Source organism: Amblyraja radiata, chromosome 14 (assembly GCF_010909765.2).
Source record: "Amblyraja radiata isolate CabotCenter1 chromosome 14, sAmbRad1.1.pri, whole genome shotgun sequence".
NCBI classification, from domain to species: domain Eukaryota; kingdom Metazoa; phylum Chordata; class Chondrichthyes; order Rajiformes; family Rajidae; genus Amblyraja; species Amblyraja radiata.
This window is the reverse complement of record NC_045969.1, coordinates 27,402,825-27,547,003: the sequence shown is the minus strand read 5'-3', so window position 1 is coordinate 27,547,003 and position 144,179 is coordinate 27,402,825. Positions and strand designations below refer to the sequence as shown.

General features: G+C 43.2%; 3 protein-coding genes across 12 annotated transcripts in view; all 3 read left to right on the top strand.

Annotated features, from left to right (window-relative positions):
- The window catches only part of dgkh (diacylglycerol kinase eta), a 285,492-nt gene extending 283,470 nt beyond the window's left edge, over positions 1–2,022 (top strand). For all 5 annotated transcript variants that reach the window (XM_033032903.1, XM_033032904.1, XM_033032905.1 and 2 more), the window contains one exon: positions 1–2,022. This exon is cut by the window's left edge and continues 3,550 nt beyond it. The gene's annotated coding sequence lies outside the window, so the exon portion shown is untranslated.
- Positions 2,023–23,487: 21,465 nt separating this feature from the next.
- On the top strand, positions 23,488–77,320 carry akap11 (A-kinase anchoring protein 11). Of its 6 annotated transcripts, none has more exons than XM_033032895.1 (12): positions 23,488–23,610; positions 31,548–31,656; positions 36,500–36,610; positions 43,401–43,457; positions 47,314–47,448; positions 49,750–49,999; positions 52,170–56,916; positions 61,007–61,165; positions 66,153–66,236; positions 67,841–67,887; positions 70,150–70,310; positions 73,999–74,410. In XM_033032895.1, exons 2-12 carry the CDS (start codon positions 31,600–31,602, stop codon positions 74,152–74,154), a joined length of 5,964 nt encoding a protein of 1,987 aa, XP_032888786.1. In that variant the 5' UTR covers positions 23,488–23,610; positions 31,548–31,599; the 3' UTR covers positions 74,155–74,410. The 6 variants fall into 6 exon arrangements, with proteins under 6 accessions (XP_032888786.1, XP_032888787.1, XP_032888785.1 ...); XM_033032896.1 differs by having other exon boundaries at positions 31,545–31,656; positions 61,010–61,165; XM_033032894.1 differs by having other exon boundaries at positions 31,545–31,656.
- An 11,205-nt stretch (positions 77,321–88,525) lies between these two features.
- On the top strand, positions 88,526–128,409 carry tnfsf11 (TNF superfamily member 11). Its single transcript, XM_033032901.1, has 5 exons — positions 88,526–88,933; positions 107,475–107,630; positions 115,862–115,898; positions 121,478–121,567; positions 126,470–128,409. The coding sequence occupies exons 1-5, from the start codon at positions 88,583–88,585 to the stop codon at positions 126,889–126,891; spliced, it is 1,056 nt and encodes a 351-aa protein (XP_032888792.1). The 5' UTR covers positions 88,526–88,582; the 3' UTR covers positions 126,892–128,409.
- The last annotated feature ends 15,770 nt before the right edge of the window (positions 128,410–144,179 follow it).

Below are 144,179 nucleotides of genomic sequence, written 5' to 3'. Positions count from 1 at the left end.
TTGTTTGTATATTAAAGTTGAATATGGGCAGCAAAACCTGCATTTATTTGCAAAAAATATTCCTGAAATCTGATAGAGAATGTCATGTACAGTGTGCAAGGCTCTACAGTACATTGTTAATTCAGCACTCTTATGTGTATATAGTTGAATCAGAAGTTTCCTAAGAACGTAGATACAGATTTTGTGCAGAAATGCCAGGATATTAATTGTTAGCAGTTTCTACATTTCAATTGGAAAGCTAGCAGTTGCTCTCAGTTGCTATCAGTGGCAGCAAGTTGCATTCTGATGATGGTGTCAGGTGCAGTGTAGACGCACAGACTTGCTCTAAATGCCTTATACTTGCACGCACAAAACAATCCTGCACTGGGTGTGAAGAGTGGCCACTGGTGTTTAAATGGAAGGGAGAGCATGAGATCTGTTTTTAGCAAGGTTCTAGGTTTAGGTTTACTCTTTTTTAATCTTTCTAAGTGATGAGTTGGTGATTTTGATTATTTAAAATGTTAGGGAGTCTTTTCAAGTGTTTTACAGTATTTATACCTTTTATTAAGGTGCCTTTAGCTTTTATTGTGATTATTTTTATGTTTTCAAATTTGGAACGTTTCCAAGACCTTTCGATAGATTTGGCAGGGCTTGAACAAGGGTTTTGATTTTGCTGGTTGTCTGAGGGCCTTTTGCACACAAAGTTAGTTTTGACCACCTGTAGTAATCCCACTACAATGCAAAAGCTCATTCTGCAGAACAAGATCTTGCCACAGAGGATTCCACCTAGCAATCTCTGGGAGATCCTGCTGGATCAGCAGAACTTGACTTTGATTTTTTTTACAGCTGTCACTGAGAGCAGTAACCGTAAATAGGTTAATAGTGGTGCAAAGGAATGTCCCAGCTATTAGATACTAAGTTGAATAGAGTAAAGACTGAAATATGCTTGGACCAAATGGTCTCTTTCTTTGCCTGAAGGAAGAGCTTCTGAAGAAAAGCATAATTTTTAATCTTGTGTGAACAAGTGCTGAACCTCCTCTAGCCATCCCTTAAATAGATAGCACAGCATAGTGCAGAACCCAGCACTCTAACACCAGTCACAATGCTGTTGGACAGTGTAATAACTGAGAATACAAAATGTGACACCATTCACCACCCTCCTTCAGTATTTCACACCAAAAATCATCTTCCTGCATTGGTTCATTCGAGATCATAGGCTTCTGCATCTCCAAGACACATCTCATTGCACTAGATTAACTAAACTGCTGTAGAGGGCAGTTTACGCAAGGTGGGAAACATGACAATTTAAGAAATTAAAGCCAAGGCAAGCTTGACATCCCCAAGTTGCCCTTCCAAAGGAAAATATAAAGGTGGCACGAGCAGTGTGCCAGGTAAACAGTAGAATCTGATATCTCAAGCATCTCTGTTATCAAGACTTCTAGTATCACTAAATCCTGTAGTGGTTTTGTCTAGTATATTTCTTTCCAGGATTTTCCTGGATTTTATCCCACCTGTGGTAGTTATGCATAGAAAACGTATTCAGAGTATCTGCATACTCCAGCAACAAAAGAAATGTTGTAATATTATTCTGTGAGCATTTCCAGAAACTGATTGAACAGCAGTTACAGTTCCTACTCAGATTGGATAAAGATGAGTGTACTTGAATAGCAAGCAATGCTCAAAGGATAAAAATATCACATGGCCCATTGGAATGGAACGGAATTGATTGGGTCAAGGAGGGATTAAGAATGGGAGAGATTAATCAAAGGGATATTTTCAGAACGTGTAATCCAGGCCAAAATTAATGTTCACAGACACTAGTGCTGATGATGGATACATGATAAACAACTGAACTTTGGCGAAAACACCAATAGAGTTAATGAACTAATGATTTTGTGGCTGCATATATTTTTCAGAAGGCATTTCATAAAGTTTCTTATAATGGATTTGTTAACTAAAAGGACAGTGGTAATGTTGATACGAAATTATCTTAAGGCAGAAAGTAGAGAGCAGTTCTTCATCAATAACGGTATAACCCTTGAGCTTATACCTTAGACAGAAGTAATTGGACAGAACCAGACTTGAGGACAAATTCTGGCAGAATGATTAGATATGTCGATGACTGTTAATGTTGAGAATGTTGGTGAGGAGAGATGATATAATAGAAATTGCATTTTAAAGTGATTGTTGGAACAGGGTTGACAGGTTCACACAAGTGAATCTTTAAAGTTGGCAATTGTTCCGCAGGTGAACCAAAAAAATGGGATAATTAGCGTCATAAACGGAGGGATAATGTACAAAGCAAGAAAATGATGGCAAATATAAACCCTTGCATGAGAGGCAGCTAAATATTATATTTGATGCTGGAACCTGTAAAATAAATTACTTAAATAGTAACAAAAATGTGATTTACTAGAAATATTCAAATATAATCGAAAATGTTGTGGAAAATAGGGTTTTGGTAGAACTGATAAGGAGAAATGTTTCCACTAGCAAGGGGCAGTGGACTTGATTGAATCTTGAGACTAGTCAGACTCGATTCTGTTTCCAGTGGGGATGGGGTTCTGTGGAAAGAGTGGGATTAATCGGCTATCCCTTCCTTCCTAAGAGAGTGAACAAACAAGCTTAGACAAACAACCTTCCTCTACTGTTGTAAAGTTGGGCAAAGTTGCACTATGTTCTGTTTCTCATTTTCACCCTACAAACAGTTTACGATGGCCTGTTTCCTTTATCATCATTACTTTTTTGCATATCTTTCATTCATTGTTTTTTATCTCCACATCACCGTCTATATCTCTCGTTTCCCTTATCTCTAACCAGTCTGAAGAAGGGTCTCGACCCAAAGCGTCACCCATTCCTTCTCTCCAGAGATGCTGCCTGTCCCGCTGAGTTACTCCAGCTATTTGTGTCTATTTTCCGTTTAAACCAGCATCTGCAGTTCCTTCTTACACAAACCATCTGGCTAAATGGTTCTGGAGGAAATACAAGTACTGACCACATCACCCCAAATCTTCAAAGTGCTGCCATGGGCTTTGACATTCACCTGAGAAGGAAGATGAAGCTAACATTTAGCGTCTCATCTGAAAGACTGCTTCTTTAATGGAGCACTATTCCTTTTATCTCAGTTGACACTGTCTGTGCAGAATATGTGCTTACTGTATATCTCTGGAGTGCGACTTGAAACCACAACTTTCTGTTTCAGATGCAAGCGCCACTCAGAGCTCACTATACTATTGACTTCCATTGTGCCTGTGCAAGCTTGCTTTAAATATTTGGGGTAAAGGACAAAATGTTATACCTTTCCAGCTAATGTAAAGAATCTCAGATATTAGTGTTGCGCAGATTGTTTGCACCTGACCTTCTTATGGTTGAATCACACAATATTCTGTTGTTAGTCAGGTGGTCTTTCCAGAAACAAGTTGCCAAAAAGAATGAACCATTAAAACGTTTTGTGGAACCAGGAATGACTATTATTAGATATTGTGATCATTAGAACCTGTTTGATGAGCTTTCCTTGCATTGGCCCAATGTAACAACATTTAAAAGGTGTGACTCAGGGAATTATTGGGAAGATAAAGTGCAGCTTATTTACAAGAGGATCACCATCATAATTATTCCTGAATATACACCATTTCAATGCCCAACTCTCCAGGAACCTGGATCAAATGCTGCATTCCCAGAGACTAGTATTTTTTTCAAAGACAACATAGGTCATCTGACTGAAGCAGGGTCAAGCAGCTATGGTACTAAGTGGATGTATATGCTGAATTGTTGAATGTGTGAATGTGTTATTGTTGAATGTGTGAATGAGACAAATGGAGAAAAAGGACCTAAAGCCTTTGAATCCTGATCTACCTGTTACAAAATTTTGTTGAAAGATGTTAAAGGTGTTTTTTGAAAGTTGTTCGTGAGATAGCAACACATTCATAACTAAATTCCGAGGGAAAATAGGACATTTCTGCATCTCGTCAAGAGTAAAGAGTGTTTAATTGTCAAATGTCCCAAAACAGAACAATGACATTCTTCCTTACAGCAGCATACAGCTTTGTTTGGGTCAGAAGCAGATAACTGCACTGAGTTTTCATATTGTACAGCATTTTATAAAGCAGTACCTAAAAGGTTCTCCGTCAAATTTGCACTTATCTACACCAATATTTAATTTTTAAAAACTATTCTATGCAGCCACTTTGAAAAATGAAGCCTTATTACTAAAACAGTTTTTACATGATTCCCACGGGACAGAAGTAGCATTTGTTTGCTTCCTCTGGTTGAAAAATGAGAATCAACAATATCATGATCCTTTATGTCCTTGTACACTAATTAGAAGTCAGCCTTCCCAAACCACTACCCCAAGTCCCTGCTGCAAAGGTTGGTCAGTGCGTGGGAACTGGGAACACAAAACAAAACCCAGCTCAGAACACTGCACAGTATCAGAAATGACAGAGAAGACCGTGCCATGAGGAATTAAAAAAGTTCTGGATACAAACTCCTGTTTGTAGTTATTCAGCCAAGCAGTGATGATTTATTTTTTATCACCATTGGCTAACCATCTCTTGAGTTTACCTGAAATGGGATATGATTGACACAGCTGCTTTTTCAGGGTGTGTTTACAAGCAAATTGTGCATATAAAGATTTGCTTATGATCTTCAATGGGCTACGTTGCACTAATACAACTTACCACTGTAATAAGTACACTAATCTGTATATGTACCTCGAGTATTTTCCTCCTGCTTGGGATGTATTTTATATGGTTTGGATTGTCCATTCTCCTTAGAGCAACCTCCTTTAATATTTGTAAATGTATTCAATTGTGTTGATATTTGTGGTAGTGGAGCATAAAATACTGTGACTTAGTTATTTTATGACAAACTGTTTTCTAGTTCTATTTATGGTTGTCCTTAAATGAAATTTATAAGCTATATTGGTGTTACTAAATCATTACTTACTTCTGCAGCAACAGCAGCGCTACACTTCCAAGCCTCACCTTCTCAGGAGGCTGTTTTATACATTCCTGAACAATCTTCTTATTCTGACAGTGCTTATTAAGGTATGAAATAGTGAGTTTAGTGAATTTTCAGAAGCAGTTGCACAATTCTAACATCAGATTAAGGAGAAAGATTATCAAATCGAGGTAAAACATGGTAACAAGTGTGTACAATATTATTATATTAATATATAAAACGATAACTTGTAAACCAAACCTTCTTTGACCAGCCTGTGGCTTCAGTTGCTGGCCTAAGAAATGTTTTTGTTTATTACCTACTAGGAAATTTATGCAAGTGTTATTCCACAACAACTGTGTGCACCATTTTACTTTGCTTTGATTCTTCTCCACTATGGCTCAGCCAACCCACATCAACTTTCGAATCTGGCAATAACCCTTTGGCGAGAAAGGGTACTTTCTGTATCTGGATTGTCTGAATTAATCAGCAACTTTCTGTACAGGCTGTTGAAATGGTGATGGGTTTCCGCATGAATCAGACGCTCGTATAACCAAGATGAATCTTCTGCGTGAATTATTACTATCTATATCCTGATTGCATTGTTTAGCTTCTTGCTGTTCTTTGATATTTTTCTTATTTCCCGTAAAAATAACATTATCAATGCCCTATATTGAACGGTTTCTTTGATGCGGAATTTGTGGACTAATTTTGCTTTGGAAATGAGTAAAGCTCTAAACTGCCCAATACCCTTCCAGTGTCATTTAAAAGCCAATCCATAGGCAATGATTTGTCTTTATGTACTCTGATAAAATATAAGGCAAAAGTGAAACGTCTTTGTTTACATACTGTTTACAACAGCACAGTTTTATTTTTAATAAACAAAATTTGGAGTATTTATTGCATACTTTTTGGGGAACTAAAGATGTTTTATGTACTTCACCCTTTGAATATAATGTTACATTTACATATAGATATTTGGGTGATTTATTTATGTAGTTGGTAATTTTATGACTACTAGTATGGATTTTGTTTTCTGTGCCTTTTATGTTTAAATGCATGGTTGAATATTTATTATTTAGGAAGTTACTCAGATGTGTATTTTTGTATATTGCTGGAATTGGTGGTTCATTTTTGTTGTACATTATGAGCTGCCTTGGGGAAAGGCAGTCTGTTAAGATCTTCCGAACATACTAAAATACTCAATAAATCCAAATGCATTCACTGCTCAATTGGTATTCATTTATATTTATTATATGCATTCTCTGACTCAACAGTCTGCAACCTCTGGGTCGCTAAGTATATTCAGGACTGAGGTAGATTTTTAAGCCACACAGGAATCAAGAGTTATGGAGATCAAGTGCAAAAATAGTTGAGCCCAAAGATCAGCAAAGATCTTGTTGAATGGCAGAACAGGTTTAACCATATAACCATATAACATATAACAATTACAGCACGGAAACAGGCCATCTCGACCCCTCTAGTCCGTGCCGAACACATAGTCTCCCCTAGTCCCATATACCTGCGCTCAGACCATAACCCTCCATTCCCTCCCATCCATATAACTATCCAATTTATTTTTAAATGATAAAAACGAACCTGCCTCCACCACCTTCACTGGAAGCTCATTCCACACAGCTACCACTCTCTGAGTAAAGAAGTTCCCCCTCATGTTACCCCTAAACTTCAGTCCCTTAATTCTCAAGTCATGTCCCCTTGTTTGAATCTTCCCTACTCTCAGTGGGAAAAGCTTTTCCACGTCAACTCTGTCTATCCCTCTCATCATTTTAAAAACCTCTATCAAGTCCCCCCTTAACCTTCTGCGCTCCAAAGAATAAAGCCCTAACTTGTTCAACCTTTCTCTGTAACTTAGTTGCTGAAACCCAGGCAACATTCTAGTAAATCTCCTCTGTACTCTCTCTATTTTGTTGACATCCTTCCTATAATTAGGCGACCAAAATTGTACACCATACTCCAGAATTGGCCTCACCAATGCCTTGTACAATTTTAACATTACATCCCAACTTCTATACTCAATGCTCTGATTTATAAAGGCCAGCACACCAAAAGCTTTCTTTACCACCCTATCTACATGAGATTCCACTTTCATGGAACTGTGCACAGTTATTCCCAGATCCCTCTGTTCCCCTACATTCTTCAATTCCCTACCATTTACCATGTACGTCCTATTTTGATTTGTCCTGCCAAGATGTAGCACCTCACACTTATTAGCATTAAACTCCATCTGCCATCTTTCAGCCCACTCTTCCAACTGGCATAAATCTCTCTGTAGACTTTGAAACTCTTCTTCATTTCCCGCAACCCCACCTATCTTAGTATCATCTGCATACTTACTAATCCAATTTACCACACCATCGTCCAGATCATTGATGTACATGACAAACAACAGTGGACCCAACACAGATCCCTGTGGCACCCCACTCGTCACTGGCCTCCAACCTGACAAACAACCATCCACCATTACTCTCTGGCATCTCCCATTCAGCCACTGTTGAATCCATCTTGCTACTCCACCATTAATACCCAACCATTGAACCTTCTTAACCAACCTTCCATGAGGAACCTTGTCAAAGGCCTTACTGAAGTCCATATACACAACATCCACTGCTTTACCCTCATCAATTTCCCGAGTAACATCTTCAAAAAATTCAAGAAGATTAGTTAAACATGACCTTCCAGGCACAAATCCATGTTGACTGTTCCTAATCAGACCCTGTTTATCCAGATGCTTATATATATTATCTCTAAGTATTCTTTCCATTAATTTGCCCACCACTGACGTCAAACTAATAGGTCTATAATTGCTAGGTTTACTCTTAGACCCCTTTTTAAACAATGGAACAACATGCGCAGTACGCCAATCCTCCGGCACTATTCCCGTTTCTAATGACATTTGAAATATTTCTGCCATAGCCCCTGCTATTTCTACACTAACTTCCCTCAATGTCCTAGGGAATATCCTGTCCGGACCTGGAGACTTATCCACTTTTATATTTCTCAAAAGTGTCAGTACTTCCTCTTCTTTGATCCTCATAGTTTCCATAGCTACTCTACTTGTTTCCCTTACCTCACATAATTCAATATCCTTCTCCTTGGTGAATACCGAAGAAAAGAAACTGTTCAATATCTCCCCCATCTCTTTTGGCTCTGCAGATAGTTGGCCACTCTGACTCTCTAATGGACCAATTTTATCCCTCGTTATCCTTTTGCTATTAATATAGCGGTAGAAACCCTTCGGATTTACTTTTACCTTACTTGCCAAAGCAACCTCATATCTTCTTTTAGCTTTTCTAATTTCTTTCTTAAGATTCTTTTTACATTCTTTATACTCCTCAAGCACCTCATTTACTCCATGCTGCCTATAACTATTGTAGATATCCCTCTTTTTCCGAACCAAGTGTCCAATTTCCCTTGAAAACCATGGCTCTTTACAATTTTTACGATTTCCTTTCAACTGAACAGGGACATAAAGATTCTGTACTCTTAAAATTTCACCTTTGAATGTACTCCATTTCTCTTCCACATCTTTCCCATAAAACAAACTGTCCCAATTTACTCCTTTTAAATCCTTTCGCATCTCCTCAAAGTTAGCCTTTCTCCAATCAAAAATCTCAACCCTAGGTCCAGTTTTGTCCCTCTCCATAATTATATTGAAACTAATGGTATTGTGATCACTGGACCCGAACTGTTCCCCAACGCATACCTCTGCCACCTGACCCATCTCATTTCCTAACAGGAGGTCCAGTACCGCCCCTTCTCTAGTAGGTACTTCTATGTATTGTTGCAAAAAACTATCCTGCACACATTTTACAAACTCCAACCCATCCAGCCCATTTACAGAATGTGTTTCCCAGTCTATGTGTGGAAAATTGAAATCTCCCACAATCACTACCTTGTGCTTACTACTAATATCTGCAATCTCCTTACATATTTGCTCTTCCAATTCTCGCTCCCCATTTGGCGGTCTATAATACACCCCTATAAGTGTTGCTACCCCTTTCCCATTTCTTAGTTCCACCCAAATAGCCTCCCTAGACGAGCCCTCTAATCTATCCTGCCAAAGCACTGCTGTAATATATTCCCTGATAAGCAATGCAACACCTCCACCTCTTGCCCCTCCAATTCTATCACACCTGAAGCAACGAAATCCTGGAATATTTAGTTTCCAATCACAGCCCTCCTGCAACCATGTTTCACTGATCGCCACAACATCATACTTCCAGGTGTCAATCCAGGCTCTAAGTTCATCCACTTTTCTTACAATGCTCCTAGCATTAAAATATACACATTTAAGAAACCCACCCTCTCTTATTCTCTGATTATTTTCTTTTTCTTCTCTTTCCCCTACATTTTGGGTCAGAGTGCTACCATTCTCTGCCCCCTGCTTCACACACTGACTGCTAGCTTTCCCAATTTGAGTCCCTCCCCCCAACCATACTAGTTTAAAGTCTCCCCAGTAGCCTTTGCAAATCTCCCCGCCAGGATATTGGTCCCCCTTGAGTTCAAGTGCAACCCGTCCTTTCTGTACAGGTCGCACCTTCCCCAAAAGAGGTCCCAATGATCCAGAAACTTGAATCCATACCCACTGCACCAGTCCCTCATCCACGCATTTATCCTCCACCTCGCTCCATTCCTACTCTCACTGTTTAAGAGGCCATACAGCCTTTTCCTATTTATCCTCCAGGGAATCTTCCTTAAGTAAACACATGCTTGCCTTGATCATCAATTTACCTTTCAATATTTTACATCTAAATTTACACAGCGTGTTTTGACACCACAGTTTCTGCCAGTGAGATAAAGTTGGATGCTACCTAAGACATTTACTCATTGTAACCTATTCCACTGCCAACCATGGCCTATTGTGTGCCCCATATTTCCTTGATTATCATTGCTATTTGCATATCTGCCATTCATGTCTCCTAAGTACCGTCTATATCGCTTGTTCCCCTTACTTTCCTTTCCCCTTGATGCCCATAGTTTTCAGTTTTATTAGGGCTGCTTGAAACACTATAAGGCAGAAATAAATAAAGGCTGCTGTGGTTTTTGGGGGTGAGCCATCAGGCCCAAGATACTACTGCAGAAGGTCTTTAGGGCAGTATCCCTGGCTCAGCCACCTTGAGGTACTTCATCAATGACCTTCCTTCCATCTCAAGATCAGTTGTGGGAATGCTCAATAATAATTGCATGGTTCAATTCATTCCCAGCATAGCAAATGAAATAATTCATGCCTGCATGCACGAGGTCGAGAACAGTCAGGTTTAGCAGGTAATGATCGTGTCCAGCAACACAACATCTACCCACCTTTTCTTGGCATTCATGTGTCATACCATTTCTGAGACTCCACCATCAAAACCATTGGGCTCACTAGTGACCAACGATGAAACATTTGAGAGGCTGGAGTTGTATCTGAAAAGAGAGGTCCAGATTGAAACATACAAGATCATTTTGGGGTCAATGTGAAAAGAATATTTACACTTTTGAGAGAATCTTAAAAAAAGAGGTTGCCTGTTTCAGGCAGAAAAGTTTTTTTCTTTCATGGTCATGAATTTGTGGGTTGGTATTTCAGAGTACAGTTCCAGAGCCAAACCAAGAAAAGATAAAAGGAAATATATAGTTTATCCCTGCTGTCCTTGTATACATGACCCCTTTATAGCCAATTTCCTCTGCATGCTTGACGCATTGTCATCCTGTATATCCCTTTTGGTATCTCCATCAGAAGAACAACCAAGTCGGACTCTTTGTGCTAGTTGCTCTTATCTTGGCTCTTGATACCTTCTTTCTTGCCTAGGTTATTTACTTTATCCACTATTTTAAATGTCTGTTTGAGCAGTGCATGGTTTCATATCCCTTTGTTCTACCAGGTCCCTGTTTCTCCACTAATACCATCCCACCCCCTTTCCCCACCATACAAGCACTCCTACACACAAGGTAATAATAGATCTGGCCACACAATAGATGTCAGCATCTGTACCGTGACATCATTTCTGGTGACGCCACATCTGGAAACTATTCAGGAGAGAATCTGATAATCTACAGCACCATTAATGGCTTTAAAATGTCCAAGGGGACTTTACAGCCAAATGAAATCATTTTGACACATAGTTCTTACTGTGATGCAGTGAAATATAGCAGTAATTTTGTTCTCCCATACAGGAATGTATTAAATTCTATCTGAAGCTAGTTGAAGCAGAAATATTTTCCCGAAGATCAGGAGCAGTTCATTGCTGTTCTTGCAATGTAGGATCTTTTGCAACACCAGAGTAGACGGACAAAACCTCAAGTTAAGATTTAGGAGAGATCACTGGCAATGCAGATCTACATTGCAGTGTCAGACTAGGAGTCTGTTTCAGCGGTGGAATAGTTCCCCACCGAGAGCACAGCTGATTTCCAGCCTTATTCTCACCTCTTCCTATTCATTTTCTCTGAACTGCAATCCTAAGTTTAAAGACCAGATCTTCTGATCTCACAATTCAGGACCATGTTAATGCCACAACATCACTTCTCATGACACAATGCAATTGAAAAGTTGGGCCCAGAACATACATGGAAGAGTATATTTCAGTTCCTTTATATTTCTTCAGAAAAAGATGAAATCATCTTATTAATTAACTTTTTAAAATGATATTCCTGTTTCTAGAGATCCCATAGAAACCTGAAATGTCAATTTGGAATGTAACTTTCCTTTATAAAATCTTTTGTAAAACTACCACGATAAAGGTTTTGAGGATGTCTTTTTTCTGCTATTACTGTAAATTATTTTGGCTGCTTGTATGTCATATTTCCACACGGCATAGACGGTTGTCCAACTTATCAAGTCTATGTCAGCTCTCAGCCAACACCATCAGTCCCACAGCATCAATTATTTCCCTGTAGCCTATTCTCTCTCACATGTGCACAGATTCTCTCACCAGGCACCTACATCAGGGATAATTTACAGCAGCCAATTAACAACCAGCATGCCTTTCGCATGTGAGAGGAGACCAGAGCCCACCTTGACAGGGCAAACATGCAAACAGCACAAATTCAGAGGATGGTTGGAGCTATAGAACAGCTGCACTACACACTCTACCTATCAGTTTAGTTTATTGTTGTCACATGTCTGGTCCACTACAAACATGTAGATGGAGTTGGAGCCGAGTTTAGTTTAGTTAACAATTATGTGTACAGCAAAAAGCTTTAGCTTGCGTGCTATCCAGTCAATGAAAAAACTATGCGTGATTACAATCAAGCCATCCAGTATGCACAGATAAAAGCTACAACAATTAGTGCGAGATAAACTCGGATTAAAGATAGTTCAAACATCTCCAATGACGTAGATGGGAGGGCAGGACTGCACTCTAGCCGATGAGAGGACTGTTCAGTTGCCTGATAACAGCTGGGAAGAAACAGTCCCTGAATCTGGAGGCATGTATTTTCAAACTTCTGTACCACTAGCCTGATGGGAAAGGAGAGAAGAGGGAGCAACTGGGGTGAGACTGGTCCTTGATTATGCTGGTGGCCTTGCCGTGGCAGTGCGAAGTGTAGAAGGAGTCAGTGGAAGGGAGATTGGTTTCCGAGATATTCTGGTCTACATTCACAACTCTGCAATTTCTTGTAGTCTTGGTTGGTGCTGTTCTCAAACCAGGCTGTGATGCATCCTTATAAAATCCTTTCTACAAAGCAACTGTAGACATTGGTGAGGGTTGTTGGAGACATGCCAAACTTCTGAAGCCTTCAATGGATGTAGAAGCGTTGGTATGCTTTCTTTGCCATAGCTTCAATGTGGCTGGTCCAAGATAAACTGTTGGTGATACCACTATGGTGCCATCAATGCCATGTTCAAGTTGCATTTATTGTCACATCCACCAATTGATACAGTGAGATTTGAGTTACCATACAGCCATACAATAAAAAGAACACAACACACAATAGAGTTTAACATAAACATCCCCACACAGCAGAATCAACGTTCCCACTGTGAGGGAAGGCAATAAAGTGCAGTCATCTTCCTCATTGCTCACCCGTGGTCGGGGCCTTTGAGCCTTCCGTAGTCACTGCTACGGATGGCCCGATGTTTCAGGCCATCTCGCCGGGATGATGGAACTCCGACATTAGAACGGAAGAACATTCTCAGCGGCTTGGAGTTTCCGAGCCGGCCGCTTCCTACCGGAGACCGCGACTCCTGAAGTCCACAGGCCGAGCTGGACGGATATGCATAGCGGGCTGTGTGTACCGCTTCACTTCCTGAAGTCGATCCCAATCTCCTTTGTCTTGCTGACATTGAGGAAGAGGTTGTTGTTTTGGTACCAGGTTACAATGTTCCCAATCTCCTTTCTGCACTCTGTCTTTCATTATTTGATATCCAGCTCACTACATGGTGTTGTCTGCAAACTTGTAAATTGAGTTGGGTTAGGACGACAGATGGCACAATGGGCTAAGTGTTCGGCTGGCGACCGGAAGGTAGCCGGTTCGAATCCCGCTTGGAGTGCATACTGTCGTTGTGTCCTTGGGCAAGACACTTCACCCACCTTTGCCTGTGTGTGAATGTGTGTGAATGTGTGTGAATGATTGGTGGTGGTCGGAGGGGCCGTAGGCGCAGATTGGCAGCCACGCTTCCGTCAGTCTGCCCCAGGGCAGCTGTGGCTACAGAAGTAGCTTACCACCACCGAGTGTGACTGAGGAGTGAATGAATAATGCGATGTAAAGCGCCTTGAGTATTAGAAAGGCGCTATATAAATCCCATCCATTATTATTATTATTATTTGGCTGCACTGTCATGAGTGTTTAAGGAGTAAAGTTGGGGGCTGAGAACACATCCTTATGGGGCATCAGTGTTGAGATTTATCGCAGAGGATGTTTTGTTACCGATCCTCACTGATTGTGGTCTGTTGGTCAGGAAGTTTAGGATCTAGTTGCAGAGGGAAGCGATGACTCCAAGCTCCATGTTTGGAAATGAGCTTGGTTGGGATAATGATATTGAAAGCAGAGCTATAGTTGATAGTTGATTACCCTAACCTTCCCTTCACTACAATTGCCACCCTCAAGTCAAAAACAGTGTATCCATTTTGAAATAATGGGCATTGATTGAGCACACTCAACAGCTAGAAAAAGGTTTTCAATCAATTGGTTAAGCAGGAAAATTTAACCAGGCCAGCAATCAGGAATGGTGAATCTCTGCATCAAACCATGGAAGTTTCTTCAAAGAGGTAACTGACTGACATATTAGCAGATCAACTCTTGCAACAAAAGAGAAAGCATGAGTAATGAGGCAGTCCATCAGAGCATCACCACTGTTAGCTTCCTCTCTATGTCACACACCAGCCGTTTTGGAATATCACCATTGTTTTATCGTCACCAGTCCATAATCCTGGAACTTATTACCTAACAGCTGGTCGTGAGGCCAGCTCACCACCACCATTCCTTGAAATTCAATTTCAAGCAGGGTGCAAGGCCACCAAATTCAAATCCATTTTCCTACCATTTCAAGCAGGGTGCAAGGCCACCAAATTCAAGTGCAGTTTCTTACCACTTTGAGCAGGGTGCAAGGCCACCAAATTCAAGTGCAGTTTCCTACCACTTCAAGCAGGGTGCAAGGCCACCAAATTCAAGTGCAGTTTCACACCACTTCAAGCAGGATGCAAGGCCACCAAATTCAAGTGCAGTTTCATTCCATTTCAAGCAGGGTGCAAGGCCACCAAATTCAAATGCAGCTTCATAACATTTCATGCAGGGTTAAACCACCATAAAACCACACAAAACACCACTCAGTTCAGTAGACATTCAGTGTGTTCAGTTGATTCACAGATCAGACAGAGTCATGACCTCTCCCTCCCCCATCATGCAGAGACTGAGCCACACACACACTTCTGAGTTTTATAACCCCTCCCTCTCCCACTGGAAAAGGTGTGGCCTTCATGGCGTGATTGACAGGAGAGAGATTCGCAACATTTTTTAAACACTAATAACACATTTATTTTTCATTGATGGGAAGAATTCTCTGCACCTGCTGAGCAGAGGGGGACTGAGTAAGATGGCCAAAAATCACAGCCGTAAGTAGTAGCGTTTTATCTAAAATCAATATACAGTGCAAACAGGAAGTAAGTGCATTTGCAGTAGTGCCTTTCAACTTCAAGCCAAAGCACCCAAACCGCCATTTATAGTAAGTAGTGCCTTTCAACTTCAAGCCAAAGCCAAAGTCATCAATGGGAAAAATCCTGTGGTCCAGGAAGGCGGAGGGGGGCTCTGAGCGAGGTGGCCAAAAATGACGGCCATAGGCGGTGGCGTTCTCTCGGAAATCGCAGCACAGTGGGCCAAAAGTGGTCAAGATCAGACTTTTAGTAATATAGATACTGTAGCGACACCTAGTGGTGTCTTTGGATAGTCAAGCCCTCGGATTGGCTGCACCAGTCACGTGGGCGCGGGGGGCGATATTCGCACGCTTTTTACCGAGTTATATCATTCTAGCGCCACACTTGTGGAAGTAACATCGCGATTGCTGGCTGTCTTACCGACCAGAGTTTATTCGTTATTTTACCGTTACAAAATAAAACCCTTTGAATTCATTCACTGTCTCGACTCGCCAAACTGGTGACCCCGACGTGATCTGAACACGAAAACCTGATCGCTCACAGATCCCCCTTACAGCGCGTCTACGAGGGGCCATTCCGGGTGTTGCGATCTGGAGTCGCCACCTTCACCTTGGACGTGGGGGGCTGGGAGGAGATCATCTCCATCGGCCGACTCAAGCCTGCCCATGTCGACTTTGACAGCCCGGTGGTGGTCGCGCAGCGCCGACGTAGAGGTCGTCCGCCGGCCGAACCAACTGCACCTGTTGTGCCTGTTTCTCCCGACCCGGTTGTACCCGTACCTCCCACCCCATTACAGTCTCCTGGCCCTGTTCGGCCAATCCCCCTTGTTACGCCTGCCCCGCCTTCGCCGACCACGCGTTCTGGTCGCCGTGCTCGGTTCCGTACCTTGAGTTCTGGGGGGGGGGGGGTCCTGTAGCGACACCTGGTGGTGTCTTTGGATAGTCAAACCCTCGGATTGGCTGCATGAGTCACGTGGGCGCGGGAGGAGATATTCGCGTGCTTTTTACCGAGTTGTATCATTCTAGCACCACACTTGTGGAAGTAACATTGCGTTTGATCGCTTACCGGCCAGAGTTTATTCGTTGTTTTACCGTTACAAAATAAAACCCTTTGAATTCACTCACTGTCTCGACTCGCCAAAATACAATGTTTGAAGTAAATAATTAGTGCCAATTAGTTCAAGGATTCCTAACATGAAAGCAAGTTTAGTCAAAGTAAATATATTCTTTAGTTAACAGTGAGAGACAAATGATGTACGTGCCTTAATATATTCCATTGTCTGTGCACAATACAAAATAAATAGTTTTCCATCCACTCTTGTCAAACCATTTGTTCATATTTACTTTCCATTTCCACTTGGTGCATTGGCTTTCTGCCCACTCTTTTAAAATAAAGACGAGTTTATATAGAACCTTTCACTTATACCCAATGAAGTAGTTCACAAATGTAATTGTTGTGGTAATGTCAGTAGGTGCACATCAAGCCCCTGCAAGCAGCAAAGATTCTTAATATTGCCCACAGACTTTCTGGCAAGCCTCATGTTTCACTGTGCAGACCCATTCAACCTTCCTCTCTAACCTCTCTAACTTCTACAGGTGCACAGTCGAGAGCATGCTGACCGGTTGCATCGTGGCTTGGTTCGGCAACTTGAGCGCCTTGGAGAGGAAAAGACTACAAAAAGTAGTAAACACTGCCCAGTCCATCATCGGCTCTGACCTTCCTTCCATCGAGGGGATTTATCGCAGTCGCTGCCTCAAAAAGGCTGGCAGTATCATCAAAGACCCACACCATCCTGGCCACACACTCATCTCCCTGCTACCTTCAGGTAGAAGGTACAGGAGCCTGAAGACTGCAACAACCAGGTTCAGGAATAGCTACTTCCCCTCAGCCATCAGGCTATTAAACCTGGCTCGGACAAAACTCTGATTATTAGCAACCACTTTCTGTTATTTGCACTACCAGTTTATTTATTCATGTGTGTATATATTTATATCATGGTATATGGACACATTTATCTGTTTTGTAGTAAATGCCTACTATTTTCTGTGTGCTTAAGCAAAGCAAGAATTTCATTGTCCTATACAGGGACACATGACAATAAACTCACTTGAACTTGAACCTGTTCCACTCTAGTCTTCTTATGAGGCCTCTGCAAAGGTGCATGACCTCATCCTCTGCTGACCCGGCATGGTTACAGGACATGCCCAATGACTCACCATATGTAGATCACATCCAAAGATTATTGTCTATTAAAATCTGAACTGGTGGCTGTGATTTTAAAAAGGAGTGGGGTGCTAAAGGTTGTACGGATATATCTACAGCTTGTAAATCAGACGAGGCTGTAGCCTATGGGGAAGGTGGAGGATTATGTATCTTCAAAGGCCTCAACTTCACCTCTGTCTTGGCTGTTCTAATTATGGGAAGCACTCTCATTCAATGGGACAGCATTGTTCATGTACTTGCACTCTCCCTGCCCCATGGGGTTAGTGTAGTTGGCGCAATGCCTAATCCTGCAAGAAGGTGTGTTACATATACCCTGTATTGGGAAATATTCCAGTCAGCAGTAGCTTCTTCAGATTTACACACTATGAATGATATATCCATGCAACTTTCATTTCACCTTACCATGCCTCCCACTGTCAGTCAAAGGCAGAAGAGAGTGAACTCACTCCCTGGCACCTTTCCTGCTAGAGACCACTAATGCCAGTAATCGGAGTGTATACGTTGTCATATTTGCTATTGTGATATGCTATGATACGTGCAACAGTCCTCAGCGGGAGAGGCGATGGTAAACGTTAGATATCAGTTCTGACCGACAGAGATTGTTGCAGTGGGACTGACTGAGTGTAGAGCTACTAACACATACTCCAAGTAAAGATCCAACAAGTTTATTGGCATATAATAAAGTTACACAGCATGTTGACATCACTATAACTGCATCTCGACTGACAGCTGGTGTCTGGAAACGTTAGTATTAAATGCTGACGATATGGTAAAACCTGGACTGGATCTTTTACATATGTTGTTGGTACCGATGTGTACAGTGGCTTCTGAGTTCTCACCCCTTCTGCAACTGCTCCGAAACATCCTGGACCCTGGCACCAGGGAGGCAACACACCATCCTTGTGTACAACCACAGAATCTCCTGTGACACATGGTACTGTAGTGGGAACTGGATGTATTTCTGAATGTGTATTGTTTCACTTCTCTTATTATAGGCTTTACAAAATTCTACCTTACTGCCTGATTTAATTCACCGGCCATCCCCGGGTAACGAACAGGTTCTATCTTTAGACATTGGTAAGTCTATTTTGTCCATAAATCATGAAATACAAAAAAAACACGATACGATAACTATACGACCAGAGTATTGGAATGAATGGTATCAAAACCACATAAGATTGATAAGATAGATATAAAGAGCAATTACCAAAATTAAGAGAGAACGAGGAAACCAGTTCTGCCACTTTTAGGAATGAACTATATCGGACTTTTGAATTGTTCATATCATGGGAGTTCATTCATATTTTGAGGTGGCTGTGAGTGTCCATTCCGAACTGGAATGATCTGTATTCTTTGGTTTAAACCAGCAAAGACACAGCGAGCTAACCTGCATCCCCTGGTGTCAGGTTCAGTAGTTATATGAACACGCAGCAGGCCAGGCAGGATCTTGTGGAAAGAAAAGCAGAGTTAATGTTTCAGTCAAAGTTTCAGTAAAGGTTTCTGACTTTTTGTCAGAATTGGGAGAGAAGATATGAGGATAAATTGTGGTCCCGACCCAATTGTCCCGACCACACTTCCAAAGATACTGCCTGACCTACTGAGATCCTCCAGCCATTTGTTTTTTGCTTAGAACTTTGCACCTTGTTTTTAGGTACTCCTGCTGCTGCTGTTCCCAGCATGCTCTTCCACACTTCACTGAGCCAGAGTTAATCTGCTTCTTTGAGAAGAATGTTGATCAGCCATGATCATATTGAATGGCAGTGCAGGCTCGAAGGGCCGAATGGCCTACTCCTGCTCCTATTTTCTATGTGTCTATGTTGGAGTGAAGGACACCTTAGGCCTGTGACTTCACAGATTATGGTTATTCTCCTGCTGTTGGCCCAGATGACCTGATGTCCAGTTTTAGGGCATTGGAAATGTTCTGCAACAGGTACATAAATGAGAATGGGGTGATGCATGTTTATCCTTTGCGTTAGTTCCCTGAAGACCTGCTCCATACATAGGTGCGCGTGTCTGTCAAGCCTCAGCCACATTGGTCAGTCTTGGTGCTACTGTACTTTTGATGAACACTGAGATGGAACATAGAAAAGTACTGCACAGGGACAGGCCCTTCAGCCCACAATATCTGAATGAATGAATGAATGAATGAATACGTTTATTGTCATTGCACAATACTGTGCAACGAAATTCCATTACATCTCCTCCGGTTAAAAAAATACAAACACGACAACCATTGACACATATGTACACTTATTAGTAAAATAATAAATAAGTATTTAAAAAGAATTAAAAAGAATTTGGCGGCATTTCTTGGAATTACATTTTGCTTCCCCAGTGTTCTCTGTTGAAATTAAGCTCTTTTATCGCACATGGGTAGAAACTATTTTTTAGTCTACCGGTGCGAGCCTTCAGAGACCTGAATCGCCTCCCAGAGGGTAGCAGAGTGAAAAGGTGGTTGGCAGGGTGGGATGTGTCCTGCTTGATATTTGTGGCCCGGCGCAAGCATCGGGCCCTATATATATCATCCAAGGAGGGCAGTTGAGCGTTTGTAATGCTCTGTGCAGTTTTTATAATTCCCTGCAGCGCCCTCTTCTCAGCCACAGTACAGCTAGCAAACCACACCAGGATTCCATAGGAGAGGATACTTTCCACGGCGCATCGGTAGAAGGACAGCAGCAGCGGCTGTGAGACGTTTGCTCTCCGCAGAGACCTCAGGAAATACAGCCGCTGATGTGACTTCTTCACGAGAGTGACGGTGTTCATTTGCCATTTGAGGTCCTGGGAGATGTTTATTCCCAGGAACTTAAAGCCAGTGACTCTCTCCACCATGTCTCCTTTGATGTATAAGGGAGCAGGTTCCTCTCTCCTCTTCCTCCTGAAGTCAACGACTAGTTCTTTTGTCTTTGATGGGTTGAGTACCAGGTTACATAGAAACATAGAAATTAGGTGCAGGAGTAGGCCATTCGGCCCTTCGAGCCTGCACCGCCATTCAATATGATCATGGCTGATCATCCAACTCAGTATCCCGTACCTGCCTTCTCTCCATACCCTCTGATCCCCTTAGCCACAAGGGCCACATCTAACTCCCTCTTAAATATAGCCAATGAACTGGCCTCGACTACCCTCTGTGGCAGAGAGTTCCAGAGATTCACCACTCTCTGTGTGAAAAAAGTTCTTCTCATCTCGATTTTAAAGGATTTCCCCCTTATCGTTAAGCTGTGACCCCTTGTCCTGGACTTCCCCAACATCGGGAGCAATCTTCCTGCATCTAGCCTGTCCAACCCCTTAAGAATTTTGTAAGTTTCTATAAGATCCCCTCTCAATCTCCTAAATTCTAGAGAGTATAAACCAAGTCTATCCAGTCTTTCTTCATAAGACAGTCCTGACATCCCAGGAATCAGTCTGCTGAACCTTCTCTGCACTCCCTCTATGGCAATGTTGTTTTTGGTACACCAGACAGTCAGTTTTTGGACTTCATCCCTGTAGGCAGACTCGTCGTTGTTGTTTATCAGTCCCACCACAGTCATGTCGTCCGTAAACTTGATGATCCTGTTTGTACTGTGTGTTGGTATACAGTCATAAGTGTATATTGTATACAAGATGGGACTCAGCACATAACCTTGTGGCGCTCCTGTGCTGAGCGTCAGGACTGGGGAGCAATTGGACCCCATCCTGACAGTCTGTGGGCGGTCTGTTAAAAAGTCCTTAATCCATCCGCATGTGTTTGCATTAACACCCAGATCAGACAGTTTGTCCACCATTCTGCTGGGGATGATGGTAATTAAATGCAGAACAAAAATCTACAAATAACATCCTCACATATGAGCCAGGACGCTCCAGATGTGTCAGTGCAGAATGTGGAGCTATGTTGATGGCATCCTCCGTTGACCTATTAGCTCTATATGCAAACTGATGCTGATCCAGGGTGGATGGGAGTGAGGACTTAATGTGGGCCAGGACCAGCCGTTCAAAACACTTCATCACCGTTGAAGTGAGAGCAACAGGTCTATAGTCATTCAAGCTGGTAATGGATGTTTTTTTGGGTACAGGCACGATGGTAGCAGTCTTAAAGCATTTAGGGACAGTGCACGTTGACAGAGAGAGGTTAAAGATGTCGCTAAAAACCTCCGCTAACTGGTCTGCACAGTCCCGCAATACTCTCCCTGGGATGCCATCTGGGCCAGCAGCCTTCCTGGGGTTGACCCTGCGGAGTGTTCTTCTGACGTCCTCCGTACTCACAGTGAGTGGCACAGTGAGTGCCAGGTTGTCAGTGCTGGGTGCGGCTGCAGGTGCAGGCTCCGCCTCATTCAGCTCAAAACGGGCGAAAAAGTGGTTGAGCTCCTCAGCTAGCGAGTTGTTACTGCTGCTGATGATCGGCCCCCCCTTGCCCTTGTAATTTGTGAGTTGCTGAATGCCTGCCAGACACGCCGAGAGTCCCTCTCGTTAAAATACCCCTCTAACCTTCTTCCATAGGCTGTCTTTGCCTCTTTAATGGCTCTCTTTAGTTTAGATCTGGCAGTGCTGTACAATTCATCACTGCCAGATCTAAAGACTGAGTTGCGTTCCCTCAGCAGTTTCCTGACATCCCTGGTCATCCATGGTTTGTTGTTTGGATAGCACCTGACCTCCCTGTCGACAGTGACGTTGTTGATACAGTTCTGTATATAGAACATGACTGTGGATGTGTATTCTTGTATGTCCTGGTTTGCAAACAGGTCCCACTCGGTGCGCTCAAAACAGTCCTGAAGTTGGGCGGCAGCGCCCTCGGGCCAAGTCTTTATGTTTTTCACACTGGGCTTGGTTCTCATAATGAGAGGTCTGTATGCCGGGGTGAGAAAGAGTGATAGATGGTCAGACTGGCCGAGGTGAGGGAGAGAGGAGGCTTTGTATCCATCCCTAATGTTGCTGTACACGTGATCCAGTGTATTTTGACCTCTCGTCGGACACGTGACATGCTGGTGGAATTTAGGGAGGACAGTTTTTAGATTAGCCTGGTTGAAGTCTCCAGCCACGATGAAAATCCCATCAGGGTGCGCAGTCTGTAGTTTGTTGATTGATGCTAGCAGGGTGTTCAGTGCTAGGTTGACGTTGGCACTTGGTGGAATATAAATAGCCAGAATAACGACAGCTGTGAACTCCCGCGGCAGGTAGAAGGGTCGGCATTTCAATGTAATAAACTCCATGTCTGGTGAACAATGTCTCTCGACAACGTTTACATTTGTACACCATTTGTCATAGGAGTAAATACATAGCCCCCCTCCTCTGCTCTTACCGGAGTCACTGCTCCTGTCGGCCCGGTGTGCTGTGCGACCTACCAGACTGATGGCCTCGTCCGGGATCCCAGCGTGAAGCCAGGTCTCAGTTACCACCATAATCGAGCAGGTTTGCACAGTTGTGTTTTCTTCATTGATCAGCTCCAGCTCGTCCATCTTGTTGCTGAGCGATCGGGCGTTCGTCAAAAAGATGCTGGGTAGCGCTGGTCTGTAAGGAGCTTCCTTTAGCCTAGCGTGAATGCCGGCTCGACAACCGCGCTTCTGCCGCCTCCGTCTGCGCCGCCTCCCGCACCGTCCGTTCGGTAAGGTAATCCACTCGGACTCCGCTGGGCGGGTGATTTCTGGCGGGATATAATCGTTGTGGGAGCTTCTTGCGAACTCTAGTTCGCTACACAGCGTCCCAATCCTTAGAAGGTCCTGCCGGTTGTATTTCGAGTCGCAGGTCCACAGACAGACGGACAAAACAGACAAAAACAACAACATCCACACGGGGGAGAGCAAAGCCGCTGCATTCAGGTGCGCCGCCATTTTCCATACGCTGGCATGAGGCATATCTGCACCAATGTCTAATTAATTTAATGTTTTTGTCTGCATATGATCCATATCTCTCCATTACCTGCATATATCTATGTCCAGCCATAAGCCTCTTAAATGCTACTATTGCATATGCTTCCACCACTATCCCTGGCAACATGTTCCGGCACATACCACTCTCTGTGGAAAAACATGCTCCACACATCTCATTTAAACTTACCCCATCTGACCTTAAAGCTGTGATAATTAGTGTTTGACATTTCTACCCAATCTATCCATCTCATAATCTTATAATCTTCAATCAGGTTTCCTTGAACTCTGATGCCAATCCCAGCTGTCACTCATTGACGTCTTCTGTGACCTTTGCCCTGCGCGCTCTGCGCCCCCTCTGGCAGCGTTGCGTCACTGCGGCGGCCGGCGCCGCGCTGCGCCCCCTCTGGCAGCGCTGCGTCACTGCGGCGGCCGGCGCCGCTCTGCGCTCGATGCCGTGTCCGTCGTCGTAGCCCCCGCCACTCGGGAGTCGGGGCCTGTCTCCCCCCAACGCTGGCATGAGGCGGCTCCGGAGTCGGATGGTGAGCGCAGGGGAGACCTGGGGCGCGGGGTCATTGAGGAAAGGAGCCGGTGAGGGACCCGGGAGGAGAATCGAGGCCTGCGGAAGGCGATCCTGGAAGGACGGGGGCCTGGGAGAGAGGGATTGGGGAGGGATGGGATGAGAGTGGATGGGAGAGGCCTGGGGGGGGGGGTGACGGCCATCAGGGGCTTGAAGCGGTGGGTGGGGGGAGAAAGAATCAGGAACTGGGGTGGGGGAGGAGGCTAAAGGATAGGGGGTTGAGTGGGGGTCAAGAAGTTGGGGAGAAGGGATCAACGGCTTGGAAGGGTAAAGGGATAAGGCGTTTGGGGACGAGGAGATATCAGGGGCTTCGGGGGGACCTGAGGGATGGATGAAGGGGACAAGAGGCCTAGTGGGGGGGGGGGGGGGGGGGGGAGAGGATCGAGGGCCGGGTGGAAGGGGGTCAGGGAGGAGAGTTCGAAGCTTGGGGGAAGGGAATCAAGGAAGTACCTGGGAGAAGAATGGAGCCCTAAGGGAAGGGGATAAAATGCCCTGCGGGAAGAAGAATAAAGTTCTGAGGGAAGGGGATCAGGGCCCTGATGAGGGAGAGGAGAATTGAGGGATAGGGGTCAGGGACCTGGGTTGGTGGGAGCGTGGATCAGCGAGGGGAGTGGGAGGCCTGGAGGAAGGGATTCGTTGAAGTACCAGGGAGGAGAATGGGACTCTGCGGGAAGGGGATCAGAGAGGAGTGCGGGCTTTAGAGTGGAGATGATTATGGAAGGACCCGAGAGGAAAACAGGGACTTGGACAAGGGGATCAGAGAGTGGAGCCTTGGAGGAGGGAGGAGGGTCGTGAAGGGATCTGGGATTGCAGGCCTGAGAGTAGAGAATCATGGGTTCTGGAATAGGGGTGGGGCTGAGAGGTGATTGAGGAGGGGGATTGTTCAGTGATGGTATTGGCAAACATCTGAGATGTTTGATTTGTGAAGTGCTAGGTATTGGTATTAGTGTTGGTTTAATTGATGAGAGAGGGGAGAAGAAGAAATGATCGTGATGGTAAAAGGTCCTTGATTATATTGTCTGCTTCCCCAACACCATGTGAAGTGTCGATTGTGGAGAGACTGGTCTGTATGATGGAGTGGTCTACATTCACAACTCTGCAATCTCTTGGGATCTTGTTGCCAAACTAAGTTTTGATGCTTTGGAAAGGATGCTATCTACGGTGTATTTGTAGAAGTTGGTAGGAGTTGGTGACATGCTGAACTTCCTTAGACTTATGAGGAAATAGAGGCATTGGTGCATTTTCTTGTCCATTGGTTTCAACATGGTTGGGCCAGGACAAATTGCTGGTGATGTTTATGCCTTGGAACTTGAAATTCCCGACCATCTCCACTTTGGCACTATTGATGCTGATTGGGGCATGCACTCCATCCTGCTTCCTGAAATCAATAAATAGCCCTTTGTCTTGCTGACATTGAGGGAGAGGCTGCTGTCTTAACATCATGTTATGAAGCTTTCTATCTCCTCTCTGTATTCCGTCTTGTCATTTTCAAAATCCACTACAGCGGTGTCATCTGCAAACTTGTAAATGGAGTTAGAGCATAATTTGGCTGCACAGTCATGACTGTGTGGTGGGGGGAGCGGGGCAGGATTGGGAGAGTGTGAGAGGATGATTGGTAACTGGTTGGTGGGTGAAGAGTGAGTTGACTCAAAACCATGTTTTGACCTTTCCTCTATTCTCCGGCCGTGCCCTGTCCAAACGGATTTTGTGCCTGAGACGCACCTGCCCCTGTGGTGCACCCAGAACCCACCCAACCCTCCGTTCTGACTCTCCTGGAGTTGGTATAGGGTGATTTCACGAAAGGTCACTGGAGCGTAGATCCGCACCCACGTGACCGCAAAATTTAACTGGAGTACATGCGTCACTTCCGGTACATGTCAGTGAATGGGAAAACACGCATTTTCACACCCGCTAAAAACATCGGAAACGGCCCGTTTTTGAGCTGCAATTAACTGTGCCAGTCGGGGTGACCGTGAGGCACAGCTACCTAAATTTAATTTTACTGATTGTGCAGGCTTTAAACAAGAAACATTGAGAAATATATTTTGGCAAATAATAAAATGTCCTAATTTTGTCCAACTAACAGCTGACAATTATCCCATTCCTTAGCTTGCATCTGAGTAAAATTTATTTCAAAACGCATTGATAGTTTACGATTATTTAAATGGTAAATGGAGCTTCAGAAGTGTTTTCATTTTGCATGTTAAAACCCACCTGAGAACCATGGGCGATTTTGCAATTTTACTGACGGATTTTTCACTTTTAAAACTTTTCATATAACAAATGAATAAAGATAAAAAGTCAATAATGCATTACTTTTGATGAAATGCAGCGAGCAAACGCGATAATTCCCGATATTTTCGATCTTTAAATCTCCACGGCAAATGTCCGCCAAGCACTTCCGCTGTTTTTGCACCTTCAGCTCCCTCTTGAATTTACCTTAGTTTCTATCTTTTTTTTGGACTGTAAATTTAGGTAGCTGTGCCTCACGGTCACCCCGACTGGCACAGTTAATTGCAGCTCAAAAACGGGCCGTTTTCGATGTTTTTAACGGGTGTGAAAGTGCGTGTTTTCCCATTCACTAACATGTACCGGAAGTGACGCATGTACTCCAGTTAAATTTTGCGGTCACGTGGGTGCGGATCTACGTTCCAGTGACCTTTAGTGAAATCACCCTATTATTTACCTAGTCACTATGTTCAGACATTGTCCCTTCTTCATTAATAGACTATTAACTTTCTTAAAAAAACTCACCCTTGCTCCTTAATCATTTCAAGCTACTAGTCTATCTCCAACCTTCCTTTCAAGAACACAAGTAAGTGGGAGCACCGTCAGGCCTGCCAGCAATCTGCAATGATTATGGCTGATCTACCCCATGTTAGTTCCCCATAGCCCTCAATTCTCCAATATTAAAAAAAAAAAATTGTATCTGTATATTCTTTGATGATCTAATCACCATAATCCTCTGAGATGGATAATTCGCGAGATTCACAACCCTCTATAAGAAGGCATTACCACACAACCCATATCTTGCAAATATGTTCAAGAAGGAACTGCAGATGCTGGAGATTCGAAGGTAGACAAAATTGTTGGTGAAACACAGCGGGTGCGGCAGCGTCTATGGAACGAAGGAAATAGGCAACGGTTCGGGCCAAAACCCTTCTTCAGACTGACGCAGGGTGGGGGGGCAGGAAGAAGAAAGGAAGTGGAGGAGCCAGAGCGCTGAGGGAGAGCTGAGAAGGGGAGGAGATAGCAAGGGCTACCAGAAATTGGAGAAGTCAATGTTCAGGATGCAGACTGCCCAAGCAGAATATGAGGTGCTGCTCCTCCAGTTTCCGGTGCTGCTCACTCTGGCAATGGAGGAGGCCCAGGAATAGAAAGGTCGGATTCGGAATGGGAGGGGGAGTTGAAGTGCTGAGTCACAGGGAGATCAGGTTGGTTAATGCGGACCGAGCGGAGGTGTTCGGCGAAACGATCGCCAAGCCTACGCTTGGTCTCACCGATGTAGATCAGCTGACATCTAGAGCAGCAGATGCAATAGATGAGGTTGGGGGAGATGCAGGTAAACCTATGTCGCACCTGTTCCAGAAAGAAAATGTTGTCTACCTTCTTGCAAATATGTACTCTCGTTGGAAATTTGGTGATCAGGGGAAACGTTTCAACACCTATCCTGCCATGCCCATTATAGGATCTTGTATGTTTAAATAAGATCCGCTTTCATTCTTATAAACCAAAGAATATAGATCCAAATCCATTGATTTCTTACCATTTGTGGAATTCTGGCCAAGTTCCAGGTGGGGATGGTGCCAGTGCATTGAGGAGGTGGTTTCCCAGACCCCAGACAGGCAGATGGTGAAGGAAACCTGAGCAAGAGAGATGCAATCTTGGAGAAGAATTGGAGAGAGAATCAGAAAGAGGAGCAGAGGGTGAGGGAGAGAGGGATAGTCACGTAGATAGAGAGAGAAGGATCAACTGAGCCAGGCGAGTAGCTATACAAAATGAACATTTTTTTAAATTTGGGAATGGAAAGATAAAGACCGTGTGTCAAAGTTGTGGGACAGAGGAAGGAGGGAGGGTAAACAAAGACAACATTGGGTGAGGCGAGTAGAATGGCAGAGAAAGAAAATATTCCAAAGAGAGAGAGAGACAGGAGTGGGATGAAGGAGAGACAATAGACAATAGGTGCAGGAGTAGGCCATTCGGTCCTTCGAACCAGCACCGCCATTCAATGTGATCATGGCAGATCATCCCCAATCCTGCCTTCTCCCCATATCCCCTGACTCCGCTGTTTTTAAGAGCCCTTTCTAGCTCTCTCTTGAAAGCATCCAGAGAACCCACCTCCACCTGAGGCAGATAATTCCACAGACTCACCACTCTCTGTGAGAAAAAGTGTTTCCTCATCTCCGTTCTAAATGGCTTACTCCTTATTCTTAAACTGTGGCCCCTAGTACTGGACTCCCCCAACATCGGGAACATATCGAGAGAAAACATGAAGAAATAGACATAGAGAGTAGAGTGGTGATGTGTGTGTTCTGAAGAGGGAAAGAGAATAAGAAAGACAGTGAGGTAGAAGAATACAGAGTTCAATTAATTGAAATTGGGTATGACACAAAAAAGAACAGAGGGATGGAAATGTACAAGAGATAAAGAAAAGAAAGATTAGAAAAAGAGTGGTTCAGAAGCAGCCACAAGCATGACAAAAATAGAGTGAAGCATATTCAGGTCAATAAGGTGGTTGAAAAGACATAGAATGTTGCACTTTATTAGTTGAGCAATGGTATACAAGACCAGAGCAGTCATGCTAAAACTGTTTACAGTCTGGCCAGAGCGTGAACTATTCTGATGTAACATAAGAACAATGATTCCACTGGAGAATGTGAAGAGGAATTTTATAAAGATGTTGGCAGTACTGGATGTTGCATCCAAGAGGAAAGATTGCGTAAGGTTGGGTTGTTCAGAATGGAAAAGGCTGAGGGGAGACCTGACCATTAAAATTACGAGGGGTGTAGACTGTCAATACGAAGAACCTATTTTCCTCAGCAGAGGATCAAACCGGAATTCGAGAAGGATAAGAGGGGAAATGAAGAAATATGTTTTCATCCAGAGGATGACTCACAGCCTGAAAGTATGGTTGAGGAACCAACGTTAAATCTATTTCAGTGGTGCTTTAAAATGATCTCAAAGAGAAATGACCTTCAGCATTGCAGTCATAGTCTGAGGGGGAGAAGAGACAATGGAAACAATGGGGAAAAATGGCCTTCCGGATCATATATTTTATGTGTATCAATTTTTGGCAATTTCACAGGAATTATTATTCAAAGCCTGAGAAATAACCTACCAGGTCATGAAGGTTAATTGTTTCCAATGCATTGTGTACAGGGACCTGGCACTGTAGATGTTACTCACAATAAAACCGGGGGAAACCCACGCTGTCACAGGAAGAATGTACAAACTCCGTACAGACAGCACCCCTTAGGCAGGGTCAAACCCGGGTTTCTTGTGCTGTAAAGCAGCAACTATACCGTTGTCACCGTTCCGCACGTAAGTTATAATTTTTAGTTTTAGAGATAGAGGGCGGCACAGCGGTGTAGCGGTAGAGCTACATTTAAAGCATTTAAGTCAGTTGAAACATAAGAATATAGGCAGCTACAATCACAATAATACCTTTAATGTCTGAAGAAGGGTCTCGGCCCAAAACATCACCCATTCCTTCAATCCAGAGATGCTGCCTGTCCCGCTGAGTTATTCCGGAATTTTGTGTCTACAATCGATTTAAACCAGCATCTGCAGTTCTTTCTTACACAAATATGCCTTTCCTTTTTATTTAAATAGAATACTGAGTAGGATTCCTAATTGCCGTGAGTTATATTGTTAGTAAGAATTTTGTTGTTCTATCTGGAACATATGACATTAAAACACTCTTGACTATTTAATAGTACTCTTTTGTGGATCAATCAATGGCAAAGTTTATTGAAAGGAATTATTGCAAACAATATATCAGTAGAAGCCTGTGATTCATGGCATACAACTGTATAGGAAATGGATCTGAAATTATCCTGCTCACCCTCACCCCCATATTTTCCAGAGATGCTGCCTGATTTGCTGAGTTACTCCAGCACTTGTTGCAAATCAGCACCTGCAGTTCCTTGTTTCGGCCATTCCTAATTGTCGGGTGTCATGTTGTTAGTATTGTGTTAAAAACTTTGTTTAGATTTCCCATTATACTGTTTGAGCTGATTGTAAAATACCTGCACAGTTCACTTTAAATATTTGCAAGGATAATTTGATTGTAACGGGAGCAGCATGTGTGTGTGTGTGTGTGTGTTCACAAGAATATTTTTTGTTCCTTCAGTGTTTATTGTCCATCTTCATTACCCTTGAACAAAGCACTCTGGGAATCTGGAATCACATACTGTCCTAGTCGGGTAGAGATTACAGATATTTGCAAAGACAGTCATCAACTGGATATTTATTTTAATCAGAATTAAATTATTTCATAAACACCATAATCCTGCTAGCTTTTAATCAACTTTAGTAATGTATATAGCAACTTGCCCTTTGGAGTGTACCTGTAATATTAAACCATCATTTCCCGGTCATAATCTTTTTTTCTGGGAAATTGCTTATAATTTCATGTTATGCTTGTGATGTTGGAACACTTTTATGCCGTTACTGTGTTGAATTTTGCAATGCTTCAGTTAGGTAGTTTTGATACATTCTATTTGGTCATCAACTTTACAGTGCTGTATTATAAGAAGCATTTATTTGGAGCCAGTTTACTTTGGATATGTTATAACAGAGGAAACAAGGCAATATTTTGTACACAGTAACTCACTAATAGTAAAATTATAATGGACAGATAATACACTGAAGAATTGTTTGAGTGATAATAACAAAGACATTAGGTTGAACTGCCTTGTTTTTCTTTAATTGAGGCCACAGGCTCTTTAAATTTATCGTGGCTGAAAGGTTCTTGTTTTAATGGTTCATCAAAAAGCTGGGACCTCTGATAATGCAAAATACCAAAGGTACTGCTTTGTAAAGTGGAAGCCACAGTTGCATCTTTTTAGTGGTCATCATTTCAATGCTACTAAGTTTTGCTATTTGGTATTGTTCATTATCACTAAATCATAGTAGCAAATAAAATGTAAGTATAGTTGATTGTCTAACTTTCTACAGCTTGATCTTCCTTGGATGGTAAAAGCAGAATGATTGTTGAATGGATGTGGTCCTATTTAATGAAGGGGCCCCTGAATAGCAATTGCATACTCCACTCATTCCTGGAAGTCCATCCCTGAATTTACCCGTACAAACTCTGGTGAGATTTGAAGGTTTAGACCTTCGCTGTATGATCAGTGAAGGATGTTGCTCGTGCTTACGTAATAATTTCTTTAAATATTTATCTTTTAAACTCATCAGAAATAAGAGTGAAGCACATTTGGGGTAGTATTTCATTTTCTATATGCATCCTCCTGCCTCGTTGGCTGAAGTCTTTGTTAGAGATTTGTCAGGCCTGTCCATAAAGACTGACAAATTAATTATAGTTTCAAAATTTCAATGATACATATGAATTCTTATACATATTTTCAAACTGCAGTTTTCATCAAACAGTGAAAAATACTGTAGACACACACTAAGCCCAAAGCAGTATGACCAGAGCAAAAAACAGTGCTGGAGCATCTGACCCGTTGAGTTTCTCCAGCACTTTGTTTTTTGATCAAAAATGAAGCGTTTGCAACTTCTTGTGCCCCAGTAAGATAATATGCATTTAGTTTCGCCTACAGCTTAAAAATAAAATCAAAAGAAAATTAATCTTCTGTAATTATTTTTCTGTGTCTGTTCCATGCTACTGTCCCCCTTCAGTAACCCTTTCTCTGTGTTTTTGTTTCTTTATAGTAGACTCTGGTCTAATTATCATCATCCGATCCTGCAATACAAAGATCAAGCTACAATGGACAAAAGGATGAGAAGTGGCTTCTCCAAACCCAGAGTGTCTCTGCAGAAAGAGGTATTGGAATGTGTCTACTTAACAGGCGACTGTAGGAGTTATTTGTTTTCAGTGGATTTAACCTGTAATAGTTTTCACTGGCACTGTTGATGAGTTTTTCAGACATTTTAAGATTTTGCCTATTGCCTTATCATATCGCTTATGGAAAAACTTAACACAGATACTGGACATCATTTGGCCCCTCCCCTATTTGAAAGTACATGGTGGCATTGGAATCGGTCTAAAAGAGATTCACTAGGCTAAAGTGTAGGAAAGAACTGCAGATGCTGGTTTAAATCGAAGGTTGACACAAAGTGCTGGAGTAACTCAGCGGGACAGGCAGCATCTTTGGAGAGAGGGAATGGGTAACGTTTCGGGTCGAGACCCTTCTTCAGTCTGAGGTCAGGGGACTGGGAAGGAGAGAGATAGAATGTAGTCGAAGACAGTAAGACTGGTGGTTCTTCTCTGTCCCGCCCACTCCCCTGACCTCAGACTGAAGATTCAAGATTCAAGAATCATTTATTGTCACATGCACCAATTGGTACAGTGAAATTTGTGGTCACCATACAGCCCTACAAATAAAAAAGAACACAGCACATGATAGACTTTAATATAAACATCCTCACACAGCGGAATCAAAGTTTCCCACTGTGAGGGAAGGCACCAAAGTTCAGCCATCCTCCTCTTTGTTGTTCACCCGTGGTCGGGGCCTCCCGAGCCCCCCATGCAGTCGCCGCAACGGGCAGCCCGATGTTCAGGCCATCTCACCGGGATGATGGAACTCCAACGTCGGAACAGAAGAACACCCTCAGCGGCTGTCCTGCTGAGTTACTCCAGCATTTTGTGTCTACCTTCACTAGGCTAATTCCTGAAATGAGGGTTGTCCTGTCATGATCATGTCAGAGTGAGGCCACACGCAAATTGGAGGAGCATCACCACATATTTCGCTTGGGCAGCTTACAACCCAGCGGTATGAATTTTGATTTCTCTCATTTCAGTGAAGACCTGCATTCCCTCTCTCTCCACCCCTTACCCACTCTAGTCGTCCTGCCAGTTCCACTGTGCGATCCTCAGATCTATATTCTTTGAAGTCTAGGAGTGGTGATCGTGTTGAAATCTTAGAAAATCTATTGGGGGCATGACGGGGTAGTTGTTGAGATGTTTCCACTTGATTTGAATCTAATTTTCACTAAGTAGGACATAGTTGCAAGACTAAGGACAGTCATTTAAAACATAATCGCATGGGAACTTCTCACAGAGGGTGGTGAATCTTTGGAATTCTCTACTGCAACGTGTTGTGCAGGCTTGATCATTGGGGGTATTGAAAGAGACTGAAAAATGTTTTAAAGCGATGGCTGCGGCTAATTGGCACAAAAGAGGAAATTAGATTGGAGGTGATCATACTGAATGAAGGGTGAAGATAGACACAAAATGCTGAAGTAACTCAGAGGGTGAGGCAGCATCTCTGCAGAAAAGGAATAGGTGACTTTTTGGATCAAAACCTTCTTCAGACTGAGAGTCAGGGGAGAGGGAAACTAGAGGTAAGAAAAGGGTCAAAACAAATCAGAGCCAGCACCGATGACCAAGGAATGGTGAATTGGTCCACTGTTGGTTGTGGAAGAGGTGATAACAAAGACATATACGGGTTCGATCAGTGGAACTGGCAGGATGACAAGAGTGTGGAAGGGGCGGAGAGAGGGGGAATGCAGATCTTCATTGAAATGAAAGAGAACAAATTTCATACCGCTGGGTTGTAAGTTGCCCAAGCAAAATATGTGGTGCTGTTCCTCGAATTTGCATGTGGCCTCACTCTGGCAGTACAGCAAAGCCAGGACAGAAAGGTTGGAATGGGAAGGGGAGTTAAAATGTTTGGCAATTGGGAGATCGTGTAGGCCAAGGCGGACTGAAAGTAAGTGTTCGGCAAAACGATTGCCCAGTTTACTCTTGGCCTCGCCGTTATATAGGAGTCCACACTGAGAACAACGGATACAGTAGATAAGATTGGAGGAGTGTAAGTGAACCTCTGCTTCATTTGAAAAGACTGTCGAGGTCCCTGGATGGAGTTGAGGGAGGAGAGGTAGGGACCGCTTATAAGATTCAACATCTGTCCCTATACCTCCTCCCTCAACACCATCCATCACCAAGTCTATGCTTGTTCTTGCTAATTTGCTGGTGGTGGGTGTTATTTATAAGGGCTTCCAGAAAGGATTTGTCAACGTTTTTTTACAGGGCACTGTCGGTTAAAGTTGCTCAAGGAGTCATATTGACTAAATTAAGAAATCGAGTGAGTAGCCAGAGACATGAGAATAACGGGCAGATATTCTGTTTGATAGGATGTATCAACCTGCAAGGATCTGTATTGGGCTGCAATTATTCATCATACTTATTAACAACTAAGATTTTTATTGATTGACATCTATTATAAATCAACTTACTCCCACAGCTATCCACCCTACCACTTCCACCCTGCATCCTGTAAAGACTTCCCCTACCTCCAATTCTTCCACCTACGCCGCATCTGCACCCAAGATGAGGTGTTCTATACTAGGACATCAGAGATGTCCTTGTTCTTTAGAGAACGGGGGTTCCCATCTTCCATCATAGATGAGGCCCTCACTAGGGTCTCCTCAATATACCGCAGCTCCACTCTTGCTTTCCCTCCCCCAGCCTCAACAGGCACAGAGTCCCCATAATCCTCACCTTCCACCCCATTAGCCGTCGCATACAGCATATAATCCTCTGACATTTTTGCCACCTTCAACGGGATCCCAGCCACATCTTCCCATCTCCACCCCTTTCCGCTTTCTGCAGAGACCGTTCCCTCCCCAACTCCCGTGACAACACAGCCCTTCCCACACAAACCACCAGGTACTTTCCCCTGCAACCGCAGGAGATGCAACACCTGTCCCTATACCCCTTGACTCCATCCAAGGACCCCAACAGTCTTTTCAGGTGAGGCAGAGGTTCACTTGCACCTCCTCCAACTTCATCTGCTATATCCGCTGTTCCATGTGTGGACTCCTAGATATCCGCAAGACCAAGCGCGGGCTCAGAGATCTTTTCGCTGAAAACCTCCGCTTGGTCCGCCTAAACGTATCTAATCTCCCGGTTTCTAAACACTTTAACTCCCCCTCCCATTCCCACTGACCTTTCTGTCCTGGGCCTCCACCATTGTCAGAGTGAGGCCTAGCGCAAATTGGAGGAACAGCACCTCGTATTTCTCCTGGGCAGCTTATACCCCAGCAGTATGAACATTGACCTCTAACTTCAAGTAACCCTTGCTTTCCCTCTCTCTCTATCCCTCGCCCTTTCCCCAGTTCTCCGACCAGTCCTACTGTCTCTGACTAATTTATCTCTGTTTGCTTTGTTGTTACCGTCTCCCAGCTAAAAATGATCTATTCTACATTTTCCTTGATCTCGATTCCCTTTGTCCTGTTTTCACACCTTACACTTTCTTATCTATGTATCTCCCTCTCCCCTGACATCAGTCTGAAGAAGAGTCTCGACCCGAAACGTCACCCATTCCTTCTCTCCAGAGATGCTGCCAGTACCGCTGAGTTACTCCAGCATTCTGTCTATGATGGGATGGAAACCAATATATAGTAAAAGCTTTACTATCCAGCATCATTGAGGGTTGCCAGTTAGTCTAATGCACTAGTTGGTTAAGATTAAGATTGCTTTCACATAATTAATAATACTCGGGTTTATAGATTAAGGGACAGGAAATGCAGCATTTTAGTTTAGTTTAGAAATACAGTGGGGAAACAAGCCCTTTGGCCCACTAAATCCGCGTCGACCAGCGATTCCCGCACACCAACAATATCCTACACACTATAGGGACAATTTACAATTTTACCAAGCCAATTAACCTACAAACCTGTACATTTTTGGAGTGTAGGAAGAAACTGGATCTCCCAGAGAAAACCTATGCAGGTCAAGGAGAGAACGTATAAACTACACACAGACAGCACCCTTAGTCAGGATCGAACCTAGGTATTGCAATTAAAAGAGGGGTCACTTGGAAAATGTCAGGAGTGTTGATGCTAAACATTTTAATACCTATTCATCAGTTGCCATAATACTGTCACTCTGTGAGTATGCTTTCTGTTGAATTTGTAGATAAAAGCCACAGAGGCACTAAACAAAATTGCCAAGGAATCTTTTTGCATAGGGCAATAAAGTAAGTTCATCAAAAATCTGAACACCATCTGGTTTTTCATATTTTATGGATTGCTCACAACGTTGCATTGGTTTTGAATCCTGCATGTGTGTGACGCGGTAGCATAGTGACGTCTGAATATATGCAGAGTCTTATATAGAGTGCAATGAGCATTTTACTGTCAAACTTTAAATAGTGTGAAGTTTGCTGTTTAAATTTATTCCCAGCCCATGATCAGTGCAGAACACTTATGCAGAAGTAGGCCTTCTCAAAGCACGTGAGGTCTGCCTCAGCGTTACTTAAAGAGGAACCAGCTAACCAGGTCTCTTTTTAAATCTTTACTTGCTCCTTAATGTGGCTCTCCTCAACCCCCCCCCCCCCCTCCCCATCCCAACGACTATCAGACCTCAAACGCACCCCTCTGCCACTAGCTAATTGTGATAACCACCCCACAGTGCTGCAACCAAAGAATATTTTTCCGCTACCGTCACTGACGTAATGACAATAAAGGTATTCAATTCAATTCAATTCAACCTGAGGCTCCATCCTGTAGACAGTGGAAGAGAAAATGAGAACAAGCATAGGACATTAAATTTAGTTGTTCCCCATTTCTCTTCCCCTGTTAATGAATTGGTGATCTTACTTAAAGTGACCTCTCATGTACTTTCCTGAAAATCTGAAGATTGTTATTTTCTGTTTGTCTAGATTCTCACTGGTCAGCAGCAGCTTTCAATGAAGACTTTACTGCAGAACACAAAGCCACTTTGTAATGTAAGACTTGGCCAACACTGGAAAAGATCCGACAATTTAACTGAGGTGTGTAAGTGAAATCGCTTTCCTCCCTTTTGATTAAACATTGTATAATGAGGTTTGAATGCCCTCTAGGATTTAACATTTCTACTCTGGCACCATTGATGCTGATTGGAGCATATATCCCATTTTACTTCATGGTCAATAATTAGCTCTTTCATCTTGGTGATGTTGAGGGAGAGGTTGTTATCCTGACTCCATGTTACTAAGCTCTCTATTTCCTTCCTGTATTCCATCTTGTCATTGTTCGAGACCTGTCCCATGACAGTGGTATCAGTGGTAAATGGAGTGTGATTTTGCCACATACTCTTTGAATGTATAGGGAATATAGTAAAGGGCTGATAAAGGATCTTTGCAGAGCACCAATGTTGAGAATTATGGAAGATGTTTTGTCACCTATCCTCACTGACTGTGATGTCTGGGTTTGAAATTTGAGGTTCCAGTGGAAGAGAGGGTTACTGACTTGTATATCCAGAAGTTTGGAGATGGGTTTGGTTAGGATTCTAGGTAGACAAAAATGCTGGAGAAACTCAGCGGGTGAGGCAGCATCTATGGAGCAAAGGAATAGGTGACGTTTCAGGTCGAGACCCTTCTACAGACTGTTGTGGGGTCGGGGCAGGAAGAAGAAAGTAAGAGGTGGAGACATTAGGCTGTGGGAGAGCTGGGAAGGGAAGTGGAAGGAGGGAGAAAGCAAGGACTACCTGAAATTGGAGTAGTCAATGTTCATACTGCTGGGGTGTAAACAACCAAAGCAAAATATGAGGTGCTGCTATTCCAATTTGCGGTGGGACTCACTCTGGCCATGGAGGAGGCCCAGGACAGAAATGTTGGATTTGGAATGGGAGGGAGAGTTGAAGTGCTGAGCCACCGGGAGATCAGATTAGTTAATGCGAACTGTGCGGAGGTGTTGTGCGAAGCGATCGCCAAGCCTGCACTTGGTCTCACCGATGTAGAGCAATTGACATCTAGAGCAGCGGATGCAATAGATGAGGTTGGAGGAGGTGCAGGTGAACCTCTGCCTCATCTGGAAAGACTGCTTGTGTCCTTGGATGGAGTCGAGGGGGGAGGTAAAGCGACAAGTTTATAATTTCCTGCGGTTGCAAGGGAAAGTACCAGGGGAGGGGGTGGTTTGGGTGGGGACAAATTGACCAAGGAGTTACGGAGGGAGTGGCCTCTGCGGAAAGCCGAACGGGGAGGAGATGGGAAGATGTGGCCAGTGGTGGGATCCCGTTGGAGGTGGCGAAAATGTCGGAGGATAGTCAGTTGCATGTGACGGCTGGTGGGGTGGAAGGTGAGGACAAGGGGGACTCTGTCCTTGTTACGAGTGGGGGGATGGGGAATGAGAACGAAGCTACGGGATATAGAGGAGACCCTGGTGAGAGCCTCATCTATAGTCGAAGAGGGGAACCCCCGTTCCCTAAAGAATGAGGACATCGCCGATGCCCTGGTTTAGAACACATCTTCCTGGATGCAGATGTGGCATAGATGGAGGAATTGGGAGTAAGGGATAGAGTCCTTACAGGAAGCAGGGTAGGATGAAGTGTAGTCTAGATAGCCATGGGAGTCAATGGGTTTGTAGTAGATGTCGCAGTAGTCTACCTGCGATGGAGATAGTGAGGTCTAGAAACATTAGCAATTACTATCTAAATGGCATCAAGTTGGGAAAAGGAGAAGTACAACGGGATCTGTTGGTCCTTGTACATCAGTCAATGAAAGTAAGCATGCAGGTACAGCAGGCAGTGAAGAAAGCGAATGGCATGTTGGCCTTTATAACAAGAGGAATCGAATATAGGAGCAAAGAGGTCCTTCTGCAGTTGTATAGAGCCCAAGTGAGACGACACCTGGAGTATTGTGTACAGTTTTGGTCCCCTAATTTGAGGAAGGACATTGTTGCTATTGACGGAGTGCAGCGTAGGTTTACAAGGTTAATTACCGGGATGGAGGGACTATCATATGCTGAGAGAATGGAGCAGCTGGGCTTGTATACTCTGGAGTTTAGAAGGATGTGAGGGAATCTCATTGAAACATATAAGATTGTTCAGGGTTTGGACACGCTAGAGGCAGGAAACATGTTCCCGATGTTGGGGGAATCCAGAACCAGGGGCCACAGTTTATGAATAAGGAGTAAGCCAATTAGAACGGAGACAAGGAAACACTTTTTCTCCCAGAGAGTGGTGAGTCTGTAGAATTCTCTGCCTCAGAGGGCAGTGGAGGCGGGTTCTCTGCCCCACACAAGGTTTCCATGCGGTTCCCGGAGGTCTTTGTCAGTCTCCCTACCTGCTTCCACTACCTGCAACCTCCGGCAACCACCTGCAACCTCCGGGAACTGCACGGAAACCTTGGGTGGGGCGCAAAGTCTCCAGAGGTTTCCGTTCAGGTTTCCTAAGTGGGACAGGGGCAAGGCTGCTGTTCTACCGCAGTGCCAACATGCCGTCCATTATGTTGGCTTGAGGGAAATGTGTATTGTCAGAGATGCTGTCCTTCAGATTAGATGTTGAACTTAGACCTTTTTGTCCACATGACTATGTAAAAGAATATGTGATGCTCTTTGGAGCACAAATAGTACCATGTAATCTCCCCCATGTCAAAGTCGACAATTAGTCTTTCACAAGCAGCAACAAAAGGAATGTATCCTGTTGCTGTCTGAGCGCTGATTTGCTCTAGGCTCCATATTTCCTTCTACTCCAACAGTGATTATATATCATTGATTGCAAAGAAAAAACATTAGAATGTCCTTGGTGAATTTACAATAGCTCATTCTGGGAATTTGTTTTACTTACTTTACTTTATCTGTAATCCTCCTCAAATATTTTCTTGTAATTTGATAGTAGCTGACTGATGTTAAAATTAAAGAAGGATGTTTGTATTTTTGATCTGAAGTAGATATTTTGGTAATCTTCTCAAGGGAAACAGGCTGAACCTCGGAATGCAATGGAAAAATTGTATCTTGGATAGGAGAAGGTTCAGAGATGGCTGGGTTTAAAAACCTGCTGATGCAAGTTCTGAGGTGTTTATGAAAACCCTCCATTATCACTGAAACGGAGATCTAAATAAAGAGTATCTGGAATGGGTATAATGGCTTAATCTGTTTTAGTTCATAGCCTTACACCTGCTGCCAAAGAAGGGATTAAATGTTAAATTCACAAACCTGGAGGGTTGACAGGACTGGAGTTGAACTGAGGAAGAAGATAGCAGTGGGAGGCTCGAGCTCCAAACAAGTGACAAATGAAACCAAGTACTTCTGTTGAAAAGAGGAACAAGCATTTTGAACAGTTAATGCTATCCAATCAAATTTATTGTTAAGGAAGTAAATACATCAAGGAAACCAGAAATGATAATTTAGCCAATGCCTGATGTTACTACCTCAAGAAATTATATTTTATATATTTTCATAATCTGAATTAATTCTGCCCATTGAGTGCTTGCCACTGTCAGATCAATCCCATTCCTCCACATTTCCCTTCATCCTTTCCCTCCCACTTGCCCACCAGCTCCACCCATGGTTTTACTACCGCCTACCTATACTAATGGTAATTTACAGTGGCCAATTAACCCACCACCAATTTATTATAACTTGTCATTTTCTTTGTTGAACTAAATTAAGGCGCATGTTGCAATCAAAAGCGCTTGAACAATTGGTTGGGAAGAAAGCCAAACTGGTAACTCGCGCAGCGCAGGGTGAATATATAAACTACTCACTGACAACACCAGAGGTCGGGACTGAACCCAGGTTACTGGTGTTTTAAGGCAGTAGCACCACCTGCTGCATCACATAAAACTGTAATTTACGGAACAGTGCCAGAGATAACGTTTTAGGTGTAATATTTTGCCTTGTGTTATTAGCGAAAACGTCCGCATAAAATTGAATAGTTTTAGCAGTAAAGGAATTTACCTCCAGAAATAGTCCAGTAGTACATTTTCCTTACAAATTCCTCTTGCAATACCCATAACAAATTGTCAGCCGCTTATTTCTTGGGCTGATATGGGATCAGTTCAAAATGTATCTTAGGCCAAGTTGTCTTTACCCAACTATGAGAGGTTTCTCTGCCTTTTTTCCTTTCTAGGGGTTCAGTAAGTCGCATCAGAAGTCCCCTGTAGATTGCCACATTAATCCAGTCTTATTATCACACCATGTGCCTTTTGGATCTCTTTGGCTATTTCAATTATCCTATAAGAAGCAAGTATGAATAGTGAGCTCATAAAGGCAACATGTTTACACATTCAGTAAACCACAACTGTTGAAAAATATCTGGATGCATCCACTGTGTGTGGGGATAAAACATCAGTAGATTTGACTTGGAGAAATGCTGGGGGCCAAAGTTTGGATGTTGATGATTTCCAGATGTTTTAAGGATGGGACTTTCTTTTGCTCGCCCACATCATTCTATTATGTTGCTTAAATTACTTTGGGGGCTTGTAGCTCCTTAGCCTCTGTCAAACCAGCTATAATCACGTGCCAAATCCCAGATATAATTTAACTCCTAATTATGTAGGCCTGCAGCTGATTTCACCAAAGAGTTCCATTATGCATGGCAGAGAGGGTACGCATAGAAATCTGCAGGCTTCATGAATGCCTGCTGGAGGAAGTTGTTTTTAGCTTCAATTATCTCAGCTATCAGAGGCAGTTCCATTGAGGTGAACATTGGAGGAGAGATGACAGAACACAGTAATTTATTTCTTTAACTATGTCAAAGACAATTGCAAAGTCAAAGAGAGTACTTTGTTTAGCCTGATTAAAGAGGTTCAAACAGAGCTGTTAGAGGTATACATTTAGTGGGAGATAGCTTCCTCAAAAACCTGTGATAAGGGAAGAAAATTGGGCTTTGATACTGGCTGACAAAGACAAGAGGGATTGATGGTAACTTTTTTAAAGAGTGAGAAAATGTCTGATATGAAAAGCGCAGTTCAATGAATGAAGAAAGGGAGACTGCAAGCCAAAATATGGGTGGGGGAGAGAGAGTGGTCCAGTGAAGGCTGAGGAAGGCAAGTCAAGTATTTAGCAGTTGTCTGAAGTAGAAGTGAGGAATTACCATTTGCAGAGAGCTTTCATCAGATCCCAAATGCCAATGGTTTGTCATCAATTGCGGGCACTGTACCCCAGGAAGGATATCTTGGCCTTGGAAGTGGTACGGTTAAAATTGATTAAATTATACTAGAGATTAATGATTAAATTCATGAGTATGAATGTTTCTGTTTGCTCTTGGTTTCCATTCAAAGGGCTAAAGTGTCTGTCACATGACCATTTATTCCCTTTGATTACATTTAATCGTAAAAGGTAAGGCCTCTTGACCAGATTTGGTATATTGTTTTATTTGGCTGTGAAAAATATGACAGCTCCGTGAAGACTGAGCAATTAAGGAACATTTAACTTAAATAGAAGGATGTTGTTTTTCAAAATAGTACTTCATGGAGTAAATTGACATATTACTATTAATATTTTTTATCCGTTAAACGTTGGTACTAAAAGCAATAAGCAAAACGAGCACCCACTTTCCTGGCTCCTGCTAATTAACCAAAATATCACAATTGCAGTTTCGCCAGCAGAGGATACTAAAGTCTGTGGTGAAAAACTGTTGCTGAAGTCAGTCTGTATTTGCTTGTGGTTGTGTTTGTGCTTATGTGCTACCTTTCTTAGGGGTGTTGTAAAGTGTAATCACAAGTAGTATGTGAGAATATGTGGCAAGCAGTTTCTCCCCAGGTACTTCCAACTGTGACCATGGGAGATGAAAAATCTTTCCCTATACCTCCTCCCTCACCTCCATCCAGGGACCCCAGCAGTGCTTCCAGGTGAGACAGGGGCTCGTGTGCATCTCCTAATCTCATCTACTGCATTCAGTTCTCCTAATGTGGCCTCCTTTGCATCAGCAAGACCAAGCGTAGACGAGGCGACTAGTCCCCCAAGGCTGCCTGCATCTCTCGGTTGCTAACCATTTTAACTCCTCTTCCCATTTCCATACTGACCTTTCTGTTCTGGTCCTCCTCCATTGCCATAGTGAGGCCACACGCAAAGTGGAGGAACAGCATCCAATATTCTGCTTGGGTAGTGGTAGCTTACAACCCAATGGTATGAACATTGAATTCTCCAATTTTAGGTAACAACAACAACCCTTTCCCCTTCCATCTATTCCATTTCCATTTTTCGGACTTCATATTGCACGCCTTTTATCCCTTATCCAACAGCCTTTTTTGTCATCTTCCCAGCTCTGGCCTTTGTTCATCCATCTGCCAATCGGGCCCGAAACGCTGCCTATTTCCTTCGCTCCATAGATGCTGCTGCACCACCCGCTGAGTTTCTCCAGCATGTTGTGTACCTTCCACCTATCACTTGCCTGACTTTGTCCCGCCTTCAATTTCTTCCAGCTTTCACTTCTCGACTGCAATCAGTCAGAAGAAAGGTTCTGAGCCAAAATATCACCTATCCATGTTCTTCAGAGTTGCTCACCGACCTGCTGAGTTACTCCAGCAATTTGTCTCTTATTTTAGTATGCTTTCTATGGTAGAAGTTTATCAGAGTAATTGGAGATATGACGAATTGCTTCAGTCTCTGATGGAAGTGTTCCTTCTTGGCCTTTGCTGCATTGTAGTTGGTCCGTTGCAGATGGTTGGTAATGTTACTGCTTATGATTTTGAAGCTCTCAATCATTTCCACTTCGGTACCACTGATGCTGATTGGGACATTAACTTCACCAAGCTTCCTGTTACCCAAATTAGTACATTTTTAATTGTTGCTCTTGTTACTCTTTAGATATTCTGTGCTCACCATCTAGTGTTGAATAACTTTAATGTGATTCTGCAGGTCACTTTTGTGGGATTTACCAAATCAATGGAAGATGCCAAATCTGCTGGAGAGCAGGTAATGTCATTGCAAACGAAGATTGTAATCTTGTATCTACTGCAACCAGCTCCTGTGTAAGGTACACTAAGTGCCATTAGTGAGCTGGACGTGCTTTGCTAGCTTTGTTACAGGAATTCAAGGGGTATGGGGAGAAGGCAGGAATGAGGTACTGTTTGTGGATGATCAGCCATGATCATATTGAATGGCGATGCTGGCTCGATGGCTGAATGGCCTGCTCCTGCACCTATTGTCTATGTATCTGTGAAATCTATATACGCTTGTTGAAAGTGCTAATCTTTATAATTTCACTGTTGGGAAATTAGCTTCTCCATATGTTGTATTATTTTTCATAAACAACTTTGGTACTAAGGTGTGTATGTGTGGTTGTCAGTACCAATATTAGAATACATAGGATTCCACACCACAGGAACAGGCGTGATGGAAGTACAACAGGATCTGGGGGTTCTTGTACATCAGTCTATGAAAGTAAGCATGCAGGTACAGCAGACAGTGAAGAAAGCGAATGGCATGTTGGCCTTTTATAACAAGAGGAGTCAAGTATAGGAGCAAAGAGGTCCTTCTGCAGTTGTACAGGGCCCTAGTGAGACCTGGTGTATTGTGTGCAGTTTTGGTCCCCTAATTTGAGGAAGGACATTCTTGCTATTGAGGGAGTGAAGCGTAGGTTTACAAGGTTAATTCCAGGGATGGCGGGACTGTCATATGCTGAGAGAATGGAGCAGCTGGGCTTGTACACTCTGGAGTTTAGAAGGATGAGAGGGTATCTTATTGAAACATATAAGATTGTTAAGGGTTTGGACACGCTAGAGGCAGGGAACATGTTCCCGATGTTCGGGAGTCCAGAACCAGGGGCCACAGTTTACGAATAAGGAGTAAGCCATTTAGAACGGAGACGAGGAAACACTTTTTCTCACGGAGAGTTGTGAGTCTGTGGAATTCTCTGCCTCAGAAGGTGGTGGATGCCGGTTCTTTGAATACTTTCAAGAGAGAGCTAGATAGGGCTTTTAAAGATAACAGAGTCAGGGGATATGGGGAGAAGGCAGGAACGGGTACTGATTGGGAATGATCAGCCATGATCACATTGAATGGTGGTGCTGGCTCGAAGGGCCGAATGTCCTACTCCTGCACCTATTGTCTATTGTCTTTTGGCCCACAATGTCTGTGCCAAACAAGATGCCAAGACCACCCCATATCTGCCTGTCCGTAATCCATATCCTTCAATTCACTGCATAACTATCTGCCTATTTAAAAGTCTAATTTATACCCCTATCAGAAATGCCTCCATCATGACCCTGGGCAGTGCATTCCATGCACTGGCCACCCTCTGTAAAAAAACTTGCTCTGCAGATCTCCTTTGTCCCTCTCACTTTGAAGCTATGACCTCTGGTATTTGTGATTTCTTCCTGGGAAAAATGTTTTGATCTTCTAGCCAATCAATGACTCTCATAATTTTCTATACTTCTATCAGGTCTCCTCTCAGTCTCTGTCGTTCCAGGGAAAGCAGTCCAAGTCTGCCCTAAATGCAGCCTAACCAATGTACTATCCAACATCCAATGTCCAATAACCAATGCATCATGACTTCCTGACTCTTATACTCAATGCCTGATCAATGCAGGCAAATATTCCATAAGCCAACTTTACCAATCCATCTACATGCATTGCCACTTTCAGGGAGTTATGGACATGGACCCCAAGATCCCTCTGTACATCAATGCTGTTAAGGGTCTTGCAACACTTGCTTGGATTAAGCTCCATATATAATTTCTCCACCCATTTCTGCTGCTGATCGATATCTCGTTGTATACTTTGACAGCCTTCTTCACAGTCTGCAATCCCAGCAATCTTGGTGTCATCTGCCAACGTAAAAGATAGCTTTGTAGGATTTGAGAAAAATTGTGACATTTCAAACTTTGGTATATAACTAAAAAAAACACTGGTGGTTGAGATATACCCCATCATAGCTGGACGTATTCTGAGAGAAGACATTTTATGAGCATTAAATCATTATTGCATAGGATTCAGATTAGTTTATGGTCACATGTATCACCATGGTGCATTGCAATCCTAGTTCACATGAAGATCACAGAGTAAACGGCATACACACAGTAATGATAAATATAACAACAAATACAACAATGCATGCAAAACAGCAGAATAGTGCAAGATGGTGCAGAACTGAATAGTTTAAAAAAATTAAACTTCAGTAATGGAATAGCCAAATGAGGTAAAACTAAGAGTACTTTGCAGCACCACCGGGAAAAAGATTTGAAAGAGGATCTTGCTGACACTAATGATAAAGGTGTTATTGTGTCCTTGTTTGCCTCAATTGTAATAATTAATAATTCAACCCATATTGTCAATTGACTGTATCCATTTGTATCTCCTCTGGACCCATCTTTTATCTTCTCACTGAGCTTGATTTTGTCTTGCTTCATCATCATTACCTCTGAAATTGATTGACTCCTGTTCTCCACTGGAAAACCGCAGACATTCCCATCTGTTATCCCCTTTCCCTTCCACACGAACCTTTTAGCTGTAAAAGCCAGGCAAACTTTAATTAATGCTGAAACACCACTGACCAAAGCATAAATTCTGATGTATTATTTTTGTTGGCCTGGGAGAGTTTGTGGTTTTCATAGCTCAATGATTAGCTGTTTCCACCCTAAATTCAAGAATCTGTTTTCTTAATAAGATTTTATTTTGAAACAAGATTTTGTGAAAATTCTGAATTTATTACAAAAAAGTAACTATATCCTAAATCTGGAAAAATGTGTTATGAAGGAAATGCATTTTGTTTGCTTTCCATTAACTAAAATTGATTAAGTTGACCTAAATATTTTCAATGCTGTTCCACCTTCTTGCAAGGTAAGAACCAGTGAAGTCTATCCTTGTTCAATCTGGGGGAAGGGGGTGCAGGAGAAGAACTACGGGATGCAGAGGGGACACAGATGAGGGATCCATCTAGACAGCAGGATGAGGAACCCGGTTTACTGAAGAGAAAGGACATATCAGATGATGCCCAGCCATGTTCTCCAGAGATGATGTCTGATCTGTTAGAGGCAGAGTTGATACTCTCCATCTAAGACCAGGATCCACATTCAAAATTAGAGGTCATCTTTAGTCTTTAGTGATATGGCGGTGCAGAAACAAGCCCTTCAGCCCATTGAGTTCACTGATCAACGATCACCCCGCTCACTAGTTCTATCCTACACACTAGGGACAATTTAGAGAAGCCAATTAACCTGCAAACCTGTACATCTTTGGAGTGTGAGAGGAACCAGGAGCACCTGGAGAAAGCCCATGCAGTCACAGGGAGAACATACAAACTCCATACAGGCAGCACCCATAATCAGGATCGAACCTGCACCTCTGGCGCTGTCTGGTAGCAACTCTACAGCTGCGCCACCCTGACTTCTGGACAGAGTTGAGAAGATCAAAGTTTCACCCAAAAATTTGAATCTTTGAAGTACTATACTTTAGAGGGATGTTGGAGACTCAATTGTTCTTTGTTCAAGTAAGAGAGCCTTTGATTTTTGGGTGTTAAGGGAATCGGCTGATCGGAAGTCGTGGTGAGGTATGAGATCGACTGTGAACTCACTGAATAATGAAGATAAATTAGATCAGCCATATGGTCCAATTCTGCTTCTGATCTAATTGTTGTAATGTTCTCCCATATGTTCAGCACTTGATCTTTTCGTCTAATGTATGATTGGTAGCCGTAATTAAAAATCATAAGAGTGTACAAGGAAAAAGCACTCAGATTTCATATTCTTAAGCCTATGGGATCAGTTTTTTGATGGTCTTGAGCTGCTTTAAAAATATGTTCAGCTCTGTAATCTGTACTTCTATTTTGCAGGCTCTGGCTGATAATGACCCGGAGCTTTCAGACTGGCTGAGTTCACTACAGCTCGCCAACTTAAAGAATACTGAAATTGCTCTTTTGACTGATTTGAGGAAACATCCCAGGACAAAAGAGAAAACTGTTAGTCAGGTAATAAACAGGAAAGCGGCAGAGGCGTTGTTTCCATTTGCAATACATTGATTAAGATATGCAGTGCTGTTATATTATCCAAGGCAGAAAATGATCTCATGATTGCAACATTAAGTTGTTAAACAGCTGCACATGTTGTGAAAGCAAGCAGCACAAAGCAGTGCTGGGATGAGTTTAATATATTATCCTCAACAGAAGGAACAAAATTGAAGCTTGGAGAGTTATCTCAATTAGGAATATAATTAAATACTTATTCAATAGAGGCTGGTGGAGATCGTTTACTTTCCCTGTTTAAGAAAGAACTGCAGGTGCTAGAAAAATCAAAGGTAGACAAAAATGCTGGAGAAACTCAGCGGATGAGGCAGCATCTATGAAGCGAAGGAATAGGTGACGTTTCGGGTCGAGACCCTAGTTCAGACTGATGTGGAGGTGGGAGGGGGGGGCGGGAAGAAGAAAGGAGGAGGCGGAGACAGTAGGCTGTGGGAGAGCTGCGAAGGGGAAGGGAAGGTGGGAAAAAACAAGGACTACCTGAAATTGGAGAAGTCAATGTTTATACCGCTGGGGTGTAAATTGCCCAAGCGAAATATGATGTGCTGCTCCTCCAATTTGCGGTGGGACTCACTCTGGCCAAGGAGGAGGCCCAGGGCAGAAAGGTCGGATTCGGAATGGGAGGGGGAGTTGAAGTGCTGAGCCACCAGGTGATCAGGTTGGTTAGTGCAAACCGTGTTGGGCGAAGCGATCGCCAAGCCTACGCTTGGTCTCACTGATGTAGAGCAACTGACACCTAGAGCAGCGGATGCAATAGATGAGGTTGGAGGAGGTGCAGGTGAACCTCTGCCTCACCTGGAAAGACTGCTTGGGTCCTTGGATGGAGTCAAGGGCGGAGGTAAAGCGACGAGTGTAGCATTTCCTGCTTTTACAAGGGAAAGTAGCAGGGGAGGGGGTGGGAAGGGACAAATTGACCATGGAGTTACGGAGGGAGCGGTCTCTGCGGAAAGCCGAAAGGGGAGGAGATGGGAAGATGTGGCCAGTGGTGGGATCCCTTTGGAGGTGGCGAAAATGTTGGACGATTATCTGTTGTATGTGACGGCTGGTGGGGTGGAAGGTAAGGACAAGGGGGACTGTCCTTGTTACGAGTGGGGGGATGGGGAGTGAGAGCAGAGCTACCGGGATATAGGGGAGACCCTGGTGAGAACCTCAAATAGTCGAAGAGGGGAACCCGCGTTCCCTGAAGAATGAGGACATCTCCGATGCCCTGGTTTGGAACACCTCTTTCTGCATGCAAATGTGGCGTAGACGGAGGAATTGGGAGTAGGGGATAGAGTCCTTACAGGAAGCATGGTGGGAAGAAGTGTAGTCCAGATAGCCATGGGAGTCAGTGGGTTTGTGGTGGATGTCGGTCAGTAGTCTGTTACCTGCGATGGAGATAGTGAGGTCTAGAAACGGTAGGGAGATATCGGAAATGGTCCAGGTGAATTTGATCGCCGCACGGAAGTTAGTGGTGAAATGGATGAAGTCAGTGAGTTCTGCATGGGTGCGGGAGGTAGCACCAATGCAGTCGGCAATGCAGCAGAGACAGAGTTCGGGGATAGGGCCAGTTAAAATATTCAACATAAAACCTGACATCAACCTATGGATAAACGCAAATAGTATCATTCATATCCTCACCACCTCTATATCTCTGCAGTCTCTTGAATTCCTGTAGGAGTCGACTGTACCTAAACGATCAGGTTCTGGCTTGCATAATGGCACCCAGATGGTGTAATTTCAAATTTGATGCATACACCTTATGCTTTCAAAGCTGTCAGATCTAAATTCCTCCCTAAATCTTTCTACTTTTCTAAGATGTTCCTTAAAACCTGCCTCTTTGATCATGTTCTAGATCATCTTCCATATTAAGTTAAAGGTGCTGTATAAAGGAAAGATGCAGCAAGTTATCTGGTAATCTGCAACAGTCCATTGAAGACTCTTGAGAGTAATTCCAGGGTAACAAGCATGGAATCACTAAACAAGGTGAAGAGTACCTCTGTAGTATTGCAAGGAAAGGCATCAAAAGCGCATAAGAGTGGTTAAAAATAGAACAATTACCTAAAAGTGAGGAGAGAGGGAGGAAAGTAGTTCTGTCATTGGTAGGAACCAATGTATGTACGAACGTCAGACTTTGAATATATTATGGGAGCTTGTTCTTGTGTCCGTAAGTCATACATGTGTAACTCGGGTGGCCTCTATCCTGGTCATCTCTATATTGATACTTGCCTTTTTGAACAAATACTATTTGAAATTTTCCTTTTTGTTTGCCAGGTGGTCTGTGTGATGAGGCACCCGCCGTCATCCTTGTACTGCAATAGTTCGGTATTTTCTCTGCTTAACAAATACTCAACAGGGATTCAGTTTTCTCTAGAGTCCCACTCAACACAAAAACATCAAATGGATGCATACCTCGTGGAGGAGGATGACACTAATCAGTCTGTATCGTCCATTGAAGATGACTTTGTGACTGCTTTTGAACACTTCGAAGAAGAAGCAGCAACAACTGCATTTGGGGCAGTGAGTAAGTGAGAATTCACCATCTGTTTGGTTGGAAAGGTTTGGTTGATTTTGGTGGGGATGGTAGTGCAGAGGTTTAGGAGGCAAAGGAAAATAAGTTTTTTTCCCATTGCTTCATAGTCTTAAAATTTGTGTGTTAATGTTTTTGTTAAACCATTTTTAATATTTAAAAATTATTGAAATCATTGACAATTCTGGTCAGCTGGTGAGACCTCATCCTCAATCCTGCCACCTGGCTGCCAATGTCTTGGGATTGACCATCTCTATGCCACTCGAGGCCGAGTTGCCCTGTGAACATATCGCTGGACACTGGGCCAACAAGACAATTCCTCTGGCTCAGGACAAGGCAAGCGTTGGTGTGGTGTGGCTATGGGCAATCACTGCGGGTGGTGGGGATGAGAGCAACTAAGTCAGGACAATGTAGAAATATGGAACTGTAGATGTTGGTTACAAAGTGCTGGAGTAACTCGGAGGGTCACAAAGTCCTGGAGTAAGTCAGAGGGTCAGGCAGGATCCCTGGTGAATCACTAAATGCTGAGTAACTCAACAGGTCAGGCAGCATCCCTGATGCTGTCAGAAGAAAGTTACCGATCCGAAATTTCACCCATCCATGTTCTCCAGGTATGCTCATAAGTGATAGAATTTGGCCATTAGGCCAATCAAGTCCACTCTGCCATTCAATCATGGCTGATCTATCTCTTCCTCCTATCCCCTATCTCCTGCCCATCTCCCCATAACCTCTGACACCCGTACTAATCAAGAATCTATCTATCTCTGCCACTGACTTGTATATAAGTGCAATATATCCACTGACTTTGCCTCCACAATATATCCACTGAATTTGCCTCCACAGCCTTCTGTGGCAAAGAATTCTACTGCCTGTCAGCTGTAGTCAGCTGTAGTACTGCTGTCTGACACAATGAGTTATTCCAACACTTTGTGCCTTTTTGTTAGGTGATGACAAACCCAGTCAGTGTATGTGATAATCTGTGGGTTGGAGTTTGGACAAAAATAGCTGTGAAGGTTGTCGTATTATTCATAAAACTTGCCCTTCAGGGAAGGGAAGCCATGGTATACATTTGAATAGTCCACCCCATATGCTGCACTCATAATGTTCTTTGAAGTATTTTAGCAACTCTATAGAGTTTGTTGGAGAAACTAGGGCACAGGCAGTCACCCCCGCATCTTGAGAACAAACTATAACTTTGTCATGAAGATGATGCTGTAAATTGTTCCAAACCATTTTGGGCTGATGGGGGTGGATAAGGCAAATTGGTGTTCTTGCAGTTATCGAGATAATTTCCATTAGGTATTCAATTATACACTTCAATATCAGTTTGTCTAATAAAACTCTCCATGAAGTTTATGATAACTTTCATTCCGGTTTAGGATCAGCAAACTGAGGCACGAATGTTTTCCAAATATTACTTAAGATTGACTCATATATTTTAAGTTAGAAAGATATTAACATTTCACTACAATTAAAATCTTCCAAGGTTCAGATATGCCCAGGGCTTGCATTTCTTTAGAAAAGACTAGATCTAACTGGCTCACTAATAGTATAGTTTCTATTGTTTGTCGTGGCTTTGCTTCTGGGAACGTAATTTGCTAGCTGCAGAAAATGGCTGGTATAATGGAACATGCTAAAACATTAATCGTCAAATATGTTCCTTCTCAAAGGTAGTGGTTAAGTTGCCGTCAGGCTCCAAATGGTTTATTTAAACTGCAACCAATTTGTACACTGTTCCCCATAGGGATCAGAAGAGCTTAAGTACATTCAATGGATTGTACTAAGGTGTGAACTAACAAGGTAGCAGAGAAAAACAAAGTACTGGAGGAACTCGGCTGCATGGCCTGCTGAGTTAACTGGGAAATGGACAGATGACATTTTGGGTTGAAACCTTTCTTTACACTGATGGAGAAGAAGGGAGAGAAAGCTGGTAAAGAGAGGTGAGGGTCGGGTGGGGTGGGGCTAGTGATGGGTGGATTCAGGTAAGGAAGGATGATTGGTAGATGGGCAATGTATCCCTGACAGACAAATGGATTAACACACCACATGCATTTGTTGGCTCTTGACAGGAAACACATCAAAATGGTATTGGTAGCTTTGGTTAATTTTTAAAGGACAATTGTTACAATGAAATAAAACATTTTTTTTTATTTGTGAACTGTAGGCTTTGATCCCAGTACACTAAAGCACCAGCGAGATGTTGCTCTGCAGACTTTTGCACTGGACTTTACAGAATCGTCAGTTCCTGTTATCTCATCCCCGAGCCAAGTCGTTGGCCAGTCTGTTCCTCCGTTACTTAGTAATGCAGCATTTTTAGGGTTGTCACTGCCTGCTAAAACTTCTGTCGTGACGTTAAGCTCAGGTCCTGGGAGGCAAAGGACATTCTACAAATCGTGCAATGGTCCTGAACTAAGATCCAACAATGGTGGTAAATCTGGGCCCTCTGTTTCCCCATCAGAATCTGAAGATTCTGATGGTTCAAGTCCAAGTCCAGTCATCTTTCTGGATGAAGAAGGATATCAGCGTAGTCTGAAGGCCAAGCTAATAATACCCCAAATCCCAACACTCAAGGGTGACGTTGAAGATTCTGACTCTGAAGTAAGTGAATTCTTTGATAGCTTTGACCAGTTTGACGAACTAGACCAAATGTTTGCGAACACATCTGCCACCTTGAAGGAAGGATCCAGCCCTCAAAATGCATCTCAGAGAAAGAAGCCCATGGCAAAGCTGACTTCAGACTTCACACTGAAACAATGTAAAACTGCGGTTGCTGATATGAATCCGCAGAGGTTTGACCACCCAGTCCTTCCTGCTGATGTTAAGAAACCCACTGCTCGTAAGGCAGAATCTCCCTACAATAGCCTGTCTGATGTCCCGGATTCACCTCGCCCACTGCATAGTTCGGGAGAAGAGAATAGCCCCCTCTTCAGCCCCATCCATTATTCAGCATTCAGTCCCCTTGCAACTGTGAGTGGCTCTGAGTGTTCAGGACGAGTGCAAGCCGCCAGTATTGAAGTTGTTAAAGCACAAAACAATGGAGCACTTTCTAATAATTACTCACAGTATGCGGGTGATGTTTCTCACAGCATTATTAGCTCTGTCTTCAGGTATCCGCACACTATTGGTTTTGAGCATAAGAGAACAGCTGGTTGCCCTCAGGATGTTTATTGGTCAGGCACTGAAAGTTCTGACTCGAAACCGCCAGCGGCTCGCACTTCTGCTCAGCAGATTTATTCGAACACATTCAAAGATGGCATCCAGCAGATTGCTGCAGAACTAGTGGAGAAGAGTTTTGGTAGTGCCTTTAAAGACCTGCAGAAGGGGGTTTCCTCGTGCACCAGTGCCCTGTGCCACCTGGCTGCAAGGCTGACCTCATCTGTAATTCACATGGCACTGCAAGAGATTGGAGCAAGGCAAGCCTCCTCACGGAAGAGGAGCGCTGTTAATGACTTAGCCGACTATTTGGTGGGAGATGCAATAGCAGGAGCACTAAGAGAGCTGGAGTTCGTGAAGAAACAAATTTTTAACAACGCTGTTACTCGATTTGCAACCGACCTGGCTGAGGAACTTATATTTGAGGGAATCATGGAAGTTTGTCAGTTTTCGCACCCAACAACACCAACATCAACAACAAGCTGGTCACTCAATGAGGAGGAAAAGATTGTGAGCTCGTACGCCGGAGATTTGTCAGAGTCTGTCCTGCAAGAAGCCTTCATTGAATTGTCCCAAGTGGATGTGAGCTTCTCAGCACAAGCAGCAATTAGCATTTCTCAAAACAATATTAAAGATGTTGGTGAAAAAGATGTAGCGCAGGCCATAAAGACTGTCCATGGCCCTAGAGATATCCAAGAGAGGACGTTACTCAGAGAACTTGAAGGCTGTTTGACTAATGCTACAACAGGCAATTCATTTGATACTTCAGATTTGACAGAGAAAGAGTATACAGTAGAAAAAGCCCTACTTTGTGTTTCTGGCTTTGCAAGCAGTGTGTCCGTACCTCATGCTGCCAAGGCATTTTCCTGCAGTTCATCTGATTCCCCTCTGAAGTCATTAAAGGTGAATTCAGAGCAAATGACTAACACTCCTCCTGAGAGATCATGTTCAAGGAGCAGAAAAATAGATAGGATGCTGCCTACAAACTATGTGCCTCAGCCCTGGGATTTCGCAAGCCATGTTACTTATAGCAGGTGTGTTTCTAGTGACAACATCTTTCAGTGCACTGAGGTGGCTAACACTCGTGTCAATGCGCAAACAAATTGGCAAACAGAAGCAATGATTGATATTGTGGGAAATAATCCTTCAGACTTTGTGAATCCATCTACAATTGAATGTGTGGTAAAGGATAATGCTGCTAAATCGAGTCAACAAACACTAATTGAGCCTATTCCTGAGAACCAATTTGCAGCAGAGTTGGCACAAGCAATTGTAACAAATTCAGTGGATGAAGTAAAAATGAAAAATGTGATACCTCAAGGGGTATTCTCCACAGGTTTGCCAACAATTTTTCAAAATAGCGGCAACAAGGAAACATTCAAGAGACTTGGGGAGATTTCAGAGGGCCAGTTGCAGGGTCAGCTAATGGTTGGGAAAATGGTTTCAGGCAGTCAGCCTCAATATGAATACTCTCAGTCTCCAGATATGCTGCGAACGCCTCCTGTTTCGCCAGCTGAATATACTCCCAAAAAAGGTTTGACCATCCCACAGCATTTTGCACAAGAGCTCAAGGGGCACTTAGCAGAAGAGTTTCCTCCATGTACCCCACCGCCAAGTCCTACTGTGGCACTCAAGAATTTAGTGGCAGAAAGTGCGGATGGCATGGGCGACCCAGAGCTCGCAGATACTCTCAAATCGTTGACTGCACAGCTTCAGGGTCACATCTCAATGGCAACCTTTCAGACCTCCATGGCAGAAGTCAGTGAATCAAGCAAAGAGATGAATGCAGATCTGCTTGAAACGCCGAGAGTTGGGCTGAACAAAGATGGGCTATTTTCAGAGGAGCGTCTTGTCAGCATCGAGGGCAGCTTAAGTGGATCTCCTGGAACACCACCGCCAACACCGCAGCGATCATTCCATGAGAAGAGTCTGAGGAGTTTCAATAGGAAGCTGAAGGGGGAGTTGGCTAAAGAATTCATGCCAGTAACCCCTCCGTCCACCCCCCACAACCAATCTGTTCCAGACCTGGCAGAGATGTCACAGGACACGGAGGAAAAGGCCGAGTTTGTGCTGAAGCTGATGAGGTCGCTGTCTGAAGAGGTGCTGGACAATGAGGAGGATTTTGATTTTGTGGAGGGGCAGGCAGAGGTGAGGGACCAGATGAGCCCAAGCTTAAGGCGGAACACAAAGAATTTGGAAAAGGAAGAATTGAAGTTGGACATTAAGAGGCAGGCCCTGCAGTATGCCAACCAGCTGGCAGGCAGCATCGTTTCCATGGCAACTGAAATTGCAGCAATCTGTGTAGAAGATACCAGGAAGTGTGACGGCAGAGATCTCAAGTGTTTCAGGGTCTCCCCCAGCAACCTGAGGAAATCAGCCACATGGAGCGAGCTGCACTCCAAGACGATGGTAGCGGAGAGGATCGTACCGGAAGAAATTGTGGGTTCTTTGTTGAACTACGCGGGCAGGGTGGCAGGAGAGGTCATGCGGGATGCCAAAAAAGTCCTCGGCTCCAAGAAGCACAGGGTGAGGAAATTCAAAAGGGATGGCCACCAGATTGAAAGCAGTGAATCCAGTTTTGGAGAGCAGGAAAATGCGGGAACAGAAGAGTTAAATACCATGGCTGATCAGTGGTCGCGGGATCTTCTGGATTCTGTGCTTCATTCACCCCAAGGTGGACTTGTGTCTAAACACTCAAGCTGTGAGAGTGTGACTGATGAATATGCAGAATTCATTATGAGAATGATCAGTAGAGAAGCAGGAAATGGAGAGCTAGTAGTTGATCATTACGCGAGTAAACTTGCCTTTAGGACAGTGAAAGTGGGCCTCGAACAAGCAGCCAGGAGAATAAAGCAGAGGTATAAGAGAAGACTCCTGTCCTCACAACAGTCAAGAGGTGACAATGGGGGCAAAGAACTTTTCAAGTTTCTGACAAGGGAGGAAACACAAGATACAGGCCCCTGCAGGAGAAGCCATGATCAAAGACTGAGCAGAAGGAACTCCAGAGATCTAGCAAGGTTTGCGGAATCAGTAGCTCAAAATATCACGTTTGAAGTCACACAGAAATTGAACACAGCATCCGGTGTGCAGGGCTTATCCAAGTCCTTGACGGACTCCTGTCTCTACAAAAGGTCCCAACTGGAACAGATGGCTGAGGACCTCATTAAGAAGACCTGGACCTGCTCAATCCAACCCATCATCCAGAGAAACAAACGCTACCACAGCATGGGAAGTTTAAATGAATATGGATGCTGTCTTTCCAGCACCAATCGTACACTCAAACACTGCGCTGATGAAACTCTTCATCTGCACACAGCTGGTGATGATGGAAAAACTTTGGACACCAGCAAGCAAAATGATTGTTTAATGTATGCTGAAAAGTTGACGGGAATTGTTTTGCAGTGTTCATCTGCAGAAAAGGAATCAAGAAGTCATACTAACAGGATAAGTTGGCAAACTGGTGGGTTTTACTCCCAAAGTGCCACAAGAGCCCCCTGGCACACAAGCAAGCCACTTGCAAGACCAGAGCACTATGTGAATGGAGCTTGTCAACTCAATGTACCTAGAATCCACATTGACTTGGAGCAGAGAGGAATTTTCGCAGAAGACTTGATGTCAGTTTCCATTGAGAAAGCCAAGAGCAATACAAGCCTGGCAGCGGACAGTGGTATTGGACAGGATGGTGCAAGTTTCACTGAGAGTCTTGCTGCGGAGATAATGACATCTGCCATGATCAATGCCAGCCAGTCAATCACAAGGTAAATTAAGATTGTTGTGCTTTTATTTTGCATTAAGTAGAATTCACAATTCTTTTCCTCCAAAAGCCAACTGCTAAGTAGGATGTTATCATCTCTTGTGATATGGTAAATGGTAGGGAATTGAAGAATACAGTTGAACAGAGGGATCTGGGAATAACCGTGCATAGTTCCTTGAAGGTGGAATCTCATATAGATAGGGTGGTAAAGAAAGCTTTTGGTATGCTGGCCTTTATAAATCAGAGCATTGAGTATAGAAGCTGGGATGTAATGTTAAAATTGTACAAGGCATTGGTGAGACCAAATCTGGAGTACGGTGTACAATTTTGGTCGCCCAATTATAGGAAGGATGTCAACAAAATAGAGAGAGTACAGAGGAGATTTACTAGAATGTTGCCTGAGTTTCAACAACTAATTTACAGAGAAAGGTTGAATAAGTTAGGTCTTTATTCTCTGGAGCGCAGAAGGTTAAGGGGGGACTTGATAGAGGTCTTTAAAATGATGAGAGGGATAGACAGAGTTGATGTGGATCAGCTTTTCCCTTTGAGAATAGGGAAGATTCAAACAAGAGGACATGACTTCAGAATTAAGGGACAGAAGTTTAGGGGTAACATGAGGGGGAACTTCTTTATTCAGAGTGTGGTAGCGGTGTGGGATGAGCTTACAGTGGAATTGGTGGAGGCAGGTTTGTTGGTATCATTTAAAAATAAATTGGATAGGCATATGGATGAGAAAGGAATGGAGGGTTATGGTATGAGTGCAGGCAGGTGGGACTAAGGGAAAAAAGTTGTTCGGCACGGACTGGTAGGGCCGAGATGGCCTGTTTCCGTGCTGTAATTGTTATATTGTTATATGGTTATATGGATATCACCCAAGCACGTGATACTTTGAGAGATTGGAAAGCAGTCAGCAAGTTTCCTATCCATCTCCTCAATCGTACTGACATGGTGAATTAGAGTTTGTGGGAAAAATTCATTGGTTTTGTTGGATAGTACTCAATTTTAACTGATTGTCAGGAATTTTGGAAATCTATCCATCGTGTCATCAGTTATTGTAACCCATACATATTGTATGGATTTCATATGGACTGATGGGAATGCGATTGAGCAGAGAGAAAATCTTTGCTCCCAACAACCCCGTTATATTCTTTACAGTCATTAGCTGAGAAGCATGGCTTTGGGGTTTTGAATCAATATACCAAATGTTTTTCAACCTAGCTGGACATCACCACAATAGCCCAAGCATAGCCAAGTACCTTTACCATCAAGACACTGTGACTTTATATTTTATTCGTACATTGACCCTCCCTGTACAGTCTGAATTTATTTACTGCTAAAATGCTCACCTCTTTTTATTACCTCTGCCCATGTTCTCAAGCACACTACATGCAACTTATCTGTCATCTCTATGACTTAAGTGGGGTTCTTGTTTCCAAAAGTCTCAATTTGTAAATTCTCTTCATTGTTTTCATAACCCTTCACACCTTTGACTCCCTCTCTGGTCACTAACCTCCCCTGACTTCTCAAATCACTGGCCCATGACTTCTGGCCTCTTGTGCATCCACTATTTTACCAGTGGCAGTCTCCCTTCGGTTTCCTAAGCTCCAAAGTCTGGAACTGCCTCCCTAAATCTCCTTGTGGCACTACCCCTCTTTTAAAGTATGGTTTAATTTTGCCAGATAATTGGATTTTCATCATCCATCTTAATATCATTGTAGCTCACTGCCAACCTTTTTTATTGCCTCCATAAAGAACCATGGCATATCGGTGTTAGCGACAAATACATCTAAGTTGTTACTGTTTAATTACTGATGAGCATTAAGAAATTTGTATTTGCATCCCAGACAAGGTATTCATATTATAAAAGCACCTTTCTGTATTGGTTTATTATTAACTTTTTGCATAATTTAATTGCGTAATACATCATGCAATTGAAAACATTTTTATTGAAGTGAAACATCCTGAGTATTTTGTGGTCGTTTTCCACCACATGGAAAAATCCACTTGGTTTTCCTGACATGAAGCTCTGATTTATGCGTCAGTAGTGCATGGCCATTCTCTACTCAGTACCTTTGGAATTAAAGGAAACTTGGGTAGGGATCTTAAATGAGGATCTTAAAACTCTGATGCCAAACAGGGATACCGAAAGATAAGAAATTTCTTATCGATATTCGTGTCCCCAATTTTCCAATAATGTTTTTGGACCTGCTTCTGATCCCAATCTCCTCCCCACCTTCAACAGCACACCCCAAAATGAGAACTCTGATGATAATTCTCTGCTCCCCCACAGGCCTTGGGTCTTAGTAGCCATTCTAGTGCTCCATATGAGGTTAGTGTATACCTTTGTTTAGAGTTGCTATATGTTTTGAAAAAGTATTTTCAGTTTATTCTGAAATGCACCTGGAGGGAACCCACACAACACAGGCAGAATGTGCAAACTTCACACAATCAGTACCTGAGGTCAGGATCAAACTCAGGTCTTGGGTGCTGTGAGACTGCAGCTCTACCAGCTGTGCTACTGTGTTCTTGGTAGGCTCTGTATACCAGATTAACACAGGTCAATCAGGATTCTGGAAATCATCATTTAGATTTGAGCAGAAACCTTCTGCTGTTGAAGACCATGAGATCAGATTTTAAGTAATGGTGGGAAGGAATATTTATTGCACATGTGACGCATTTTGATTGGACTGGGTTGTGGTATGAAAACACTATACAGCGGCATTACAAAATTGAACATTGAATTATCTGAGCATTGAAGCAACTTTGAGCATCTTATTGCCAGTCATTAACAGTGTAAGTTAAGTTGTTTGGGAAAATTATTAGTTCCCTACCTCAGTTTTTCCAGCTCTAAATTAATTTAAATGATATTGGCTGTTTGGAATTTCATTTGGATGAGTTACGCAGCACAACCCTCAATTTGCCACCTGCAAGATTTTCAGCCAGTTGGATCTGAATAATGACAGGTCACTCTCAGAGGATCTGAATTTTTACTAATAAAATGGCAAATATTCTTTAAAGGGCAAATCACCACAAATCTGCATTCGTAGACATATAGCCATATGTAACTGCATGCCACTCTTTACTGATCACTGATGTATTAGGGAGGTTATTGGCACTCAGTCCTCCTGAAGATCTAACACTTCTCTGTGCACCAGAAGAGCGGGCAGATAAGGAATGGGCAGTTTCCTGCATCGCAGGCTACTCCAATGACAGGCATTCATGGGCTATACTTGTTCTTATTAAGACCTCTTGCTTGCCCTACCAGAAACACCTGACTGTGGTCCCGCAGGATCTTGATCAGGGTAGCCAACATGTATTAAAAGGAACGCAATATTTTCAATGAATAATTGTCTTTCCCCACCTAATCTGTGGTGCTCTTGGAACAAGGACACCTATCAGTCACTTGAAGTCCCTATCAAGAAGCCTAGGAGCAGGCTGCCTGTCTTCAGAAGTACAAGGGCAACATGTTGTATGAAACTGCAGTCTCTTGGTATGAATCCTGGTGGGTTTTGTGTGCTTGTCTTAAGGACTGCCTGATGAAGTCCCAGCTATGTATCGAAGTGCTGGGTGTAGCAAGATATTTGACCAATGGCACACATTGCTCCCAAATGAAAGTGGTATAACATGGAGGAACCAGGTGACACTTGTTTGTCAACGAGTGCCGATGGATTTCATGATCTTTATGGAGTTTTTACAACGGCATTAGGAGCTATTCAGTGATGGTAAAATGTCCAAACAATGGGGCCGATAATTTATCGGCCTAGAAATTCAAATTTTAGATTAACCCACATAATACACTGAATATTTAACAACTATTTTTGGCCATCTCTGACACATTAATACTTGGTTTCTGTACTACCTTAACTGATGTGCCTATGACACTTCATACATTAAAGATATTACAAGCTCTTCATTTTCAGAAGTAGTGTATGCATGTGGCGGTTTTGCCATTATGAAAGTTATGTTGTCCTGAACTGCCATTTGCAGAAAGATAAAATACTGGATTTGTTGATTCTTTGAAAAGTCAATGAGATTATTTTTGTACAAGTACTGTTAAAATAAGATATTAAGGTCTTTGTGCTTTATGTGTGCAGCAGCGGTTTCAAGGATGGATTGCGGTCAACTGATTCTACAACAACCAGCCAACAGCTTAGCCTGAGCGCTGGTGATGATAGCACTGGCAGCTGGTCAAATCTGAGCTTTGAAGACGAGCACCCAGATGAAACAAGCAGCTTCCTGCATCTCAGTGACAGGTAACTGCAACCACATGAATAATATCAGTTGTACATGTTACAGCTCATGTTTTTCCTGTGGTTAGATTATTTTAAAATAGAATTCCACCTACAACCTTTTTCTTTTACAGTAATTAATAAGTACTTCTAAAGAGCAGAAATGTTATGTACACCAGATTATTGTATGACATAAATGTCACATTTTCAGGTATTTCAAGTGCGAGAGTTTGTCAAAGGCCTATTGATTGAAAGTTTTATGCAACCTGGTATTGTTTGACACTAGCTCAACGTGCTAAAAGCAATTATGATAAATGACTGATTACATAAAGATGCAAAACCCTCGCTATAATACACTGCCGTCTTGAATTCTGACAAAGTCTCATATCTGAAACATTAGCTCTGATTCTTGGTACAGGTGTTGCCTGACCTGCTGAGTGTTTCCTGCTTTCACTGTATTTATTCCAGATGTCCAGGTTCTGCAGTATTTTTTGTATTTTGCATTTACGTGGCTGTTTGTCTGCATGTTGTTCTACACAAGGTTGATGTGCCCTTAAATTGATCAATCAGTTCCTGCCCTGCCTTTGTATAGAAATGAACAATCTAATCTGTCTCCTCTCAGCATGTTAAATAATACTGTTCAGTATTTGAGACAACCGACAGTTAAAAGGTGCTGAACAATGAAAGTAAAACATTTACTAGTTTGAGATGTTAATGGACTCACATTAGTTTACTTGCCAGAGCTTGTTCATGTCATACAAACATGGGTTGATGTAAGTCTTCAACTATACTTCTATTGAGCCGCTTTAGAAACACCCAAAGGAGTTTTGTCACAGCTCTCTGTAATTAGTGTGAAGTACCTTTGAAAAGGTGTTATTTCATTCCATTTAAAAACCTGAAATTAAATCTGTTTCAGCATGCTTTGAGGGTATCACTTACATTTCATCATTTTGGAACGGGTGCATCCTGGAAAGGGATGGAGACCAAGAAACAAGTAACTTTCACTCACATTTCCTTAAGGCACTGAGTAGGCCTTTAGGCCCACTAAGTCAATGACAATTCTGAGAGCAAACCCATTCTCCCACTCTCCTCATTGTTACATGTTATCAATGTCCAGCTGATTCTCATGTAGCCCATCAACATTAGGGACAATTTACAATTTCCGCTTAACCTGCCAGCGTAGAGTTGGGATGTGAGAGGAAACCAGAGGGCATTCCTGGGGTTACCAAAAGAACGTACAAACTCTGTGCCAGCAGCACCCAAGGTCTGGGTTGATCTGCTCTACTGCAGAGGCTCTCAAGATTGTATGCTGTTGTATTTTTGGGGCTCTCAGAAAAATAGACCATTCAGCTCTGAACCTTCTCTACCATTCAGTTAGATTACAACTGATCCAGATCTTAACTCCAATTACCTGCCTCTGTTGTCCAACATATAATACCACTTACTATTGTAATTCCAACAGATCTTTACATTTTAAATTGAGCAACAGCTTTGTGGAAAGTGGCGGTGCCAGATTTCCATTACCCTGCCCAACCTCAATGACTAAATAGGCCTAGTCTAATTTTAAGAGCATCTTCCCTCGTTTTGGACTCCCTTCAGGGAAGGTTGTTTCTTGTAATATTGTTACCTTGTCACGTGCTTTAATAATCATATTTATTTATTCTTATATAGGCAATTTCAGATATTTTCAAAAAACGAGTCACAGATTTATACAGCATGAAAATTGGCCCAACTAGTCCATGCTGACCATAGTGCCTTCGTGATCTAATCCCACGTCTGCATTTAGCCCTTCTCCCACTAAACATTTCCTGTTTGTGGTGCCTATCCAAATATCTTTTAAACATTGTAATCATACCTGCCTCTGGCAGTTCATTCCATATACCGACCCACCTCCTGTGTGAAAAGCACGCTTCCTTTATAGAAACATAGAAACATAGAAAATAGGTGCAGGAGTAGGCCATTTGGCCCTTCGAGCCTGCATCGCCATTCAATATGATCATGGCTGATCATCCAACTCAGTATCCTGTACCTGCCTTCTCTCCATACCACCTGATCCCTTTAGCCACAAGGGCCACATCTAACTCCCTCTTAAATATAGCCAATGAACTGGCCTCAACTACCTTCTGTGGCAGAGAATTCTACAGATTCACCACTCTCTGTGTAAAATATATCTTTTCCCTTTCAACATAAACTTATACTCTCTAGTTTTAAACTCAGCCAACCCTGGGGGAAATAGACTGACAATCCATCTTATCTAAGCCCCTAATGATTTTATAAACCTCCATAAGGCTACCCTTCAGCCTTTTTCACTGCAGGGAAAACATTACCAGCCTGCTCAATCTTTCCTTGTATCCGGTTTCTTCCCACATCCCAAAGATGGGGATGTGTAGCCTAGTTGGCTTCTAAATTGCTCTTAGCGTGTAGGGAGTGGATGCGAGTATGGTATAACAGAACAAGTGTGAATGGGTAATTAGTGGTCAGCGTGAACTCTGTGGGCTGAAATGCCTGTTTCTATGCTGTATCTTTCAATCAACATGGCTTCTTCTGAATAAGATCAATAACCGCTATTTTGATTTGCTCTGATATACCCACCCTTGTATAGTATTCAAGTAGAAATTAGAAAGGTTAAAGATATGTGACAGATCACCCAGAAAAAGAAACATGAGATACTGGAAATACTCAACAAGCCGTCAAGCATATGTGGAAGAGAAACACGCTAGCAGTGATCAAGGAGCCACTAGCTTCACCCATTGAAGCTGAACTAAAGTGCAGTCTTTTCAAGGCCCCCAGTATGAGGGCCTTGAAAAGCCAGCAGACAGATAGTTTTATACAAACTAATATTATTTGACATTGGCCCAAATTGCTGGATGTATGGATCATAGATGACTATTGAGCTTCATACAGAACATACACTCGAATACGCAGCCTATCTGTTTGATGGTGTCTGTGCAGGCTGGAGGTCAATGCGCCCTTAAAGTGCTAAATCAGTTCCTGCCTTGCCATTGTATATGTGAACAATCTAATCCATCTCCCATCTTTTAGCTTGTTTAATAATAAAGCTCAACATTTGAGAGAAAACATGTTCAGTGGGAGGTTAAAAGATGAAAATAAATGATTTACTACTATGGGATGTCAAAGGACTTTACTTTTTATTTCAAGTGCATTTTGAATCGTACTTCACTGGTAGTGTCGATTCATTAGAATGCTCTGTTTACAATGAATCAAGATAGAAAATTGGATACAGTGCCCTCCATAATGTTTGGGACAAGACCCATCATTTATTTATTTGCCTCTGTACTCCACAATTTGAGATTTGTAATAGAAAATAGAGGGTATACATAGTTCCCCCTGAAATGGGGGAACTATGTATAAACACTGCTGTATTTTCAACATGGTGAAACCTAAAATGTATAAAAATGGCCTTTATTAAAATCTGACAATGTGCACTTTAACGACATGTGATTTTTTTTTTTCTATCACAAATCTCAAATTGTGGAGTACAGAGCCAAATAAATAAATGATGGGTCTTTGTCCTAAACATTGTGGAGGCCACTGTATATGCCACTGTTTTCACTTTATTAATTCCGGTCTTCCAGACTGAAGCACTGAAGTCCATCCGGGACATGATTTGGTGACCTAATCTGTAAGTCCTCTCTGCTGTTGAACACTACATAGGGTCAACAGTGAGGCCGATTCCAACTGTGATTCCCTGGCAACCAACCATTCTGATCCTATCCCAGTATTAACAAAAACTCCATATTTTCCTGTATGAATTTCTGGGGGCAAGTTAATTAACTAATTATTTTTCTTACATGAACTATTTCTAAATGATTTTGTATTAACAGTTCATGGTTTACTTTTGAGTTTAATATTTTAGAATTATTTACTAAACTTTTAATGATTTCATAATACTACTGAATCTCAGAGATATTTGTAATCCATTTTTAACACCAGCGTGAGAAGACCAAGCTCTGTTCCTAATTTTCCTGGATGTCAAAAATTGCCAGGAGCATTTTTTGGTAGGACCTCCATAATACACCCCCCAATGCCTAGACTCCATCTAGACACTGCTCCCGGACTCCAGGGTGTGGAGGGTTAGTGAAGTTAAACCCTCTGCATCCAGTCTAGATAAGTGTATGTGCCTTGGGACGGTGAATGACACTTCCGTGTTGGAGGAGCATAGAACAACCCAGCGCGATTTCTGTTATCTTCTCCACAGTTGCCGCATGATCTGCTATGTAGCACCCGTATTTTCTGCCTTTATTTTGTGTTTCTGCATCTGCAGTAGCTGACTTCTGTAAGATAACATGAAAAAAATGCTCATTCTCTTTTATCTTTCACTATAATAAGATCTATGAAGTTAATGTTTAAAATTTAACGGTAAGAATATTTAGCCTGTATCTTTAATACTTCCAAAGAATCAAAGCAAGTAATTTTTCTTTTGAATAATGTAACAGTATTACTAGGTACTGTTTTTAGTCTAGGTCTTGAACGAGTATGCTTTTCCAACTACAGGGTTGGTGCAAGAGGTTGGTCAAAGGTTTAACACTTTTGCACAAAGACCTAGATAATGGTACCAAACATACTAAACTTAGTAGCCATGTATTGGAACATCAAAATTCATGAGCCTCAGCTAAACAGACGGGCCCACAAAGCTTTTGACAATAATAAACCTAAACATTGTCATCACCTGATTCCAGACCTCCCCATTCTCCTCCCTTCCCTGTAAGTGAAGATTCCCTGCAAGTGGAAATTCATACTGACAGTAGTGTCAAAAATAAGAAAAGTTACCATTTGCTTAAAACAAATACTCCGGGAATTGGTTGCTTGAATCCGTGAACCATGTGAAAAAATCTCTGTTAAATATGGGTGCAGATCAACAATGGAAAATGCACCACCTCTGTTCTAGAACTTATAATGCATATTTTGACCATATGATGGTGATAGGGTAGGGGATAAGAAACTATACTCAGGCACTTAATATCCACCACTTTTTTTCCCTTTCTGGCAGTAATGGCAACAGCAGTAGCTGGAGCAGTCTGGGGTTAGAAGGAGATATATTTGAGGAGAATATATCCTTTCCACCATCAGAAAGGTTGGTCGACCTAAATGAAAACTGGTTTGGGTTAGGAGGCTTCATTGATTGCATGAGAGCATGGCTTTGGAACTGACACACACTTTTTATGCATGTGCAAACAGTAAAAGGCCTAAAAACAGGTTTGTGGAGTAAATGCATGTAAATTCAAAACATGGTACAACTTTAAAGATTGTTTTTTGATATTAATCGCCTCCAAACAAACCAACTTCAGCTTGTTGCTTTCTTTATCAGTGCATGCGCTGTTTGATTCTTTGCAGGGACTTGTAGTGTTTGCCCATTTGATTCCTCCTGTAGTTTACTTCTCATGGTATTTCATATTCAGAGGGAGTTAGATGTGGCCCTTGTGGCTAAGGGGATCAGAGGGTATGGAGAGAAGGCAGGTACGGGATACTGAGTTGGATGATCAGCCATGATCATATTGAATGGCGGTGCAGGCTCGAAGGGCCGAATGGCCTACTCCTGCACCTAATTTCTATGTTTCTATGTTTCTATCTGGTAACTTGGGGATTAAGTAGCATGATGTGAGAAGTGATCAGAACTAACTAAATACATGGCTTTACCGATTGTACTGAATACGGTTTATACCTCCTAAGGAAACCAATGGGAGAATTGACACTAGATTGTAGTCCTATCTCCAACACTACAGGCAACCAAGGGAGGTGAATTTGAAAGCTGTTTATTTGTGGAATTTCTTTTAAATGCTGTCTTATTTGATGCATTAAAAGCCTTGTTTTCCAATGGTTCTACTCCTGGAACCCTTTGCAGTGTGAAACTATTGAATGTTTACTGCAAGGTTACACCATTGCAGTTATTTTGATATTGAGTTTATTCCAGAATATTATAATCCTCTGGAGAAGCAGACCTTTGCTCCATCGCTTTTGTTGGGATGATAGAATTTGCCATTGCATTTACCCTGTAATTATTGTGAATGTTGAGAGCCTCGTCATTATTATTACCATGAAATTTGGCCCAATGTCACCCACCTTTTCAGGGCTTATTTGCTAATTGTGCTGAAAAGGCCAAATACATTGTTTGGAAATAATGCTTGGCGATAAGGTTGGAGACAGGACAATATGACATTACCTTGTCAAACAGGACAAGAAAACAATAGGCTGAACGGCAGCTTACTTTAGTTATCAGTTAGTAGGTGATCATTGCAATATTTGACATGCTTATATATTTAGAAATGTATGGAAGCATGGACTTTTAATATGTCGATAAATGATTCTGTGGCAACTGGAGGAGAAAGAAAACAAATAGACCTGGACTATAGAGTGAAATAGTAAGAGTTTGGCTGTGGTCCTTTGGGCACCTACAGTTCGGAAAGATAACTTTTGAACTGCGATCCTGACATGGGAAATTGGTGAATGCAAGTGTGGAGGCAGAGAAGACTATCATTCCACAGACTTTTGAAATTATTAACAATGAAATGACATGAGAAGTATTTAAAATCGAATTATTTGCTAACTGTAGATGCATTTATGCATGTGCCTTTTTAATTTAGTAATTAGTTTTATTTTTGCGTTCTAAATCTAAGCAATGTCGTTTGCACTGTCAATGCTAAAGTAAGCACTAAATGATGATATTTCCCATGAATTTAGTGATAATAGTGAAGATAAAGAGGAAGAAGTGCAAGACGTTTCTGAAGGTAGAGTATGAAGTTCCACATTATTCACAAAACATGGTAACCATGTAACAGAAGCAAAGGTGACAAAAGCTGGGATGTTTGCAGATATGACAAGCTCACTCATCAAGATCCGAAGCCCAGATCAAATCATTAATATTGGCAGATCTTCAATATAAATCACTAATGTATATGATTTCTTGCAGCACATAACAAGGCCATTAGCCAATCCAGTGTTCTTTGCTCTTGAAAAGAACTATTTATTTAATTTCAAGTAAATAAAGCACATGGTACAAACTAAAACCAAACTAACTATTCACAAAACATTGTTAGTTCATCTGACAAGATCATAATTTTTAAGAAAGAATCTCAGACTTGAATCCGTTACTCAAACTTCCTTCAACCATGCCGGTTGTCAACAGAGCAATCCTGATTCCCATTCCTCCTTTATGTATCCTTGCAACTCATATGGCCATCAACTCCCTTTTTATTCTTTTGGACTAGCCTATGCTTGGGAATAATTTACAGTATCCATTGAACTCATTAGTTCATCTTTGGGAGTATGGGGGGGAAAAGGAACATCTGACAAAAACAAGCAGGTACATGGGAAGAACATATAAGCTCCACACTGACAGCATCCCAGGTCAAGTTCAAAGCCAGGTCGCTGGAGTTTGAGGCAGTATCACTGACTTTCACTTGGCACTTTCATTGATAATTGCTGGATCCATCGCACCTGGCTGTACCACTAAATATCGATGGCCATCTAGAAAAACTACATTAATCAGATTCACCACAGTTCCCAGCATCAGTTCCTTTTAGCACTTAACATTATACTTTATGGTGACTCATTTGTTTGCTATTCAGTTACATTTTTGTTCACTATCAATTCACTTGTCTATTAATTTCTATAGATCTTCCTGTACCTTGTCTCGTTTGAGACCCTTTAGTAGTCTTCAAATATTTAGGTTACCCCTATATGCCACCCTAGTTTCGAAAATGTAATCTTAGATGCATGTATATCGTTCAGCGTCAAATATTAGGACACCTATGCTTGTTCCTGTGGAAAGTCAGCTGCTGTTTGAAGTACATGGTCCACTGAAGTATGCAACAATTATTTACCATACTTCTGTGTGAAGCTTCATCAAATGCTAAACCTGTCTGAAACGCCTGCAGTGTTTCTCATCTCTATGTTGAATATGCTGCAAGCAAAACTTGTAAAGTAACCTAACCATGGGGATTGACTTTACGAGATTGCTAAATCCAGTTTCTGGTTGCTAAATAAACCCTCCCCTCACAAAATAACTCTAATGGAAGGCTTGGAGATGGTAAGTCTTTGGTTGGAGGTGGGTTTGTAATGCGCAGATTAATTATCATTTATCAGCCGAGCTGATGAATACTATCTACTTTGTGGGCCCTGACTACTTCATTATCCAATGAAGTTAGATACAGCAATCGTTGGCAACTGCTTCCAATTTGTTGAATAAAGGTATGCCATTGAAGTAATTAAAAACAGTTGAGTATAAGATGCTACCCTGAGGACCATGAAGAAAGAGTAATGTGACACTTGAAATGCGAACACGCCCAAATACTGAGTAGTGTTGCCACCAATGAAATGGTGGAAGATCATTACGCTTCCACAACATTGGAGGGAAATTTTGCATTACTGACTCCTTGGAGTATGCTAAAGAATGTACATTGGAGCCAAAATTGGGAGAACACTGGCAGAGTTAGTAAAGCTGCTGCCTCACATTTCCACGATTCAATCCTGACCAATTTCCTGTGTGGAGTATATGTGCATTCCATGTGACCCTGTGGGTGCTCCAGTTTCCTTTCAAACCTAAAGACATGGAGATTGGTAGGTTAATTGGTCACGGTATATTGTCCCTTATGCACACGATAGCAGAATCTGGGTGAGGGAGTTGATGGGGACTGCAAACATTACAGGTCAGCAGCTGGCGCAGCTTGCCATATTATTTCTCTTTTGTAGATCCACAACCTGTAGAAGGTTTTATTTGCCTCAATGTTTCTAGTATAGGCTTTTGTCTGTGAAAGTTAATCGTCAGGTTGCTGATTGCCTCATTACAGCCCAACATTATAATGGGAAAAAAATCACTGCAAATACCAGAAATCTGAAGTATTTACTCTGAAATCTATGTCTTTACTCTTATAGCCGTTGCAATATTTTCTATTTTTTTATTATTGAAATGGGCAGTTTCTTTTTACAAACCATATTCATTTAGTGATCAATTCTGATCTACATTATTAGCACTCTTTCCCCACTTGTAGATCTTATATTGGCAAAGGAAGCGTTATTGATTCTAAATGTGGACCTGGAGACCAGTAGCCATGATCTGCAGCTACGAATGGTGTTGCAGTGGATAGCAGCATCGCAGTTTCATGCATCTTTAGTATATTTCAAGGAACCATTTGAAGATGAGCTATTGAATGTAAGTATGTGCATAATAATTATACGCTGGCAAGGCCATTCAATTGCTCTTCTACATATCTCTACCACATTTGCCTTGAGTATCTTTTACTAAGTTTCCATTTCAATTACGTTGAGCTAAGCTTGCTGTAATGGATGAAATTGAGATGGATTTCGCACTCGCAGAGCACATAATGACCATTCAATCCAACATCTTTGCAGTTATTACAGAACTAAAAGCGGGATTATTCAATGCTGAAATATAATTTTACAACAGAGTTCCAAAGGAGAATATGATGCTATTAAAAGTAAATGTTAGCAAAACCATAATAGACCAAAGAATTGGCAGGAATGTAACATGAGTACATTTAGCCACTTTTACACTGGGGAAAGAAGAATAGTAGGATTTAAAGTGACCCAAAATAAATTAAGTGGAGAAAGATGATGTAATACATTTAAAAATTAATAAAGGAGAAATTCACAGCACAGAAGAAATTATATTTTTGTGAAAAATGAGTAAATTACAGCAGCATCAGTTATGAGTTACAAACATTTAATTGGTAAGTAACAAAAATAAGTCCATTATTTAATCGGGGAGAGAGAAAAGCCTGATGACTAGACCAAGTTTATTGTGGTTTGTGTGAACATTCCTCATCTGTTGTGAGAGCAATGTAACTGAATGAGCACCTGGGCTGGTATCTGTTAATTGAAGAGACAATGTGATTTTGTGAAAAGTAGGCCATGTCGCATGCTCTGAGGAAACCACCAACAGCTAAAGAACATGTACTTGAAAGTGGCCATGACAGAGGTTCAGAGGGCTGAGAGATTAGCAAAACTTAATTGGTAGGTGGGCAAAGATAAAGAAAGCTTTGCGAATTGGCAGAAGGACACGAGTGTTTTCCTCCAGGGCTCCAAGACACTTTTTCAGAATATTTACCAATGAGTAGAGAGCTACACGCCCAAGTCTGCAAATGCCAGTAGGTTGAGAAACACTGATGTATGCAAGACAGTTACAAAATCACAGGGATATGTTGAATTGGGTAACAAGCAAATAATAGCAGATGAATATGGACAACTTGCTGTCTTGTGGATCCTGCACCACAAGGATATGTTGGCACAAATTTGTATTTTTTCAGGTGATCAAACCAGTATTATTAAAATGATGAAGGAATTTATTAAAATAAGTGCAAGTAAATTATTTTCCCTGGGCGTTTCCAGATCAAAGAATCATGATTGTTTATTGTCCTTCTCTACCTCCGGTACATTGAAGACTGCATTGGTTCTACCTCCTGCACCAATGCAGAACTCACTGGCTTCATCAACATCACCACTAATTTCCATCCTGCACGCAAATCTCTGACAACTCCCTACCATTTCTAGATCTCACCGTCTCCATCACAGGAGACAGACTATTGACCAACATCTACTGCAAACCCACTGACTCCCACAGCTATCTTAACTACACTTCTTCCTGCCCTTCTTGTAAAGACTCTATCCCATACTCCGAATTCCTCCATCTACACTGCACCTCGCCCAGGACGAGGTCTTTCATACCAGAGTATTGGAGATGTCCTCATTCTTTATAGATGTCCTCTTCCATTATAGATGTGGCTCTCACTAGGGTCTCCCACAGCTCTGCTCTCACTCCCCCCACCCCCCTCGCGTAACAAGGACAGAGTTCCCCTTGTCCTCACATTCCACCCCATCAGCTGTCGTATACAACATATAATCCTCCAACATTTTCGTCACCTCCAAAGGGATCCCACTACTGGCCACATCTTCCCATCTCCTCCCCTTTCTGCTTTCCGTAGAGATCATTCCCTCCATAACTCCCTGGTCAACTCGTCCCTTCCCACCCAAACCACCCAGGTACTTTCCCCTGCAATCACAGGAGATGCAACCGCTGTTCCTTTACCTCCCCCCTCGACTCCATCCAAGGACCCAAACAGTCCTTCCAGGTGAGGCAGAGGTTCACTTGCACCTCCTCCAACTTCATCTACTGCATCCGCTGTTCCAGGTGTCAACTTCTCTATATCGGCGAGACCAAGCACAGGCTCGGCGATTGTTTCGCTGAACACCTCTGCTCATTCTGTCTTAAACAAGCTGATCTCCCGTTGGCCCCGCACTTCAACTCCCCCTCCCATTCACAATCTGGCCTTTCTGTCCTGGGCCTCCTCCATTGTCAGAATGAGGCCCAGTGCAAATTGGAGGAACAGCACCTCATATTTTGCGGTATGAACATTGACTTCTCTAACTTCAGGTAGCCCTTGCTCTCTCTCTTCATCTCCACCCCCTTCCCCTTCCCAGTTCTCCCACTGGTCCCACTGTCTCCGCCTACATTCTTTCTTTGTCCAACCTTCTCCCCTGACATCAGTCTGAAGAAGGGTCTCGACCCAAAACTTTGCCAATTCCTTCTCTCCGTAGATGCTGCCTCACCCCCTGAGTTTCTCCAGCATTTTGTGTCTACCTTCGATTTTACCAGCATCTGCATTCTTTCTTAAACAAATGTTTATTCTCCTTACTGTTTATTCGGTGATACTAAAGTGTAATCGTAAATAATATGAATAACATTTATATTGGGTAATTGAACTATTCCTTGATTACTGCTTTACTTTTATTATAATTAGGCTAAACATCAAAGAAGTTTAAATTTAACCATATTAATATATCCTTAAGCAACATATTAAAACAAAATACTATCTTAGAACTGTTTTCAGTTTTGCTCACCCTGCTCTGGAAGGATTAAACTGGAAAGAGTGCAGAGAAGATTTACAAGGATGTTCCTAAGATTCAAGAACCTGAGCTATGAAGAAAGCTTGGACAGGCTAGGGCTTTATTCCTTGGAGCATAGGAGACTAAGGAGAACTTCTAGAGTTGTACAAAAATCATAATGGGAATAGATAGATTGAATGCACAGTCCTTTTCACAGGGTAGGGGAATGAAGAACCAGAGTCTCACTAAAGTGAGAGGAGAATGATTTAATAGGACTCTGAGGGACAACTTTTTATACAGATGAGCTACCACAGGAGGTAGTTGAAGCAGGTACAGGACGGCACAGTGGCGTGGCTGGTAGACCTGCTGCCTCACAACGCCAGAGACCCAGGTTCAGTCCTGACCTTGGGTACTGTCTGTGTGGAGTTTGCACGTTCTCCCTGTGACTGTATGGGTTTCCTCCCAGTGCTCCAATTTCCTCCCACATCCCAAAGACGTGCGGGTTTAAAGGCTAATTGGCCTCTGTAAATTGCACCTAGTAGATAGTGGATGCAAAAGTAGAACTAGTGTGTACGGGCGATTGGTGATCGACATGGACTTGGTGGGCCGAAGGGCTTGTTTCCATGCAGTGTCTCTAAATTAAACTTTAAAAATAGTAATTTATCGAGGTACAAGGTTTGCCGGCAAGGCCAATATTTACAGCCCATCCCTAATTACCCCCGAGTGGATGCTTCTTAAACTGCAGCAGTGCTTCTGTTGAATATGCTCCTACAGTGATGTTGGATGGGGATGAGACAGATGGGACAGGGTGTTCCACGATTTAGACCAGCAACACAAAATATATTAGACCAGCAATATATTTCAGGATGATGTACAGATTGGAGGAGAATCTGGAGGTTATGGTAGAGTAGTCAAGCAACGCATACCCAGATAGCTTCTACTTTATGCTTTGAATATGTACCTTTACTCATCTGCACAGTGTGTGGTTATTTTTCTAGTTTTTTGCAGTGGTGAAAAGAGTGGAATTGAGGGATTGGAAAATCTGCGACCTACTTCAGGCAGTGTTGAAATACTGCAGTATGAGAGAGCAAGTCTCAGCTGGAGCTCACTGCAACCACACTCCTCTCTTTGACTGGTTACTGGAAACTACATAAAGCCTGTGTCCACATGCAAAGAGCATGTCAGTGTAAGAACCGCCAAGTATCACCAAGTGTGCGGATTGCTTTACAGAATTGAGCCAGATGACTGATATTCCTTATGGTGGTTGGCTTGGCAGGTAGTAAATTCTCTTGTATTATACACATAGAAATAATTTTTGTCATGAGGGCAAAACTATGTGTGCATGAATATTGTGTGTATATAATATATAGATACAATGTCTATATATCTCCAAATTAAATACAATAAAATTTAAAAAAAGGCCTATGTTTTCCACAAAGCTGCTCCCACTTTGTCAAGGTGAATTGAGATAGGAAGACCACAAACTCAGCAATGGAATAGGAGCAACTTCAAGGAAAATCCCAGCTGTGCGCTGTCAGTTCATACTTCAAGATGAAGGATTAGTGCAATTTTCCTGAGAATATCACATTCTCCCAATTAATTTTTAGTTTTAAAGTTGCTCTTTCCGACTAGCCATTTAGAATTTGTATACACGTAGTCCCAGAGTTCTGACATCGCCTTGTGTCCTTTCGGTTCTGGACATTAATACATTGGCTGTGGTCAAACTTGAACTTGCAAATGTTGGTACTCTTTGGTTGGTATGTGGGTTCCGACTGTAGCTCATAATTACATGATTCATAGCTCTGAAGGATCAAGGAAGCTTATGAAACTAGATTTCAAAATGTTCTGAATTAGGCTCCTTGACCTGGTTTTGTTTGGGATGATTTATGTTCCCACCTGCTTGAGTCACCTGCAACATTCTCAAAGAATGACTGCCACTTAAATCAAGCCACAGATCAAGCTAAGAAATTGAGGGAGAAAGTATTGGGCGGTGGGGAATGATTCATTTTGAAATGGGTTCCTGATTTCCATTTACCTGGTGTTTTAATGATGTAAACAAACATTAATTTCAAATATGAAGATTGTGCTCATGGAGAAGCTAGATTTGCTCATGCTGTACAGTCCAATCTGCACTAATGCATAAACATATTGCCAATATCTAGCCAAGAGTGACAATTCCTACTAATTTATCGATGTGGTGTTCAAGCTGCCAACCTCCATTCACTAACTAACCTGATGAATCATGGGCAGCTGTTTCAAACCAGTGTCAGAACTTCTACTCTCTATTCTCTCGTTAGCTCTGCACACCAGTCCGGTAAGATTTGGAAGTGCAGATCAGCACCATCAGGAAGCCTTTTATGTCTTCAAAAGGGAACTGCAGATGCTGGAATATCGAAGGTACACAAAATTGCTGGGGAAACTCAGCGGGTGCAGCAGCATCTATGGAGCGAAGGAAATAGGCGACGTTTCGGCCCGAAACGTCGCCTATTTCCTTCGCTCCATAGATACTGCTGCACCCGCTGAGTTTCCCCAGCAATTTTGTGTAGCCTTTTATGTCTCTCAGACTTGTCCTTGTGTTTCCTCACTCTGTTCATTGTAGGACCATTTATAGACATAGTGTAACATTGATCTCCATAATTCCCCCACACAGTTAAAATCATTGCATGCAAGATGTTCAAATACTGCAGAAGTTGTTGTTTATTAATGTTGAAAATAGAAGGATACTTTAGCTTAGCACAGGGTGAGTTGAGTGCTGCAATATCAGAAAATGGAGCAGGTTCTTTTTAAAGATCACAACCTCTTCAGTCGCAAGCTTTCAGTTTCACAAAGAACACTTACTTTAGTGTTGTGATGATGAATAGAAGGTTACAATACAAAGACATTGACAGTTCAACTAATGTCCTACAAGTGGAGCAAATAAATATTTGAGAAACAAAATTTGCCACTGCATGTTGCAGCTAGAAATAATAAGAACTAAATTCTTACCAGCTGATCTTTTGGAGGGAGGGACAGTAGTGGAATCATGCCTGAATATTCACTTTGGTTTGAAAATCCTGCTCGAGGTTGTTTTTGTTAGGATGGGAAGTATCAGCTTGTAGGAAGGAACAGAACTCAGCGCCGTAATGGCAGAAATGTTTACCAGCTGCACAGCGAGACGTATCGTGAAACTTGATCCGATTTCTGCTTATGGATGCAGAAATACAGTTCTTGGGAAAATATTAACAGATATTGTTGTATTTTTGCCATTGTAATGTACATAACCACCTTAATCATGCTGTGATAGTAATTTGTACTTTGCCAACAAAATTTGTGGAATCCACCCAGCACTGCTTTATTTTCCGTAGGTTTAACGATCATTCCAGTTTTTGGATTTGTTGCATAACTTTATCTGCTCCTTGCACAGTATATTACCAGTATTTATCACAACTGCTTTGATTTCAACTTACACTGGTGCGCTCAATGTCACTGTGAATCATTCCCGTTGCTTATACTCCCTGAAGTCCACACTAGTTTGCATGGATGTAGCTTTGTGAGCTGGCAGCATTTCCAGCATATTGCACTAATAAACTGCAGTGGTAAGATTCATTAAAGATTTAATTTTTTGTGTAAAATTCGCAAGACACTGCCTGAGATTTCCCACAAAGGTGGCCCTGTTATTTGCTGGACTATTCTGGCTGTAACCTCTGCTGTTTGACAAGCCATGGATAGGTAGCCTCATACTGTATCCAGTCCTGGAGCTGACATAGAATGTCTCAACCCCTTTGCCAATAGGTTTTCCCCCACTACTTTTAATTTAACACAAGATCTTTTAACACAGTGCTGTTAGTATGGTCACATGACTAACCAAATGGAAGGTTTGTTCTTGGTTACTTCAGTCACTTTATGTGTGTGTGCATGTATACGTGCACGTGTATGTGTATGCGTGTATATGCGTGCGTATGTGTTCCTCAGTTCCTGATCTCTGTTTTTATCCCCGTGGTGATTAGTGATACCATTTTGAAGACAGAATGTGAAACATTAAAATTGAACTATTCTGATCGTACTTATTTTATTACTGCACAGTGTTAATTCCATCATAATTCACATGCTAGGGTAAATTTCAATTGTGTAATTTCTGCTTTTTGTGATCCCTAATCCTTTATATGAATTATGCCAAAAATAGAGCAATGAAGTTCATTTAACTTATAGCAATTTTATGTGTTGACAGTACTTTCAAGTGTACAATTTGTTACCAGATTATAAGCTGCAATTGCACTCCATTGATGTCTATGTTTATTTCTTAAGCAATTGCTAAAAATAAACGGTAGCTCATCTACTGTGTCTACAGGTGGATTTTTTTTTCTGTCAGAGTAAAATTCTTTGTTTTGCTGAAGATTATGCTGAAGGTTACTCAAACCAAGCTACAGACACACTCTGGTCTCTGCCTTCTGCAGTTCCAGTAAACCTGAACAGAATTCCTCCAAACCAATAAAGCAACCATACAAGTCCATGTACATGGCATTGATTGTATCTTTTCGTGAACTCTCATTCTCTCCACATTCCAATCAACTTCTCCCACTGTTTCGGGGGAGATTTATAGCAGTTAATTAATCTACCAACTCACACAAATTGGGGATGTGGGAGGAAACCAGAGTACCCAAAGAAAACCACAGCATCGTAGGGAGAACTGTAAACTCCACACTGACAGCATCTGAGGTCAGCATTGAACCCAGGTCTCTAGAGTTGTGAGGTAGGCCACTGTGCCACTGACAAATGGATGCATGGTGACTTTATGAGCAGCATTGATGAATAATCCAAGAGATAACCACGAGAAGGGTGAACTGCTGGAATTGAACCAAATGGACAATGCCACTAAAGCAAGTGATGTGGCTGCTTTGCAATTTATTGTGAAGCCAGTTATTTACAGACATCAGTCTTAATGACAGAAAATAGGTCACAATTTTCAGATCCGGAAAAAGTCATCTGATTCAGAATCATCGTTGTGGCTTTCACTAACTTTTCTTAAATACACTCAGATTCATTTAAAGGTTAGATGTCTAAACCATGTAACCATTCCAAACCTAGTGCCACTAAACATCTACATAAAGTCAGAATAACTCCTTTAATGTGGAATAGGTCCCAATGCAGGATTCAATGAGTGTGCTGATAGGTTCCTAAATATTAAGGGGTTGGGGAAACAGACTGCAGATGCTGGAATCTTGAGCAAAAAGCAAACCACTGGAGCAACTCAGTGCAGCAGGTATCTGAGGCGGGTAATGGTCCATTTCCCTCCATAGATGCTGCCTGGCCCATTGAATTCCTCTTGGGGGTTTTTTTGCTGAAGATTCCAGCATTTGCAGTCTCTTGTGTATCCATTATTACAGTTTCACTCTGAAGAAGGATCCCAACCCACAAAGCCATCCGTTCTTTTCCTTTTTTCCTAATTCCTTTTCTCCAGAGATGCTGCCTGACCCGCTGAGTTACTCCAGCAATTTGTGTCTATCTTCGGTGTAAACCAACATCTGCAATTCCTTCCTACACATTTGGTCTCGCCACAGATGCTGCCTGACCTGCTGAGTTCCTCCAGCAGTTTGTTTTTTTGCAAAGGGATTAGGGGTTTGTAGCAGCAGATTATCATATCTTTCAGGTAATTAGCACCCTAGACGCTATTTGGATGAGCATGGTTGAAGGGGTTGTCTTCAAAACGCACGCAAGCTCACTCACAGAGACCTTCAGAGCTTCTTCTCAGATATGACTTCAAACCAGTCTTTTGATGAATAAATGCTCTATTGTTGCTAGAAAACAGTAAGATACATCCAAGTTTCTTCCGACTCGTTACTGCAATCTTCTTCGAACTCCAGCTTATTACTTTAAACATTAGCAAATTCCTCCTGTCTCCGTAACACGGGCAAGATCCGCATGTTCTTACATGTGGCTCTTACATGGTAGAAGGGTTAACCTTCCCCATGGCTCTCCAAACTAATCTAAAAAACTAAACTGCTGCGCAAGCATCTAAGCTCCAAACACGCCCAAAATTACGTCATAAATCCCACCCACAATATAACGGGCAGTCTAAAATGTAAAGGCACATGGAGTTGGAGGCCAGCGGCGGGAGTGGGTGGAGGAGCGGCGGTACGCACGCAACTCACAGGCCGGAGCAGAATATTCCCTGCTGTTACAAAATGACAGGCGAGAGTTCGTCTAGTGGTATGGAGGCCAGTGGAGGAGAGGATAATGAAGGAAATGTTGAGAAGGAGTGGGAAACTGTGGGAACACGGGGTAGCCCCAGGAAGAGCAGCCGTAAAAGAAGGAAAAGCAATATTGGTGGATCGGAGAGTGAAGACAAGGAACCAGAAAAGGAAATTTCGTTAAATGTAGTGGTGAGGTTTGAAGGAGAAGGAGGAGTAAAGAAGATAGAGCCAATGAAGCTGACAAAAATAATCAGAGCCCAGGTTGGGGAAGTAAAGTATGCAAGAGTGCTGGAGGATGGAAACATGCTAATAGGGTGCAACAGTGAGGCTCAAGTTGAAAAGGCAATGAAAATGAACAAGAATGACAAAATCAAAATAATCAAAGTAGTGAGAGTGGGAGAATGGAGGAGGGCAGGGTGTAAAGGGGTTATCTATGGAATCCCTCTCAAAGTCAATATGAGTGAACTGGTTCAGGAACTCAGGAAGAGATGTGAATTAATTATGAATGCCAAAAGAATGACCAAAGGAGCAAAGAAAGAGGAAACTGAGTCAGTCCTGCTTGAATTCAAGACAGAATCCCTTCCAAAAGTGGTCCATTTTGGATTCATGCGATATAGTGTAAGAGAGTACATACCCAAACCAATGAGGTGCTTCAAATGTCAGAAATTTGGGCATATAGCTAAAATTTGCAAGGGGGCGAGGAAATGCGCAAGGTGTAGTGGGGACCATGAATATGGTCAGTGTGGAGAGGGGGTCAAACCAAAGTGCTGTAATTGTGGAGGAGAGCATAGTGTGGCTTACTGGGGCTGTGAGGTGATGAAACGTGAAGCTGAAGTATAAAACATAAGAGTGAAGGAAAAGGTCTCCTATGCAGAGGCAGCAAAAAGGGCTGACCCTACAAAACAGATGAATGAAAGAAGGATCAGGAGGGAGCAAGATATGGGCATAATGGAAACAATAAAAGAAAAAGAAAAGAGTATATGGAAAGAAAAGTAAAACCTGGTTATATTTATAGCAGGAGTAATAAATGTGACAGCAGAAGTAAATTCCAAAACAGAAAGGATCCAAATCATTGTAAAGGCTGCAGTCCACCACTTGGGCATGGCAGGATTGAAGTGGGAGGAAATACATGATGGTCTCAGTATCCAGGCGAGCCAAGAGTCAACATGTGTGGGTTAATAATATTAATGTTAATCCTACAATGGAATGCAAGAAGCTTGTTAGCCAATGGGCAAGACTTTAAGCAATTCATAGACAGTAGGAAGGAAAAAACAGATGTCGTATGTATCCAGGAAACCTGGTTGAAACCAAGTTTAGATTTTGTTCTATATGATTATGTTGCAGTGAGATGTGATAGGGGAAATGGGGGAGGAGGGGGTTGTGCCACTTTCATTAAAAAAGGGATACCATACAAGGTATTAGGAATTGGGCAGGAACAGGAATATGTGGTAATAGAAGTGTGGTCTGAGAGGAGGAAAATAGTGGTAATAAATTACTATAATCCATGTAAGCGATTAGAGGTCAATAAGTTACAGGAAGTAGAAGGCCAGAGCAAATCTAATGTTATTTGGTGTGGGGACTTTAACGCACATAATACATTATGGGGCAGTGGAAAGTCAGATAATAATGGACAGGTAATTGAGGAATTATTAAATGATGGTAATCTAGTATGTCTAAATGATGGAAAGAAGACCAGGGTAGATGTTAGGACAGGGAAGGAGTCTGTGTTGGACCTTACACTTGTTTCTAATAGGATTGCTGCTAAATGTAACTGGGAAGTATATGAAAAGGGTACCATAGGAAGTGATCATCATCCTGTGCTATGCAAAATAAATATTACTTTAACTATGAGTAAAGAAAACAGAAGTGGACGATGGGTGTTTGGAAAGGCTAATTGGGAGAAATTTAAGGAGGAAAGTGATAGATATGTAAAATTGATACAAGAAGAGACAGATATGGAAAACTTTGAGAATAAATTGTCAGAAGGTATCAAAAGAGCAGCATTAGTTTCCATACCTAAAAGTAAAGGAAGATCAAAATGGAAAGCTGTGCCATGGTGGGACAATAAATGTAAAGAGGCGGTGGTGAATAGAAACAGAGCATTCAGATTATTAAAAAGAACTCATAACTACCAACACATGATTAATTACAAACAGGCTCAGGCAATTGTAAGGAGGACTATAAGACAAACAAAAAGAGCATATTGGAGGAAGTATTGTGATTCAATTGGAAACACAACACAGGTAGGGGAGATATGGGGGATGATTAAAAAAATGGAAGGTGATAAAAGGGAGTGGAGTTATCCTATCTTAACAAATGGAGATCAAACTGTAGTCTCAAATAAAGACAAAGCAGAACTAATGGTTAACACTTTTAGTAGGGTTAACAGCTCCCACAACTTGTCAGATGAAAGAAGAAGAGGTAGGGAAAGAACAAGAGAGGAAAATGTTGAGGCCTTACAAAGGAAAGGTATCATAGAGGACAAGTACAATATTCCATTTAATTTGGGGGAACTAAAGAGTGCTCTGGCCAAGTGTAAGAACTCAGCCCCAAGGAAGGATGATATTTGTTACATAATGATAAAGCATCTAAGTGAGGAGGGACTCCAAAAGATACTTGCACTATATAACAAGGTGTGGGAAGAAGGGCGAATACCGGAGAGGTGGAAGGAAGCAATCATTGTGCCTATTAGGAAACCAGGGAAAGATGCAAGTAATCCAGTAAATTATAGACCTATAGCTTTAACAGCACACATGTGTAAACTGATGGAAAGAATGGTAAATGAAAGATTAAGGCATCTAATGGAAGAAAACGGTATAGTGGCTAATTATCAGAGTGGCTTTAGAAAAGGGAGAGGTACTAATGATCCAGTTATGTGCTTGGAAGATGATATAAGGAAAGCACAAGTTAAAAAAGAATCTGTAGTTACTGTATTTTTTGATGTAGAGAAGGCTTATGATATGTTGTGGAGAGAAGGTCTTCTAATAAAGCTGCATTTAATGGGAGTAGGAGGAAATATTTTTAACCGGATAATGGATTTTCTTAACGGTAGAAGTATCCAAGTTAAAATAGGGTCAGACATCTCTAGTAAATGTGTAGTCGAGAATGGAACTCCCCAGGGAAGTGCGATAAGCCCGATCCTATTCTCAATCATGATCAATGATATATTTGCAAACATTCAACCAGAGATGGGGCGATCGCTCTTTGCAGATGATGGCAGCCTATGGAGAAAGGGGAAGGATATAGATTTTATCGTGGAAAAAATGCAGCAAGGGATAGCCCAGGTGGAAGAGTGGGGAGTGAAATGGGGTTTTAAATTCTCTATAGAGAAGACAAAGACAATGGTTTTCACAAGGAAGAAAATTAAAGAGGATGTCCAGTTAAAACTACGGCAACAATTTGGAAAGAGTAAAACATTTCCGTTTCCTGGGAGTCCATTTTGACTCCAGATTAACATGGAGGGTCCACATTACAAAAATAATTGGAAAATGCAAAAAAGCCATCAATGTAATGAGATGCTTAGCAGGTTTAGAGTGGGGAGCAGATATATTATCTCTTAAACATATCTATGTATCACTGATCAGATCCAGACTAGAGTATGGCAGTATAGCTTATGGATCAGCATCTAAGTCAGTGTTGTCCGAGTTGGACAAAGTCCAAGCGGAAGCTCTAAGAATCTGTATAGGAGGTGTGTGGACGTTACCTGTATGTGCACTACAGGTGGAAACTGGGGAGATGCCGTTGAGACTGCGCCGCAGACAACTAATGGCTAATTACTGGCTAAGCCTTAAGGGTCATGGAGAGAACCACCCAACAAAACAGGTAGTACAGGAGTGCTGGGAGAGAGGGGTGGCTCAGTCTGGAAGCTTGTGGCTAAAGGGATCAGGGGGTATGGAGATAAGGCAGGTACAGGATACTGAGTTGGATGATCAGCCATGATCATATTGAATGGCGATGCAGGCTCGAGGGGCCGAATGGCCTACTCCTGCACCTATTTTCTATGTTTCTATGTCTTTGGAGTTTGGGGGGGAATCTGGAGCACCTGGAAAAAAACCATGCGCTCACAGGGAGAATGTACAAATTCTGTACAGACAGTCAGGATCGAACCTGGGTCTCTGGTGCTGTAAGGCAGCAACGCTACTGCTGTGTCACTGTGCTGCCCTGCACTTGATCACCATGCAGACAGTGTACGCAGCACTTGACCTGGACTGGGGAGGATTCCACTCTCTCAATATCCAGCAAATGTGCCACCTTGGGAAGAAGATGTCCTGAAAATCACAATGCCCTCATTCTACAGCACTCCAAATGTCATCTGCATCTGAGCTTTCAAGACGATGCAAATTATGGCTATTACTTAGTGGTGGATGATTACATAAAACATAGAAAAGACAAAGACAGGAACACGCCCTTCAGCCCACAATGTCTGTGCCAAACATGATGCCAGGATTAAGGAATTTAATCTGCTTGCACATGATCCATATCCATTCCCTGCATATCCATGGTGCCTCTATCAAACACCACTATCATATCTACCACACACACCACACTCCACCTGCAGCCCTGACTGCACATTCCGACTGCCCACCACTCTCCGCGCATAATAACTCCTTTAAGCATCGCCCTTCTTATCTTAAGGCTATGCCTTGTAGTATTTTTACATTTTCACCCTCAGAGGAAGGATCTGATGTTCTACTTTATCTTTCAGGGCACTAACTCCTCCAAGAGCAAACCATAAATGTCAATGGAACAATGCTTAGATTAGCTCATATTTGCTTATGGCAATGAAAGAGAGTATTCAGTCCACTGAATCTATACTGGACCTTATGATGCTCCCATCAGTTCCATGTCTGCTTATTTCAAGGGAATGGGAGTGCAGGGAATGGAGGGATGTGGATCATGTGCAGACAGATGAGATCAGTTTAACTTGGCACCATGTTCGGCACAAACCTTGTGGGCCAAAGAGGTTCTAACTTACAAAATTCTTAAGGGGTTGGACAGGCTAGATGCAGGAAGATTGTTCCCGATGTTGGGGAAGTCCAGGACAAGGGGTCACAGCTTAAGGATAAGGGGGAAATCCTTTAAAACCGAGATGAGAATTTTTTTTTCACACAGAGAGTGGTGAATCTCTGGAACTCTCTGCCACAGAGGGTAGTTGAGGCCAGTTAATTGGCTATATTTAAGAGGGAGTTAGATGTGGCCCTTGTGGCTAAGGGGATCAGAGGGTATGGAGAGAAGGCAGGTACGGGATACTGAGTTGGATGTTCAGCCATGATCATATTGAATGGCGGTGCAGGCTCGAAGGGCCGAATGGCCTACTCCTGCACCTAATTTCTATGTTTCTATGTTTCTATGCTTCGGCTGGGTTGGAGGAGGAGTGGCAAGGGACATGGAAGTAGAGGACAAAGAGTTCTGCCCTGCAGTATTGTGGCCATCTGTCCCAATATGGTTACTAAACATCCCAAAAGTTGATCTGGAGATATGGGAGGCAAAAAGGAAGGTAAAAAATTCGGACCTAAAAACAGAATACCATAACCATATATATATATAATAGATACAGGGAACACCTCTTAATTTTCACAGATGGATCAAAGGACCCAGTAGCTGAAACAACAGGGGGGCAGCTGTGGTAGTGCAAGGGATGAATGTTGAGATTTGCAAAAGAACAAATAACTATTTGGCAGTATATACAGTGGAACTGTACGCTATTTTGATGGCAGTTCGGTGGATAGAACAGGTGCAACCATGCAAAGTATTAATATGTAGCGACTCATTGTCTGCAATCCAGAGTATTGGGTCTGGTGCATACCATAGGCGGCCTGACCTAGTGTATGAAATTCTACTACTATTAAGCCAAGTAACAAGGAAGGGCAGTGACGTGACTTTGTTGTGGGTCCCAGCACACATTGGTGTGCTAGGAAATGGAAAAAGTGGACAAATTAGCAAAAGAGGCCGTTAAAAAAGAGAACATAGAGGTAAACCTACAATTATCCAAATCTGAAGGAAGACACATTGTGTGGAAGAAAATAAATCAGGAATGGCAACAATACTGGGAACAGGAGACAAAGGGGAGACACCTCTATTCGCTACAAAATAGAGTGGGCATTACAGCAAGAAGAGGGGGGAACAGGAGAGAACAGGTAGTATTAGCAAGATTGAGGATAGGACACACTCACCTGAACAGCACATTAAAAATGTTGGGAAAACACCCTACTGGGATGTGTGAGGAATGCCATCAGCCGAAAACAGTTCAGCATGCTCTAGTTGCATGTAGAAGATATGAAACAGTGAAACAGAGTTTTGATCAGCGAAATGAAGAAAATTGAATGACAGATATATCAGAAAAGAACATTCTAGAGTATGGAGGGGAAGGAAAAGGAGTAAAGGTGTTGTTTAATTTCTTGAGGGCCTCTGGCCTTATAAAAAGGATATAATGTAAAGACATGAGGACTGTGGAGTGAAGCCAGAAGGTGGCAGCAATGCAACATTGTGGATGCCGGCTGCCGTAAAACTCCAAAGAAGAAGAAGAAGAAGAAGAAGAAGTAAAGGCACATGCCATCATAAATGACATGCAAAACAGGCCAAATGGCCACTACAGGGTTTATGTAGGAAAGATATACAGAGGTAAAAGATCAGCCAACAAAGTTGTGATCAAATTCTTTGAACATATTCGGGGAACTTCATAGACCATTAACCGTCTTTCTGTGCGGTTTATTCAATCTGAAAGCACTGTTCAGTCTTCTGTCCTGGGAATTGTTGCCTTTAACCCTCAGCATGTTTCCTTTGTACTGTTCCTTTACACACAACACATTGACTTATTTTCTCATCATATTTTATCGAGGCAAAGCTTCTGACCACAGGGTTACAGCCATGGTCTTCCATCCTTGTCCACGTTGTGTTATGAGATATCTTGCTTACTATATCCACATCAGTATTAATTTGTCATTCTATACTCCACACACCTGTCTCTAATTTTTATACATATATTCTTTGGATTCGGATTAATGTCATAAGATTAGCATTTTTGCCTTTTTCAATGCCTGGTAAGTACATGGAACAGTAAAACACATGAGCAAACACGTTGGTCCATGATGTGTAGGAAGGAACTGCAGATGCTGGCTTAACCCGAAGATAGACACAAAATGCAGGAGTAACTCAGCGGGACAGGCAGCATCTCTCATGATGTCTGTTGAACATGATGTTAACTTAAATTAATACCTTCTGCCTGCAAGGGATCCATACTCCTCCATTCCTAGCATATTCATGTGCCTGTCTAAAAGTCTCTTAAAAGCCACTATTGTATCTGCTTCCACCACCAACCAAAGTAGTGCTCTTCAGGCACCTCTGTAAAAATTTGCTTGGCACATCTCCTTTTAGCTTTGCCTCTCTCACCTTAAAGCTTGGCCCTCTTGTCTGAAATTTCCAACATTTGAAATTCCATTAATTTGAAAGTAGAATTGCAAGGTTGCTGATGTTTTAGAATTAATTTATTGGATGCAAACCACTTGTGACATATTAAAAATGTGAAAGATGGCTATTATTTCAATTCCTTATAATCATCATCCTTTCAGAAACCCTTTCATTTCAAATCGTTGAAACGACAGGGTTTGGTTATTTTACAAAGTGATTAACAACCAACCAAGGGGAACCACATTGAAGAAACAAAGAACTGCAGATACTAGTTCATGCACAAAAAGACACAAAGTACTGGAGTAACTCAGCAGCTCAGGCAGGTACCTACCCTCAGTCATGGGTAGGTGATGATTCAGGTCAAGACCCTTTTCCAGACTATATTGATGCTAACATTCATCTGAAATGTCAAAAACTATAAAGTTTGGGTATTAAATAGATTCATGAAAGGCTTCACTTTCAAAAGGTTACCTGTTTTGTTGTAAGAAACAAACGATTGGAAAAAAAACCAGTGGGTCAAGCAGCATCTATGGAGATAAAGAATTGTCGATACTTCGGGTTAAGGCCCTGAATCGGAACTGTTGAATTTGAAAATTGGATATTTCTATGTTGTAAACTTCTATGCATCGATTATATACATTAGTGTGCTGGAGGTTTACCAGGTTAATTCTTGAATTCTGAGGTTTTAAGATATAAGGGGTTAATGAACGTGTCACTGACAAACATCCGTGAAGTTGAGACAATCTCACACACACTGGTACATGTATCCTTCACAATTTCCCAACTTTTGTATACCGAAAGTATCATACACACACTCAGAACCATGGGGGTGGGAGATTGCAACCTTCACGTGGTCCGCCCTGCTTCGACAAATGCTATCAACCTGTGTGCACAATCAAATAAGATCAAATGGAACAAGTTGTCCTACAACTTTAGGCTGTGCACGCCGTACGCAAGAAGACTCAGAACCATAGCATATACACATCACAAACAAACAGAAACACAGTCATCATTATACTCACCATGCACGAGTCTGGTGAGCTCTTGATCAGAGCAGGTGGTTTGAAGGAAAAAGAACGTCCAGAAAGTGGGGTATTTTTTTAAATATGCTAACAAGAGTCAGGACATGCATGTTCTTGTTCGAGCGAAGGTTGTTAGAGCAGGTATTATCACATTTAAAAACATCTGGACAGGAACATGGCTAGGATAGAATAGAAAAATATCGTCCAAATGCAGGCAGGCGGGATTTGTAGATGGGGTCTGTTTCTATGCTATATGATTCTATGACTATGACATATTCACAATCACATACATGATTAACAAATCACAATTAAACAATAATTACAATTACACAGCACACACAACACGCTGTGTGTAGTCATAGACACACTATCCACACACATACCACATACATTCACACACCTATTGTATAATCACAATTATACACATTACAACCACACATTCACACAAAGGGTGGTGGTGTATAGAACAAGCTGCCATGGAGGTAGTTGAGGCTGGGAATAAGAAATAGTTATACAGGTACATGGATTGGAAGGTTTGGAGGGATATGGACCAAGCGCAGGCACGTGCGACTAGTGTAGCTGAGGCATGTTGGCCGATGTGGGCAAGTTGAGCCGATGGGCCTGTTTCCACTCTATAACTGACATCCCACATGTACATCGCAATTACAATCACACCACATATAATCATATTCACGCACTGTGCATATTCACAGTCACATACCATATAGAAACTACAATTATACAGACAATACCAATTATAAACCACAAGATCAGTCAGACAATCAACATAGAAATTACAATAGTAAATACACAATCAGTCACATGAGCCTTATATATGTCATAATTACAATCTCAGTCACACTATCCACACATACTGTAAATTACAAGTAGCCACACAATGCCAATCACAAACCACGCTTATTAGCAGCCACACAACACATGTATAATCACAAATACATACATTGCAGTCGTTGACCACATCCATGCCTCGCACACTTTCTCACGCCCAGGTTTTCAGATGCGAGCAGCTCGTCGTTGCCGGAGCCGAGGTGCGAGGGCGGCGGTGTCCGAGCGAGGGCAAGGCGGAGGCGCTGGGGCTGGGAGGTGTGGTCGGCAGCCAGTCGGTGTTGATAGGGCAGCCGCCTGCCACTCCCGCGGGCAGATCGCACTCACTCCGCCGCACAACCATGGCTGAGACGGCTGCTCGGCTGAGCGGCCGCGGATCTCCAGCCCCCTGCGCGGCCGGCTTCCTCGCTCCCCTCCTGTGTGTCAGCGCCGTGCAACTTGCCCTCACCATCGGCTTCATCTGTTACTCCCAGAACCAGTGGCTACAGGTAGGAGACTGACGGGTAGAGTCCCACACTATTGGGCGAGTCAGAACGTGAAGTATCACTCGCCTGGTCCAAACAGGAATGCTTGGCAGCTAATGCACCCTAAATCTGGGTTAGGGGCTGGGTTAACCCGAACGCACGAGTGGCGTATCTAGTGGAGCTCCAGTGATGCAAGATCAATCCCGATCGCAGGTGCTGTCTGCGTGTAGTTTGAACGTTTTCCCTGTGACCATGTGCCTCCAGTTTCTAGAGATGGTGGCGGGTTAATTGGAAGATGAAAGAGTGGGGGAGATTGGTGTAGGATTAGCGGGGTGAGTGAGTGAGTGGCTGATGAATCTGCGCTGTACGTCTCTTTGAGAGGGGGAGAAAGGGCAAGTGGAAACGCCAGAGTACACCGTAGTCTTTTCAAGCCGCTCACCAGTTTGTTCCGTCCCATTCTCGGTAGTGGAGGTGGTTATGTGAAAGTTTGCTACTCACCTGGATTACAAAATATACCCCTTCAAAGTGCTTGGTATGAATCAGACTTAGTCACCCACTCAAGGTTGTAATCATATCGCCTAGAGTCACAGAGGAATACAGCACGGAGCGGGCTCTTCGGCCCAACTCATCCATGCCGACGAAAAATGGCATGTTTCTATAACCGAGAGATCACAACCGAACTACAGTACTCACCAACATCTTGTACAATTGATATAACGTCCCGACTTCTATAGCCAATTCCCTGACCGATGAAGACCAGTATGCCAAAAGTCGCCTTCACCACCCTATCCACCTGTAAAGCTTGTAGTATTGGTTATCAGAAATTACAGCTAATCCTACACCAATCTCCCCCACTCTTCCATCTTCCAGAAAACTTGATCAGTTGGGTTAATGAAGTTTAATGCAAATGTGTGAGATGTTGTGTTTAAGAAGGAACTGCAGATGCTGGAAAATCGAAGGTACACAAAAAGCTGGAGAAACTCAGCGGGTGCAGCAGCATCTATGGATGCTGCTGCACCCTGTGAGATGTTGTATTTGGGGACATCGAACCTGGAATGGTAGGGCCCTGGAGAGTATTGTAGTGCAGAGGGTTCCACATCCACACCCTGCCCTCACCAACCTTCATGGTTCCTTCTTCAAAATACTCAAACAAATTCATGAGGCACATCTCCCATGCACAAAACCATGCTGACTATCCATAATCAACCCGTCTTTCCAAATGTACTTTATCCCTCAGAATCCTCTTCAGGAACTTTCCAACCATTGATGTTAGGCTCGCTGGTCTATAGCTCCCAGATTGTTTTTGCAATCCTTATTAAAAGAGGCACAACTGTAGCCACACTCTAGTCTTCCAGCACCTAACCTACATCTAGTATTGGTCACCCAATCTGCATTTAGTTATCCTAATGTGGAGGAGACAGACATCATGTGCACCAAATGCAATACAGGCTGTCCCTGGTAACAAACAGGTTCTGTTTTTTAAGTTGATTTTGTCCCTAAGTTAGAAGATGCACAAGAATCACTCAATATGATGAGCATACCACCACAGTATTATAATGGACGGCATCAAAAATTCTTAGCACTGATAAAACTAAATGTGGAGAGAGAGGAAACTAGTTCTGCATTTGTATAAACATATGTACATATGTCAGACTTTTGAATTTAATGATATTGTTGGAGCTCGTGCATGAGTAAGGATGTCCACAAGTTGGGTGTTTGTAACCTGGGGATGGCCTGTGGGATAAAATGGAAGAAATGCAAGTGAATCGCTGGTTCACCTTGAAGAGCTGATTGGGTCCCAGGATGGTCCCTGGATGGTGGGAGAGCAGAATTGGAAGGGGAGATGTTGCACCCCCTGTAATGATATAGGGGAGTGCTGTGAGAAGGTGTTGGGGTGGGGGGTGGGGTAAGTGTTTGTGGAGATGACAGAGTGGATTTTAGAGACACGGAGGGAATGGAGGGGAAAAGAGGTTTCTCGTCATAGAAATTAGGGAGAATATAACATTGGATGTGGAGGGTGGAATATGAGAACCAGGGAAACTTACTCTTGTTGGGAGTTGGGATCAGAGTGGGAAGTGGAGGAGATTCAGTTGACATCTGTCAATAGTGGTAGAGGTGATGATTGAAGGAAGGCATCACAGAAACACTGGTATGAATGTCTCAGTTGAGACAAAGAGGTCGGAAGAATGGAACCTTTACAGAAAGCAGGGTTTTAGTATTTTAGTTTTGGAAATACAGCATGAGGGAGAGGTGTACGATAAAGTTGGGTTCAGTTCACTGGATTACAGGTATGATGGCAGTATTGGGTTGGTACCTCGTGTGCGGTGTTAATATATTAATTGGTCATTGTAAATTGCCCCACGCATGTAGATGAGTTGCAGAATCTAAGGGAAATTGTTGGGAATGTGGGTAGAATAAAATATAAGATCAGTGTGTACATAACTGGCTTCATGGAAGGAAGCAAAGGGTGGTGATGGAAGATTGTTTTTTGGATTAGAAGCCTGAGCCTTAGGGATCAGTGCTGGGCCCATTGCTGTTACCATCTATATCAACGATTTGGATGGTTATATGGAACGAGCTGTTAGATGAAATAATTGAGGTAGTTACGAAAAAATAAAATTTCAAAGATTTTTGGACAGTACATGGATAGAAAATATTCAGAGGGATGTGGACCAAAGGCAGGAAAATGGGACCAGCTTCAATAGGGCATCTTCATCAGCAAAGATGAGTTTGGCCGACAGGTCAATTTCCATGCTGCACAACTCTATGACTCTACTATAAATGGGTGATTTATGGTCAGTGTGGACTGGGTTGGTCGAAGGGCCAGTATGTCTCTATGATTCTACAGAGTGTTTCAGTACTGTTGCAAACAGAGTTCAAGAATATCAGAGTGCCATTAGCTGCAAGGCATTAAGCATGAACCTCGGCATACAATGTGAACAATGATTAGAGCTACACAGGATGGTTTGAACATATCTGTGACCGCGGGGGAAATTTCAGCTGAAATCCAATGGAATAAGTCAGATCAAGGAAATGGTTGTGGGAAGTTTTGGCCAGCAAGGGAGGAAAGAGAAACCATGGATGATGAGTGATGATTAAATGAGACACAATGGAATAAAACTCCTCTGAGAGAGGAGCGGAACATCTTCAAGATGGACTCTGCTGCAGAAATGTCAACATACTGAAGATCAATTGAAAATATCCCCTAAAAGCTGCAGATGTTGGAACTGAAGACAGAAAACAGAACTACACAGAAGACCAAGCAGCGTCAGAGAAAAGGAAACCATGTTCTGAGAAATGGTCTTTGACCTGAAACATTGACTGTACTTTTCTTACCATGGATGCACCGCCTGAGCTGCTGAATGATGCACAGTGCTCTGTTCTGATGTCAGATTTTCAGCGTCTGCTATTTTCCGATTTTTCTGTCCCTTACCTTGAGCTGCTGCACAGCAGAGGAAAGCTGCAGTCGACTGGTGCACAGAAAACTCAACGGTCAACAAATTAATCTGGTAGTTAATCTGTGGAACTCATTGCCACAGAGGGCTGTGGAGGCTAAGTCAGTGGATATTTTTAAGGCAGAGATAGACAAATTCTTGATTAGTGTTTAAGAAGGAACTGCAGATGCTGGAAAATCGAAGGTAGACAAAAGTGCTGGAGAAACTCACCGGGTGAAGCAGCATCTATGGAGCGAAGGAAATAGGCAACGTTTCGGGCCGAAACCCTTCTTCAGGGTGTCAAGGGTTATGGTGAGAAGGCAGGAAATTAGGATTAGGAGGCAGAGATCAGCCATGATTGAATGGACTGAATGGCCTAAAGCTACTCCTATAACTTGTGAACAGAAAATGCTGACAGGCTATATGAGACAGGTGTCCTAGTAAGGAATGATGATGCTTTTACAGGTTATAATGTTGGCAGGACTTTAGAGAGTCAGGTTTTGGAATGTAGTACCTGTATTACAAATTTTATGCTTGCTTTTCAATACTTTCCTGATCAGGAATTCAAGTTGAGTCCAGAATCCATTATGAAGCAAATACAACTCCCTTCTAATCTTGCATTCATCACCAAGACCACCTCTTTTGAATTAGGATTGGTATTGCAGTCAATGAGTGCAACAACACCTTTGAAGACATGCAGACACTGAGGGAAAGCTGTACGCTGATGAATCTGACCCAGCAGTTTCCATGATGGAATAGGAATCCTGTGCAAACAGAAAGTAACATAACAGAAGATGTTGTAGTAGCAACCACCCTGAATCAGCAGCAGTCTCTTCTTTTGCAGCTTGATATTCAACCACACTGAATCACTGAGTCTTACTCCACTGAACCTCAAGGAACGACCTTATTGAATTTTGGTCAATGACTACAATGAATCCCTGACCCAAACTCCAGCATTTATTACACTCTCGACACTGCAGCAAAGAATTTCCAATAACTAGGCGTGCTGACTTTTAGTCGGAGTCTGCGCCAACTACCATCATCAACTGTGTTGAATCCATGGACATATAACCATATAACAATTACAGCACGGAAACAGGCCATCTCGGCCCTACAAGTCCGTGCCGAACAACATTTTTCCATGATTCCAAATCTCCACTTAATTACCAGTTACTGAACATAATTATTAATTCTGACTGCAGCTAGATTAAGCATTTCTGGTAGCACATAATGTGCAGGTTGTAAAGATGAGTTTAATGATGCACCCTTGTAATATACATAATATAATTATTGTAACCTCATCTGTCATGACCTGATGACATTTTGTGAAAAGCTGATAATTATTGACAATTTTATTATCCATTAAAGAGAAGCAACCTGGTCGTTAAGAGAACAGTGATCATACAATGAATTTTATACAAATATCGAAAATAATTTTGTTCACAAAGCTTTTGACAATGCTCTTAAAGCTAAACTATTTGAAACTACTAAATTCTGAGGCATGAGTTGAGTAAGTAAATTGCAGACTACATTAAAAGACGTGACATTAAATAGAAAATTTAGCTCATATTTTAACAATTATTACGTGATTCTTAGCAAAAAATACGACAGATCCTTTAAATGCTAAGTGTTTCCAGCAATTATTTTTATTTTGTTAATGCAAATTTATATCCTTCAAAAGCACAACAGGGAAAGTGGTTAACAAGTAGATCAAAGAAAAAGATTAGTAACATTGGCACAAAGAGCAGTAAGCTTGAACTTTGGCAAGTTCAGATTTCAGCAAAGGAGATGAAGAAAGTGAAAGTCAATGCAGGATTTGGGCGAGACCATACCTGAAGCACTGTGTGTAGCTTTGTTCTTACCTAACAGGGTGTGCAGGTAGATTCATCAGATTGATTCCTGAGATGGCAGCACTGTTGAGAGAGTTTCAGGAAATTAGAAGGTCTCCAACAGAAAGAATCAAAAATCCGATGGGGCCTGATGGACAATATGCTTGAATAATGTTTCAATAATGGTTCAGGGGTTCTAGAACAAGGGCAAGAGAATTAGGATTGAGGTAGCATTGCGAATGTTCTTTATTCAGGGGATAGTGAACATGCAGAATTCTCTATCAAGGAGCTTCATAAACGGCGATTAGTAAAAAATTTACGAAGGAAACAGGTAAATTTCCAGACACAAGAGGAATCAATGGGTGTGGGGTGAACACAGGAATATGACATGGAGATAGTGGACGCATTATGATCGTATTGAATGGAGTTGCAGGATTGAAGATTCCTGTTACTATTTCTGTTTGGATGCTTCTAATGAGCTTTGTAGACATGTAAAACAATTGGCAAATGTTAACACTGGTCCCATACACCTGAGACCGGAGAAATATGTTGGGGATTGAGGAAATGGCTGAGAAATTAAACAAACATTTTACCAGACTAAGATTATTTCCTGACGAAGATTAAAAAGCAGCAATTAGTCAGTTGTCAATGAGAAATTAATGGGATTGATGTTTGGAAATCCCCCTCCACCTCCTCCCAGGACAGGATACCCCACAATCCGAAGTTTTGGAAGAGCTGGTGATGGAGATAGTAAATGCACTGGACGTCATCCTCCAATATTCTGTAGAACGATGAACAGACGGGGAGGTGGATGTAACTCCAGAGGATGTAGATGTGGGTGGATGTAACCCCAGAGGAGGTAGATGTGGGTGGATGTAACCCCAGAGGAGGTAGATGTGGGTGGATGTAACCCCAGAGGAGGTAGATGTGGGTGGATGTAACCCCAGAGGAGGTAGATGTGGGTGGATGTAACCCCAGAGGAGGTAGATGTGGGTGGATGTAACCCCAGAGGAGGTAGATGTGGGTGGATGTAACCCCAGAGGAGGTAGATGTGGGTGGATGTAACCCCAGCGGCCAGGAACCGCAGTGAACCTGAGGTCAGTGGTAGAGAGCATTGTTAAATAAGTGATTGCAGTGTAGGCTTGATAAGAGACAACATGGAACCTTGTAATTAGCAGAATGCGGCAGCACAGTCACAGAATATATCCAGAGTTAAGGTTTAAAGATTCTTTGAAATTAAAGGAATTCATGAGATTATGAGAAATGAGAATGATCTGCAACGGTAAAAGATCAGAAGTGATCTACTGAATAGTGGAGCAGGTATAATGGACTGAATATTCAAATATTTCTTTGTAGGAAAAAACTGCAGATGCAGGTTTAAAGCGAAGATAGACACAAAATGCTGGAGTAACTCAGAGCGACAGGCAGCATCTCTGGAGAGAAGGAATGGGTGACGTTTTGGGTCGAGACCCTTCTTCAGACTCAATCTGAACAAAGGGTCTCGACCCAAAGCATCACTCATTCCTTCTCTCCAGAGATGCTGCCTGTCTCGCTGAGTTACTCCAGCTTTTTGTGTCTAATATTTCTTATGATTTTTGGTTAGTGTGTAAAAACAGCTTTACCCTCTTTCTTCCAAGTGCTTGTTACAGGAAATGAGGTAACAAAACAAATGTCAGTGTCCCAAGTATTGAGGCCCTAGTTACACTCAGTGGGTTCCATTGGACAAGCCACTGTCACTGATCATGCCACCAATATCAGTCCCCCTGCGACAGGCACTCTATACACAGCTCTACCTTGAGAAAAGATTCCCAGGCAGATTCAGGATTCAAGGAAAGATTCGAGGCTTATTGGGAGCAGCCCTTTTGGGAGTGGATGTTTACTTTTTTTAGTTTAGTTTCGGGATGCAACGCGAAAACTAGCCTTTCGGCCACCGAGTATGAGCCGACCAGCAATCCCTGCGCATTAACACTATCCTACACACTAGGGACAATTTACAATTTTACTGAAGCCAATTAACCTACAAACCTGTACGTCTTTCGAGTGTGAGAGACGAGACTGGAGTGGAAAGTCCTCCCCCAAGCCTTTCCACTCGTCACTTTGATATCATGTTTCATGTATTTTGGGTTTTTAGGACTGTTGACAAATCAATTTCCCTCCTGGGATAAATAAAGTTCTATCATATCATATCCCGACAGGCAGGTTTGCTAGTGCTACTCGGGAGGTTTCTAATTAGATTGGTAGGGGGTTGGAATCCAACGCAGGAGTGAGGCAGATGGAAGGCTAAAAGTCGGCACAGAAATGAATGACATTAAGTCAGGATAGGCAAGAGCATGGCAGGGAACAAGGAAAGAAAGTTTATATTGCATTTACTTTAATGCTGGAGGCCTGAGGGGCAAGGCGTTTGAACTCGGGTTGTGGTTAACCGTGACGCTATAGCGTTACTGAAACCTGGCTATGGGAGGCACAGCTTAATGTTCCAGGGTACAGGTGCCTCATGTATTTGATTGAGTTTTTTGAAGAAGTAATCAAGGAGGTTGACAAGGACAGTGTCCTCAATGTAGTCTAAATGGACTTCATGAAGAACTTTGATAAGGTTTGGCATGGTAGACTGCTCTGGAAGGATAGGTTCCAGGGGATCCAGGGAGAGCTAGTTAACTGGATACTGAATTGACTTCATGGTCGGAGGCAGAGGGTGGTGTTGGAAGGTTGATTTTTAGACTGGAGGCCTGTGATTAGTGATCAATGCTGGACCCTTTGCTTATTGTCATCTATAACAATGATCTGGATAAGAACGTACAAAGCATGATTAGTAAGTTTACAATTAACACTAAAATAGGTGGTATTGTAACCAGTTAAGATACAGTAGTTTTCAAGAACTGGAGAAGTATTTTGATCATCTGGGCAAGTAGGCCGTGGCATAGCTAATGGAGTTTAATTCGGATAAATGTGAGGTGTTGCATTATGAAAAGTCAAACCAGGGAAAGAGCTTCACAGTGAATAGTACGGTGCTTGGGAATGTTCTACATGTTGAACATTATCAGTCTGCTAAGGGAAAGGTGCCATTATTTGTAAAGAGCAGAGAAGATTTACCATGATGTTGCTAGGACTCGATGGCCTGAGTTATAGGGCAAGGTTGGACAGGCTAGAATTTTATTCCTTGAAGTGCAACCGTCTGAGGGGTGATCTTATAGATGTGTTTAAGATCATGAGAGGGATAGATTGGGTCAAAGCACAGTCTTTTCCCAAGGATTTAATGGGAACCCGATGAGCAACTTCATCACACAGACTGGTGGGTATTATGGAGCAAGCTGCTATTATAGGTAGTTGAAGCAGGTACAATAACAACATTTAAAAGATATTTGGAAAAGAAGATGGATAGGAAAGGGTTTAGAGCGATATGGGCCAAATGCTGACAAATGGGACAAGCTCAGATGGGGCATCTTGGTCAGCACGGGCAAGTAGGGGCAAACGGCCTGTTTCAGTGCTTTATGAGTCTGTAGTTGAAAAAAACAACAACATCCCATTGATATCTGGGGATCTCTGGCCCATGACGAACTAAAGTGGAGTTGGAGTATTCAGTGGGGTATAGAGAAGGTGGAGTCGATGCTTTGCGAGAACATGAAACCCCAGTGGATATGGCACAAGGAGTGGCCCACATAATAAACTGCCCAATGTGTGGAAAAGTCTGTAGTTCCCACATTGGCCTTCTCGATCACCTCAGAACCCACGGGCCAACATGGAAATAAGCCACTCTGATGCCTTTGTTAATAAGTTATTGGTTAAAATGTGTCTTCTTGTGCAGTACTTTCCAGGTTCCGTCATGTTTCAGTTCTTGAGAACTGTTTGTAACCAGAACTCTTTGACCTGTTAGTTAAAACCCAGTTTAACCTCTTAGTCAAAATGTTCAGTACTGCTACTGAGTGGCACACTTAGTACTACTCTGGATCTTGCCTACTTCAGGCTGGGACTTCGACATAACCTTTTACGTTGGACCAAGAGTGCTCCCCATTGGACCTGTCTGACATTTATGATGTAAGAAGTAAATAGGCTTGAATATAAAAAATAAAGGCAAGTTCTTTATTATTGAGTGTATAATAATAATAATAATAAATTTTATTTAATGGGCGCCTTTCAGACATCTCAAGGACACCTTACATAGTAATCGGAATAAAAACATATAATCGGAATAGAACAGGTAAAAAAGACATCACAGAGACACAAATTAAAAACAGAATTCAATCCAAAAACAGAAAATCAAAAACACAGTGTGAAGAGAGAGCAGCGGCAGCCAAAGCGCGCCAGCGTCCACTCTCTCTTCACGGCAGCCATCTTTGACACAGACCTACAGGACTACAATTAGACAAAAAAATCATCCCCCCACAGTGGATAGCACTGTGGAGGAAGGCACAATGTCCAGTCCCCACCCCATGTTCACCCAAAGTCAGGCCTATTGAGGCCACCGCAATTGCCTCTACGGAGGCCCGATGTCCCTGGCCGTTCTCACCGGGTGGTCTTGCCCCGGCGTCGGGAGAGTCCTTTCGGCGGCTGGGCCACCTGGAACGGCCGCTTCCTGGTTGGAGCCCGCGGCTGCCGAAGCCGACAAGGCCGCGCCGGTTTGGAGCTCCCAGGTTCCCGATGATAAAGTCGGCGCCGCCTCTCAGCACTGCCGCCTCTCCGCACCGCCGCCACTCCGCACGCCGCCTCTCCGCTCCGCAGACCCACAGCCCGGAGATGTTGCTCTCGGCGGTCCAGCTCGCCAGAGCTCCAGCGCGGCGACCCAGGCAAGGCATCGCCCGCTCCACTCCGCTCCGCTCCAGCGCTCCAACACTGTGCCGCCGCCGAGGCCGAGGTGCTGGGCGGTCCCCGCCAGGAAACGGCGCTCCAAGCCCGCTGGTAGGCCACGAGGACGGGTCGACGGGCAGCCCGGAGAAAAGGCTGCCACACCGACCAGGTAGGGACCTAGAAATAAAGTTACACCTACCCCCCCACATTAAAAGACCATATCCCCTACAAACAAAAAAACAGGACTCACTAAAAACTATTAAAAAAACGAATTTAAAACGGACGGCTGCTGGCTAGCTGCCGTTCACCAAGATGGCTCCTCCTACTCTGGATGTATGTGGTCTCAGTGACTGAGTGCCAGCCCAATAATCCATTCGGCCCACAATGTCCATACTAGCCCTCTGGAAACCAGTCCCTCTCCACTTTGGGGCTTCCGCAGTCAGCGGCACTTCCGCAAGAAATGGAACTGCTCGGGGATGAAGGGTGGAAGAGTTTTATTCTGGATACTAGACTAAGTGGGACCCGTTGTGTCCCAGCTTCACATGGGAGGGCTGGTCTCCCAACGCAATATTCCACCTCTCCACCAATTCCAATATTGATGGCCAGTGATGGGGGCGGGGGGGCTTTCTGGAGCGCTAGCATGGTGTTGTGGGTTGAAGGGACTGGTTTCCAGGGGCTAGTATGGACATTGTGGGCTGAATGGATTATTGGGCTGGCAGCTCAGTCACTGAGACCACACGCTCACACGCTCACTCACACACTCACTTACACACACTCACTTACACACACACACACACACACACACACACACACACACACACACACACACACACACACACACACACACACAAACACACACACACACACACACACACACACACACACATACTCACACACACACACACACATATTCCCACTCACACACACATACACTCACACACACACACAATGACTTACACTCACACACTCAAACATACACACACACACACACACACACACACATACACACACACACACACTCACACACACACACATACATACATACACACACATACATACACACACATAACACTCACACACACTCACACACTCACACAGACACTCACACAATCACACACACTCACACACACATACACTCACAAACATATACACACACATTCACTGACTCACACACCATATATATGGCAGTAAACATTCTTGAATACTCACATGGCTGAGCGCGGCCTCTCCACTTTAAGGCTTCCACAGTCAGCGGCACTTCCGCAATCAGCGTGACCTCTGCACTTACCAGAAATCACGCAATCAGCGCGACCTCTGCTCTCACCAGAAATTATGCAATCAGCGCGACCTGTCCACTAAGTGGAAGTCACGAAATAAGTGGGACTTGAACCAAACACAGTCGGACCCAATAAAGCATTTATTCCTTCCAAACACAGTCGGACCTAATAAAGCATTGCAGTTTCAAGCACAGGCAGGGCAGCAGGCCAAACAACTCATGGCATTGTCATTAAGGGCTAACAAATCATTTATTGCAAGTACATTGCAGACTCACAGTTCAGTTGATTCACAGCTTAGAATGAGAGTCATGGCCTCTCCCTCGCGATCTTGCAGAGTGACTTAGTCACGTCCAGGCATCATAGTTGTTGCGGGAGCCAGCAGCAGCTGAAGGCACAAGCCCCGTAAGGGATCAGCTGTGCCGACTTTTGGTCCCGCGCCGGCCAGAACACCACGGCCGGGCTGGAGACTATTTAAAGAGGACCGTTGACTTTTGGACAAGTCAATAACGGCAGCAGACGGGGTGGAACGACGTTCACCCGTAGCGACAATTTCAACCTGGACCTGCAGGTAAGAGCTGCGGTCTTTTTGTGTTTTACCATGCTGATTTCAGGTGGAGAAACCAACGGGCTGCGACAAAGCCGGTGGGCTAGATGGGATCAGCTGTGCCCGATGTCGCCTCCACACCGGCCATATCCACTCCACGGAAGGGCAGTAAGAACAAAGCTGGAGAGGGAGGACCGCGGAGCAGCGGGCAGCCAGCAGCAGCCAGCGGCACTCGGATCACCGATAGTGGGATCAGCTGTGCCCGATGTCGCCTCCGCACCGGCCAGATCCACGCGGCCGGGCGGAAAGGCTAGACACAAAACAAACAAGGTCGTGGACTCAGAGGAGTCCGACTTTGAACAACCGTGGGCGGCCAGCGCCCGAGAGCGCTGGAGCCGGATGGAGCAGTGTATGGAGCTTTGCTTCAATGTGACAGACTCCGGGAGATGGAGTCGGGTCACTGTGGGCCCTATGATAAACCCACAGCAGTACCTCTTGAAGGGCTGCACAGTGCTTCTACCTCATCAGAGGGGAGCACTGCGGGTCAGTTCTGGGCTGACCTGGAAGAGGGGTCCGCAGAAGGAAAGACAAGTGTGCAGGGGGTGCAAGAATAAGAGAACCTACTGGAACCTACTACGGCCAAAGGCAGCACCCCCACGCACCCACCAGCAGAACTGGTGAAAACTCGAAGGTCCGGTACCCAAAACATGAGTCTTTTTAGGCCATGGCCCAGGCCGGCCTTCTTGGAAGATGCGGGGACCTCCAACGCCAACCAAACCGAAAATCCAGACCCCAGCGCGAGAACAGCAGCAAAGAACCTACAAAAGTAAACCTACCACTGGTAACTATGGAGGTAGGTGGGTCTGGTTCCCTACAATATACAGGGATCACGGAGGTTGGGTGGAGATTACACTCTTTCTGAATGCATGGAGCATTATAACAACCGATACTTACATATTAAGCAATATCCAGGGATATACAATAGAGTTTATACACAAGTACAGCCCTCCAGTTCAACATATACTGAACCGAATGTTCGTGCCTTCTGATAAAGGAATATCAAAAGCGCAAGCTGAACTGAAGCGGCTTTACATAAAAGGTGTAATTGAGAAAACTCAACACGAACCATTAGAATTCATGTCCAATATATTTATCAAAAACAAAAAAGATGATGGTTATCGCATCATCATAGATCTGACAAAATAGATACCTTTGTTACTCCTTAACAATTAATTTCCAAAGGTTACTTCAATGGCCAGCATCGATTTAAAAGATGCTTACTATTCAGTGCCTATACGAGGTGACCACAGATGTTACTTAAAATTCAACTGGATGGGACAACTCTGACAGTATAAAGCACTGCCAAATGGGTTATCATCAGCCCCAGGCTGTTCACAAAAATTTTGAAAACAGCCCTAGCGTTTCTACGGAAACGTACTCACATGGTCATGGCATATTTAGATGACATACTCATTGTGGGCAAAACTTTGGAATTGGCCAAACAAACTGTAACAGCCACAAAAAAGTTATTTGGAAAACTGGGATTCATTTTCCATCCAGTTAAATCTAAACTAACGCCTTCCACTACTATGGACTATCTGGGGTTTCACCATTGACTCAGTTCACATGTCGGTGACTCTGCCTAAGGGAAAGGCTAGAGATTTAATAGAGGCTTGCAATAACCTCACTGACATCAGCAAACCATCCATCAGATTGGTAGCAAAGTAATTGGCATAATGATGGCTGCCTTTCCAGCCACACAATTTGGACCTCTACATTACCAAAACTTACAGAGAGCAAAATACAAGCACTCTAAATTATGCAGGTCACTTTGACAGATCTATGAAACTACCAATCAAGCTAAAATGGAACTAAAATGGTGGATAGATAACATCTGGCTTTGTTCCAATCCAATCATTGTCAGTAACCCTTCCATGGTACTACAAACTGATGCCAGTGCACTTGGGTGGGGAGCCACCAATACCATCACCAGCTGTGGAGGTAGATGGACTGCCCAGGAGGCATCATTATTACTCAAAGGTACACACAATTGCTGGGGAAACTCAGCGGGTGCAGCAGCATCTATGGAGCGAAGGAAATAGGCGACGTTTCGGGCCGTAACCCTTCTTCAGACTGATGGGGGGTGGGGAAAGAAAGAAGGAAAAGGGGAGGAGGAGGAGGAGCCCGAGGGCGGGCGGATGGGAGGGTGGGAGGAGACAGCTAGAGGGTTAAGGAAGGGGAGGAGACAGCACGGGCTAGCCAAATTGGGAGAATTCAATGTTAATGCCATAAGGACGCAAGGACCCCAGACGGAATATGAGGTGCTGTTCCTCCAATTTCCGCTGTTGCTCACTCTGGCAATGGAGGAGACCCAGGACAGAGAGGTCGGATTGGGAATGGGAGGGGGAGTTGAAGTGCTGAGCCACCGGGAGGTCAGGTAGGTTATTGCGGACTGAGCGGAGGTGTTCGGCGAAACGATCGCCCAACCTACGCTTGGTCTCACCGATGTAAATGAGCTGACATCTAGAGCAGCGGATGCAGTAGATGAGGTTGGAGGAGATACAGGTGAACCTTTGTCGCACCTGGAACGACTGCTTGGGACCTTGAATGGAGTCGAGGGGGGAGGTGAAGGGACAGGTGTTGCATTTCTTGCGGTTGCAACGGAAAGTGCCCGGGGAGGGGGTGGTGCGGGAGGGAAGGGAAGAATTGACGAGGGAGTTGCGGAGTGAGCGGTCTTTGCGGAAGGCAGACATTGGGGGAGATGGGAAGATGTGGCGAGTGGTGGGGTCACGTTGGAGGTGGCGGAAATGGCGGAGGATTATGTGTTGTATTTGCCGGCTGGTGGGGTGAAAGGTGAGGACCAGAGGGACTCTGCCCTTGTTGCGTGTGCGGGGATGGGGAGAGAGAGCAGTGTTGCGGGGTATGGATGAGACCCTGGTGTGAGCCTCATCTATGGTGGCGGAGGGGAATCCCCGTTCCCTGAAGAACGAGGACATTTCCGATGCCCTGGTATGAAATGTCTCGTCCTGGGAACAGATGCGGCGTATGCGGAGGAATTGGGAGTAGGGGATGGAGTCTTTGCAGGGGGCAGGGTGGGAAGACGTGTAGTCCAGATAGCCATGTGAGTCAGTGGGTTTGTAATGTAATGTTTGGCTAGCCCGTGCTGTCTCCTCCCCTTCCTTAACCCTCTAGCTGTCTCCTCCCACCCTCCCATCCGCCCGCCCTCGGGCTCCTCCTCCTCCTCCCCTTTTCCTTCTTTCTTTCCCCACCCCCCATCAGTCTGAAGAAGGGTTTCGGCCCGAAACGTCGCCTATTTCCTTCGCTCCATAGATGCTGCTGCACCCGCTGAGTTTCCCCAGTAATTGTGTGTACCTTCGATATTCCAGCATCTGCAGTTCCCTTTTGAACATCATTATTACTCACACTGGGCATAAACTACCTGGAAATGTTGGGGCATTACATGGCCTAAAGTCATATTGTACTGGGTCATATCACCAGCATGCTAGACACAGATAGACAATACCACCGTGGTAGCATACATTAACCACAGGGTGGAAACAAATCGACATCATGTGACAATCTGGCTATACAATTTGGCAATGGTGTATCCAGAGAGATATTTGGATATCAGCCACTTACCTACCAGGAAGACTAAATTCAGTGGCAGACACCAGGTCACGCAAACTTAATGAAAACACCAAATGGATGTTGAATAAAATAGTATTTGCTGATATCACAGCAAAATATGGAACACCAGATATCGATTTATTCGCATCTAGACTTAACCACCAGTTATCAAATTATGTTTCATGGGAACCAGACCCTGGGGCAGCAGCGACAGATGCATTTTCGCTGCATTGGGGGGGATTGTTTATTTACGCATTCCCTCCTTTTCCTGCCTCATCAGTCGGGTATTAAGGAAATACAACAAGACTCTGCATCTGGTATTGGTAGTATCCGATTGGCCTACACAACCATGGTTCCCAGTGGTATCAAACATGGTATTAGAACCATGTATCACCATCCCTCATAGACCAGATTTATTGCTACAGTCTATATCAGGGAGTGGGCGATGCTCTGCCATAAAAACAACATCACCTACAGAGACATGAACATCCCGTCTGTTCTGGAATATCTGGCAGGCCTCCACTATGATGAGGGGCTCAGTTACAGTGCCATCAACTGCGCCAGAAGTGCCCTGTCGACTTACCTATGGCAGGGGACAGAGCATTACACTGTTGGGACTCACCCACTGGTACAAAACTTATGAGGGGAATTTTTAATACTATCCCCCAAGAACCAGATACTCCCAATTATGGGATGTAAGAATTATCCTGAAGATGCTCAGGAATTGGTCTCCAGCAACAGTTCTGTCCCTACACAGACTGACATTAAAACAGTCATGCTACTGGTATTGGTCACGGCACAGAGGATACAGTCACTGCAAAAACTAGACTGGACAACATGACTTCCTCAACAGAAAATATTACGTTTCATATTTATGAGTTAGTAAGCAGAACAGAAAGGGATCAGCAGGCCTCAATATACAATTAGGTCATACCCAACAGATGACCGTCTGTGTATAGTAAGACATCTGTCGTTATTCATGGAGAAAACGAAAATCCTAAGAGGCAATGAAAAGGCACATTTTGGTCAGCCACTAGCAACCACACCAAGAGTGACGGTCCAGACCATCTCAAGATGGCTGAAACAGGTGCTAACACAGGCTGGGGTGGATACTAATATTTTAAAATCTCTTTCCACCAGGGCTGCAGCCACATCAGCAGCGATACAGTTGGATGTACCAATGGACCAAATCCTCAAGGCAGCAGGATGGTCTAGGGAAAACATTCCAATTATTTTATAATAAACCAGTAATGAAACCTGGAACGTTTGCAGAAACAATTTTAAGTTCTGTAAATTAATTTAAACCCATAGAAAGGGGTTATAAATTTGTGTTAACAAACTTTATGATTTCAATGTCGAATTGATGTCCAAATTATGTTAACACAATTCCTCGTACAGTCAAGGCAGACATGATGCATGGACTCGTTTCCACGGCATGAAATCACAGAGCTTTAAAATCTTCACGTAGTCACTCACGTGACTCCGAAGTAAAATAGTAAGATTAAACGAGAACTTACCAGTTTGAAGTTTGATCTGTATTTTATGAGGAGTTACGATGAGGGATTACGTGCCCTCCGCTCCCACCCTTGATCATATACTTAACTGGTATCTCTTCTCTAATCTTACTATGTTTAGTCATTACAGTTATTTGTGATTTCACACCGCTGCTTTGAAGAATGACACGCATGCGCCGTGGCGGGGTTCTTCACGTAATCCCTCATCGTAACTCCTCATAAAATACAGATCAAACTTCAAACTGGTAAGTTCTCGTTTAATCTTACTATTATATAGATATTATCTGGATCAGGTATTTCATAAGATTTAATCAGAATGTCAAATTATTCGAGAAAGACAGTGAACAACTGCCAGTGATAATTTGTGGGGAATAATATGCAGAATCCTGAGGTGACTATTTGATGCCTGATGATTTAATCTTAAACGGTGGGGAGAAGTCAGGAAGGAGAGACCCACAGCTGTGCCTGAATGCCTGAGGCAGAAATGTGGCTGATTAAGACATCCTCATGAGGAAGGGAAAAGAGAATAAAGCAAGCAGCTTTGCAGAGAGAGAGAGAGAGAGAGAGAGAGAGAGAGAGAGAGAGAGAGCGAGAGAGAGACTAACACTGACTGGGTGACATTATGATATGAATGCCTCCTTTGGTCAGTTGTTCATTGACTCTTTTTCATAATCTCTTGGACTCTATAACTTAAACATTTAGATATTGATAGGCTGATGGAAGATGATATTTGTTAAAGCCAAAGTACTTTGGACAAAATTATATATTTTTTATACAAGCGAAGAATAGAAAGAAAATAACAATGGCAAGATAACAAGAACTTTGGCACAGTGGTAGTGGTAGAGCTGCTGCCTTACAGTGCCAGAGAACCGAGTTTGATCCTGACTCTGGGGTGCTATCTGTATGGGTGTTTGTACATTCCCCTTGTGACTGTGTGGAATTCCTCCAGGTGCTCCGGTTTCCTTCCACACTTCAGTGATGTACAGATTTGTAGGTTAATTGGCTTTGGTAAAATTAGAAACAATCGTTCCTCGTATGTAGGATATTGTTAGTGTATGGGGTGATCGTTGGTCGGCGCGGACTTGCTGGGCTCAAGGGCCTATTTCCACGCTGTATTTCTAAAGCCTAAAGTAAAAAGAAATCGGTGGTGATAGTGTTTCTGTTTCACTTGTTCAGGGTCTGGACATCACAGGAAGGGCCACCAATGACTGACGATGTGGAATAGGCCTTGACCTGACCATCTGTCCAATCGAAGTTTATGACATGGATGCAGGCAATTCGGCCCTTTGTATCCATGCTGTTCTGAAATCTTCTTTGGATAATTCCCACTTCCTAGCCACAGTTTACGCCTCTTCAAGTACAATCATTACATACTTTGATTCTATCCAGAAATACTGGGTATCTTAGGTAACCTGTGCACTCCTCCTCTCTGCCTCACCTTCTGCTGTCAACTTTTCCAGTAACTGTTTATTCTTAGATTCATACAATCATTTGTTGTCAATGTAAGTGATATTGGCTGTGGGGGTTTCCAGCTGTAACATGCCTCTCTGCTTTGCAGAAGAATCCAAGTGGAATCTCGGAAGAGTTCTTGCAGTGCCTGAGGCTGATTTCCCATTTTAACAGCAGTACCCCAAATCTCTCAGAGATGGAAACGCAGAAGATCTCCAAGTCCTGCTCACAAGCGCTGCAAGGAGTGAAACAACTCATCAAACAGGTGAGAAGTTGGCGCTGCACCAAGGGCAACATCATGCCAGCTGAGATTAGAGATTGCATACAGTAATTAGTTTGACAGTCCCTCCGTTCACAGAATGTGTGCATGAGTGCTACTGATCTCATCGCTGCTCCTGGAGGGGAGGGTTTTGGGGCTGTTATGAGTTCATCCTGTAACCTGGCTGTGTCAGCCATGGCTCAGAATTCAGTGTTTCTCAGTCAGAAAATTGTAGGTTCAAATCCAGTTCTAGAGAAGCAAAACATAACACCCTCCAGTACCCCCGTGCAGTACAAATGGGGTGCTGCATTGTTGCTGATTTCATCTTTTAGACAAAATGGGTGGATCTAACTGAAGATGAACAGGAATTTATTTCCCATTTCCTGCTTAAAATTTAGCCTCCAACTAAAACAGATTATCATCTTGATATTTATAGGAGCTTGCTGCTAGTAAGCTGGCTACCGTGTTACTCATGCTGCAGCAATGATGTGTACTTCAGGGATGTGCTTTACTCCTTGTTACGTACTTTGGGTCATTCTGAGGTTTGGTAAAGCCATAGGCAAATAATGTCATAGTCACATAGTCTGTGAGATTCTGTGCCTCAGAGGGCGGAGGAGGCAGGTTCTCTGGATGCTTTCAAGAGAGAGCTAGATAAGGCTCTTAAAAATAGCGGAGTCAGGGGATATGGGGAGAAGGCAGGAACGGGGTACTGATTGGGGATGATCCGCCATGATCACATTGAATGGCGGTGCTGGCTCGAAGCGCCAAATGGCCTACTGCTGCACTTATTGTCTATTGTCTATTGTCACACTGCATGGAAATGGCCCTTCAGTGTACTGAGTGTGCGCTGCCATCCACTTCTGCTAACCTAATTTATCCTCTGCCCAGAGTAGGGGAATCAAGAAACAGAGGATGTAGTTTAAGGTGAGAAGGGAAAGATTTAATGGGAACGTAATGGGCAACATTTTCACACAGAGGATGGTGAGTATATGGAACAAGGGTCTTTTCCTAATGCTATTTGAATCTTTGACTCCAAAGACGTGTAAATTGGTGGGTTTTTATTCTCTGCACACTGCTCGCATGCCTAAATGACTACTGTCCACCCGCCTTGACATCCACCATCATGAAATGTTTTGGGAAGCTAGTTATGGAACGCATTAATCCAGTCTAACAAGTGGCCTTGATCCACTGCATTTCACTTACCACTACAACAGGTCAACGGGCAATGCCATCGTCCTGACTCTACAGTCATCCCTGGAACACCTGAATAAGAGAGACACGTCGGACTCCTATTCATAGACTAAACTCTGCCTTTATCACCATTATACCATCCAAGCAAATCATCTAACTCATGGGTTGGCAACCTTGTTCTGCATCGGGGACAGGACCCATGTCCGTGAGCTGATGGTGGGCCACACCTATCTCCATAGCTAATAAATGGAGGTAATAATAATACATACTAACTAAATTAGTAATTAGTAATAATACATACTAACTAGTGACACTTGGGGTTGTTTTTCGCATTAGTTTTCATATGTTTTTCAATTAGTTTTCTGCAGTTCTCAGATCCCTCGCGTCCCCGGGACTAGCTGCAGTTCGCACGTTGCCTGCGTGCCCCGGGATTGGCTGCAGTTCCCAGGTCGCGAAAACTAATTGAAAAAATAAACGCCTGCTGGCCGGATGATTTCGGGTTATGCGCCGAATCCAGCCCGTGGGCCGTAGGTTGCCAACTCGGTTAGTAGGTGGGACTTGGTCAGCACTCATCACTATAACTGGATCCTCGACTTCCTGACTAACAGACCCCAATCAGTGAGGATAGGGGACAAATCATCCTCGACGATAATCAACTGGTGCTCCGCATTCTGAGCCCCCTTCTTTACTCCTTGTACACCCACGACTGTGCAGGCATGTACAAATCCAATTCAATTTACAAATTTGCAGACAACATCACCATTGTGGGCTGGATTTCAAATAATGATGAGATGGAGTACAGGAAGGATATTGAGAACCTCGTGTCGAGACAACAACCTTTCTCTTAATGTCAGCAAGACAAAGGAGACAGTGATCGACTTCAGGAAGTGAAGCGGTGCACACACCCCAGTTTGCATTGACTGCGCTGAAGTAGAGATGGTTGAAAATTTCAAATTACCAGGAGTAAATATCACCTGAAACCTCCTGGAAAACCCATATTCAATGCCTCTACTTCCATAGAGGGCTTAGGAAGTTCGGCATGTCCTCTACAACTCTCACCAACTTCTACAATCTGGCAAAAGGTATAGAAGTGTGAAAACGCACTCATCCAGATTCTGGGACAGTTTCTTCCCAGCTGTTATCAGGCAACTGAACCATCCTACTGCAACTAGAGAGCAGTGCTGAACTACTATCTACCTCATTGGTGGCCCTCAGACTATCTTTGATTGGTCTTTACTGGCTTTATCTTGCACTAAACATTATTCCCTAATCGTGGGTAGACAAAAATGCTGAAGAAACTCAGCGGGTGCAGCAGCATCTATGGAGCAAAGGAGATAGGCAACGTTTCGGGCCGAAACCCTTCTTCAGACACATCAGACCTTATCCTGTATCTGTACACTGTGAATAGCTCGTTGTAATCACGCATTGTCTTTAAGCTGACTGGTTAGCACGCAACAAATGTTTTTCAATGTACCTCAGGACACGTGACAATTTAACTCAACTGAAACTCACCTGCACATTAGGAGAACTTGCAGCAGTCAGTTAACCCACCAAAGTGTTAGTGACGGGGCAAGGAGTAGGAGCTTATTGTATATGTCCAGAAAAAAAGTTAACCCTTCACAATTTTCTCCCTCCTTTTCAGATTCTTCCTTATCACTCCCTGCTGTTGTAAACTCCTCCAGTCCTACAACTCATTAACTATCTCCGCAGCCCTCTCTTGTCTAACCCCAACTCACTCGCTCAACCATTGGTGGTCTTATCTTCACACATATCTAGATCTTCACTGTGACAAACACTTCCAACCTGCCCCCGAATCACCTTCCTAATATTTGCCCACTATCTAAGTTCTGATGAAAGATCTAGGATCTGGGACCTGAGGTGCTAATTCCAGATACGACCTTGGTAAGGCCATCAAAAAGGCCAAAAGGGACTTCTGCCCCAAGCTGGAGGATGACAGATGTTCGGCAGCTGTGGCGGGGCCTGAATGCAATGACCTCCTACAAGGCGAAATCAGGAGGTAGCTTGAATGTCGGCGAAACATCACTCCCTGATGAGCTCAATGCGTTTTACGCACGCTTTGATAGGGAGAACACTGATGTGCCTTCTCGAGCCCCCATTCGCTGTGATGGTATTTCAGTCACGGTCACAGAGGCCGACGTCAGGAAATCCTTCAGAGGGGTGAACCCTCGAAAAGTGCCTGGACCTGATGGTATACCCGGTCGCGTTCTAAAAACCTGTGCGGACCAACTGGCTGGAGTTCTTACGGACATTTTCAACCTCACAGGTCTGAGGTTCCCACCTGCTTTAAAAGGGCATCAATTATATTGGTGCCCAAAAAGAGCAAGGTGGCATGCCTCAATGACTATCGACCAGTGGCACTAACGTCGGTGGTGATGAAGTATTTTGAGAGGTTGATCATGGCGCAAATCAACTCCTACGTCAACAAAAACCTGGACCCACTGCAGTTCGCCTACCGCCACAACAGATCAATGGTGGATGCGATCTTGCTAATTTGCCACTCGCTCTGGACCACTTGGACAACAAAAACTCATATGTCATTCATGTTATTCATTGATTACAGCTGGGCATTTAATACAATCATCCCCTCCAAGCTGGTTACCAAACTCGCAGAACTGGGTCTCTGCGCATCCCTCTGCAATTGGATCCTCGACTTCCTCATTCACAGACCCAGACTCTTCGTATTGGTGGAAATGTGTCAGCCTCGACAACAATCAGCACGGGAGCACCTCAAGGCTGCGTGCTCAGCCCCCTGCTGTACTCACTATATACTCATGACTGCATAGCCAGTCATAGTGCGAACTCCATCATCAAGTTTGCTGACGACACCACTGTTGTGGGATGTATCACTGACGAGAACGAGTCAGAGTATGGGAGAGAGATCGACCGATTGACCAAATGGTGCCAGCACAATAACCTGGCCCTCAACACCAGCAAAACCAAGGAACTGATTGTGGACTTTGAAAGGGGTAGCATGGGGACCCACAGCCCCATTTATATACAATACAATACAATACAATACCATTTATTTGTCATTTGAACCTCACATGAGGTTCAAACGAAATTTGGTTTCTGCAGCCATACAAGAAAAAAAGAACCAAGACACACACCAACACAGTGAAGAACCAAGACACAACACAATTTACACGAACATCCATCACACTGAATCTCCTCCTCACTGTGATGGAAGGCAAAGTCTTATCTCTCCCCTGCACTCCTCATTCTCCTCCCGATGTCAGGGTCAAAGCCCCCGGCGGGCGATGGTAAATATGTTCCGCGGCAATTATAAAGCCTCGCCGGGCGATGTAAGGCCCCGTTCCAGGTCATCCTCAACCCCGCAACTCGGGCGGGAGAAGTCGCCGTTGCGGATGCCCCGAAAAGCGGTCTCCCAGCAGGGACCCGCGGGCTCCCGGTGTTACTGTCCACCAGACCTGCGGTAAGCCTCCGAATCTCCTGGGTCGGGTAGCAGCAGCGCGCCACCACCGCTCCTCCCGCTCCAAACTCGGCCAGCTCCACGATGGTGGGTAAGTCCGCAGGCTCCGCGACTTGAGCCCCCAGGTCGTTCCGGTTGGAGGCCGCTCCACGGTGCTCGGCCCCAACGACAACGGAGACCCGACAGAGAAAAGGTCGGGTTCTCCGTGGAGGGGAAAGATTTAAAAAAGTTTCCCCCACACACATACCCAAGTAAATAAAATAAAATAAAACTACATACAACGAGACAAAAAAAAAAAACAAAACAAAAACGACAGACGGACTGCAGAGGCCGCTGCGACGTGAGTCGCGCCGCCCACGTATATCAACGGGTTGATGGTGGAAAAGGTCAAGAGCTTCAAATTCCTGGGCGTGCACATCTCTGAAGATCTCTCCTGGTCCGAGAACACTGATGCAATTATAAAGAAAGCACATCAGCGCCTCTACTTCCTGAGAAGATTACGGAGAGTCGGTTTGTCAAGGAGAACTCTCTCTAACTTCTACAGGTGCACAGTAGAGAGCATGCTGACCGGTTGCATCGTGGCTTGGTTCGGCATTTCGAGTGCCCAGGAACGGAAAAGACTACAAAAAGTAGTAAACACTGCCCAGTCCATCATCGGCTCTGACCTACCTCTCTACCATCGTGGGGATCTATCACAGTTGCTGCCTCAAAAAGGCTGGCAGCATCATCAAGGACCCACACCATCCTGGCCACACACTCATCTCCCCGCTACCTTCAGGTAGAAGGTACAGGAGCCTGAAGACTGCAATGTTAAATTCAGGAATAGCTACTTCCCCACAGCCATCAGGCTATTAAACTCAACTCAAACAAAACTCTGAACATTAATAGACCATTATCTGTTTATTTGCACTTTATCTGTTTATTTATTCATGTGTGTATATATTTAAACAATGGTATATGGACACACTGATCTGTTCTGTATTCATGCCTACTATATTCTGTTGTGCTGAAGCAAAGCAAGAACTTCATTGTCCTATCTGGGACACATGACAATAAACTCATGAATCTTGAATCTTGAATCCTACATTGCACTGTGGACTTTATTCGTTGTAAAGTTAATCGAGAGTTCGCCTGATGCGCTGCAAGGCACTTTATAAATGCATCGTTGGCAGGTGCTTTTTGAATCAGTGGCATATGTATTTTCCTAATATGTAGGTGAGTGTTAGAATCTGGGGGGAGTTGTTGGTATAGTGGAGAGAATAAAAATGAGATTAGTGTCAATAGGTACTTTTGAATGGTTGGTCGGCAAGGAGTCAATGGGCTGAAGAGCCTGCCTCTATTTCATATAGCTCCTATAAAATAAAGCTACAGCATAGGATGTCAGTGAGGGAGGGAAGTCAGTGATACAGTGTGGAAACAAGCCCTTCGGCCCTACTTGCGCACACCAGCCAACATGGAAACATAGACATAGAAACATAGAAAATAGGTGCAGGAGGAGGCCTTTCGGCTCTTCGAGCCAGCACCGCCATTCATTGTGATCATGGCTGATCGTCCCCTATCAATAACCTGTGCCTGCCTTCTCCCCATATCCCTTGACTCCACTAGCCCCTAGAGCTCTATCCAACTCTCTCTTAAATCCATCCAGTGACTTGGCCTCCACTGCCCTCTGTGGCAGGGAATTCCATAAATTCACAACATGCCCTAGCTACACTAGTCCCACCTGCCCGCGTTTGGTCCATATCACTCCAAACCTGTCCTATCCATGTAATAAGAATGTAATTATCCAGTGTAGAAGAACCTCACTGGTTTGTGTTGCTTATTGCAGTAGGTTCATGTCTTAAAGTGAAGTGACGCACATCGTTTTCATCTGCTGTTTTCCCCAGCCTTGAGCCGTCAGTCTCATACTAGTTTTTTGTTCCAAACCTTGCCCTCTGCCTCACCTGCTGCAGTGACAGAGTCAGAGCGAAAATGGGTTCCGATCACAGTCGGTTTACACTTGTGGTTGAACAGTTATAAGAAGGTTGAAGGAGGCATTTTCAGAAGCCCAGCAAGCATTGGCAAGCTATTTTCTGCTGCCTTCACCACAACGTCTCACACGCACTCTCACCCATGGCTAAAAGTCACTCACCCACTGCTAAAAGGCACTCGTATGGAGGGTTGAACTGGAGGTTTCATCACAACATGAAACTCTTCACCTCCCACACACCCTGCATTAGTTGTGGAATCTCATCATACCTCCCTGACCTGAAAAAGTGGAGAGATTGCAACATGTGGTTAGCCACTATAGTCATTAGTGGAATTACTACATGAAGCCAACGTTCTACATGCTGGCGTGGGTTTGTTCTCTTTGGTGTGGAGTAGGATGAGGTGGGGGGATGTTGATAGAGGTGTACAAAATTCTGACAGGCGTAGATGGGGTAGATAGTAAGAACGACAATGAGATTGGGCTCCATGTAACCACAGGCAAGTAAGGAACAGGGAAACGGGACAGATGAGATTGATCTTCTAACTAGGGACCCTAGCAGCCCTTCCAGGTGAGGCAAGGGTACACATGTACCTCTTCCAACCTCTCCTATTGTATTGGGTGCTCCTGATGTGGCCTCCTTTACATTGGCGAGCTCCAGCATAGACTACGCGACGGTTTCATCGAACACGTGCTATATCCACCAAGGCCTGCTGGATCTCCAGATGCCAACCATTTTATCTCCCCATCTTATTCCTATACACAATCTTTCTATCCTCTGCTTCCTCCATTGCCAGAGTGAAACCCCACACTAACTGGAAGAGCAGCACTCATACGGCTTGGGTAGCTTACAACCCGACTATCGTAATCTTCAGTTTCAAATAATACTCCTCCTACCGATCCCTCCCCTTCCACCACTCCACTCCTGTGCACACACTTTTCTCCCACCATCCTTGTCACGCTGCTCCTTTCCCCTCCTCCCTATGCTCATCTCCCATCATGAAATGCCATATTCTCTATTAACCCCTCTCTTTCCTCTCTCCCTGGTCCCTCCACTCATATCCCACCCTTGACCGGCCCTGTACGGGGATCACTCGACCTCCGCGCGGCCCCTGCTTCCGGTTTGGTCGCGCTTGTCGCATGCTCGTGGGACAGGCCCTTCAGTGTACCCTCTTGTGCTGTACCCAGTCACTGCTATTGCATGTGGGGTGTTGGTACTTGTCAATGTCTGTCAGGAGAAGAAGCGATAATTGAAGCTAATGGTTGCTGACGATATCGGCACTGCAGTACTCCAGCACCTTTGCAAGTTGCACTGTTGCCTTGTAGACTGGATTGACATTGAGACATTAACCTGCTTTGCTCTCTACATGGTTGCTTGTTTTTAACTGACGTTGTTGGGTGGTTTGTGGCTGTTGCTGTTTTCACTGGTGCAAACTGCAGGTGTTCCTTCCACATAAAACATTGAAATGGATTCACTGTCAGATTCAGCTAGATGATTTTCTTTCAGCTGATCTTTCTGTCCAGAAGAGTTCAACATGCCTAGATTGTGCCCAAATACGAGGCGCTGAATTCTTAACAATATGACGTTCAAAAAGGCAGTGTGGCAATCACCTGTTTCTGCTCTTTGCTTAGGTGATGCCCCCTTCTCCAAACAGATCAGGACACAAAGGTACGTCTCTTGGTGCTTCTTGCTGTGTTTAGTTACGGGAGCAAACAGGTTTGTTAATTCGGCTAGCTCGGTGTACTCTTCAAACCTCGGGTCGTGCTCCGAGCTCCAAGGGTCCAGCAGCATTCACATGCTCTTCCATGCATCATCTCCAAGGCACGAGTCAGGAGCACGATGGAGTACTTCCCACTTTCCAGGGTGAGTGTAGCTCCACGTCACATCCTGGACAAAGCAGCCAGCTTAATTATCCCCATCCAACACACTAACTATTCATTCCCTCCACCACCCATGCACAGTGGTTGCAGTGTGTGCCATCTTCAAAATGCACTGCAGTTATCCACCCAAGCTGTTCTTCCAGCACTTCCCAAACCCACGACCTCTTCCATCAAGAAGGGCAAGGGCATCTGGTAGAGAGAAACACCACTGCCTGAAGGTTTCCCTCACCTCCCTTCATGGGTGTCAGAGGTTATGGGGAGAAAGCAGGAGATAGGGTTAGGAGAAATAGATCAGCCATGATTGACTAGCGGAGTAGACTTGAAGGGCAGAATGGCCTAATTCTACCCCTGTCACATGATCTTATGACCATCTTGACTTTGAAATATATCAACATTTATTTTTATTGTCATTGGATCATCTTCCCGTACAACAGCACCATGGGAGCCCCTGCACCAGAGCACTGCAGCAATTCAAGAGAACTGCTCACAACCACCTTTGCAATGACAATTAGGCATATGGATTAAGTGAAGGCCTTGCAAATGTTGCCTGGATCTCGTGAAGGAAGTAAAACATTAACACCACTCACCATGCTCACTCATGTGCCAATGCCCTTTCCCACTCATATTTTTTCACAACCTGCCCCACACATCCATTCACAACTTGCTCACACTCGTTCATAACCTGCCCCACTCACACTCGTTCATAACCTGCCCCACTCACACTTGTTCACACCGTCCTGCACACACTCATTCACTTCTTTCCCTACTTACACACGTTCACACATGCCCAATCACTCTCATTCACACTCTGCTCTGCTCATACTTGTTCACACCTGCCCTGTTCATGCTCATTTACACATTTACACAGTGCCCTGCTCACACTCGTTCACACCCTGCTTTGCTTATACTCATTCACAATCTTATTTACTATTCTAGTACTAGTCCAAAAGCACTCTCTGAAATCTTTATCTGGGTTCTGTTCCATGTACAAATCTCCATGGAGATTAAAACCCCCATGCCTATCACTGCACCTTTCTGAGAAACACCTGTTATTTCTCCCTTCATTCTGTGTGACTACTGTCAGGGGGCTTGTACAGCATAGCCACAAGTGATTTCTTGCCTTTATATCTTATACCAATTTTATGTCTTGATTTCCTGAACCCAGTTGGTTCAAGAACCTGATAGTTGTAGTAAGTCAGCTGTTCCTGACCCTGGTAGTGTGGGACTTCAGACCTCTGTACCTTCCAATGGTAGCACAGAGAAGAGGACCTGGCCTGGATGGTGTGGATCCTTGATGATAAATGCATCACTCCATGTCTTGAAACAATGCCCCATATAGATGTTTTCGATGAAGGGGTGAACTGTGCACATGACAGACTGGGCTGAATCCACCACTCTCTGCAGCCGCTTACATTTCTGTGCATTGGAATTGCCACACCAGGCCAAGATGTCTGTGCCGAACATGATGGGAGGTTGAACTAATCTCCTCTGCTTGTAAGAGATCCCTATTGATCCTTTCCCTGCATACTCATGTGGCTACCTCAAAGCTTTTTAATGTCATTGTCAGACTTGCCTCCACTACCACCCCTGGAGGTGCATTCAAAGCACCCATCACTCTCAGTGTAAAAAATAAAACTGCCATGCACATCTATATAATTAAGTCTCATCTTGACTTCTTCCTGTCTGCACGGTATATTGATTTTAGAAAAAACGCTACCATATATTGCTATGATTTTTGGCCATCTTACTCACAGTCCTCCTCGGCTGAGCATGCCATGAGGATTTTTCACATTGATGAAAAATAAAAAAAGTTATGAGTGTTTAAAAAAACCTTGAGATCCTCGCCTGTCAATCAGGTAACGCCCTTTCCGGGGGGGGGGAGGGGGGGGGGGGGGGGGGGAGGACAGGACTATAAAACCCCGAATGCCTGGATGTGACTCAGTCACTCTGCAAGATCATGGGGGAGATGCCACAACTCTCATTCTAAGCTGTGAATCAACTGAACTGTGAGTCTGCAATGTACTTGCAATAAATGATTTGTTAGCCCTTAATGACATTGCCATGAGTTGTTTGGCCTGCTGCCCTGCCTGTGCTTGAAACTGCAATGCTTTATTAGGTCCGACTGTGTTTGGAAGGAATAAATGCTTTATTAGGTCCGACTGTGTTTGGTTCAAAAGTCCAGCTCATTTCGTGACTTCTGCCTAATGGACAGATCGCGCTGATTGTGTAATTTCTGGTGAGTGCAGAGGTCGCACTGATTGTGTAATTTCCGGTAAGTGCAGAGGTCACGCTGATTGCGGAAGTGCTGCTGACTGCGGAAGCCCCAAAGTGGAGAGGCCGTGCTCAGCCGTGTGAGTATTCAAGAAGGTTTACTGCCACATATATGGTGTGTGAGCCAGTGTCAGTGAGGGTGTGTGTGTGAATGTGTGTGTGTGTGTGTATGTGTTTGTGAGTGTATGTGAATGTATGTGTGTATGTGTGTGTGAGTGAGTGTGTGAGTGAGTGTGTGTGTGTGTGTTTGTCAGTATATATGTGTGTGTGTGTGTGTGTGTGTGAGTGAGTGAGGTATGTGTGTGTGAGTGAGGTATGTGTGTGTGAGTGAGGTATGTGTGTGTGAGTGGATGTGTGAGTGAGTGTGTGAATGAGTGAGTGGTCTCAGTGACTGAGCTGCCAGCCCAAGAATCCATTTGGCGCACAATGTCCATACTGGCCCTCTGGAAACCAGTCCCTTCGGCCCACAACACCATGCTAGTGCTACACCAAGCTGTAGTTGATGATCAGCCTGGCATCTATTTTCCCATTATTCAGGTGGTCCAGAACAGAGTGGAGAGCTGGTGAGATGGCTCTGCAGTTGACCTGTTGTGGTAATAGGCAAATTGAAGCATATCCAGGATCACCTTCTCCTGAATCTCATGTGCTTCTCAATATCCAGGGCACAGTCTTAGCCATTACAGCACCATGGTACTGGGTGGCAATCACATTACATTTACATCTTTCTATTTATGCTCAGGGTTCATCTCTTTATTGTGAATACTATATTTGATTCTCCTTTGATTGTCTTTAGCTTTGTTCATTTATTACTTTTGCAACTTCTAATCTTATCCATTGATTTACTTTTAGATTTCTCCTCCCTGGGCCTTCTTGTCACAGGCCATTCACCATTCCCCATACTAATACTTTTCATTCTAGTCTTACATCTCACACCTTTGATCATTTGTTCCCACGACTTAGTTTAAGATCTACTCGGCCTCCCTACGTGTGCAGTTCAGTAGAACAGTGATCGCAGCATGGTTCAGATGTGGACCATCACAATAGTACAATGTCATCTTCCCCAGTGATGCCACCAATGGCCTTCTATGCCTTGATGATGCAAATGCTTGCCAAGATACTTCATAACTGTTGCCTGAAACCCTGCTTCCACCATGCCCTCGGTCTGTGCATTCCAGATTCCGACTACCCTCTGGATGAGGGTGTTCTTCATATCTTCATATCTCCACTGAGCCTCTTATTACCCCTTACGTTAAACCAATGCCCTTGTGTCTTATGCATATCTGCTATGAGGAAGAGGTTCCTACTATATACTTGCCTCATAATTTTATATACCTCGATCCAGTCCTCCCTCAGCCTCATACACTCCAAGGAAAACAAACCAAGTCGAACCATTCTGCATTCTAATTGGTGGCGTACTATTTGTAATGACCTCTTTCAGAGAGTTAGATTTAGCTCTTAGGGCTAAAGGAATCAGAGGGTACTGATTTTGGATGATCAGCAATGATCATATTGAATGGTGGTGTTGGCTCAAAGGGCCGAATGGCCTATTCCTGCACCTATTTTCTATGTTTCTATGTTTCTTTCTCGTGCCAAGGTCACTGGTACCTCCATGTACTGTGAGTAATGGATCCTCCGCCTCCCAATCTAAGTTCCTGTTGAACCGAGAATGGACATCCCAAGCCCTGGCTCTGGGCTGGGTAACTCAGCATTTGGGACACTTGTAGAGGTCAGTGTCGCACCTGCCTCAGACTACCAGCCCCTACCACCACATTGCTGTTTGGCCTTCTGATCCATTGGCATATTCAACTTGCCCACCTTGCAGCTTGTCCCTTTCCACAGAAAGGACCTCAAACCCAACTGCAAAGGCTGATAGGACTGCTCCCAGACATAAAATATCACTACAGGGGTGAGCAAGGAAAATCTCCCAGCGTCTGGGCCAACGTTTACGCCCAATAACAGCCGCCATTAAAACAGGTCATCCTGTGGGATCTTGTGCACAAAATGGCTGTCCGCATTTCACTTATAGGAGCGAATATGTTTGGTAAATAGATAATTGTATTTGGCTGTAAATAATTCTGGGGCATTGTGATCTTCCGTTCCTTCCTACGTGGGTTTGCTCGCAGTTGGCAGCAGGAATCACCTCCTTTCCTGCCATTTATGGGGTTTGTGTTTCCTTGCTACATCTCACTCTATTTGCCTGATAAATGTACCCTCATAGTCTTCAAAATGTAGGAGGAGGCCATTCAGCCTGTCGAGTCTATGCTGGCTTGGCCACCCACCTACACTGGGCGGATGATTTACAAACTCCACACAGGCATCTCCGGAAATGATTGAACCTTGGTTACTGGAGCAACGATGGAGTAAGGGGGGAGAAAACTGGAAAAGGCGTGGTGGTGGAGGCAGTTACGATAGTGATGTTTAAGATTATTTTGGACAGGCACATGGATAGGCTGGGAATGGAGGGATATGGATCATGTACAGGCAGATAAGAGTTGGTCTTGACTTAGTGTTCAGCACAGATATTGTGGGCCGAAGGGCCTGTCCTGTACTGTACCATGATGACCGGCTATTGAAAAATCGGGATAAAGTGGATGTGGGGTGGATATTTCCAATAGTGGGAGAAGGCTTAGCCTTAGAATAAAAGGATGTTCCTTTAGAAAGATGAGAAGGAATTTCTTTAGTCATAGGGTGGTGAATCTGTGGAATTCATTGGCACACGCGGCTGTGAAGGCCAAGTAATTGGGTATTTTTAAAGTGGAGATTTACAGGTTCATTAGTAAGGGTGTCAAAAGTCATGAGACGAAGGCAGGAGAATGGGGTTGACAGGGGATGATAAATCAACCATGATCGAATGGCGGAGTAGACTCGATGGACTGAATGGCCTCATTCTGCTTCTATTTCTTATGGTCTTATGGTCTACTAGCTGACCACTGTGTTGCATTCACGCTTATTATTTCATTTTGAATTCATTCGTAAAATTGCCATTGGGACTGGGGATTAAATGGAAGGCCTGAATCTAGGCTGTAGATATGGCCTAATTGTTAATGTAATGGTTTTGGAATTAGTATTTCTCACCAGCATACATTTGCTTTTCAGGGCAATTATCAAGTCGTACAAGAAAGATTTCACAGCGGATGGCGCCTTACGCCCACCTCACTATAAAGAGACCTACACAAAGCTCCACAGGTATATGCCACCTCCTATCGGTGTAGTAACTGCAATGGATCCATGCTCAAACCTGCAGGCTTCACTCCAGCAGCTATTGAAACTGTAATCCACATCTTCCCCTTTAACTGAGGGAGAACTGTCCTGCTCTATTTGTACCAGAGGGCCTCTGCTTAATGTTTGTCACATCTGAAGCTCCAGTCTCAGCATGGTGGGACATCAGCCTTCTGCTCAAATGTGTGGAGTGGGATCGGAACTCACTACCATCTGCCCAGAGGCAAGTGCACTTCCAATTCTCAGCCAACACCTCAGTAGAGGTAACTCTTACTTCTAGTGGGCTGACATTTCATTTAGCCATCCCATTAACCCAATGACATTTTGTATTTCTGCATTGTTCCATCAAAAGCCCAAGAAGGCCTAAGCTCGAGAAACTGCACCTCATCTTCTGACTAGGCATGTTACGGACTTCAGGAGTTAAAGCTGAACGTAACAGTTTCAGGTGACAGTTTCAGAACTGGCCGGATCCGATGAAAGATTAACTGCAATTAAATTAACTCAGTTTCCTGCCCAAATACTGAGTATTTCCAGCAAATTATTATGTTTCAAATCTCCAACAACTCCAGTGTTTTTATCACACTGATTCAGCTTTGTTTAGTTTTCCTTTCCTCTGTCCCTATACATCTCCCCTGCTTCCGCTCTTTGGAAACTTGGATACAAAACAGGTGTGTTTTGCTTTAAACTGGGAACTGGAGTGGGGAAAGGATAGATATGAATAAAGTGGACTAGGCAGCTAGATTGGCAAGCAGCCGCAGATATTTAAGGAGGTAATTCATGATTGTCTGCAAAAATGTTACCCAGTAAAGAGGAAAGATTCTACGGGAGAGTTGAACTAACCAGGGCTAACCAAGGAGGTTTAGGAGAGTATGAAGTTGACAGAGAAAATATACGAGGAGCAAAAGTTGGGTTAAACTCAGATTCAAGAGAAGGAGACCAAGTAATATAACATAAAGAAAAACAGACAATTGAAGCTGATGTGGTGTCATTAGAAAAAATATAAATATTTCCCGAGATTAATCCATATTTAGAAGTTTGTTGCCAAAATTAAAATTAAAACCAACTCTTTTTTATTTCTGATATGAAATAGACATAAATTATATATAATTTTTGTTTCATTTTATTGTATCACTTTGTCTTTTATTATAAGGTTTCCCAATTTGCTACAGAGTGATGCAATGGGCAACTAATAGCTACAAATTACATTAATAGAGTTGTATAGCACAGAAATATTATTTTTGGCTCACCACGTCCATGTTTCCAACACAAATCCTATTTGCTCGCAATGGGACTGTGCCCTTCTGTGCCTTGCCTATTTGTGTCTTTCTAAATGCCTCTTAAACATAGTAATGGTCTCTGATTCCACCAGCACTCCTGGCAGCGAGTTCCAGAGATCAATCTCTCTCTAAGTAAAAATAAGCCTCTCCTCTCAAATCGGCTTTAAAACTCCTTCCTCTCATATTAAGGCTATGCCCTCTTCTTTTTACCCCTACACTGGGAAAGTTATTTTGACTATTTGCTCAAGAAGGAACTGCAGATGCTGGAACAATCGAAGGTAGATAAAAATGCTGGAGAAACTCAGCGGATGAGGCAGCATCTATGGAGCGAAGAAATGGTTGACGTTTCGGGTCGAGACCCTTCTTCAGACTGATGAGGGGATGCGTGGGGCATGAAGAAGAAAGGAAGAGGCAGAGACAGTGGGCTGTGGGAGGGCTGGGAAGGGGAGGGGAAAGAGGGAGAAAGCAAGGACTACCTGAAATTGGAGAAGTCCTATGTCCAAGACACCTCACACTCTCTTTGTCTCCTCCATGACTTCTGTTTTCTAGGCCCCCATTCCCCCATCTTCACCATGGATGTCCATGTCACTCTACACCTCCATCCCCCACCAGGAAGGTTTTATAGCCCTCCATTTCTTCCCCGACTGCAGAACCAACCAGTCCCCGTCTACCGATACTCTCCTCCGCCTAGCGGAGCTGGTCCTTACCCTCAACAACTTTTTGTTTGACTCCTCTCATTTCCTCCAAATACAAGGCGGAGCTATGGGCACGCGCATGGGCCCCAGCTATGCCTGCCTCTTTGTAGGGTACGTCGAACAATCCTTGCTCGAGGCGTACCGGGGCCCTATCCCCGAACTCTACCTCCACTACATTGACGACTACATAGGTGCTACCTCCCGCACCCATGCGGAACTGACTTCATCCATTTCACCACGAACTTCCATCTAGCACTCAAATTCACCTGCACCATTTCTGACATCTCCATACTGTTTCTAGACCTCACTATCTCCATCGCAGGCCACAGACTTCTGACCGACATCTACTATAAACCCACTGACTCCCATGGATATCTGGACTACACTTCTTCCCACCCTGCCTCCTGTAAGGACTCTATTCCCTACTCCCAATTCCTCCGTCTACGCCGCATCTGCACCGAGGATGAGGTGTTTCAACCAGGGCATTGGAGATGTCTTCATTCTTCAGGGAACGGAGTTCCCCTCTTCGACTATAGATGAGGCTCTCACTGGAGTCTCTTCTATACCCCATAACTCTGCTCTCACTCCCCATCCCCCCACTCATAACAAGGACAGAGTCCCTCTTGTCCTCACCTTCTACCCTACCAGCCGTCACATACAACAGATAATCCTCCGTCATTTCGCCATCTCCAATGGGATCCCACCACTGGCCACATCTTCCCATCTCCTTCCCTGTCGGTTTTCCGCAGAGACCGCTCCCTCCGTAACCCTGGTCAATTCTTCCCTTCCCACCCAACCCACCCCCTCCCCTGGTACTTTCCCTTGCAACCGCAGGAAATGCTACACTTGTCGCTTTACCTCCCCCCTTGACTCCATTCAAGGACCCAAGCAGTCGTTCCAGGTGCGGCAGAGGTTCACCTGCACCTCCTCCAACCTCATCTATTGCATCCGCTGCTCTAGGTGTCAGCTGTTCTACGTCGGAGAGACCAAACGTAGGCTTGGCGATCGCTTCACTCAACACCTCCGCTCAGTTCGCAATAACCAACCTGATCTCCCGGTGGCTCAGCACTTCAACTCCCTTTCCCATTTCGAATCCGACCTTTCTGTCCTGGGCCTCCTCCATGGCCAGACTGAGTCCCACTGTAAATTGGAGGAGCAGCACCTCATATTTCGCTTGGGTAGTTTACACCCCAGCGATATGAACATTGACCTCCAATTTCAGATGGTCCTTGCTTTCTCCCTCTTTCCCCTCCCCTTCCCAGCTCTCCCACAGCCCACTGTCTCCACCTCTTCCTTTCTTCTTCCTGCCCCCCCCATTCCATCATCAGTCTGAAGAAGGGTCTCGACCCGAAACGTCACCCATTCCTTCGCTTCATAGATGCTGCCTCACCCGCTGAGTTTCTCCAGCATTTTAGTCTATCTTTGACTATTTGCTCCATCTATGTCTCTCATAATCTTATACACCACTTTCAGGTCACCCCTCAGCCTCCTTTGTTCCAGGGGGGAAAAAGTTCATCTTATCCAATCTCTCCCATTAACTGGACTCCTTGAATCCAGGGAATGTCCTGGTGAATCTTCTCTGCACTCACTCAACCAAAACCACATCCTTATTATAGTTTGGTGACCAGGACTGTACACAATACTTCAAGTGTGGCCTGACTCAGTGATTCCCAACCTGGGGCCATAGGGGGGCCACAGAAAAAAATTGGGATTTAGGGGGCCACCGGCCCACAGAGTTACCACCCTGGTGCCTCCTAAATTTCAGTTCTAATAAATTTAAATCTATGTAGTTGAAATATTTTTAATGTATGATTATAAATGGTTGTTTTATTGAACCCACAAAATATTTTTGATGTTTGTGGAATAGAATAAAAGAGAATATATTTGCAATTAATAGACACTGATATTTTAATGGATGGTATTATAATATTGAAGTACTTTTTTTCCGCTAATAATGTCAGGGGGGGAGCACAGAAAAATTAAAAGATCCCAAGGGGGCCATGAGCTAAAAAAGGTTGGGAACCACTGGCCTAACTGATGTGATATAAGGATGCATCTTAACATCCCAACTGCATCTAGCACCTGCTCAGAACACGTTGAATCAACAGAACGTTGAACACGTTGAATCAACAGAATCACACAACAAGTTGATGGCATCTTAATTACCACCCTTCCCTCACATTTCCGTGAACCACCTCTGGCACCTCTCTCCCCTTTATCGATCTCTCTGTCTCCATCACAGGGGACAGACTATTGCCAGATGACTGCTATAAAATCACTGACTCCCACTGTTATCTGGATTACACGTCCTCCCACTCTGCCTCTTGCAAAGATGCCATCCCATTCTCTCAATTTCCCTGTCTCTGCTGCATTTGCTCCCAAGATGAGACTTTCTACTCCTGGACATCCAAGATGTCATTTTTCTTTAGTCAACAATGTTTCCCGCTCTTCTTGTAAGAGGGGGAAACCTTTGCCTCCTCTGTATCCCATAGTTCTGCATCATCTACCCTCTCCCCAGATGGACCAAGGATAGTGCTCCACTGGTCCTTACCTCTCCCTCCACCTGCTCATGCATCCAATGCATCATTCTCCAACATCTCCACCACCTTCAATGTGATCCCACCACCAGTCTCATCTTCCCATCCCCATCCCTTTCTGATTCTCATAGAGACCACTCCCGCTGCAACTCATTGGTTCATTAATCCCTTTCCACACTAATGACCCGCTCCGCGTTACTTACTACCGCAGGAGATGTAACACCTGTTCCTATACCTCATCCCTCACATCCATCTAGGGACCTCAGCGGCCCTTCCAGGTGAGACAGAGGTTCTCAAGCTCCTCCTTCATACTTCTGTTCAATGAAACCTTTCAGATCACCTCTATTATTTTTCATTCAGGTGTCAGGACCAGTTTTCCTGGATTAAAAGGCAAACTCATCACATCTTGGGAAGAAAAGGTGGGAGTCGCGCACCTGAGTGAGATGGGCTACAGCCAGGGATCCCTGAAAATCAAACACCATGGCCTGTACTATATTTATGCCCAGATCTTGTTTCGGTATCATGCCGACTACCCCTTGAGTACCAAGGAATACCAGCTGGTTCAGTACGTTTACAGGAAGATGGCCAAGTACCCAAAGCCAACTCTGATCCTGAGGGGTGCCAGCACGTGGTGCTCAGGTAACCACAACTTGTATTCGGTTTATCAAGGAGGAGTTTTCAACCTGCAAAGTGACGACAAAATCTTTGTGACTGTCTCAAACATATCATTAGTCGATATCGACGAGGCATCCAGCTACCTGGGCGCATTCAAACTGGGTTAAGTGAAGTGTTATCTTGGCATCTTTAAACTTTCATCTTTGAATGGTGTACATCCCGCATTGGAATGTTGGTTTTGTCAGCACTCTCTGAGCAGAATTATTCCTTGCTTGAATATAAAAATTAAACAATGGCTCTTGTATTATGTAAAGGCATCTAATGAGAATCACTCGCCACTTATTTACAGAATCCACTCCGATGAATAACGAATGAAGGGGCTATAGGTGCAAGAAACAAAACTAAAATGTTAACAGGATGGCACAGTGGTAAAGCTGGTAAAGCTGCTGCCTCACAGCTCCAGTGACCCGAGTCCAGTCCTGGTCTTGTGTGCTGTCTGTATGGAGTTTATATGTTCTTCCTCTGAGCACATGGGTTTCCCCTCATTCTTTTGCAAATCTGAGAAAACATGTAGGTTGATCGCTTGATTTGCTGCAGTAATTGCCCCTGGTGTGTAGGTGAGTGGAGGGGGGAGAGAATTGATGTGGGGAGAATAAAAGTGGGATTAATGTAGTATTGGTGCAAATGGGTGATTGATGGATGGCACGGACAAGTTGGGCCGAAGGGCCAGTTACTGTGCTGCATGATTCTATTAATCTATGGATTATTAGGAATAAGGCAACAGCCAATGCCCTCATGAGACAAGGGAAACATTGTCCTTCCTCATTGAACTAGCGACCCAGGTTGCTTCGTGATGTCCCACAGTGCTTGAAGTGGTGATGTGAAGTGGAGTTTTCACAATAAATGGCATTATTCTATATGTGTAGCCACAGGTGAATCCGAAACCTCGGTCACAAGCCTAAGTGTGATCTAACTTGGGTTGTTTTAGAGCCAGCATTTAATTTTGGTGCCACCACATTGAGCACCTAATGTTCTTGCATGGGAGCCCTGGCAGAAGGTAAGAGATGGAGAAGGTTTAAATCACAAGTTTGGCAAATCCTCTCCCATGATTCTTTAAAAGAATCTTGCTCTTAAATCACTGAATGAGCCATTAGTAATGACCAGGCCATACAAAAGGTGCTCGGCAGCTATGATTGGAGCTGATGGTGAAATCATAATTAAATTTAAGATGGTGGTTGTAATGTGATCTGCGAAGATAGGAACAGGGCATGTCCCATGGTCCTACTTTTTGCACTCCTAACCATAGCGTCCATTGCAAATGCATGTATTCTTCGCAAGGATGAAGAAAATTGGGGCAGAAGTTGATCTCTTGGCCCTTCAAGCCTGTCCTACCATTCAATACGATGATAGCCATAACTTATTTTCAGACAAATATGCATTTAGGATATCCCTTTGTGGAATGATGCAACGCATAATGTCATCTTCTCAAGAGTTCTCGCTCTGTATCAATAATAAAGATAGCGAGTGAGCAAGCAATGCTTCACTGTAAATTATAGTTAAAGAAAGTTTTGCTGTTGATATTTGCTGTACATTTGAATTTTTTTAAAAGAATTTGCTACTCCAAATTTTTATCTCAAGGCAATGAAAACCGAATAAACTGTGCCTTTGAATAAAATCTATTTCTGAATGCTGTTTTGATTGGATTTTTACAGCAGGGTAATCCTTGACAATTCAAGATGGAGGTTTGCAAATATAGTTGGAGAAGCTTTGTACAGCGAGAACAGCTAAAATGAAGAGAAGGGAGACAGGGAGAGAACTCAGTTGGGTCATTAAGACCATAGCTCTATCAGATGATTCCAGAGAAGGAGAGGCATAGCGAGGGAGGCCAAGGCGATGGATGGTCGGGAGGACCAAGAAGAGGAAAAGAAGGCAGCAGAGAGAAGTATGGAGTGGGTTGTTACAGATCAGTGCCCTGATCAATGAAGGCAAGCATGCCAAATGGGTCCTTCACCACTCTGTTTACCCGAGTTGCCACCTTCAAGAAACTATATATCTGTACCTCTGGCTCTCTCTGTTCTGTAACTCCACACCCCAGGGCCCTACCAATTATTGTATAAGTCCTGCCCCGGTTTAACTTATTAAAATGCAACAGCTCGCACTTTTCCATGTTGAATTCCATCTCTCATTCATTGGCCCACAACCCCAGTTCAGTCAGATCATGTTGTAATTTTAAATAACCTTCTTCGCTGTCCACTACACCAGCAATGTTGGTGGTATCCGCAAACTTATGAACATTGCCAATCAAATCGTTAATCTAGATGCAAACAGTGGTGGACCCAGTGGTACACCACCACTCACAGGCCTTCACTGAATAATAACCCTCCACTATCATTCTGTGACCACTTCAACCAAAGCCAATTTTGTATCCAATTGGCTAACTCACCCTCGATCTATCTTTCCGGACTGGCCACGTTTAATGTTTTTAGCTGACGTGACTGTGTTACAGAAGAGGGATGACAGAGTTATTAAAATAATCCATTTAGGGTGACATCTTGGCTTTGCCTGGATTGACAGCAATAAGTGCCAGTGGAGAAACTTCAAAGAAGGATTGTGGGTCAACTATGACAATGGCTGCAGACAAAACAGGGCAGATTGTCATGGCATAGTCTCATACAATATCATTTGTGGTTTTGGTGGGGCTGGTTCAAGATTTTGGGTATGATCAGAAATCTGACTGCAAAGGCTGAAATGGGCAATTGTGGGGGAAAATGGGCAGTGTCATGGGATGAGACATATTCAAGGATTTAGGAGAAAAGAGATTGGAGATGGGGACAAGAATACGAACTGTAAATGTCAGTATAATTGAGGGTTACAAGGGCAAGTATGGATGTGAGTTGAGACACTTGAGAACTGAGATATCTAAAACTAGTGGGCATAGGTTTTGGATATGGGGGAAACAGGTTAATGGGAATCTGAGGATGAATTTTTACACTCAGAAAGTGGTTGAAATTTGAGGTGCAATGCTTGAGGCAAGTACTCTCATGACACTTCAAGATCTAAATGAATTGCCTAGGCAAAAACAGAGAGGAGAAAGGTTTCACATGCTGCTCTGAGACTCACAATTGTTGGAGGTAATCCCCAAATACGTTTTCATCGCTTGTTCGTCCGGGGTTAGGGAATAGGTATCCCAGGATCTGATTTGTTAGCAAGTCAGAATGAAGGTCCATGTTTTCTAAAGTCAGCCAGACTTCTCTTGTCACTGATCACTCTTCGAAGTGCTATCAAGGACACTCTCACACTCTCAGTAGCTGAATTAAACAGATCTACTCACTTTTCCATTCAGGAACTTGTGGTCCAAAACCATGCAAAATCAATGGTCTCATTAGGTGGCCAAGACCTTATTGCGATGATAGAAATAATAAAGAACAATAGCCTTTAACACAAACATCCCCACACAGCGGAATCAAAGTTTCCCACTGTGAAGGAAGGCACCAAAGTTCAGTCATCCTCCTCTGTTGTCCTCTGTTGTTCACCCGTAGTCGGGGCCTCCCGAGTGCCATGCTGACGCCGCTACGGGCAGCCCGATGCTCAGGTCCATCTTCGCTGGGATGATGGAACTCCGACGTCGGAACAGGAGAACATTCTCAGCGGCTTGGACCTCCCAATCGGCCACTTCGTACCGGAGACCACGGCTCCCGAAGTCCACAGGCTGCGCTGGGTGGAGATTCACGCTGGCGGCCCTCGGCAAAGGCATCCCAGGACTCCGCGATGTTGGTCAGCGCCGCCCGCGGCTAGGAGCTCCGCAAACAGCAGGTTCACAATGTTGAAGCAGCAGGCCCAACACTCTGGAGCTTCAATCCGGGTAAGGCATCGGCCACTCTGCAATGTATCCAGCGCTGCGCCGCCGCTGAAGCTTTGGCCAGTCTTTGGCCTTTGGCAGGAAAGGCCGCGCCAATCCAGTTGGTAGACCACGAGTGGGGGGGGAGGACGCGACTCGGAGAATAGTCGCATCCTCGCCAGGAGGTGACTGGGAAACGGTTTCCCCTTTACCCTCCCCCACATAGAAATACTTAAAAAATCCTCCAAAACATACTTCTAAACAAACTAAAAAAAAAACATAGAAAAACAGACAGGCTATAGGCAGAGGCTGGCATCATGCGGTGCCCCTAGTGAATTGTTTATAAAAATAGAAAATGCCCAGTAGGTCTGACAGCATTTGTGAAGAAAGTAACTAAGTTTGGGTTGATGACTTTCCACAAAGAGACAAAGAATGGTCACAGCACAGAAGGAGGTCATTCAGCTCAATGCAAGGACAATCTAATTAGTCCCACACCCCTGCACTCTTCATAACTCTGCAAATCCTTTCCTTTAAGATACTTAAGGGCTTGTCCCACTTAGGCGACTTCTTTGGCGAGTTCAGGAGACTCTGCGCCCGTCACAAGATCGTAGGTGGTCTCCTTCATGGTTGTGAGGAGTTCCCGCATTCTGGGAACTAGTCGTGGCCTTAGTATGGTCGCCATGGAGAAAATCGATACTTTTGTAGTCGTAGGTCTAGTCGTAGTGGAGTTGTAGGTAATCGTAGGCAGTCTTATTTAATCGCCTTTGCTGATTTTCATTGGCTCATTGAGAAAAAAAGGTATGTAAACAGCCGCACGTGATGTGCTGTCATTCCAGTGTGCGGTCATTGCGCAATTTTTTTTTCAGTGGATAAGACAGTGTGAGACATGGCTCCGAGGAGAAGGCTTCAGCGCAGGGGCAAGGCACAACCCTCAACACCACCCACCAGGCTGTTATCAACATTTGTTTGTTTAGAAGACTTTTGTACTTCCAGTGGCGCTATGGAGTAGGAGAGACTCGCGCCAACTAGCTCCGTGAAAAAAACGAAAAAAACGAAAAAACGGGAGGAAAAGACAGATCCTACCTGCAGAAAACGGGACCGATTGTTTTGCACTAAGCCCGTGACGTCATCAGGCGCGCGACACCGGCAGTATGTCGACTCAACATACTCCCCCCCACAAGGCAAAAAACGGCAAGACTAAAGAGGTAGGCCCAACTGAAGCCTCGGCCTCAGGTTTAACAGCATCCCGAGAAGACATCTCAAAGAAGAAGAAAAAGACTGAGATGGAAGAATTAAAAACGTTCCTTAAGGAGGAACTTAAAAATCTTAGACAGAACTTTCAAGAGGTTAAAGAGGAGCTAGCATCTTTTAAAAAAGAAATGAAAGAACAAATTAAAGAAGATGTTACAGAGATTGTACACGAAGTCCTTGAAGACTGGAAATTAGAAATGGAAAGAAATATGACTCAAAATGTTGAAGAAGTAAATGAAAAACTGAATAAGATGGAATCCAGATTTGATTCTAAACTTGAACCTATTCTCCTGACATTAAACCAACACTACAAGATTGTAAAAGAACTTGAGGAACTTGCTGAGACAAGCACCGCAACTACAAAACAACTCATCACTGAGAACCAACGCCTATCAAAGTTATTGTATCAAATAACTGAAAAATGTACAGACTTGGAGGGACGACAGAGGCGTCAGAACTTAAGAATCGTGGGCATCCAGGAAGGCAGAGAGGGGACTCGTGACCCCCGTGAATTTGCTGCAGAAGTACTGAAAACAATTTTGAACCTGGATCAGGCGCCATTACTTGCCCGAGCGCACAGAGTGCCGGGACGTCCCCCAAAGGTGGCCGACCGACCAAGAATAATGATAGTAAAGGTCCAATATGACCATGTATTGGATGACATGATGAGGAAAATTGGCAAAAGCAGAAATCTTGTATATGAAGGAGACAAGATTAGCGTATTCAGAGATTACCCTGTGGAAGTTGCTAAGAAAAGAGCGTTGTTCACAGAAACAAGAAGAATACTGAAGAACATAAAGAATCTGAGATATGGACTGTTATACCCCGCAACACTGAGAGTCAGTTACGAGAAGAAGGAATACTTCTTCATCAAGCACACGGAATCATTTGAATTTGCCAAGAACGTCGAGGACAAGATCGAAGATTGAAAAATATTCAACTCTTAACACCTACTCGCAGAGAAGATATGGAACTCTAAACTTTAAACTATTATATTTAAGAGTTGCCTAAAATTCGCAATAAGAATTGGGTATATTTCCTGCAACGGATATATAATACTAACATTCTAGTACTAACCTCTAACAACTATTAATAATCAAGAATATTAACTAACACTAACTAATGATAATAAGATTATTTAGATTATTAAGAATTAATTAAAAGTATGAAATATAAGTAAAGTATGATTCAGGTATTTTATAATGAGAAATGTTTGATGGCTCTCTGATGTTTTCGTTTTTGATTATTCTTTGATAAATGTTTATATTATACAAAACTAACATTTCAATTTGAGACTACTAATTATACCATTAATGGAATATAATCAATATTTCTTTCCCCCCCACAAATTGTATGCATCGAATTGGAAACTTTCCTTTCAAGGAAAGTACGGAGCTAGTATTTTTATAAACCAAAAGCTACGGAAGTCCATAGATGCTTAGCCACATTAGGGTGGCTATCACTAACTGCACTAATTGTAGTTGTAGTTGCTTTTCTTTTTTACTTTCCACACTTTACTAACCCTATCTGCTATCACCTTTTTTTTATCTTATATCATATTATATTTTGTATTTGGAATGGAATTGCATATTTTATTTAAGGAGATATGTTCGGATGGAAAACAGACGTGACCTAAAATTCATCTACCTGAAGTTCAAGTATAAGGTAGGGTTGAGTGTGCTGAATCATCTGCTCTACCACTTAATCACAAGATGCAAGACATGAATATAAAAATTGGGGGTGAGGGAATTAAATTCTGTAGTTGGAATGTTAAGGGAATTAATGAACCTATCAAGAGAGGCAAAGTGTTAGCTCATTTAAAATCATTGAAAACAGATATAATATTTCTCCAGGAGACACATCTTAAAAAGGAAGCACAACACAGATTGAAAGCAAAATGGATTGCTAAAGCGTACCACTCTTCATTCTCACATAAATCAAGAGGTGTTGCAATATTAATTCGTAAAGGTATACCCTTTAAACATATATCAACGATAGAAGACATTGAAGGCAGATATATTGTAATAATAGGGGAGTTATACTTAAAAAAGGTGACTCTCCTCAATGTGTATGGATCTGTTTTTTAAGAGAATTCTTAACAATATCCCGGAAGGTACACAACAAAACTTAATAATCGGTGGAGATTTAAATTGTACTTTGGATGCTTGTTTGGATAGATCATCAACTCAAAGAAAACTAAAATCTCGATCAAGTGAATTTTTAAATTCATACATTAATACTACTAATATTAAGGACGTTTGGAGAATTGAAAATCCATCGGGCCGAGAATATTCATTTTACTCACCAGTACATAAAACTTACTCAAGGATAGACTATTTTTTAGTAGATTCAAAACTTATCCCATTTACCTATAACTCACAATATCATAACATCATAATCTCAGACCACGCCCCATTAACATTTATGATCAAAGTAAACGGAATGACAGAGACACAGTCACAATGGAGATTTAATCCCCAAATCTTAAAAGATAAGTCATGTAATGAATATCTAGTAAAACAGATTAAATGTTTTTTGAGGCTAACGATAGCCCTGAAATCTCTGCCTCCCTTCTTTGGGAAACATTTAAAGCATTTGTACGAGGAGCATTAATTTCTTCCCAATCATTTTTTAATAAAGAGAATAGGGCCAAACAACAGAAACTGGAAATGGAAATAAAGCAATTAGACACAGAAAATGCAGCAGCACCATCCACGATAAAACACAATAAAATTGCAGTATTAAAATATAAATTAAACAAGATTTATTCAGACCAAGTTATAAAACTTTATCAACATACAAAACAAACTTATAAAAAATTAATTTGAATTTGGTGACAAACCACAAAAACTATTAGCGCGTCAGCTTCGCAAATTGGACGGGGAAAAAACAATATACAAAATTAGAACAGATAAGGGAGAAACATTAACACTGTCTAAAGATATTAATGATAGATTTCTACAATACTACCAAAAATTGTATTCATCTAAAATAACAGAACAATCAACGGGAATGGAAACATTTTTACAGAATTGTAAGTTTGCGGGTCTAGATCAGAAAGAGAGAGAATTGCTAGGGGCTGAAATTACGATAAAAGACATTGAAGAATCAATAAAGTCCTTAAAAAACGGAAAGTCGGCAGGACCCGATGGTCTAAATTCGGAATTTTATTAAAAAAATTATGATTTGCTTTCCCCACGCCTACAGACAATGTACAAATACGCATATACTCAACAGAAACTCCCAGAAACTCTAAATGAATCTACAATCATACTTATACCAAAAACGGACAAGGATCTTGAAGACCCAGGTTCATACAGAGCTATAGCCCTCTTAAATACTGATCAGAAAATATTAACTAAGATTCTATCTAATAGATTGAGCTTAGTGATCAGCAAATTAATACATCCCGACCAAACAGGGTTTATCCCCAAATGGTATTCATTTTATAATCTGAGAAGATTATTTAATATTATATACTCCAATAGAATCCCTAACGCAGAGCTAGCAATTATCTCGTTAGATGCTGAAAAAGCATTTGACCAGGTAGAATGGCCATATTTATTTTCGGTGATGGAAAAATTTCAACTAGGAGAGAAGTACTGTACATGGGTTAAATTGTTATATTCTAATCCAACAGCTAGAATATTAACAAACAAAATGTTATCAACTAAATTTAATCTCTCTAGAGGCTGTAGACAAGGATGCTCACTATCCCCACTATTATTTGCTCTTGCAATCGAACCCCTAGCAGAAATCGTTAGAAACCATCCAGGAATATTTGGATACAATACTAGAGACACAAGGAATAAAATCTCCTTATATGCAGATGATATACTAATATATATTACAAAATTAGAAACTAGTATTCCAAACCTATTAAATCTAATAACTCAATTTGGTCAGTTTTCAGGATATAGAATCAATTGGAATAAAAGCGAAATCATGCCAATAACAAAATTCAATTTACATACAATACAACAATCCCCTTTTAAAATAGTTAAAGATAAATTTAAATACTTAGGAATCTATGTAACTAAGACATATACCTCTTTATTTAAACTAAATTTCCCACCCTTACTGAATAAACTACATAAGAATATTCAATACTGGAAAACACTCCCCATTTCTATGCTTGGGAGAATTAATGCTATAAAAATGATTTTTTTACCGCAACTGCTGTACCTACTTCAATTAATTCCGATATATATCCCAAAAACTTTTTTCAAAAAAGTCGATTCCATTGTTACAAGTTTTGTCTGGGATTATAAGAATCATAGAATAAGTAAAAAACATTTATGTAAATCAAAGATAAATGGAGGTCTGGCTTTGCCAAATTTCTTATTTTATTTTTGGGCAGTCCATATTAAAAACATGAATTTCTGGCTGGAAGAAATGGATCAACAACCAGATTGGCTAATGATGGAAAAGGAAGACTGTCTACCTATTGAAATTGGACCGATCATATTTGCCCCCACAAAACTGCACTAAAAAACCTATAAAGAAAACCCCATAATACATAGTGGAATACGAATTTGGAAACAAATAAAAAAAGATTTAAAATTGAATAATACACCACTCTGCCTTCCCATTGTAAATAATCCTTTATTCAAATCATCCTTTATGGACAAAGGTTTCACACAATGGAAAAATTATGGAATCAAAAATATAGGACATCTTTATGGGAAAGGTACTTTTCTTTCATTTCAAGAGTTACAACAGAATTATGGACTGCACTCAAATAATTTCTTCAGATATCTACAAATTAGAGATTATGTTAAATCTAATACACAAGTTTACAGGAATAGGGAATCAGAAATTCTTGATGAATGTCTGAACAAGCATCCTAATACTGAAAAACTAACAGCTTATATTTATAACACCCTACTAAATAACGAGGTACCACCGACCGAACCATATAGATACAAATGGGAAAATGAAATAGGTCATCCTATCACGAAAGATATGTGGGACGAAAGTTTACAACAAATACATCAATGTTCATTAAATGCCAGACATACTTTAATACAATTCAAGGTCTTACATAGACTACACTTCTCTAAAATAAAACTAAATAGAATCTTCCCACAAATCTCTCCTATTTGTGATAAATGTCTACATTTAGAGGCTAATTTAACACATACGTTCGCAAACTGTATAAAACTTAAACATTTCTGGACTGATATTTTTGAAATAACTTCAGAAGTTATTAATACAAAACTGGACCCAGACACAAAATTAATAATTCTTGGAATATCAGAACAAAGCTTAACACTCACAACAAACCAAAGAAACTTCCTCAATTACAGTATAATAACCGGAAAAAAATGAATATTAAAATTTTGGAAAGGCCCTACAACCCCCACAATTAAAATGTGGATTACGGAAATGTCGGAGACCCTATACTTTATTTATTTATTTATTTATTTATTTATTCCGAACAAGTAAAGACATTAACGACATTAATATTAACAAAATCGAAATTATCAAACAATTGGACATTACAATCAATATTTACAAAGCAATGAGAAGAACAAAATCAAAGTTCCAATGTCCAACTCTGTGTCTGTACAAGCTCGAAAAGGAGTGAGAAGAAGAATAACTTATTAAATCTCACCCATCACATACTTAGAAAGAATTAGACTTGTCTTAATGGACAAACAAGATCTTTTCCATAAAATTTGGGCTCCATTCATTAACTATCTGAAGGGATAGATTGGCACAGCACGAGGACCCAGCTGAAACTTGAACTCAGGAATAGATGAAAAGCTATACTTTTTAACCTACGAACCTATCTCCATTGATGTATTACAGGTAACCCATTCCACCTCCCTTGTTTTTCTGTTGTGTTTTTTTTTGCTTTCTTTTTTATTTGTAACTTTCTACCCTCTCTTTTTCCCTCTTTCTATAAAAAATAAAAACACTAGAAGCAGAAGTAATTGATAATGGAAAATTTTAATAATGTATGACTGATGTATATGAAAAGTTTTTTTTACTATAATATGTAACTACATTTTATAATATGTCTACTTCTAATAAATAAAAAAATAAAAAAATAAAAAAAGAAGACTTTTGTATGTTTCATTACCAATAAAGGAAATCCCTGACTTTTTAACCTCAAATTGATGTATGAATATTATTATTTTTCATAGTAGACCCTCATGTCATCACTTATATCTCATATTTCATTTCTCATATATTTACATCATTGAAACACACACAAACGCAAGGAAGGAATGCACTGTATTTAAAGTGACTTTTCACATTTATTTTGATGAAGAAAACAGCGACATTTTTTTAGGTGATCTTACCACGATAGAGTCGTAGCCAGCGTAGCTTTGTTGTAGCTTGCTTTCTGTGATCGTGAGTGTAGTCATCTGTAAGTCAAAGGTGGTCGTCTTTATTCCCCACAATTGGGTCGCCAATTGTCACGAGTGCCGATACATTAATTTATTAGATAGTTGTAGCTTGTCCTACATAGTCTTCTACATAGGATGTCTTCTACATAGTCGTAGGATGCGTTTGATACATTCACATTTTTGGCGATTCAACAAGATTATGACAGTCGCCTGCACTCGCAAAATAAGTTGCCTAAGTGGGACAGGCCCTTTACCCATCTTCCTTGGAACACCACCACTGAACTTGCCTTCATATTAACTCTGGCAGGTGTATCTCAACAATATACTGAGTACAAGGGTTTGTCTTTGTGTCACTTTTGACTTATTCACCATCTGCCTTTGTTCTATGTCCTGATCCCATCATTAATGGGAACAATTTTTCTGTATCAAATTTATCTATTCACTGCGAGATTTCGAGATCACCTTTGAACCTCCTCAGTTCCAAGTCTTCCCTGTCTATGCAGAGAAATAAAGCCTGTTACCCTGGAATTATTTTAGCAAATCTCTTTAGCGGTAGTCCTAGCATTAATTTCGCTGAACATCTCTGCTCTGTCTGCCTTAACCTACCTGATCTCCCGGTTGCTCAACACTTTAGCTCCCCATTCCCAATCTGCCCTCTCTGTTCTGGGCCTCCTCCATTGTCAGAGTGAGGCCCAGCACAAATTGGAGGTACACCTCATATTTCGCTTGGGTAGCTTACACCCCAGCGATATGACCATTGACTTCTCTAACTTCAAATAGCCCTTGCTTTCCCTCTCTCTATATCCCCTCCCGCTTCCCAGTTCTCCCACCTGTCTTACTGTCCCAGACTGCATTCTCTCTCTGTCCCGCCCACTCCACTGACATCAGTTGAAGAAGGGTCTTGACCCAGAACGTCAACCATAACATTCTGTTGGTTAGTTTGATATTAATTTTCTTTAATCAACCACACTTGTTAATTTGTAGTTATAGAGCCTCGCCAACAGTCTGTCTGTCGTTTCTTGTTTTTGTTATTTTAAGTATGTATTAAAAAGTATGTGTTTGTGTTCCTTGGTTTATTTTATGTGGGGGCGTTGGGAGAATCATTTTTTCTCAGCCTCTTTTGTTCCAGGGAAATTAGTCCGAGTCCCAATATCTTCTTATAACTAAAGCCCTCCAGTGCTGGCAACATCCTTGTGAATCTTTTCTGTCGCATCTCTAGCTTATTCACATCCTTCCTACAACACAGCGACCAGAATATTCCAGGTGCAATCTATTCAGCATTATGTACAACTGTCAAATGACATCCCATCTCTTGTTGCGATTAATACAGCCAACGAAGGCATGCATGCCATGTCACTGCCCTGTAGACGGGTGGACTATCCTTCAGGGAGTGATGTACTTGTCCCTTCTTCAGACTCAGGCAATGTTTCGGGTCAGGATCCTTCTTCAGAATCTGTCCATACAGGGGTACAGAGCTAAACACAGGCTTGAAGAGGGAGGAGGAGTGCAATACTTGGCATAAGGTCAGGGAAGACTTTGGAATAGCAACTGTTTATAGCCACCAGGGTTTTTAAAGTTAGACCTCTGAGCAACAAGGCATCTGAAGTCAGGGGATGGATGATCAGTGACCAGGACAGTCACCAGCAGTCTTGCCTCATTGTTAGTAGATGAACTCCCAGGACAGTGTTGAGTACAGGCCTGCAGTGAGAGGGGCGGAGGAAAAGCAAAGGGTACACTGGTGTTATTACATCACAGCTACTGTAATCTCTCAACTCTAAGTAAAGGCATTTCAACATAGAGAAAGGAACTGCGTAGGAAGGAACTGCAGATGTTGGTTTAAACCGGATAGACACAAACTGCTGGGGTAACTCAGGTGGACAGGCAGCATCTCTGGACAGAAGGAATGGGTGACGTTTCGGGTTGAGACCCTTCTTCAGTCTGTACTCCAGCATTTTGTGGCTATGAAAGGAACAGCGTGTTTTGGTAGTTTACCTATCCGGTGGTGATGCAGTTACTGTTCTGAAATCATGTATAGATAGGGAGATCACAGCCCCACAATAACGAGATTCCGTTCTCAATTGCTTCAGGACATCCTCTCCCTCCAACACTTCAATTCAATTCAATTCAATTCAACTTTAATGTCATTGCACAAATACAAGTATGGGTACAACGAAATGCAGTTTAGCGTCAGTCCGTAGTAATAGTGCAATATAGAAATAAAAATACAGAATAAGCAAACAATGTGGACGGAGAGACTGGAGAAATCTATCGGCGGGACTCCGAGTTCAGCAATGTGATAGTGTTGTTGTAGAAGCTGTTCCTCATCCTACTAGTACGAGACCTGAGGCTCCTGTACCGCCTCCCTGATGGGAGGAGGGCAAGCAGTCCATGGTTGGGGTGGGAGGGGTCTTTGATGATCTTCCCGGCCCGTCTCAGACACCGTTTTCGGTGGAGGGCATCCATGGCAGGGAGCGGGGCACCGATGATGTGCTGAGTGGTTTTCACCACCCGTTGTAGTGCCTTCCTGTCTGCTACGGTGCAACTGCTGTACCATACCGTGAAGCAGGTGGTCAGGATGCTTTCGATGGTACAGCGGTAAAAGTTGGTCAGGATCTGGGGGGACAGGTGAGCTTTCTTGAGCCTCCTCAGGAAGTAAAGGCGCTGCTGCGCCTTTTTGATCAGCTTGGAGGTGTTGAGGGACCAGGACAGATCCTCCGAGATGTGTACCCCGAGGAATTTGTAGTTGGAGACGCGCTCCACCTCAGTCCCGTTTATATGGATGGGGGTATGTCTGCCCCCTCTGATCTTCCTGAAGTCAACAATAATTTCCTTCGTCTTCTTGGAGTTGAGGACGAGGTTATTGTTGGCACACCAGGTTGTCAGGTGCTGGACCTCATCCCTGTAGGCTGACTCGTCGTTGTCACTGATCAGTCCTACCACCGTGGTGTCGTCGGCAAATTTAATGATGGCGTTGGAGCCATTCTTAGGGATGCAGTCATGGGTGAAGAGGGAGTAGAGGAGAGGGCTGAGCACAGAGCCCTGTGGCACGCCGGTGTTCAGTGTTATAGTGGAGGAGGTGAGGTTGTTGATCCTAACAGACTGTGGTCTGTTGGTGAGGAAATTACTCTGACACTGTCACTTTCTTAATCATCACTCTCACTCTCCTTCCTTTCTTCCCTTCTCTTTCTTTGCTCAACATACTGTGACCCAGAATATTTAGAATCCATTCATGGTCTGTCTGTTAGTGCATGACAGACATGCACTATGCCTGTCTTTATTATATTATGTTATATAATCACACATGACTCACTGCACCTGTAACTGGTCAGTCTGGTTTAATGTGTTTCTTGTGTTTACATGCTTTAAAAGAACAGACTTTCCTTCATACATGTTTTTTTTTACCATGTAGGAACTTCTGTAATTCTCGGACCTTTGTTGAAACCAGATTCTCATTTCAACTCACTTGCGCCCTATTTTATCTTTTAAATGTACTGGGACTCTATTTACTGCACCCCTTACACTTTCACTGGAACTGTATTTTCCCACTCTCCAGTGCTCTCTTTCTTGTGTTCCCTTCACGTACCGGGGCTCTGTTCCCCACTCATTTTAATCATTGGAATTCTGCAACTTGTGCTCCTTTTATTTTATCCAAGAATATAAAGGACACCACATTACTAGAGGCACGTTTAGGATTGAGGAATAACAAATCAGGGTGTGAGGCAGGGGAGATGCCATGATAAAAGAGGTGTGGTAGCGGTGTGAAGGAAAGTGATGTTGGGACACTTATGAGTAAAAATGGGAGGAACAGCATTGTCTGTACTTGTTGAACATATGGTCTCTGTGACTACAGTTGCTGAAATTGAACAGTGTCGAGGGCAAAGGACAGAGTGGTCGCCTTGGGACTGAGAAGGGAAGTTAAAATAATAGGTAACGGGAAGCTTGGGATCATAGTTGTAGCGAGAATGGCATGTTTAACAAAGTGGTCACTTGGTCTTGTTTGGATGTGCCCAAAATAGAACAGCCCACTCTGTGAACACTTAATACACTACATTAATTTGAATTATGGTGAATGCAAATCACTGTTTCACATGTAACGAGCTTTTGGAGCCTTCGTGAGAAGCAGTAAAAGTGTAGGTGATGCAGCATCTGCAGATGCTGCGGGGGGCGGGGGAAGGAGGAAGGAATGCAGTGGGAAGGAGATCAGCTGTTGATGCAGGTGGAGGAATGAAGCAGGTCTGGGACAGATCCTTTGTAAAGGGCCTGTCCCACTGTACAAGGTAAATCAAGAGGTCTCCCCTGATTCGAACTCGGAGAATGTCCGTAGCGGGTCCGTAGGAGTTCGTGGATGTCCCGTAGCGGCTCGTACGAGTAACGGTAGGTACTCGGGAAATCCGGTAAACTCGTGACGTTTTTTCAACACTGTGAAAAATGTCCACGAGTAAAAAAATACTCGTGATGAAAAAAATTGTTACTTTTTACTCGTACGAGCCACTATGAGACATCCACGAACTCCTATGGACCCGCTACGGATATTCTCAGTTCGAATCAGGGGAAAACTCGAGAGAACTCTTGAATTACCTCGTACAGTGGGACAGGCCCTTAACTTTACTGAAGTGTAACTGGGGAATACTGCCATCTGGTGGTTGGAGATATCACAGCTTCAGATCCAAGGGAAAAAGAGTTGCAACACTATATCATTGTGGATTTACTGGAGCTAATTTTCCCTACCTATTTCCACCCTCTAAAATGTTTAAACTAATTGTTTTACTCTCTTAGCAGCCATACCCATTTTTTAATAACCCTGTAATCTCAGAGCTGCACAGCTGAGAAAGAGGACCTCCTGCCCACCTTGTCCATGCTGACCAAGATTCGCCATCTAAGCCAGTCCCATTTCCTTGCATCTGGCCCATATCCCATATCTTTCCTATTTATGTAACCACTGGGTGAAAAAAAAACATAGACATAGAAAAATAGGCGCAGTAGGCCATTCGAGCCAACACCGCCATTCAATATGATCATGGTTGCCTCGCCAAGTCTGTCTCATCCATTCTTTTTTGTTGTTTTATAGTATGTATTAAATGTATGTTTTAGTGTTCTTTAGCTTGTTTTATGTGGGGGAGGGGGATTTTGGGGAAACTTTTTAAATTCTCGACGGAGATGCTATTTTTTTCCGTATCGTATCTCTGTCTGCACTGTGATTTAACATTGAGGCGTAGGCTGCACTCCAACCGCGGGACTCTTTGGCGGATGTGCAGGAGTGTGCGCCGTCTGTGTATGGCAGCCTGCCCGCAGTCCGTCTCTTCACCTTTTTTAAATTTTAAGTCCTGTTAAAAAATGTTAGTTGGAGGTCTTTTATGTGGTGGGTTTGTGTGGGGGTGGGGAAGGGGGAAACTTTATTTCTTAGTCCCCTACTTGGTCGGAGAGGCAGCATCCCTCCGAGCTGCTTCTTCGCCCCGTCCTCGCAGGCCGAGAATGGAGCGGCGTTTCCTGTCGGGACCGGCCGGGACTACAGCTTCAGCGGTGGTGGCGCAGCGCTGGGACACCATCGTGGAGCGGGTGATGCCTTACTGGGTCACCGTGCGGTAAGCTCTGGAGCGCTGTGGCCGCCGACTCCTAACATCGCGGAGCTGTGGCTGCAGGCGTCCGGCCGCGGGCGGCGCTGAATTTGGAGCGCCGCGGAGCCTGGGATCGAGTTCGCCGGGGTCGGAGCTCCAACCTGCTCGGCCTGAGGACTACGAGTGCCCCGGTCTCCGAGGAAGGGGCAACCGCTCCGGACTTTCCAAGCCGCTGAGGAATGTTTCACCCGATGCCGGAGTTCCATCTTCACGGCAAGAGGGTCCTGAAAACTATCGGACTGGCTGCAAAGCCACAAATGGGCCCCCAACCTCGGGTGTTTCACAGAGGAAGAGGACTTAACTTTCTGGTGCCTTTCCCCACAGTGGAAACTTTTGATTCTGCTGTGGGGGTACGTTTGTGTTGAACTCTATAATGTGTTGTGTCCATTTTC

Bases quoted from the DNA above. Each gene is read 5' to 3' on its own strand.
- akap11 (XM_033032895.1), top strand. From the start codon at position 31,600: ATGGACAAAAGGATGAGAAGTGGCTTCTCCAAACCCAGAGTGTCTCTG. The intron at 61,166-66,152 runs GTAACTGCAACC...CCTTTCTGGCAG, and splicing joins TTCCTGCATCTCAGTGACAG to TAATGGCAACAGCAGTAGCT. The intron at 67,888-70,149 runs GTAGAGTATGAA...CCCCACTTGTAG, and splicing joins AGTGCAAGACGTTTCTGAAG to ATCTTATATTGGCAAAGGAA.
- tnfsf11 (XM_033032901.1), top strand. From the start codon at position 88,583: ATGCCTCGCACACTTTCTCACGCCCAGGTTTTCAGATGCGAGCAGCTC. The intron at 107,631-115,861 runs GTGAGAAGTTGG...CTCTTTGCTTAG, and splicing joins TGAAACAACTCATCAAACAG to GTGATGCCCCCTTCTCCAAA. The intron at 115,899-121,477 runs GTACGTCTCTTG...TTTGCTTTTCAG, and splicing joins AAACAGATCAGGACACAAAG to GGCAATTATCAAGTCGTACA.